The following is a 144,179-nucleotide window of genomic DNA, read 5'->3' on the forward strand; positions in this document are numbered from 1 at the left end:
CGAAGCATACTATGCCAGTGCTTCAATTCAATTCCTTTAACTCGTGGCTCGTCTTAATGCGCCATGAATTGTTGCTATTTTCTGTCGCGTTGTATTTTTCCCTTTTCATTCCCTTTATCAATGTCCAAGTTTTACTTGCATACGTTACGACCGACCTCAATATAAATTTAGAGCTCAGCATATTAAGCATAAACCTTTAGAATTATATTCTGCATCTCTTCGTTGATCTGAGTCACTATATCAGTGTCTCTTAACCTCTCAAATTATGATATGGGTAGTGCTTATTTAGCCGAGTAGCTACTTTATAAGAGCTGTCAAAAACAGTACATTTTTTATGGATACATTGGTTGAGAAACATTGAGGTTTGTTTGTCCTGCATGTAGTCTTTAATACGAGACTGTTTTTTGCTTGTTTTTCTAAACAAGTTTAGAAGACACTTTATATTCTTGCATATATTACGCGCAAACTTTTTGTGTTGAAACTTCTATAAAATTCATATTTAAACATGAATTAACACAATAAGTCAATAAAAATAGTACGTACTTTGATCATATCAATTAGTAACAGTGAAAAATATTTACATTTATCTTACAGTAATTTATATCACACAATACGACTTTTTTCCCCGTTTGGAAGGTCCAAATATTTTATTTTTATTTATATAAATGTGTATCATATATACATAAAACATATTATATATCATACACATTTCCTAGTCGTAAATTTTATTTGACAAAAAATATTTATAGGTTTACAAGTCACCTCTTCCGTGGTATTATTTGATATATAGTTCGCAGAATTCAAAGTATCACCATTTTTTTTTTGCTGAACATTTCTTTATAAATATGTGACACGAATGCTGATATTGTATTGTTTTTATAACACAGTTTTCAACGAATCGGTTAAAACTGCAATATTTAATGTTAATAAATAATATGCAATTGTATTATGTTTTATATATTTAAGTTGATACACATTAAAATAATCCGAAGAGGCCTGTTTCATGTGACGGGGGTAATAAAAATGCAAATTTTTCTGTAGCAGACATTTTCAAGGGTCGCATTATATAGATAATACTCACATATATGTACAAATATACGTGTATACGTTATTTTTAAATGTATTATATATATATTTTATACAATGCCATATACATTCATAAATAATTAATCAAGGTCCTTTTTGTAGACGCATTATAAATTATACATCGTTCCTCAACTTTTGCATATCATATTTCTTGGTCCATTAGATTAATCGCCGCTCCTTCTCCCTTATCGAATTATCGTGAGGGATTACGTTACGCTCTTATTGTAATAGATGTTAACGGCACTCTAGTAATGGCCATAACCATACAAATAGCTTCAATAAAATTTTAATCAATTTTATTAAAGCAATTTACAAAATGTACAATGCCTAAATTTAATTTCGCTCGAACTGTGCGGCACAATTAACAAACGGTGTTACGTTTCGCCACTATCATCGCCTGTGTGAAAAGTCCACTTTAATATGAATAGTTGTATCAAAATGTCCGTTTAATGATAGTGATCAAATTTATAGAAAGGAAATACACAAAGCTGAAAAATATTTCTATGCACTTGTATAAACGGCACTAAGTATTTTTATTAATAATTAATTTTACACAGATTTATGTGTTAATTTAGTTTATTTTTTATCCATCGCACTAAATAAACGATCCACGATTTCTAGGTAGGATCATTCGTAGATTTTTCATTGTATTGGGGCTCTGCGTCTCCGCATTGTTCGGATGCCGATCCAGCTGCTGGAACTACGGTCAGTTGTTCCAGATCCCCCTGTATAACAAAAACAATAGCTTAGTATGATATAATGTAAAGGTATTTAAAAACATTTAAATTTATGATATATTAAAAGAAAACACATTATAATTGTACAAATATAATTCTTCAGTGTTCCTCAACCTTTTAACACTCGCGGCCCGGCAAAAATACAATAAATATTACGCGGACCCGCGTCAATCAGAATAAAAATCAATGTAGACAGAATTTTATTTAATAAATCTAATGTTATAAAATTGAATAAAAGGGAATGAATTTGTGTTTAATTTTGTTTCGTTGCAAACGCAGTAATTATTACAGGATGTATGTATGTGTAACATTAAAATGTATAATTGTAAATACAGGATAATACAGGCGAAATTGAGACGAAAGTTCAATTTTTCAGCAATTAAAGTTGTTGAAAAGATAAAGGAAAATGACACATGATTGCGGATTAAATAAGGAAATGAACATTGTAAAAAAATAAAGTTTTGATTAAAATTTCCGCTATGTTTGTCAATTTCCGGTTGAAAAAGGTAGCATTGGTATATCAAATAATAACGTCGATCTTTGTGTACTTCCTTCATCTTTTTAACATCTTCAATTTGGGAGTAGTAAATATTTTTTATGGCATTTCACGTAAAGTATTTATTTGTCAGATTTAATTACACAGACTAATATTATTTAATATAGACGCAAACCATAACGCAAAAATTATTTATTGGTTCATCTTGTAGTCTTCTTAAACAAATTAAATAAATGTTCATCGATCTAAATCTACACTGAGCTTATTCACACGTCAAACGTACTACCAATTACATCCCAGACTCGATCACTTCCGAAGCATTAATCACTCAAATCCATTTAATACCCTACTCTCGTCTCAAGGCGTACGGCCACATCTCGCGGCTTTCATCCGATACTCCCGTAAGTCCCGAATTAATGGGAGACCCGAGTGCTCCTATGACCTCCTGGCGTCGTAATGCACATTACCCTAGAGACTTTTGACAACAATGGCCAACTAGTGGCCCAAGAGCAATCGTGGTGGGTTTCTATTAGCCGCGGAGTGCGCAAACAACTCGCGGCCGGTTATCTCCGCAGTCAGCGGTCCGCAACATTTCCGCGCCAGAGGTTTTCCCATTTACCTCTTACAGCTCTCATAATGGTATATAACACGAGTGCACACACGTGTGATACGTTCTAGTGGGGACGTGAATAATGCACGCGTACGTTTCTCGGGAGATTTTTTTTTTACTCTATTCGCCTTTATGAATGTACTCTTATGATACTCTTACAAAGAGGCACAGCCATTGCATAATATTTTTATTTTGAAAATGTTTATGCATGTCCTTATACAAAAAATCATATATTTATATTAGTAATATTAATATAGTCAAAATAACGTAAAATTAAAATACTCATAAACAAATCAGACGGATCAAAATTTCGGAAAAATATCAAAAATAGATTTTTTGATATCATTATTAATAAGTAAAATATGAATGGACTTTGATTTGTTCATTGAGAAGTTTTTGATGTGGCAGTCAAGTTTATATTGCACATACGGACTATTGGGACTAAAATCGACCTTCAATGCTACAGGTATTAAAAAATTTAATACCTTTAGTACCGGAAAAAATATTTCTGTTTTTTAAATAAAAATATTACTGTTTTTTCTCTCGGTAATACCAATATTGAAAATCCCTCACTATCATATCTCTCGTGAAATAATTTAAAAAATCGCTTAATAATAATTTTATCCCAAAGAGCATTACATATTTGTCTGAAATACTTAACATAACAAATAATAGTTGACGTTTCAATGTCATTGTTACGCCAAAGCAATATTTATTGTCCTTATTTAGACGCGTGGGAATGATTCATTTATGACATCAAACAATACGAATTTTTATGACTATAAAGTCATTGTGGCTGACCTCCTCTAACGATACCAAATAATATGCTCGCGCACTAATTTATTTTTTTAAAGGTTTAAGGGCGTACCATTGGAAGTAAATCTCTTTAACAACCTACTTGGTCAAAATTTACATGCACACGATTCATCAGAGCTGCTAGCCATTAATCAGTTTTAATACTTTTTGCAAACACACACCAGACACTTCAATTTGAGTGGCACTTTCACTGTACGATTTAAACTTCCGACAAAATCACTCCATTCGGCACTCAGAACTCTTACTTGACGACCTGCTACATCTTGCAACGACTTTTCTAGACTCTTTTTCTATTCACTCGACTTGAGTCTATCGATTTATTTGGTCAAAGTACTGTGCAATAATAAACATATATAATACAAAACAGATGTACTTAGCTTCTCAATGGATAACAATTCACACTCATTCACCCTCAAAACTCAAGACTACAAAAATTATGAAATGATTTATTGCATTAATTTATTGAAAAAAACATAACTTTGTCCAAAGATATCGCCAGCATTTTTATTTCAAGTAAAGAACACAGCTTAGCAACGCAATAAGGGAAAACTTAAATCAGATATTGTGCCTGTTATTTAAAATAATGGGAATACGGCAAAAAAGTATAGCATTATTGAAGGTGAAGGACACAAAAAAAATGATAATTTTAATGCTATAAATTTAATATAATTCAAATGTAATACCTTTTTATAAAAAAGTAATAAAAACAAACGAAATAAATACATTTTATATTTAAACAATATGCATAACTTATCCCATATATTCAGCATTAAAAAAATAATATTATATTATTTTTCTGTCTGGCATTAAATTATATTAGTGGATTATGTATGTTTTAATTTTTGTATTTTTAAATGAAAAAATAAGTAACATCAAGTTTGAACAACGTCAACTGTTTAACGTTAACTTATATTGATGAATTGTATTCGTGTCACGAGGAATTTATTGAAGAGAAATTATAAATATTTAGAAAAATGTACAAAAATACGTTTCATATTTTATTTAAAACAAATTTACATCCTTAATTATATTAATAAACCACCATAATTAGGATTACCTAATTATTGTGGTTTGCTCTTATGGCTGTGACTAAACGTGTTCCTGCCTTAAAATAGATACTCTCCAAATTACCACTTCAGATTATTTAGTTGGCGCGCGTCCTTTCCAAACAAATAGTACTTTTTTCCGCGGTAATTATTGGTGAATAGCTTCTCGGGACAGATGTGCTATTTGGTGGTTTTTGCAATATTTCTGATTATTAGCGCAATTGTTGGGTAACAATATATGTCTCCCATTGTTTTGTCAAATACTGTCTAGGCCTTACCTGCTTATTTGTCTTTTCGTTTGTTTAAAATGATCGTTAGATTGACTGATAAATTATACCAAATTTCGCAGATGAGTAAAACCGCAAAAATATTTTTCTTAATTATAGAACCTTATTTTAAAATGCTACTTTGAATATTGTTAATGTTTAATATAATTCTTATTATTTTATAAATACATATTGTATATAAATAATTATTTAATGGCGTATATAAATATTAATTTGCCATTATTCCCCGAGAAATTTTATAATTGTGGCTTAAACCGTTATCATGACCATCAAAATTTAGGTATATTTATGTATATAACCGAAAAAGATCGTCCCTGAAATGTCAGCGAAAATTTTGCTACCCGCATGACAAATTATCCAGAAATAATAATATTAGCTAAATTGTGACCATGAAAACTTTTATACATTCTATTTTATTTATACATTCTATTCAGAGAGTATAGATATACTGAACATATGTATATATAATACAGAGATAATAAAAAGTGAGATTACATAGCTTCATTTAGATATAGCTACATTGTGCTTAAAGTGCGTATTTAAGATAACCATGTCAAAAAAATATTTTAAAAAGGGCGTAGTTTATTATACTCGTGAAAGTGAGATTATTGTCTAACTTTCAAGGCATTGCTAAAGTAACAAAATGATAAAATAAGTGAGGCTTATGATAGCAGTTAAAGTGCGTCTAATTTTAATAAAAAAATTGCTTTGATTAATGTCTAAGGGATAATTAATTTTATAAAAAAAGAACAGACTCAAGACTTTGCCAATACTCTCCAGGCAACTGGAGATAGGATTTAGTAATTAATATACAATATAAATTTTCATCAATTATCACACACTATATAGTATATAATACTTGTGTTTGAATTCATATATTTTATGGTAAACGCGCACTTTCTATTAAATATTGGTCGAAGGTCCGCAATTGGAGCAAGCATTTTGATGTGAAGTACAAAAATTTGCTTATTGTATTTTAGCTTAGAGTCTAGGTGTAAGCCCAGGTATTTAACTCAAGATTTTCATTCTACATTACTGCTTTATGGACTCTATAGAGGCGGTGGAAAAGATTGTCTACGTTTTGTAGATATAATTAATTATATTTAATTCCGATTAATTTTAATTTTCCACCTCTCGAAATATTTATTTAATTTTTTTAAATATTTCTGTAATTTTAAGATCATTATCACTTGTTCAAATAGCTATATTGTCAACGTATGCGTAATTTTTAATTAAGCGATATGATTCGTATACAAGATAAAGAAAAATGGCCCAAGAAATATTGCTTGAGAAACTCCAGCTGGTATTCTACGCGGTATTGAATATTCATTATTAGTGAAACGATGTAGCTTCCACTTCTTAAGTATACATGTATGAAGCGTAACAGATAGTCGGGGGTTTTGTATTTGTATAGTTTGTGAATTAGTTCATGTATTAAGTGATATGAAAAGGTGTTTAAATGATATATAATTCAATCCTAAAATTAAATTATTTTGAAATATTTACGTCTATAATATTTTTCTCTGAAATATGTACGAAGGTGCGTCAACAAGATATCAAAATAATCAAGAGAAAGGTATAAATTCAGTAGTGAACTATTTGGAATGATAACATTGACAATAAATGCATCACAAAATAAAATGGCTGCTCCTCAAATATAAGTTATTATATTAAATATAGTGCATTATAACTGTCCAAAAATAAATAAAACATTATTTTAAAAGTAAAATAAATCAATCTTTATTATTTATTTACCTTTCCTATACTTTTTTAATATCCCTTGTATTTACATATTTCATACAAATATAATAAATCTTAATTAGAAGTTTTCTTTGCTTACATTTTTCACAATATTCCATAATTATAGAGTTGTTCAACGCACGGAAAAAGTATGCCTTCATTATTTGTTTCTTTGAAATAATAATTTAAATACTTTCAAAGTCATAAATCTTACTTGCAAAAATTACGATACACGACCAAAGCGAAAATCCCGCCTCTGCGGCATCGGGCACGTAAACACTTAAGCGCAATATTCAAGTTTTCCGAGAGAAATTTCGATTTCTGCATATTTTAATATTTATTTATTTACGCAGTATGTATTCGTAATGAGTTTAGTTACTTAAATTTTCTCTTTAATTAAAACATATAAATAAATATGCGCAATTGTTGGTAAATAATACAATCTCCAAACTGCTGGAATACGGTGTTGAAATATTTATACCAAAATAGAATGTTATTTTAAATTAAAACTTAAATAATTTAAATGAAGATGAATTATGTATACTTCATTAGGAATTTATTAAAATGTAACAAATATATTTGTATTAAACATTTTTATTCAATTAAGAGCTTAAATAAGCATTTTAATGTTAAGCGCCCATAATTTAATTATTTACAAGGCAACCTTTCAAAAATAAAATTAGAAAAATATGAGATATCTTGTAAATCCAAAGTTGTACAAAAATATATAAGCAAGCTCATTTTCTTAACGTAGGCGTAACTTTACCCGTATTGTATTTATCGAACAATACATTGATTTTATGATTATTATTTTTATCATATAAAAATTCAGAAGAATAGAATGATATATGTACATCAATATAAGCAACTCTATTTTATCGTTTTAATTTTGAAATATATCTATATAATTTATTTATATTTTATTTATAACTAACATGTATTATAAGCACGCATATACATCTACGAGTACATATTATATGATGTTCAACTAGGACAAGTATGGCCAATATTTGTGTTCTACTTCCGAGGGTCTCTAGGTTTGGTTAACCGTCAGAAAGTGCAATATCAACTAGTTCGATATAGCCACGGGGCAATAATGTTGCAAAGATATTTAAACATCAACAACAGAGTGGCAGGCAAATTTCAAAATTAATATAATATTGTGGATTTACATATAATAAATTAAATTAAAGAATAATATATAAAACATGAAAATAATATAGTGCTAATCGGACAAGAATCAAAGGATAGCTCCGATTAGTTCTAAAGCAAATTACCACAGAAACTACTAATAACCGACGAATCATCAAAGTAAAACGCGTTTCTCATAACAAAGCCGACATTGTTACGACCATTTAAAAATATTCGCATTATTTTTTTTTCAGCAAAAAACATTTTATAAGAAATTCTCTAGAACCACATGTCCTTATATAAAGATATCTTAAAAACCTGTTTTGAATCATTTCAACTAAAATGGAGTATTTAGTTATTCTGGGATTCCAAATTATAGATACCGATTCAAGAATGCTACGAACTAAGATGTCATAGAAGACGCGAATATCTGACGGATCGTTAAAGTGAAAGGCGTTCCTCATAACAAAGCTGAGCATTTGAATTTGAATTTGTAACTGCTGTATTTATATTGTTAATAAAATTTGAATTTGTAACTGCTGTATTTATATTGTTAATAAATAACATAAAAAGTAGAGGGCGCATGTTAGACCCTTGAGGAACCCCCAAACTGTCTACGATCGCCTAATTAACTCGATAATAACCAAGTTAAATCATCCAAGCAACCGAGATTCGGTAATTTTTTATATTAACCCATGACGAACCTTGTCAAAGGCCTTCTCAAAATCTGTATATACGACATCTTATTTATATTGTCACTCAGAGCTATATGTATATTAAATCATCATCAATTTATCATTTAACATTATAAAATCTATTTTCAGAAATAACAAGCTGTTACGAGCTTCATTTATTACCGTCGAAAGCTCGTTTTGAATTCGAGTTCTCATACAAATAACGTCACAATATGCCCGTTCGCGTGCAATAAATTTCCACAATGCAAAACCAAGTTGGTAGGGCACGTTCGTCCACTATTAATTGCGCATTCAATTTGACGCGTTTTAATTACGTCTACTGTTGCACAGGGTATACATGTACATGGTGTAGCGTGAAACGTGCCCCCTTCGTTCCGGCGACTAATTTATCTCCTTTCACAATGGCCCCTGAACTTTTGGACAATGGCCTGACCCGTGTCTGTCAACGAAAAAAAATTCATCGCTACATAATTGGGGGACGATCCCTGATAAAAAATCGCCAAACAACAGTGGACTTTGACTTTTTTGGTTCAGCCGCCGAGCAATTAACAATTACGGCGAAAGCGGGGTAGATTTTTGCATTGTTTTTACGCGTCTGACCGAAAACGCTTCGGAAACGCGTGTTAATGGGTTTTTTCGCGGTTTTAATTGTTAATTTATTTTGAAATGGGAAAAATGTACGCATGAAAGGAAATATTCGATGAGAGTTTAATCAAATACGATAAGCAAAATAAAATTATTTTTCATTCTGAATCAAAAATCCTAATCCCTTTTTTCAGTGATCGTAAGCGATTGGTTAGTAATTATATATTTTTAATTTATTTAAATACAAATAAAAGGATTATTAGCTTGCGACCTTGAAATCAATAACTTATAACAATAAAGTGGCATATCTAGTATTGGTAACTACGACAAAAAAGGACTTAAATTTAAATATATACACAAAATGCTCTAGGACATTCAAACTCAAACAGTAACAGCTTCAGTATTTTTATTATGTATAGCTTTACTAACTATAATTGTAATAATTATTATTTAATTTTGATCCAACGTTTTTTTGAGCCGGGCTGCTAGAAATCAAATTGTTTACGAAATGTGTAGAAAATTGTCGCAAATTCTTTGCTGAAATTCAAGATGCAAGAATATTGACACAATTATTTTTAAGGAGTACAGTGCTTCAATATTTACTGTAAAAATATTTTGCGTCTTTCTGCTACACAACCGTCAAGATCACTTTGACATAAGTTGGCATTTGAAAAAGTAGTGACTTTATCTTATAAGATCATACTTTTTTGCCCCCTTGTAAGGTACAATGTATTTTAATCACTTTGTAAAAAACATTTAATGTTAAATATAAATAAGCGAAAATCATAAGCAATTATAATTAATATTTGAATTTAATTTTTACAATTAGCCAACACAAGTATGGGTAAAAATTTGTACAATTATTCTTGAACACACATTGTCAATTTTATAAGGTCAATATTATTTTAATATAATTAATTTTATCAATAATGTTTTAATCTGTATTCACATTACAATTTAGAGAATATAGTGAATAACTGCAGTTATTTAGATTAAATAAGATAATAAAATCAGAAAGTAAGTAATAATTTTAAATCCCTAGATTTGGGATTTTTTTATAATTTTAATTTGTATTAAAACAAATATGAAAAAAAGGATAAAAATTCGTTATCTAACGGCATATATACAAAAATAAAAAATGAAAATATTATTATAAATTATCTATAATAAGTAAAAACGTATAAAATACAAATAATAATTTATAATAAATTACAAGTAATTGATAATAAATTATGGGAAATGCATTTTTAGTATAACATAAGATAACTATAAAATTAAATTTGGGTTTTATGGGTTTTACTTATATTTTATTATTGTATATATAATATATTTTAATTGATTCGCTAAATACCTCTAATAAATTTATTGTTTGTATTTGCTGGATATTAAAACCAAGCATATGTCAAAATGGATCTGATTAATTGTTTGTGTACTTAGGTTTTATTTTTTGGATTAGGCACTCGCTTTAAATTGAATATCGGTCTGAGGGCCGCAATGATAACAAGCCCTGTTCACTTTGAAGAGATTATTGACTTTTTTTATATTTGGTTTGATTTTAAATATCCGCTTTTTGAAATATATATATATGTTTTCATTTTTTTCCTTGCCTTTATCGATCAGGAAAAATAATTTTTAATGCCTAATGATCAAACATTTTTTTAGAACTAAAATAAATATAATAGTGATGTTATTCAATCCATTTTAATTTTATACGAAGCTATCGCTCTTAATGTTAAACTATATAATAATATATTTTATATTTCATATGCTTTCAATAATAATTTAAATTTAAAGTGATTCGAATGCAAACTCATCGAATCACAAAATTTGATTAATGATAACAAAGTACATACCTATACGTATAAAATAACGTATATAGGCGTACGTATTGATCAACTTTACGATACGTTGGCTGCGAATTTAATCTGTTAACGTTTCAGCGTGTTACTACACCTGCGATGTTCCGTTTCCTTTGAAAAATGTGTATGTACCTATGTATTATGACGAGGGAGAGACACAAATGCTCTCCTTCTGACGGCTTGATACACCCAACTGGATAGATACAATAGTAACACTATTACGTCACTTATGACATTAAGCTCCTAAATAAATATAGCGACATATTTCTGTATAGCTTTATATGTATACGGGATGCCTCAAAAATATACGTAAAAAATATTGTCATGATCTCGAAGTGGGTAAATAATTAATTTTTTAGCATTAACACAAAGAGAATTAGGATGGTTTGGGCCACCCTATATATCTTAGTGTAAATAGGAGTATTTTTGGAACAAAACAAATTTGCTGAGCAATGAGTTTGCTTTGATATCGGTGTGTGCTTAGTTAATTAAGCAAAGTTGTGCTAGCTCGACACGCGTAGGTTGAAAGTTAAATTAGATTATATTGTATGTGTATAGACTTACTGAAAATAAGTAGCCAATGATGAGATCTGCATCTTTGGGTGTGTCTAGAGAATTTCTGCGAAGCACATCCGTCCTCAGCCATCTGCAATCTACGTAGCTCCGTACAGTGCTATCTCCGTGTACACTAATAAGAAAATAAATTTATATAGAGCGATGTAATATATTATTTTTAAGCAAGGATTATGGCAAAGCAGGAGAACATTAAGTAAATTATAACATTGTACAACAATTTTTTTGCCACAAGGTATAATAACTAAATAAATATGTATTTAAAGAGTCTCGTTTTTTACATATCGTCGATTTTATTTTAGTTCTCCTACAGACTCACATAAAGAAACGGTTATTTGTAAAAACATACTAGATTAAAGGCATAAAGAAATTAAAGTTAATAATGGTTTTAAAAAAATATTAAAAAAACAGGCTTTACCGACAGAGATATTATTTGTAAGCGTAGTTATTTTAGATACACGCTGTATTAGTGTTAGTTTTATACTTTATAAATTAATGTTACGTTCATTATTACATTGAGTGAGATAGTTATTATATTATCGTATGGATTAGGAAACTGTCACGTACATGCCAACGTCATATATCATAGTGGCATATCGCGCGTAATAGGAATTAGAAAAATATATCGAAATTATCTCACGTACGACCTTTCGCCGACTACGTTTCATAGTAGATATACATAACACATAACGTTTCGTATACATATATAAAATTTTAATAATAAAGTCATATATCACATGATGAAATATCGCGTGACAAGATAGCGTAACCTTTTGTTTCTTGTAAAATTTCAAGGGAAATATAAAATTCCACTCCGTCGGCGGGTCCCGCTTCAAGTTTAGACACAAAAGTAAACCCTTTGGTATGGCATAAAAATAAAATAAAAACGACACTCGAATTTATACCAAGCATACCCAGAGGCTTGTGAAAAGGTGGAAAATTTTACGAAAACCGAATCCACAATTCGAAAGTTCGCGCGTGTGATTCGTGACCGTTTATCATGTCGGTTCTCTGCCCTCACACGCCCGGATTTGACACTGAATAATAAATAAATAACGCAGATTTTTTTAAAAAGAGCCTTCGCACAATATCGGCTAGATTGAATTATGTGAAATAATATATTGGCGAGGTGTACAAAAAAAGAATGGGAAAAATGGCGGCGAATTTCATTTTTTGTTGAACACAAAAGAAAAATCGCTTTAGCGCTCCGGAATTACGCTTTGTGTCATATTCTCGACTTGAATTTTGCACGGGCGGCTCGTACGATGCGTCTGGGGTGTAATGATTGAATAATAAATTTAATGTAAATTACCGAGCCGCCTCTGGCGTGGATGGGATCGTTTTAAAATAATTTACGAATTTTCCGGATCGTATGGCATACTTCGCTTCTTTTACTTTCGTTAAAATGCTCATAATATCAAATTAATTGATTTAATTAAAAATATATATGTACATATTTGAGAGATATTCGTAAGGTAAAAAAAATATTTATAAATAATTTAATATCGAAAAACATATTTTACAACTTCTCTACATTTCTCGAAAAAAAAATTATACTTTATTTCTTCAAAATATATATAAAATCAAAACAATAAAAAACACTAAAAATATATCGATATTTATAATTTAATTTTAAATAAGTATGTGTTATTTGTTTTAAAATCTTACATATCTAAAAAATATTAAAAGTATGGGGGTTCAACCACCTGCATAGTTCGTTACAATTTAGAGGTCATTCTAACGACCATTTCAATCAAACTTAAAAAGAAACCAACACGTTTCGAATGTAAGACAAAAATTTGAAGAGTGATCCCATGACATATTTGCCATAAACAAAAACAGACCATAATTCTTTCGCACAGGAAAAACAAGACGAACGTTACATCTAGAGGGATTATAAGTCATAAAACATTTTAATCAAACATTGTAAATAAAGCAATGAAACTACATGAGAACATATTTATATAATAAACGATACGAATTTTTGTATATAAAAATATTATTAAAAGAGATAATTTAAACATTATACTATGTATTAAAAATAAGAGTGAATGTTTTTAATTTGCAGAAATACAAATAAATACAATATTTCCTTATAAAAGATCTTATGCAAAAATATATTATACTGTAAATCTTTTACTTTTAATTCCAGATTTATTCTGAAAATTGTTTTATCAAGGTAACTAATAAATGCATAGTATAAACATATATTTCGAAAGCTCGTTTTAAATTGCTATTTAAAAAAAAAATATTTAAACAAATCAGTATTTTATGTAATTATGTAATTAATTTTATTTTTTATTAGGCATCAAAATATATTTTATTATAGCGCATAAATATTATTATTGCATATTTCATAACTAAATTAGTCTGCTTTAATTGAGTCATACATTTGTAATTATAGTGAATATATAGATAGTATTATATTAAACTATAAAGTATTTTTTTTAACTTGGATAAATTAAAAAATATTGAACCGTATTTACCGATTGTATATTTAATATATAGTAAAAAAGCTTTAACCTTATCTAATAAAATCTAATGCTTTGATTATATCTTATAGATTTACAGTAATAAAAAAGCTCAGCTTAAGAGAAAGAATTACAAATATTTGTTATTTTGTAAAGTTTTAAGATCTATAAAATTTAGCCCGTACTAGTAGTTGTAAATAGATGGATCGATGTTTTTAGCATTTTTTAACACTTACCGTGCAAAAACATCGTTCCATAAAAATATGCTGATGTTATCAATTCATGTTTTGTATTACGTAATAAAATTTTATAACATTTCTGAAGTGAACGGAGAATGAAAACGTGACTATCTCACCTGATGGCTATCTGGTGCCAGTGGTAATCTTTGAGGGTGGTGGGAAGATGTATCACTTCAGAGCCATTTGCTCCAGCGTGCACCAAACGGGCCCCTCCGGCTGACAACTCCAAAGACAGATAAGCATCCTGCTGTCTTCTAGACCGGAGACTGAAAAGAGTCCCTTGACCTACACCGCCGCTCTGAAAGACAACATCCACGATCAATACACTATAGCAAATTTTATTCACGAAAGATGGATCTTTTAAATGTATTTTTTTAAATAAAAGTATTTAGTATACAAAATAACAATAATAAAATTCATAATTATATATATATATATATATATATATATAGAAATAACAGCAATAAAAGTAATATAGATTAAATAATTTATTTAAACTTAGATATACCACAATTTGTTTTAAAAAATTATTAAAAAGACCAATAACTTTTTTATCTAAGAACAAATTAGTTATAAAATCAGTGAGATTAAGCACGGTACTAAATTGTATGACAAATTTTAATTTTTGATTGCTAAACGCTATTAGTAAATAACGTAAAATTAAATCTTTAATAAAATGATAAGATTTGATATATTATAGTAAGAATATGTAAGTCATTATTTATTGACATTAATCGATAATAATAAATATTTCCCTATAATGATATAATTTAATAATTATAAATACAAAAGTGTAAAATCTAACTATTGTTTCAAGTTCAAATTAACATTAAAAGCTTTTGTATATATTTTTAATTACTAGCACATGTGGTATAAGTCGGTGACTATTACCTAAAAGACATAGGCTCGAATATCATATAGACTCTAGTGTTTTTACATTTTGTAAGATCGCAATTAGTGATTTTTAATTTTAAAAAAAATAATTTTTAAAACAATTTGTGATTTTTAATTTTAGGTTTTCCTAGATTTTCTAGGAAACAGTTTATAGAGAATATAGAACATGTATAAAAAATATATAATATGAAGTAAATGATATGTACTTTCTGAATAAATAGTAGCCAAACGTAAAAAAACAATAACAATATTACCGATAAAATCAGTTTTAAAGATACAATTTTTATGTATTCTTGATTAAAAATAAATTTAAAAATTTGCAATTTATGAAATATCACATTATATTTTATGGTCAAATAAAAAGAGAATATGTAACAGTCAGAAATATATTTAAATATAAAGAAATATTTATTCTGCTTCAATAATGTTGAAGCAATAGAGATGTCATCAAATTAAAATAACGTAGATAAAATTTCAAAAACAAGCTGGAATAGTTAAGAATATAAAAATAAATTAAAAATGTAATTAAATTGTAGCATGATTTAAAAAACAATCAATATATTTTACAGTCAGATAAGTAACATTATATGACTTTATAAGATTGTACAAACAGTTAATCCTTATTTTATTAAAATAAATAGGTGTTTATATATGTATATAAAAAGATATATTTTTATGCTAAATATTTTAGTTAGGAATTATTGACATTTTCTATACAAAAAAAAATTGCAGCATAAAGAAAATATTTTACCACAGTAAATATTATAAATGAAAAATAAAAATTATATCATGATTATTTTTTTATAGTAATACCATAAAAATATACATGACTAAAAATTTATTGAACCCTTACATATTAGCCGGTTTCATTTTATTATTGTTACTAATTATTAAAATATTTTTATTTATGTCTAATATTTTCAATGTATTTTACAATATTTTTTTTATAAAACATTCTATTTTTTTTAGAATCTGTTTTTTCATACTATGTTTTATTCGTTTTCGTAAACAATTAAAAATACATACGTTTTCATAAAGAATTTAAAATACTCTATACCTCAAATATAAAATAATTTTTGTAAACACAAAAATTAATTCAAGTAATAAAGAGAGGTATAATATCATTATGTATTAGGATAAAAATATTAAAAAAGAAAAAGTAGAACATATATTCCCATTTATATTTAAAATGGCAAAGGCTCATACATAATTAGTTCCCAAAAATATTTTATAAATGAAATACGTTATATAAATTTAATATTTTTTACAACCCACATTTAAAAATGAAACGCTCATAGAATTCGGGTCCTTCAATGAATCGCTAACGGTCTCTCAGGCGAACGTGGTAAATTCAAATTAAGGTCGACTGCAATTATTTCCTACAACTCTTTTGGTATTTTATTTAACCGTCGATAACTTCGAGAGTCAGAATCCAGCGTGTTTTTATGGGCAAGCGCTCTCTGAAAAAAGTGATTTATTTTCACGGGAGCTTTTTCGCCTTTGTCGAGAGCGAACAAAGATTAAAACTTTCTCCGTAGCGAACGTACACAAGAACGTAGCGCATTGAAAAATCATTTATTTCAACTTCAGCGTCCGTGAATAGTTAACGAATTGCAAAATATTTGAAATAATGTAAATCAATTTACCTCTGGCCTTAATCGCAGCGAAAGGAACAGGGTGAAGTCCTTAGGAAAGCCTTGCGTCGGACCAGTTTGATGAAACAGCTGAGCGGACGGAAGCCAAACGTAGGAATCTGCCCTTAATCTCCACGCTTGAGGTCTTTCTGGCACTCGTGACCAATTGGCCCTACCTTGAAGGGCTTTACCCCTTTCTTTTTCTTCATCTAATGGACTTACAGCACCTGATTAAAAATTAATTTGAGTTAATCGTATAAAATAAGTCATACTAAAACGTAATAAATAGGGTAGCATTATAAATATACCTTTACAATTGAAGGTGTTGCATATTCTTATTCTTTTTCTAGGTCCAGGACATTCATCGTGAAGTTGACACGTCCTTTCTTGACTTTGAGTTCCTCCGTCACATGAAGAACTACATGTCGTCCATTCAGACCAGTCAGCCCAACCTATAAATATATAAATACAATTTTAATTAATTTTCAGCAAACTACTGTTTTTTCTAATCTGTCATTTTGGCTTGTGATGGTTTTTTTGTATTTTTAGTATAATATGATATTTTCTGTAAAATTAATGTTGGATTTTTATTTGTCTCTACTATTTAATTTATTAAAATTTTATTGCAGAATTTATTACGTGTATTAGCATAACTTATTATAGATATATGTATGTATATGTATGATAATACTAAAACATGTAGTATATATGTACACTTATTGTATTTGTATTATTGTTATATATATATATTTATATATAGTACTAAACACCCCCAATATACGCTATAAAACTCAAGCTTTTAAACCCTGATAAGTACATGAAATCTAGGTTAACGCTTTCAACAAAATCATAGGATCAAAAACACGCGAAATTTAAGTCTCTTATTCAAATACATACGTAATATACAGAAAAAATGTAATATTCAGTTTCTTATAATCACAATAATCTAAAATATTATATAACAATTTCATTGAATATTTATTTATTAACTCCATTATAAACTAACCCGAATATCCTCGTTAATCTCCACTTTAAAACATATTTAATGTTTGATGAGTCCTACGTACGTTTCAAAGCGCAAAACGATGGCGTTCAATATTTAACAATCCATATAAGCCGCCTGTATAATCTTACTATACGAACAGGCAATGAGCTATAATGGCATATTAAACCGAAACTAATAACATGCCTAACGGCAGCGGTATTATTGACTATATTTTATTATGGAAACGCCTGCCTCTAGCCGATAATGTTATTTATTTATGGTTACGCGTATGCTCGCTATTAGGGCGTATCTTTGTACGAAAAGCATGTATTATGTAAACAAACTTAGGCACTGTGTCTTTGAAGATTCGTGCGGGTATTGGCGATGAACTTGAGTATTTTATTATTATTGGTATACGGCTTAACGCATACAAATACAATATCTCGAGAGGTGAATATGGGCCATTCGAAGGCTCAAAGCTGTAATGCGCCCTTTGAGACGTGCCAATTGAGAACGAGATTGTATCGCATGAGACGTGATCACAATTTTTAGTAAAAAAATGTACTTATAATTAATAATCATAAAAATTTTGTTTAAAAGAGATAGCAAACTATGTCACTTTATAGTTATATACTGGACAAACAGAATCACAGCTATCATATTAAATAACAAATGGGACCTCTCGTCTAAAGTGAATAATAAGCAGGAAGGTATATATACGCAGCGTCATTTCATATACATATATAATATAGAAAGCAAATGGATTAGGGTGTTCCTGGAACTCATTTGGGAAAATTTAATTTTTTCTCTCGCTTTTCCTTGTTTAAAAATATATTTTAATTATTTTAGTATTTAAACAAAATAAAAAGATTAATTTTAAAGCAATCTTATAATTGAATTTTAAATTCTGAGTTTAATAATATATTTTGTAAACAGATTTTATAATAATATTAACATACAAAAGTATGAATAATAATACAGTAAAGGTAAAGGCAAACGAAAAAGTGGATTGCGTACATAAACAATAGATTTATTTATTTATTTAAATTAAATTAGAAAAATCACAATAATAAAAAACGATCCATTTTATAATTACAATACACAAAAAATATTATAAAAAAAATAAAACGAACGACAATTCTAAGAAAGTCGGTTAAACTGCAAATTACGTAAAGCATATGTATCCGATTGCGGAAATTTTTCATATGAAGCATTGTGACAGTGTGTAATAACAATACTTCAAACACAAAACATACAATTTATAGACATATTTTAAATTGGTTTAAAATAATTTAATTCATAAATGATTTGTAGAGCTAAATGCAATATTTTTTATAATTGTTGATTCTGATCCGAAGACTAGTTTCATGTGCCCATATATCGTATTACGGCAAAAATAGTTACATTAAAATTAGTTTAACTAGACTTTAATGGCCGGCATTGTATTGAGTCGACACAAAAATAATTTTCAATTCGTTTCATTGTCCGGTAGAAATACTTTTCAATTTTTCGACGCTAATGGTATTGGACGGCGAAGGGATGAAAATATTATTTTACACGTAATGTAATTTCGTTTTGAATCAGCGACGGACTAGGCATGAAATATTATGACAAGACTCGAGATGAAAGTTTATGACTTTTGTTAAGAGCTTTTGATAAGGTTATGAATTTAAATAGATGTGCAAGCGACTTGACTCTGACAAATAAGGAATGATAATGTAATGAATAGCTAATCTTATATCATATTATAATTTAAATGTTTTATATATTATTTTACATTAATCATAATATACCATAAACTTTTCTTATGGATTTTTATCTCATGTATTAAAGTGGCATCTCTAAATCTAGAACTAATCAGTTTTCTTTAACAAGGAATTATATTCAGTGGTTTTAACGTTTGTTCTGTAAAAGATCATGAAAAAATTAACCCTTTTAACCGGTAAAATTGTTCGTGGATAGTAAATTGATTATAGTGTTAAAATTGGTTTAGTTTACTGAGTCTAACTAGAATTATATTATAATCAATATCAGTTTGTTTTTTACTTTTCTTAAAATATCATAGCAAATTTTTTGGGTGTTTGACTTGAAATATGGGAAAATGTTGCATATAGTAAAATATATTACTAATGAATAATTATGCAAAAGTTTTAACATATATGTATACAAATACATTTCATTAGTTGATTTGATAATATCAAACCTTTCTGCAAGCTATTATTGTACATAATGCTTTTTACAAAAATTGATACAAATAATGTTTTGACTTTTATTGATTTTTTCATTAAGAAAAAATATTATGACCTAAATAAGTAAAAATCAAAATGAGCATTGATCTAATCAAAATTTCAACGCACATAAGTACGTCGTGGTTATTTAAACATACTTTAACATTACATAGCTTTCACTGTTTTTAAGTAATTCCTATACCATCTTGTTGCAGATGTTTTTACTTAAAAAAATAAATAAATGACGTTTTATATCTTTGATTTTCCTATACTGACTGTCAATAAGCGCCGCGTCGCTTTGTAACAATTTACACGTTTTGTTTTCAAGTCACTTACCGGAGAAGCAGCAAAGTTCGGCCATTGAAAGTTGGCGCATTATGAAAGTATCTAACGGGGGTAAATTCACTTTTATCGTACTTTTCTTCTATCAGCCGATGTCAAATATATATCTCTGTACCTCTATATCGAAATCAATTTGGAAAGTTGGGAGCGGCGACGAAATTTCACCTCTTCGCCTCGTTTCGAAAATTTATTTTCGACGGCGAATAGCTTTCGCTATTTCGCGCCTCTTTGATCGGCAAAAAGTGTCGAATAATGAAAAATTCAAAACATTTATGCCAAAACCAACGTTTGATGCACGAGACAATTACAAAGTTTTGAGGTCGGCTTTTAAGCCAAGTTTGTTCTGCTGTACTCCAACAACGCTTTATCTGCGAAGAGCTTTGATAAATATTTATTTCACGCTTGAATACCTGCCAAATTAATATTTAATCGATATCTTATAAACTAGATTGAATAATTAAGCAATATGCGATTCTATTATTTAAATAGTGATTAGGCTAACTAAACTATAGCAAATATACACTGATATTAGAAAGATCCAACATATAGCATAACTTCTCCGTGTTAATTGTTTAATATTGCAGAATATTTTTTCTAATTCTCTCAATATACTAAGCTGTGTTTAAATAACCTACTTTGACTCCGTAATATAATATTTTACTATTTTTTTAATTTGCTTCTTTCTATATATTATATTATTTTAAGTATGTATTGTTTTCGACCATCGTGACGCATTATAGCAACCTGTTAGGTTACGATGGCATTAATTTAATAAAAATAAATATATATATCCAATACAATAATGAGATGACCCATTAATATGTTCGAACTACAAAGGTATAAGATTATCAAATACAGTATATAAAATAATATCTAATATTAAAGCGAGCAGCGCGAAACTTTAACCTTGAAAAGACAACAGCGAGGCAACAAATTTTAGAAAAGCCACTTCAACATCGAGACCCACCACCTATTTATTGATTTAAAAGCTGCTTATTACTCTAAAGATAATTACTTTCCTGACAATGTTTCATTTCTAACGCATTTACGCATTGAATAAATGAATCTTTAAACAAGCAGCACATTTTAAAATTTAAGTTTAGAACACAAAAAGCCGTATATATGTTCTTTAAATAGACAATCAGAAATTCAGAAAAAATAGGCATTCCCTAATGAAAAAAAAATAATCCAATAATTACGTCAATATTATTAATAAGTAAATAAAAACCAGTATAATATTATTATTTTTACAATTGCATTTCAGAAAATCAGAAATTTTTGTACTTAGATTTTTTTTATATGGCAACTAAGTTGTATGAAGTCTGAGGCGAAGAACACAACAGTTAATTATTCGATAGTTTATTTCACAACCGGTCCTCTGTCCCGAGCAAGATTCGTATTTAGGATCTTAATTCGCAACAGTGAATAATTATCAGATCATATACTATTGTTCTCAAGTGCATTATATTTTAATATCAAAATATTATGATACCAAAAATTGAGTAAGTATGTAAATCTCGTTAAAAATAGTTTTAAATAAACTTACATATATTGAAACAAATACTAAAAAATTACGAGAACGAAATATTAAGTCTTCTTTGAATAAAAATAAATTATATTCAAGCATAAATATTTTAAATGTATCATACTTGTGTACCTATTTTTGTATTAAAAATATACAAAAAGTATTAAAGCTAATCTGTATAAATCAGATTTTACCTTAAAAAAGCTAAATTAACTACCAAGTCGTTTTCATTATTTATTGACAGTCATCGCCATGCCTTCTTTTTTGCAATCTTCTCAGATTTATTACACGCGACGTTATTCAATTTCTATCGATACATGTGTACTCGGCTTATGCACGCTCAATAAGCGATACCGCAAATTAAATTTGGAGCTCACGTTCCACAGCACAAAGGTTTCACATGCTATGCTACGTTGGTATTTATTTCGAATTGACGTTTCTTGTAATGTACTGAATGTCTGAAAATTATATAATTGAAACTTATGTAATCGCATCCAAATGTTCGTGAAAACGCTTTTCATGTGAAAGCATGACATTTAGGCATTAAATTGTTATCACTGGTCTTAAACAACGTCCAAAAATATTTAGGAATTTAAGCCTACATAATATTTGGCAAGTCACTTATTCCATCCTGTTATTGTTCCAGAGTTTGACTGAGTATATATCTGTATTCGTATTTTTTTATAGAGCATGCATTGTAAAAATATGCATGCAAATATAAATTCAGCATAAAAAGATAATATTACTATAATAAGAATTAAAAGGTGGTTACGCAGCGAAAACTCATGCTGGAGACCAAAGCCTGAAAGATGAAGAAGGTCATTGTTGTCTTTTCTTATGTTAATAACGACTAACTGAAAGCTAATTAATTTTTAATGAATTAAGTAATATCCACGCATCGCAATGCGAGAAGTTGCAAAAAAGTTAGGCGTTATTATTTAAGCAGTTCTTTATGGCAAAAAAACTTGATAAATGATTGCTGCCTAAACAGAATAAAAACGTTTGTTCTAGTTTTTTTCTACGCTACAGAAACAAGAAATTGATCAATTATAGAAAAAATTTGAGCCTCTAACCATTTCATAAAACTGAAATTACACTTAAAGAATATTATTGTAGTCTAGGTTCGGTATTTATTTATTTATTTTATTAATTTATTTAGCTTAATAGCTAATCTTTACATCTAACAAATTTAGTAAACATATATAAAATATATAAAAAATACATAACAGAAAGAAAAAATAAAAATATACAATAATAAAGACTTAATATTATAATTTATTTCTATATGTACGAAGGTGTTTTTTTATTCCATTTATGAAACCCGTTATATAATGTATTATATAATCTACTACAATTTTTGAATTTTAGAAAAACCATTACAGCTGAAAGTTTTTGTCAAGGACTTGATAAAATGCATAAAAACAATTGAAATGGCTCAATTCTCTTACACGATAATGCTTCACGCGATTGTCCCTTCAAAAGTTTGAGTTGGGCTATGAAATATTGCCTCATTCCCCGCAACCATTTTAACAGAATATAATTTTTAAGTTTTATGACAATTTTTCACGCTTAAAGTAGCAACCGAGTTCAATTCAAGTCAGAACTTTAAGCAGAAATTAATAAATCTGTACATTATTAAATCCATTAAAAAAATAAATATTTATAATATCCTGAAAATAACAATTAAAGTGCCATTGCTTAGTCAACATCCAATAATGATTGTAAGATTCATAAAATAAATATGTTAATAATATTGCTGCATATTTAATTTATTAAACTTAACTGAGCTAATACAAACATATTATATAAATTTAGACACATATAAATTTAGGAAATTATCTGCATTTTATTTTATTACAAATTTAATAGTTACATATTAATTTGTTGATAATTTGATTACCGAAACATTATTAACTCATACTCAGTATCCTAAAACAATTTTTTTTGTATATTAAAATCAAATCTATTTTTTTTCAACTATTGACACCCTTTTTCTAACCCTAAAGATAACGTCTCTCAGAACCACTTAAGAGTACTTTTCAAGAAAGATTAAGAGTGATTTCTTGGAAATATGGAAATCGGAGCTGATCATTCGTTTTTGAGAAATATTAATTTTTATATTGACAAGCAGGTATTTAACAAAAAACCCTTCTTTCTGGACTAAGCACCAGGAATATCAATGAGTTTTGAGTCACACCGTTTACCAGTGGATCATTAATAGCTCTCCAATTTAAAGATTTTACGCCAAACTTATCACTTTAACCGGTTAGACCCCCCATAGAAACCTACCGAAAATGCAGGCTATAGAGCTGCAAGGATTTTTTTAGAGGGTTAGCCGGAAGTCTGCGTCACTTTGTTTTTATGAGAGTGACGACACCATAGAGCGCTTCGTCTATCGCAGTTCAAGATGCCGTGTTGTCGAGGGTCTGTGCCTCCCAGATAGTATGTATATATTATTTTTTTTTAATTAAGCTAATAACAAACTATAAACCTAAAAATGGTTATAAACCAGTAACATGTAAATTATATATAATTTTTATATTATTTAAATAAACTTTTTTAAATTAAAAAAAAATTGATTTGTGTGGAATAAAAACAGTTCTGATATTATTTTTTTAATTACGGAAAATTTATTATAAATAAAAAATAAATAAAAAAATGTAATTTGTAACAGAAAGAAAAATTTTCGTTGGCTGACATAAAGTTACTAGATTTTAGCCAAGCTGTCGGATCTGATTTAAGAGAAAAAGCTTAAATTTACAATTAGAGATTCCAATTAGAATATATAGATATTCAAATTTCAAATATAGTTGCTCAATTTGAAACTATTTTTAACTCAAATATTTATTGAACTCGCAGTTGTTTCGTAAGTGTTAGTTTATATTTGTATTAAAATATTAAGAAGAAAAAAATATAAGAACACCAAAATACAAACAACTCTTAAAACACAGTTTTGTATTATTTAATAATTTTTCGTATATTAAGAGTACAACAACGCAGGTAGTCATTTTTTTCGATTTAACACTGTATGACCCATAAAAAAATTGTGCCCTTTTTTATTTTGTGAAATGGCAAATCCACAAATAGCTGACAAAGAAAATAATTAAGAAAAAAATACATTGTAATTGCTGAATTTTAAGAAATTACTCATTTTTTTAAATCAATTTTGTACTGCTGTAGACTGTCTCAACGGTTAATAATTATTTTTGATAACCTTTAAATCAATACAAATAATGTAAATTTTTCAAAGGAATTTTTCATAGTAACTTTAAAACATATCAAGTTGTAGGAATAAATAAAATAACAAAATGTACTAATTTAAAGTTAAAAACTCTCATTTCCTACATATAAAACAGTTTTTTTGCTTTTGAACATGTTTATACTTTTCGTGTTTTAAGGGGAAAGTTAGGCCTTACTTTTGAGACAAGTTGGTATTTAATTTTATTTGTTCGTATGACCTTTAAATTAATTGTGAGGATTATTGAAACTTCCATATATTATTCAGACTGTATTTTTTATTACTTTATGAATATATTCGAATATTTTATTGTTTGCTATTCAATATTTAAATACTTAAAGTAACATATATTTGTAAATCTTATTTATAATCTTTGTAAATTAAGAAACAGTAAAGATATAAATAAAAATGAGCAATTTCTTACTATGGCTGGAGCAGTATTTTTATATATTTTTAGTAAAATGGTATAAATACTTTATTATAATAACCGGTTTGATATTTATAACCAACTTTTCGCATAACTCTCAAAGGAGCTGATTATATTTTCAATGTTATGTTTTGAAGCACATAAGCTAATAAATCGCAAAAAGTTCTAACGTCGCGTACCAAAATCAGATTAGTTACGTCGCCAGCCCGCCAGATGTCTTTGATGGTTTAATTAATTCTGAACGCTGAACCGGAAAAGTCGTGCGCGTTTTCCTCACTTCCGGAACTTCCGTTCCGCCATCTTGATTTATCCACGTCCGACAGTTAACGCTATTAACGCGCTCGTTCACTTCCCGCTTAGTGAAACATAAAAACGTACCTGACAACAACATCCCGCGTGTAATTATCACCCTGGCTTATCCACATACGAACCGGAAGTCGAAGCGAGAGGCATCAGGCGGCCAACTTCCTCCGTTATACTGCGGTGGCAATCCAATTACCGGGAGTGCCATTGGAAGCGATCAGAAAACGTGTTGCCTTTTCAAAAGAATCTCGATTGATTTTTCGTAAAATTAAGCATGAATAAAAATCGACTATCAGGACGTTGCCATTTTTATTTATTTTTTAATTAAAATTATTTAAAGTTGTTGATATTAATATAATATACATGATTTTTGATAGGTTTTGTTATTAAATGGTTTCATCATATTTATCAAAATCTAAAGCCAAGATCGCGAAATCATTTTCTGTCGTCTCTTTTGTTCAAAAATACGCTTTGTTGATTTCTATCTTTCAAGCTTTCAGTTTAGTCCAAACGAAATAAATTAATATCTTAAATAAGATACGTTAATAGGATAAAAATATTTGAAAAGAGTTTTCGTCGAATAATTTTATCGTATTTTTATATTACGATGCTTTTTGTGATGAGATTTCTCACAGTCTGCACAATATATCTGATAAAAGTTATTCGGAATTGAGTCTTTGCCATTAGGCAGGAAAAACTGATTTGTTCATTACAGGTATGCGAATATGTTTTATACAACTTTTTGTTTTCATTGTTTACGTTCTTTTTATCTTTATTAACTTAAATAACTTTGGCAATAATACAAAATTTCTGAGTTTTCTTTTCAAAAAAAAAAGTTATTTTGAGGTAATTTTGTGTTTTCTTTTACTTTTAAAAACATATTTGTGATGCACGTACATATGTAATGAAAGATTTTAACGAGTAGCATCCACATATTCATTATTAAATGTAAAATGTTTAAAAAAATTGCATATGGTGATATAATATATAAATAAAATTGTTTAATATAAACTATAGAATTATTTCAGACTTTTCATTTATATTTGTACAAAATATTAATAAGGTACGAGGATGTGAGCATTTATGTAAATTGTTTTGCATGATTTTTTTCATACTAATAATATGTTGATAAAAAATATTTTCCAATCTAAATAATTTTATATGAAATTTTATTTGTACTAAAAGGTAGAGGGAAGTTTTCGTTTAAATAAATATGTTTTTTTTTTCGTTTGAAAACTATAATATTTATCTAAATGATACGGTAAATAGTACATGTACTAATATTTAAAAAATTATTAATGTATATTATATACATACTGGGTCTATCAGAGGGAAAGGAAGAAGAAGATCAGCTGCCATGGATATCATAATATTAGAGACTTCATATTGGTAATTCAATATGTTGAAAAAATTCATTCCATATGAAATTAGATTAAAATTACGAAAAATACTATCGCATTTTGATTACGAAAAATACTATCGCATTTAGAAAGCTAATAATTTAGCTCTTATTGCTAATGCGACTTCAGATTCATCTCATAAGGAACAAATGACATTTATTATTTCTAATGTTAATTTCAGCGAATTGAAATTTTTAATTTAAAGAACATTTTATATGCTTTGATGTTTTCTTATAATAAAACAAGTCTGTCAAAATTCTGCTTTAAAATATTTTCATTTACACGTTTTCGACAAACTTGTCAATTCAATAATGAATGGACTTATACGTCGATTTCAATAAAGTTTATTAATGGACCAAGAGATTATAGTTTTAAGGCAAAATAGAGTTAAATGAATATGCAATAAGTGACGAGATTATAAAATAACTATTACTGTTGAAACGTATTTACATGGAATTCCTAAACATATCACCGAAAATAACGATTGTGCTTTGCCGATTTTTTTCTCCTTTGCCTCTAAATAAAGCAGAAGATAAAATATTAATTAGTGTTCTGGAAAGAATTAAAAACTTTTACGATAGCCATTAATTCATTGTCAAAAAAATATGAATTACCAAATAGCATGTATTTTAGACTATTCTGAAATAATAACCGAATTTTCTAATAGAAAAGCGCGCAAAGCTTTAAATGTTATACTCAAATAAATATTTAATACCATTTCTTATTCATATTTTATTTAATTTTAGAGGTCCTCGAAAATATTAGTTTTTCAGGGCCTTGCATTTTCTCTGAAAGGCCCGTTATATATGTATTCAATTCCTTTTAACCAACTGAACCATACATACCGCGATTTTATTTTCATGCCTTGCAAACGTACGATTTTCGCAGGTAAATCTAAGAATTTACATAGCATTATGCGTATGAAAAAATATGAAATCGAAAACCAATTCACCGTAAGGAAATGAGTATTATTATATCGAACATAAAATATGTATTATTTATTTTTATTCTGAATACCGTCGATTTTTTACTCCGTACATATTTTATAGTACTTATTTAAAACGGAATTTATGTTGTATTAGTTTTTATACGAAAACAATATCATAAAATTACATAAATATTAAAATGTCATCACAACAGACGCGTGAATGAAATTTAATAATGAATATTTAATGAAATATTTTTTGTTGCTAAACCTTTTACAAGTACATTTATTTTCGGATGCTGTTATTACGCGTAATAAAAAAATAAACAACCCAGAAAAGATGTGTAAATTTAATATGAAAATTTACATCCTCGGTTTTGCTGGTAAATTTTTAACTTTTTACTTTGTACGCACGAAATTATAACAATGAAATTTATGGTTCGTATAAAAATATCATTTACCAACGTATTTTTAATCATTTATACGTTTTAACAAGCTACATTCATAACGAACTTTTGATTTTCATAAAAGCATTAAAATTATATTCAATTAATTAAATTACTACACTATCAATACGATGGTTTGCGAATGATCACAATTAATTAGCTAATTTATATGCCACTTTAGAGATGTACACGCTTACGGGTCGACTTGATTCTAAATACCAAATCTTTCATTTATATTCAAACATTTTCATTAGTGTGTGTGTTTGCAGATGGGATTCAGGGGTTACCTGATTTTCTCATTAAACGACTGCCTTGTGTTCCAGTCTGTGGAGAAGCCTCCAGAGATATCTTTAATGCTAATTTTGATAAAATTTCTCTTAATTCACCGTTCCCTTACATTTCTTTAATTTACTCCCCTGCTTTTTCACTGAAATGCGATCGTTTAAGATAACGAATATTCAGACCTTTTATGCAGATTAATCCCTTGGAGATTTTAATGCTAGCACAATATCGTTTTGATCACTTGTACACGTACATATAGATATGTTGGTACAGCTTTATGTATATGATATCGGGTAAAACAGTACCGTGTTTTGCGATTGTGAGGAAAACGCTTAAGGCGTATTTTACCTGCATATCAATAGGCACAATAGAGTTTTACGAAGTAGGGATATAACCATGGGATTTGCTATTAATTTATAATTTTATTTTCTTGTATAAATATGTATATATTTATATATTTTTGTATCTTTGTATTGTAATGATATTATTAACAATCTAAATAAAGATCGTGAATTTAAAGCAGAAAAAGGGAACCTTCTCGACCGATGAACTTCTCAACGGTAAGAATAAGGGACGCAATCGCGACTATTGGGGTCACTTTAGCTCGCAGTTAAAAATTTCCAAGCATTAACAGATTATTGACACCCCTCAGTCTCTTTATTAAGTGCTTTAATAAAGTCACACTACAATGTTAGTACAATTAATTGCATATTTATGTTCCTATATACATATATATACATGCTCCTATCAATAAAACCCACTAAGACACAAATACGGATATGACCCTTACTAACCTTCAAAGAGGTATTTGATAAATTTGCTCTTAATCATCACTATGTTTAAGAACACCAAAGCCGGAAAAACAGTGTTTTAAATAATTATATCAAATAACTAAACAATTAACGAATAATCAGCGACCAGTTCAAAGTTTTCAATACACGACTTGCCACTCTTTTTGTGAATTGAGATTACTTAATAGGAAATGACTAAGTTTTAAACGAAATGAATAAAAATATATCGAAAGAAAGCAAAAAAGTTATATAAATCGTAAGCATTTCAAAATAAAGTCAGAAAGGTTTAGCTTTTTAAAACCTTACTTCATATTAAAAATATAGACTTTTTAATAACTATAGTTTGAAAAAAATGTATATTAACTGAAATTTTAGTATTTATATCTATATATTGAATATATTTGAAGTATCTGTTACGAATGTACCATTATTCGCTATTAAGTTATACCTTAACCAAAATTGATATATTATAATATAACATAAGTTTACTCACCAACTTCGTGCAGAACAATTGCTTCGATGTCGGCTGACCATGTTTTTGGGGCGAAAATCGCTTTCAAACGTCCAGTAGAACTTCTTGCAAACACGATAAGTCCTCTGGGAGGCAAAGCACCAGTTCTTGTGCGAGGTCTGCCCACAAAACAAGACCTCAAGCTCACTGGTATAGTCAGGTTCACCTGTCTGAATTAGAAACAGAAAGTTGTCACAAAGTTCTTGTGTAACATACACAATAAGAAGTAACATAATATTTTAAATGTTCTATTTCATTCTATTTTTACAATATATGCCTTACAATAATATTATGCAATGTACCTACGTCCGACAAGTGGAAGACCACGCCATGGCGTGTACTTTATTAAATCGCAATTGTTCTCGTTCCCGAATTTCCCAATTGAAATTCTATTCAACTTGGAAAAATTAGCATTTATATGAATTCCGTACGAACAACCTTTTTTTATTTACCATTGTTACAGCTCTATTCTGACCCCACGGAATGCTTTTCCCTTTCAAGCGAAAGACACTTGTTACTGATAAACATGAAAAATCGCGTTCATTACATGGAGAACCGCTTGCTTTGAAAACACAATCTGATTGATAGAATTAAAATAAACGTTTTTCATTCGCTGTGCAAACATTTGCATTTAAATAATAAAAGCGGTTAACCAAAAATTAATTGTTTTTTTATTGCCAAGGCAAAAATATATTTATAAGAAAATTTAATTGTACTGTGCCAATAGTGCTTTTGAAATATAACTAGCAAATCTAGGACCAGATGAGCGAAATGACTAAAGAATGTTTTCTACGAAAATAATAGTTTTAGTTACTTTAATTAAACCGCAACCTTACTGTGAAATTACAAACTTAATTGTTATAATACGTGTTTTTAGATTAAATATTTTATTTACTTGAATTTGTGTTTTTTAGAATTATTTATATCAAAGTTTTTTTAACTCACAGCTATTGCTTTAGTTGGACATTTATTTTAAATATTTACCATTAAACTTATATTAAGGATATCATAAAAAAAGTATTTCAATATTTATTTACAATTATTTTTAATAATTGGTTTCAATATTTTGTTTATCAGAATCTTTTCAATACCCATTATTATTTCCGGTTAAGCCCTCTGTTGATCGTTCCACAGAAAGTCGTTTAATATTTTCACAAAGAGGAATTTTTAAGCTACGCCCGAAGATATAACGTTTGCCACGTTCCAAAGCTCGTTAAGGAGAGAGCACGTTTCCTTGATGCGTTGTTATTTTATACGTTGAACAGCATCCAATAAATCCCAGAAAGCAACGCGAATCGAACCTTAATCTCCTAATTGAATATCATCCAACGCGAACCGTTCTGAGCTGATATTATTTGTAGCTTTTCAGCTCTGTTTACCTTTTATATAGGTAAGCTTTGGCGACATCTGGGTGTGGGTGATTAACGACGTCGAATCCAGCAAAGATTAAATATTCGACGTCGAAGATTGACAGAATTCTCCGCGGATAATTAACATTCTTTTCGCGCAGCTCGGCCTAAGGGAACAAAGAGAAGAAAGAGGGCGAAAAAAGAGAGAACTTAAAAATTTTCGAGAGGGCTCGAGAATTATACGCTAATTGAGTTACTTCCACTCGGACGATGCCATTGTTGAGAATTAAGAGAAATATTTTGCTGTAACAAAGGCCCGGCTCTTTTTATTATTATCAAAACGACTCACCTGTCCGTTGTGTTGTAGGGAGAGCCCACATAAGGGCTGTAATCGGCCAACTGAGAGGCTCCCTTGTAAATTGTCTCCAACGAAAAGACGACTCCATGCTCCTGAAAAAGTAATATTTATATTATAAAAGTTGTCTTACCCGCGGGATTTCCGCGTGATGGATCGGTCTTTAATCGTTCTAGACGTGGGCGCTTTGGGAAGCTTGAAAAATATATTACGTTTCATAAAACTTCTTAAAAAACTCAAATAAAATTAAATATATAATTAAAAGCGATATTATTAATGGCTAGACAACATATTGCAATAGTACGATATATATTGTAATTATAGTATTATAAAGTAAGCGCACATGTTTATGGTATAAACGTCATTTAATAAATTAGTAATATCAAATTATAATAACTGATAATTTTCTGCATAAAAATAGATTAAATACTGTAAAAATACAATACTTTATTAAAAACGTGATATATATTTTATAAACACAATGTATAATTAATTTAATAAAAAGGTAATGGTATATCAAATACGGATTTATTTTGAGATTGACTTATACTTGTACCTTTAGAACATTTAGAAACTTGCGAACAGCTTTTAAAAGCCTGATTTCTTGCAACCGTTTTATAATGTTTTGTACATAATTTTCTCTTTAAGTTTATTGAGCACATTGAACACATATGTTTTAATCAATTCGCCAATGTACCTTAATTACTGTTATAACTTGTGAACTCAGTAATCACAAAAAACACAAAAATAAAGTAGAACCTCGGTTGACGAGCATAATTCGTTCTGGAAACGTGTTCGTATTTCAAAACACTCAAATATCAAAGAAAATTTCTCTCACAACAAATCAACCTATGTTGATTTGTTCCAAAAAAAAGCAAAAAATATTCTTATAAAAGAAATAATAAAAAATATTCGTAATTTTTTTATTATTAAAATAATTTAATTTATTAAATAATGAAATCACTGCTGTCAATGAAATATTTTCTTTTCGTTGTTCATTGGAAGATTTGGCGAGAACGTGACATTGTATTGTCATTTAATAGATTCATGACTGCCACAGTCTTTCTCGGGTGATGTTTTTCCATACAATTTTACAGATATTTCTAATCTTGTTTGAATTTTAATATTTTTCTCCTCCTCAGGCAAGATCTTCTTTGTAGCCTCGTGCTTTTTCTCGAAAAGCCAGATTTAGTTCTTCGGTGTCAGGTACTGGCCATGTTACTCCACCAACTTTTGAATATCTTCCTTATTTATTTTCAGTACTATCTTCTTTCCTTAGGACAATATTTCATCGACACTTGCCGGCTCCGATCTATTAAAAAATCCGTCTACCAAATTTGGGTTAAAAACAGTTATCTTCAAGAGTAATTATGTGTTTAATTGAGGTTTAGCCCACCTCAAGTTTTATCGACGATATTGAAGCAGCTTACGATATGGAAATGATTTTTCCAAAAGTCCCTGAAGATAAAATTTGCTCCTTCGATCGCTTCAAAGCTTCACGGAAATAGTGATTATGTGTAAAGCTTTTTGAAATCCAAAATGACTTGCTGATGTAAATGGTCCTTAAGGTCTGAATATGATGAGCAAGAGAATAATCCATAATCAACAAGACTGTGTGGCAAATTATTTTTTAAAATGTGTTTCTTAACTGAAAGAAGAATCATCGGCTCAGTACTGATTTGATTGCAAGACAGCTTGATCAAGTTAAATTGAATTATAAACATTTTTTTTTTGTTACGTTTTCGCAACCTAGGGTTTCACTGTATTTATATTATTTGACACAATCAAAAATCGTAAACATTATTAACAAAGTAAAGTTTTATTATTTGTGCAAGCTTTACTTTTGAAACTACGTGTTAATGTATTTAAGCGTTATATTGCGATAGTATAACGTCCGTTATCGAGGGTGAAACATGTGCAATTGCCATGAAATTGCATCGTCACATGCAATTCGAAGGCTACCACATAAAAGCTCCGTTCTCATTGTTCAGCTTTAACAAGGGTACAGTCGCGCTTTGAACGATGGCCTTTCCGGATACAAAACGGCATTTGATGGCGTTTTAGCTTCCGACCATAACTCCGAATTGTCCATTTATAACCAACGAAATAGATAAACGGTTCACCGTTGTCACGTTATTTGACTTGTGCTTTCAGCGCTTCTCCGCTTTGTCCCGGGGGCTAAATCTGATAAATACGCGCGTCATCCGCCTAATCGGATATTAGGGTAGAGCATTAACTTTGTCGAATCCAATCAGTCATTTGCGACGGTGATCATAAATCGGCTTAAGGCGAAAAAACTATTAATCAGGCGGCGTTGCGACCTTCGAGATAACAGACGTAATAAGATTTAGAAAAGTCGATGCTAAGAAAAAGAACGACTTTATTGATGAATGCTATCAAACAATATATTTGTAAAGTTTTATCGTTAAATGGGTAAAATATTTGATGTTACACAATTAAAATTTACTTATATATTAAATATATATTTCTTTTATTTTGTATGTCAAATTATTACTAGAACTTTTTTAGTTGATTTCTCGAAAATTTAAAGACAATCTGATTTGTTCCTTAATATCAACGAAACTGTAATTTAATACCTAATTTATCTAAAAAATTAAACTGTATTTTTGTTTTACTACCACAAAATCAAACGCGACACAAATTTAAGTCGTTATCTAAATGGCTATGCAATAAAAAGTATATTGTAAAATCTATTTTACAAATTTTTTTACCAGTTTTCACAATCTATAATTTAGTTTTCATAACTTGGTCGAACGCTATACAAAATTTCAATGTAAATATTTTTTATTATACTAGTATGTTTTGGTTTTTTAAGTCAAGGGCAAAAACAAGCCAAGGAAAATTGCGAATAAAAAACAATGTCATTGATTAACTGCTGGTTTTAACGTTTGACTTAAGGTTTTTAATCAAATATTCGAATTATACGCTTGATATTTAATTATATGAATATTCGAATTTTGTAAAATCTGTTTATGGTATCACGAATGAAATTTAAAATTAAATCTTAGAATGAAACAATTTGTATACTTGAGTCATTTTTTTTCCTAATATACCCGAGTGACTAGTACCACTCCAAAATCCATAGAACTTTATGTGCCTTTATTTTGTTTCGCAAAAAAAAATTATTTACAAATATATTGCTATCAAAAAATATATTTTTAAAGTTAAATCGTTAGCTGAATAAAATTTTCGATGTTATACTTATTTTTTCTAATTACGTTAATGTCAAATAATGGGATGAGAAATATTCTTAATTAAGAAAGATATATATAGCAATCTAAAATAACGTAATTAAAATATACGGGTCTGTTCCAAAAATATTTTTTAATATTTTTTAAATAGGAAAATTATTTTTCAAGATGAAAAAATAAAAGAGAGAGAAATCAATGGTTTCAAATTTTTATTTCAAAATCCTTCAGATTAGGTTAATTGATATATGATAAAACGAATGATCTTTTAACGATGAGTTTGGTAAGAAATCTATTCGATTTAATAGTCGTGGTATATAATAATTTAATTTTAGCATTTCAAGAAGATTAAATAAATTGTAGTTTAATACTAAAACTTAATCAAATGTTTTGGCTTCGCCAAATATTGTAACAATTCCTTATTACATATTTTTAAAAGTAGAAGCCCTGTGGTAAAATAAAATAAAATAAAAGCAAAAAATAATCTTCAGATTAAACAATACTGATCTGTAGTGTGCTTTAATAATAAATCTAAAATTGCAATTTGAGATATTAATACATTTTTACTTGTCCCATGTTTTCATTAATATTTATTGCCTTTTAAATGTATATTATAAATTTTTGTGTAAATTAATAAATAATTAATGATTTATTTTGTATGTTAATTTCTATTTGTTGTATTTTCATACTCGTGGGTCATAAATAAAATATATAAATTATATAATTACTATCAGCAATGTTACAAAACACTGCTTTGGATTATATTTTTTTAAGCAAGCGTTCAGGAAAATCTGTATTTAAAAAACATCTATCTTTAAAACCATCTTAGCATCAAATTATTTTAATTAAACTTTTTTGAAAAAAAAAAACTTTGCAGCTATTAAAGATTATTTTCAATATATAATTTAACACGTTTAATTAACATAAATCACATAAAATTGTCACCGAACTAATTGACACACAATTACACAAAGGACTCATCACGGGCAAATAGACAATTAATTAATAGAATTAATACTGCCCCACCGAAACGTGTATATATGACAAGACAAAGGACCAGAGTGGCAGTTACGGTTATTTCGTGACCATGGCTGAAGAATCGCAGCCGAAATATATTATACATATATATATTGAAGGTGAGATAAACATTACGATATAAGCAATAAAGTAAATAATCATTTTCAATACCTTAATATATATAATTTCAGACTTATCTGTGGTAAGTATTATTAAAATAATAAAATTATCTTCAACGTCAAAGTGAAAGATAATTTTACAAAGAAATTTTCAAAACGATTGCTTATATTATATTTATCAATACCAGTAAAAACCCAGTTAAATCAAAGATCGAAGACGCCCATTAATTGACTTGGTACACTCATCCTATTAAAACTCGACAAAGCCAGTTTCGTTTCAAACCAATAAAGGCTTTTTCTGATATATGAAGCGTAAAATAAGGGTATTATTAACTAATTGAAAGTTTTTATTTTAGTAATTGGACATTCTTTTGCACTTACAACTTTCATTACTCACACATACTTCATTATAATTGATTGTGCTATAAGCCTCAAGATAATATATATAAATTAATATTGTTTTATTTGGTAAATATGTACAAAAAAATTAAATTATAGCATTAGTATATATATAGTACAATTTGATCATCATAATGAATAAAACTCAAAAAATATTATATATTGTATATAAATAAGAGCATAAACTGTATATTTTTATCTAAAAATTAAACAAAGTTTGTAAATAGCGTAATGTAAGATTTAGCACAGTCACTGAATAAATATTTTATAGAGGACTTTAATTAGAATATGAAATTATTAATAAACTATAAATATTTTTAAAATATTTACTGACGCTTTCATAGTGTTTGGTCTGAAAAGCCAATTTTACCGGCCCGCGAGCAGAAAGTTGCTCATATAATATCAGTGTTCCGCAACATGATTTACTCACAATATATCAAAGATCTTCTCAGAATTCTGCGGCACACCACAAACAAACACGGATATAAATATAATACGTAATGGAAAAGGCAAACAGAAGAATATTATTTTTTCATCTGATAAATTTAACAAATATTATTTCAAAAGAGATAAATATACTTATTAAAATAAGTAAATATTATTCTGAATTGCTAAAAAATTCTTTATACCTTAATATTTGTTTTCAGAAGTATCTATAGTATATAGTCTAAGTAAGAAATAATATGTTAAAGAAAAAAAATTGAATATTTACAAATAAAACATTTTTTATTATTATTATTGGACCACAAATATATTTTAAATTATAATTTCTTTGATGCTTTTGTTTTGGTCAATGTATCAAGATTGCTTATTTTTTTATATAAGTCAAAGTATTATATTTAGTTTATAATTGATATGGTGCAACAATTAAAGTTACGTTCACAACATTTTTGTATAATAATGTTTGCGTATACGTGTCATATTATCCGTGTCTACATCTAAAGTATCTAGTCAGCTCTGAATCAAGTTGAACTTTGGCTTCCGTCCGACGTGAAGAGGGAAGCGCCAGCTTTTTGATCTTCTTCGTCTGTCGATGATCAGCGGCTCCATCTAGTTTGAGCTCATACGAACCCAGTAAGTCGAAGTAAAAGATCTCGGCTGAAGTTCTTTATAATGTTTTCGGATCATGTCTCGGACCGTTGTTGATTTAGGCACTGTTTATCCGTTTTTATACTAAATGTGATAATCTGGGGCTTGTTTAGATAATCCGGTTTTCTTAATAAACTTTTATAACTATATAAATAGATTGAGACCTGTTATCTGGACAAAACTAGAAAGGCCATATATTTTGTTGTGAAAGATCTGGTTGTCTTGTATCTTAAAGTTCTGTCATATGTTTTATGATAATAATACTCGAGTGGCTATTATGATGCTTTTAATTGAATCCGTCTATTGTCATGCACGGTTTGCATTGGTTGGCAGGAAAAAAGACCTCGACGGATTGTGAAGTTGATGAATAGATTTATGCCACTTTTAATGCGTTTTCTCACGCTGGACTATTAAGTGTTTCGTACACATTATTCGCAATAATATTAGATATATATATATATATATATATATGTTATTCCACTACTATACAAAACAAATAGATAATGTTCATTGCAAACTATTGTAGAATTTTCTTAAGCCAAAATATCTATACAATACCAATACAAGAAAATGAATGTTATTTTTTCTTCGAGCAATAGTTTTTTTTTGTCATACAAGAAAGCTGTGTGAAAATGTATACTACATATTATAAGTACAATTCCTACCTTGTGTTCGTTGGGAATAAAAACGCCGTGAAAAGCGATCTCGGACCTTCTGAACCTCTCCTCCAAGGGGTACGTTTCTTTGCAGCCGGCCCAGGATGACCCCAAGAAGCCGCAGATCAGCAAACACAGCAGCGTGTTCGCCAACGCCTCCATGTCGAGGATTCTCGAACACGTCCGCTGTTCGCGAACACCACCCTTATCCCTCATGGCAAGGGAATCGCCTCATAACTTTACCACTACACGCCACTGAGCCACATTTTCCGGATCACATAACAGAAATTTCTCAAGGCGCACTCAACACGTTGCCCGAATAAGTATAATATACTGACAAATTTATTATTATTTGTTTCGCACCGCACTGCCTACTTGCGCACAGAACCGCGTACCGAGATCTGAAAATAAAAAGAAAAACGACCGCATTAAAATACATTCACGTGCCTCTTATTCACGAGGAGTTGAGTTATCTCGACATTTATTCCTATTGCATGTTCTGTATGTAAATAATAAATAATTTAGTCTAGTTGAACATATTTAGTGTTATATTTTTACAAATAGCTGTATTATTTATTGTATATGCATAGTATAAAAAATAATTGAAGAAGCAGAACTCTATAATATTAAAAATAAATGATTATTAAATGTTTTTTATAAACCGTTAAAAAAGCTTTAATTGGTATTATTGTATAACTCTGTTATAATAACAATACTGTAGTTAATTTATTTGTTCATTTCATTACATGTGATAATTTTTTTTAAAATATTTTTAGCACGGTGCATATTTTATTTATTGTCTATTAAAATGCTGAAATTTAGTAAATAAACAACTATTTAATTTAAAAACATAATATTGAATTTAAAATATCAATTAACCATATATTTAGGTCACTGACTAATGCTCAATAGCAGTGACCTTTTTATTTAACTACTGATTAAAATCAAGAATTTAATAAATATCTTGCATATAAATATAATCATTACGACACAGTAATTCACAAAAGCAATTAACTCTTAAGACTCAACTTTTAATATTTTTATATTTTGAGAAACATTAATATTTATAATTAAATATAAAAGATGTAACAATAATATAAATAAATTACTTTCACCACCATTGCATCATTTTGTGCTACGTAATTCTACCACTAATTATTGAATCCGGCTAAATCAATATCATTGACACATTATTCACATGGAGTTCTCATTACATTGCAACTAAATTCACATTAATAATATAGTACATCGTAACAACTGTCAACTTTACTGCAGTAAAATGTTTTTAAATTTAAAGTTAAATTTTATCGTGCAGTTTCACACCGTGATATTTGTTGGAGCTTCAGTTAACGGTTTTTTTAGCACACTCTTTGCTGTAAGTCGTCGAATTGTATTCTTTCATCAGCAACGAGATGGTGGAAACTTTTCTCGGTCTCGGTTCCATTGTGGTGAGAAAACTTTAATTAAAAATGAATTACAAAATTCAACGAATGAAGCTGCGAGATTATTTCTGTGAGAAATATCCCGCAGATTAACGGAAAAACAGTATGTGAAATTTCTTTTAAGATACAGATTTATTGTGAGAGGTGTTTTAAGCTAAAAAAATAATCTATAATTTTTTATCCATTTATTTTTCCTTTGCTAACACAAAATTAAGCTATTAATAGAATTATTCCTGCCGCTTTAAAAATACTATTACTCTATACTTCACGTTGCGAGTAATAAAAATATTTATGTATCCACAACAATAAAATATTCTGATCCAACTTGTCGATGGAATTTGATGTATTATTTTTTACAATATATACATGATCACTTTATTCAGAAATAATACTTATTTTTGTTCTTTTATTTCACTGGTTTTATTAAAAAAGAATGTAGAAATTATCCTTAAAAGTAAAGAAATATTTTAGCATGGTTTCTACATTATTTTAATTTTAGAATTTAATTTTTAATAATATTGATACGTAGGCCGCATGAACAAATAGTGTAGGACAATGGGCAGGCGGTTGGGCATCCCTGGTATTAATAATTTATTGTATATATTTAATGTAAAGAACAGCAACCGTTAATAATATATTTATTTATTTAAATATTATTTATAAGTCATTCTCTATAAAAGTTTCCTTAAGTTTAAGAACACGAAAAATCGTAAAAATAATACAAGAAAAACATATAATACCTACATATATACATATGTACACATGTACCATAAATAAGTCTAAACTTAAGTCAAGGTCGTAAAACTTTTAAGATGAAAAGCCAAATATGTGTATCATAACAATTTAGAATCTTACGTCAGTAATAAATATATTATTTTATCAAACTATTTTTTATTTGAAAAATAAACCAGTTTAACAAAATAACCGAACTTTTACTTTAAGTATCAATATTTTAAGACCATATTTAAAAATGTATTAGATTGTATACTAAGTTAAATTATAAAAATGGATAAGTGATATAAAAAAAATATTTTTATGAGAACGTAATAAAATGATAATGATTATTTAACAGCAAAGACTTTAAATATAAATACTAGATAGCGTTGACTAAACTATTTATGTATATTTATAATTTTATTTGCCTTTACAACTATGAGCTTAGTAGATAATATATTTTTCTTAAGGACTGCGCTTAAAATAATTCTGTCTAGTCATCAGTAGGTAACCAGCACTCTGATTACGAGTAATATTTTTTTATATATTTATCTTTACGTGACAAGAGTTTATCAAAATAAAACTTGAAAAGTAAATATTTTAAAAATACATTGAAAGTAAAGAATTAAACTAGTAAAACTGAGAGTGATTTCTAACATTGCCAATTTGGCTTGGATCCGCATACTTTTTTTTGTATAATATGACAACTAAAACATTATAAACTACGCACGTTGCTTACTAAAAAATAAATTAGTTAAGAGGCATTATTAAAAAACGAAATGCACTGAAATTTATGTTGACCATATGAAAAATTAAGTCATTCTTAAAACTAAATAGTTTTGCCGGACCACTCATTATTGTTGCACAAGGTTCGTTAAAAGATCATACTAAGTAATGGATATGTGATGCTTGTATTTATAAATATACAAAGCGACCTATCTAAAGAGATGTTAAGTTCAAGAGAATTATGAAAAAATGTATCTTCTTAAAAGACAACCCCAAAATATCGTATCAGGGCAAACAGGTAGCGATTCCTTTGCCGCTGAATTTATGCAATTCTAAGCGAAAATACATGTTCTGGCTAGAATAATCTGATAATATATTTCTATAATAATGAATTAAGTTAAGACCCGAATCATTTAAATTGTTCAAGAAACGTTAATCACATACCATTTAACCGAACATATATAAGCCAGTACGCTATTAAATCACTTAATTTATAACTTCTGTTTGGGACTTTAAAAAACTTTTACTTGGAATACCACTTTGATTCTGACTTGAAATATACAACAGTTCATTTCGGTATATTTAACTTTTTATTAGGACTAGGACGAAATACAATTTTTTCAGTATCAACATTCTGTTGTAATCTGACAGGTGTAAGCCTAATGCGTAGCAACGGGGTAAATCTGTAGCAACTGGGTAAGTCAATCAGTAAAACAACTTAAAGTATTACAAAAAGTCGCCTTAAAATAATTTACTTATACTTACGGTAACGTTGAATCACGTATAAAATCTCTGTTTCATTATAAAGGAACAGAGCTTAAAGTGACGTAAATAAAGAAGTAATCAATAAGATACCCAAGACAGTGAATTTGATTTTATTTATTGTAAAGCTTCTATCGCAATTATGCATTTTCAACGGGTTAAACACAATAAACAACTACTAAGTAAATAGTGAGACACGCTTGATATCTAATTTATTAATTATAAAGTATTATTACTACTTACAAAGATAAACATAAGTCACTAAGCACGACATAGCTTGATTGTATTTTATTATTTATTACAATATTTATCTGTGAGATTGAAAAAATTAGGGAAAATTTAATCTATGATGATCGATCGGTATTATAATTATAAAATAAACCTTAATTTCGATGTTCTCAAAATTATATTATTTAAAAAAATCTAGCTTAGAATTTCAAAAGCAGAAATGGAATCCAGTGATAAGGATGCTTATACAAATCTGATTGAACAAACAAAAAATAATAAATAGCTAAAGCATCCCTTTCCTGCAGATTTTAAAAATTATAGTATAAGTCTGCACTTCAAGAGATTAACCTGCTCTTTAATATTTCAATAATCATTTTAATTTGATTTTATAAAAGCAGTTTTATAAAAGCACTTTGCGAAGCGTCTTGTGGCTTTATACATTATATTAAATTATACATCGATACGGCTAGAGGAGCCCTATTTTTATAGTTTGTAAGATATCTCATCGCTATATTTTATAACATCAAATTTCTAGGTGCTGATTTATTATATATTTGACTAAAAATATGATTTTTTTCTTTACATCAAAAATTTTTTTTTAATAAAAATGTTTCCATAATCCAAATATACATAATTTGATGGGCGGACCAGATCGAAAGTTGAGTATATTTAAAATTGAAATGGCAAATTCTCCGACACCTTACGATTTTCAATTATAACTTCGGAAAATAACTATTTGACGTTCCATTACTGAGCGGACCCGTCAAATATTCCAAAGAAAGTTTCTCAAAAAGTCCTCGCAAACAGTTGCTCAACTTCCTTGATGAAAAATGAAGTTGCCAAAGGAACCGGCGTTTGCGAATAAATATATATCGACGGGGGGTTTCTATTTGAATTATAATAAAACATTTATTACGCGGAATACACGTGGGCGAACCCGAATTATCCGTTTAATAAATATGCCAGACGAACGGAGCGTGGAGAAATCTTTGCGGTGTAATTTTCCGATTGGAAGAATACTTACTAAGAGAACTTATCCGCTATTTTCGTATTCTTCGCTTCGTTTGATCAGATTTTTATTTCCACGGCACCAAGTTAAATAATATGCTTTTCATTAGCATTGTAATTGGTGTATCTACGTAATTAGGATATTCTTAATCGTTTAATAAGTGTTTTTATTCAAAATTTGATTATATTAAATCGACGTTCTGCCGAATTCATTTTATAAATAACTCGTTACCGCTTATTACATCGTGCAAATACACAAAATTAAAGTGAATAGAAATATGTCAATCCTTCAGATGCTATTATTAAGCTGCTCTTCAAAATAAATCAAAGGCTTTTGTGTTCTTAACACTCGTAAATAAACGATAAACGTACTAACGGCGAAAATCGGAAAGGAAATTAAACTCGGTGTAAAATATCGTATTCTGTTCGTTGACTCCAAAAAGCATTTCGTGTGTATCTATACAGATATGTGTTTATTTATATATTCAAAAAGCGTTCACAGCCTTTCGATACTTTATCGTGAAGCGAATACGTTTTCCACGTGCACCAGAAATCCATAATCTTAAATCCAGTTGTGTGAATGTGCCGTAAAACCTATTCGGCGACATTCCATTTTATAGCCGATCTGAGGTCAATGGGCGCAGATATGGACCCTGTGTGGGAAAATAGTGCGTCCAGTGTTATCAGCGCGTGTAAATCACGTTCGAGATGGAAAACAATCGGCAATCTATTCCACTTTATGTGATTTTTGGTAGCACAAATGATTATAAATAAACTAAATAAAAAAATATTGAGCAAAGCCTTATTACGAACGTGAATTATATAATAAATCATGGATAAGAAAATAATTTACGAGTCGTGAAGGTTGAGCTCCTATGCTTCAAGTTTTGTTACCGAAACATTTCCCAGAAGGTAACTTTGCAAAACATGTTGGTAAAGGCTATATCATATTTTAATTACATACAAAGAAGAGTTAATTTTATTATGTTTTAATTATACCGCTGAATTATTGATATCATTTGATACTAAAACCAGGAAAACTGACAACATGTGTCAATTCATAACAACCAATCAAGTATTATTATTATTATTATTTTAACAACCAATAACCCAATAAAAGTTATAAATAAGCTTTCCGTGGGCATGGTAAGCTTATAGTCAGACAGATTTAAATATAATTGAGGGAGTAAAGCATTTCAAATACCTGGGTAAATTGTCAAGTTTGAAGAAATAATTAGCCACATATATACAAATTCTGGAAAAACTCAAAAACGCTCGTAAAAAAAGAAGCTAAGGTGCTAGTATACACATAATAACTATTCTTTCTGAACATTTTCTATTAAAAAAAACGAGTATTCAAATTATAAATTATGATACAAGAAAACTAAAAACTAAAGTGTCATAGAAGACACGAATTACTAATAAAACGTCACAGTGAAACGCGATTCTTATAACATATATTTTGCAGACGTCGTTTATGTGTAGAGAAAATCTCCAATTGCTCTTAAAAATGATTCCGAAGTCCTTAGTGAAAGTTTCTCTTACCAAGACATTCCCACCGAGAATGTTGAAATATTCTGATAGTACTCAAGTTAAATTACATATTATTACATTTTTCGACACTAAATGGCAGTCTCATTCACTTTGTAAAGATAAAAAACGTAACAGATCGAATGCATCTCAACAGTTTTAAATTATTGGCATACAAAGAAAAACTGTAATGTGCGATTGCTGTATTAATGCCCAGTTGATGGTCCAGGTTAGACCTCCCGAAGATATTTTTTCGACATTCGTAGATTACAAACTGTCTACGATTTAATACTCAATTTAAGCTAATAATCCATGACAGACTTTTTCGAAATCAGTATATACGACTGCTACTTGTATTACCGTATAAAGAGATTTTGTAGATATTATAATAAAAGACAGGAATTTAGTGACAGTATTACAAATGAGACAAAAACTATGCCGTTGATCAAACTAAACTTACTTAAAGTAATAGATAATTGTTTCTAATCAATAAGGAGAAACTGATAACACTGCAACTAATTAAATATTTGCGTAATCCAGAATTTTTCACACTAGTAAAAAAAATAATGCCTTCTTTAGTTATTCTTTAAAAGCAGAAATATATAAAATGCGAAAAGAAATTATTCGCAGATTATTTAATGGCTCGCCGAATTTTGAGGACCTTCGCGACTCCATTAAAACATTAGAATCTACTGAATAAATTGAAAATTTATCATTGGCGCAGCAATTAGAAAAAGAAATTTCTTTCCGCCGAGAAATAAATTAAAATATTGTAATCGACGGGCAAGAAAGCAAATAATTTACAGTCTTGTTGTCAATTTAACCAACATCAACACGAAACGAGAGTAATTTATCTCTGATAATGACTTTGCTGCTTGTTATGTCTCAGATAGACATAGCTGTTAACATATAATTAAAATATACCCAAAATTAAAGTTTAAAAATGATATTTTTTATTAATATTAAAATTTAATCCCCTGTTTTCTACTGCAACTGCACATTATCCAGCTTTATGTAAAATGAACTTTAGTATACACATATACAAGAGGGTTGAGTGCAAAATTACCTCTTTCTAGAAAAAATAATTTTTGAGATATTATTTTTAATAGGTCAAGAAGCTTGACATTATTTATTAGTAGGTTACTTGTTAAAAATACATGATATTTCACCGTAAATCATGTTTAAAAAACATTTTCCATAATATGTAGATTGATTTCAGCGCGTGTTGTATTTGCCTATTTGTTTACTCGACGTGAACGTAAACACAATAATTCAACGGATTACGATCGTCCCTATACGCCGTTCCGTAGTATATTCCAATCGACGTTCCAAGGCGATCTCGCGCGGCACGTGCGATTACGCTGTGACAATAAATCACGATTTTCCACACGCACCGTCGCGGTTTTCCGCCTACAGGTGAGTTACTCTGGAAATTGTTAGATAAAATATTGTGTACAAAATGGCTTGTTGAAACAATGGATAGTGAACTTTGTTTCGCAAAGTTTTGTTGTGCTTTTGTGCGCTTTGATGTCCAAAAGCGTAATATCTTGGAGGAACCACTGTTTGCACACGTTTGCCCGATTTTCTCAGGTGAGCGTTTGCAATTTCAATTCTCGCCGAGAACAATGCCATTAGCCGTTTGAAACAGAGTACAACGGTTATAGTACCTATGTTCAACAACAACGCTTCAAATGGTCTTTATACGTTTCGCCAAATCGTCTACGCGAAACTATTATACGTTTGCATTATAATAACTAACAACGCCACAAAAGAAATGCTGCTTTGATTTAAGTAAATAATTTTTAAAATTGTGAATTAAAAATAAAAATTTGACTATTGATTAACCTGAGTTGTATAATATAATCCTGTATCAATATATGCCATATATACAGTTAATTACCATTAAAAATAGAAAGATAGAATTGAATAGAAAAAATATCGTCATAAATTCATAAAATATGCGTGAAATTTTATTTTTTTATTTTGTAAAATATGAGCAAGATCTAAAAACATACCGCTAATGCGTTGTATCATACATAAAAACGCAAACGTTGGTAATCGGTTAACATACATCAGTTTTGTACCAGAAGCTTGAAAAAGAGTTTTTCTAGGTATACACGCCGACGCGACTTCGTGGAAAACAAGAATATATAGTATTTCCATTTCTTTATATTTATACGTTTCTGAGGAATCTCGTTTAGGGTTATTTATCCATAAGAGAGAAGTTTGCAAAATTTGGCAACTAGACAAGAAATGCATCTACGTTAAAATTGTGCACTATGTGATCGTAAAATGCGCTCTAAATTATATATTTTCTATATGCTGATGAAATATGTAATCAAATTGACATTTATATCTTAACTCATAAAGTAATTGGTTGGATATATCAGAAAGATAAAAACGATAGAAAATCAAAAACTTGTCACTATCATGACAATTTTCGTAATGTGAACGACTAATGTTATACAATATGATAATAATGCAAAAAAATCACACATTAAAAAAATGCGACGATGGATATGCAACTTGGAAGCAAACACTATGGATGATTGGTGGGTTAAAGATATTCAGATTTTGACCAATCTAATCGAACAATTAAATTTTTATTCAAATAATATTTTTAATTATGACATAGCTAATTAAAAAAAATTAAGCAAGTTTTTAATTTAAAATAAACACTTTCTAAGTGCATCTAATATGATACATATCAAAAATATGTTAAAGTACGTGCATCATAATTGTGGCTTCAATCGCATGAGAAGAAATGGATATTTTAGATTGCATTATAGCAATATGTATAAATCAATATCTTTCAATGCAAATAGCAATGATTTTTAATTAAATAATAATTATACATTAAAAGTGAATTTCTGTATTTTAATAAAAAAATATTTTTAGAAATGGACCCATCAAAGAAGAGATACGTTGATCATAATTTTTTTAATGTGTGGAAAGAAAAATCTTTATTTACTTTGTACAACAATAATGTTTTATATTTGAATGTAAAGAGACTACAGCTGTTTTTAAAGAGTATACTTAAAGGGGAAACTTTTAATCAGAAAAAATACAAAAAATTTTCAATCATTGAGCTGAAAATTTTATATAAAAAAATTGGAAATAATTCACAAAAACATTTAGAAAACTGAATTGTACAAATCTTAACATTGTAACTAAGGCTAGTTACTTTATTTCATATAAAATTTCGAAAGATAATAAGTCATTATCTGAGGATGACTATTAAAGATCGCATAATTTCAGAGTGTCCCGTTCAGTATTATGTCCCGACAAAAATAACCTGAAGATGTTGAAGTCTGTCAGCAAGTATTATCTTTTTATAAAGAACATACTACATAAGTTTGATGTAACTGAATATCTTGAATTTGGCTATTCCGAAAAAGGAATGATGGCACAGAACAAAAATTGATGAAAAACCATGACGTATATATTTTTTGCTACATCGGAATTGAAAATAATCCACTCTTAGATATTTTGGCTATCAATTATTCCAGGTATGCAATCACATATTTATAATCATTGTAAAATGTCGTATATTAGATAACATATAAGAAACTACACATGTATAATATATTACATATTGAAAGATAGTATCCCCAAATATCAATTATTTGCACTTATATGGTTTGATCGACAATAACCTCAATCTTCCTAAGTACTAAGTATATATTACATGTTTACGTTTAAAACGTACCTGGTTCAAGGAAGGGAAGCAATGATAATGTTATTGTATTATAAAAAGAAAAAAACTCACTTTTCGGCCTCGGAAGCCCGTCAACGCAACACAAAATTTGAAGATTTCAACACATATATTGTTGTATGATTGTTTATGTAATTTAATCAATGTATTCTTCTTATTCTCAACACATTATGTATATATTTAATTTTCATATTTATAACACACCTAGTTAATTTGCAATCCGATTATTTATATTCAGTCAAATGGAACAACGCACATGACGAATTAATGAAAATTATTGTCGCGTAGCAAAATTTTACTAATAAATAATTATTTACAACTGTTGTCAAGGTACTGTCGGCCATTTTGTTTTATATTTGAATGCTGATTTTTCATTGGTCGACAACAAAAGAATTCATTAGCGGAGGCTCAAAAATCATTATCATTTTGAAATATTGATATTTTGAAGGAAATGAAAATTTTTCGTAAGTTCCCCATTTACATTTAAAGCAGAAAAAGCTCTACCAAAAATTTAATTAGCAATAGTTTTTTTTAATAATTTTAATCTTCTAAAAACAAATACTAAGCAATGGCAATTTAAAGCTTCTACGCGGTTTTAAATGATGAGAGATTTAAAGAATTAAAAAATCAAGCAAAAAAATTATAGTTGATATACATACCAGTGCGAAAGATTTATGTATAATGTATATAAACAAATCAAGACATTGCTTTCAAATCTCAAATAAAAATATTTAATTATTTGCATTTCATCCAGCAACTAATTTATCTTATTTATCTCATTAAAGTAAATTGTAATTTTAATTTTTTTTTTAAGTTATATAAGGGTGTAAATATGGTATTCTTACTATTTTTTAGATAACATACTTTAAGTTCTATAACTATGTAAATATGATTAACTTTTTACTCTCTCAAACTTCACCTGTCATATCATAGTAGTCAAATCAGTATTATTTTTTATTTGTTTTTCATTTATGATTTAGAAAAAATAATAAATCTCTTTATTATTATTATGTATATTTTTATAAAAAAGGGATCATAAGATTTTAAATCTATTTTCTCGAAATTCAAGCAATATGTGTTCTTCTTATTTCTCATTTTCTGAAATAATAAGTTTAATTGCAAAAAAATTGTCTGTAGCTCTAATTATGATTACTTAGTACACATCACAAAAATCTTTTGAATCTTAAGCTTAATTTCAACCACAAAATTAAATGATGAGTTGAATATTTTTAAAACATTAAAAAAAGTGCACTCATCACAGTTTAATTTTTACAATTATTTATATAAAATGGCAATATTGCATATAAATAAGTTTTACTTATAAATTATAAGCAATTTTATTTTCTCCCTTATAGTACGTTACTGATATACCCAACCACCCCCTGATTATTTTCCGACTATGGCTTTGGCACGTGATGGTCCAATAAATATATTTCAAAAACAATTACCCACTACTTCTACATCCTATAACTATAACAAAATAATTTTATCAATTGAAATATATGTATAAAAAAATAGATGTATTGAGCAATCTCCGAAAACATATTTGTGTTAGGCAAGCTCTTTGAGAAGCTGGATGGCTCGTGTAAAGGGCATGTTTTTAGGCGTTGAAGTCTTGGCTGCTACAGCGAAGAATAAGGGACGCGATCGTGATTCTCTATAGCACACCAACTTCTTAGCAACTCTGCTCGAGCATTACTCTCAAGTATTGAAGGGAATATTTCTGATTAAAATTTTGCTTAAACTGTAAGAGAAATATGCTAGACAATGTAAAATGCTTTTGTTTATGTAAGATTGTGGCATATGAAAATGCTGAAAAGCAGCAAATTGTTGATCGATTACCTCTGCAGCGTATTCAGATCATTTTATAAAGACAGTGAATCTGCATTTGTACAAATATTCTAAAACACTTGCAGATTATAAGTATATGATAAATATTTTGAATTCGCATAGCTTATTATACTGACGGGGGTCACTTAATTAACTTAAAAAAGTAAAAAGACCGTATGATAAACCGAAGTTGCTTTACTTTCAAAGAATAAGTTCATGCTAGACTTTGTAGAATGCTTTTTGAAAGTCGGTATAAACTACACTGACCTAAATTTTATAATCGAAATACGTTTCCACCGCCTTTGAAAGCCACAAAAGAACAAAAACCATGTTGTTGGTCCACTAGCGTATGCCGATCGTGTTTGTAGATATATTTGTGATAACTGTATTAAATAATTAAGCAGTTACCGAATGAACAGCCACTGATCTAAAATTTGCGATACGTTTATCACCCTTCTTGAGGACCAAAGTGATTTTGGTACATCTCTACGAATCAGAAAACAGTGAAGTGAGATATTAAAAATGTATCGGAAGGGAGCTTCTTAAAATATACAATAGCAACTAATCTGGAAAAGTAATCTTTTTAAAATAAGCATTTTTTTAAAAAAAAATATATTTATTTTTAAATGAAGAACGTAGTTGATATGCGTTTTATAGATTTTTTCTAAGAAATTTGATAAATAATGATTATTACTACAAATACATTTTATTACATCTGCAATTTTACCTTGAATTTGCGAAGTTTATGATCTCTCTTCGTAAATTAAAAATACCTGCTGAAGCGTGAATTGGGTCTGCTCTTTATCCACGCATCGATTGCTACAAAGAAGTGATTTCCGAAACAAACAATAGGGTGCGAAAAATTGCCAGATGCTCTAATGGAAAATAAAACAGCTACCGTCAATGGATCCGCCGCCGTGGATTATTTTACGATCCACGAAAAAGAAACGTCAAAACGTCACTCCGATGAAAATAAAACCCACTCTCGGGGCCGTAAAATTTTCGGGGTCTGAAACGCGCTGAGTCACGGTGACTTGGGGGAGACAAAGTTGATTTTTTGATGACTTATTATGGAAAAAAATTAAGTGTCAGTTTAGCTGACAGATTTACTTTCGGATGTCGGCTCATACCTTTTTTATGACAGACAGACGGACGCAACGTTACATATTTGACTTAATTACGTTATTAATAATTCAGAAATTTATTTGTATTGTGTATCACAGCTATACGTAGTAATTGATTGATTACGTGATAATTTTGGTATTTTATTTTGCTTTTTCAAAATACAAAACATATTTAATTGTAAATAGATAAGGTATCATTTAATAAATATATATATTGAATAATAATAAAAATAATTCATATACTATTATTGATACATAATATAGATACATTTATAGTCTGCTAGGCATAAGCAAAGACGTAATTATGTAACAATTAAATAAGTCAATCAGATTTAATAAATACCTACAAGTAAGCATTAACAACCAGACTAAAAGTTTGAGAATCAGTGACATCTATATAATTAATTTAAAATATTATTGTTTATTATAATTTATATCCAATAAATATCACCTTGCAACTATAAATAGCACAGTTTTATAAAAAAAATAAAGTTTGCTACCGTGGCTCGAACCCTTTGTCCCTGGATCTTTTTAGTATAGACTTTTAAGACTACGATATTAAGACCTTAATATATATTAAATTAAAATATAGTTTTTGTCTACCATATATTAATGATTTACTCTAAGGATATAAATCAATAAGATAAGAGAATTCTCAATCTTCAAAGTACCATAAAAACAAGGTTGAAAGAGCGTACCCAATCTGAGTATATGTATATTTATATATCTTGTTCATCCAGATATGCGAAAGTGGATACTCGCATATATTGTATCTACACATATATTTTTATCTTAAAATAAATTGCTGATGTCGTCAGCCATTTTTCCAACCCACCCGATTCCTTGCCATGTTTCGAAAACTCGCGAGGGCCACAAAGCCTTCGACCCGTGGAAATGGAGGCTGTATTTCCCGCTTACGCAACACTTTGTACAACATCCACCCCGCAACTTGACATACACACTCATCCACATGTAAATTGCGCTCATTTCACAAAATAAATTTCCCCTTTGAATACCCACGGTTCGAAATTTTCCGCGCACGCAACGAAACTTGCTTAGCTTTTCCATTGTTAACTATAATATTATTCGTATACGACCAACTTTTATATTTTCTATAAAGGCTTGCCATGAAAAACTAAAATTATTCGATTAAATTCCCAGTGATTTTAATATAACTTACAAGCTTCACTCGTATGTAAAATGCTCATATTTTATTATGATTATACGAGTAATATATATTCAAATTATATGTAAATTGCATTGCGAGTTTTATTCAATCAAACTTTGTAAAACACAAGTTTAAGGGTAGAATATTAAATGTATGAAAAGTTTTATTTTGGTAAGAAATAAATAAAAGTGTGTGCCTGACACTTTATGTTAACACCTTTATTATTTCTTTGTAAATTATTGATAAACATATAATGGATTTTATTTATCATAAATAAAATAGAGTTAATAAGTTGATGTTTTAAAAAATATTTACTATAGTTTATTAACGTTAATTCACTTTTGTGTAATAATATAAAATATTTAGATCATTCACTGACTTAGGAAAAGCTTAAATTATTTAAATGCATATAATAAAAAAATCTAATTGTTTATTATATATTTCATTATATATTTCTTATTTCAGATTCTGCATTCAAATTATATATATTTTTAAGTATAATATGTATATAAAAATGTTGGCAGCAAAATTACTACAAAAAATAATGTACATATACATATGTTATTGTATAATATACTTTGTACCATGAATTTTGTTTTAATTTTAAAACTACAATTTGATTAATAAATATATAACTTTTACCAGTATTTTTATTTTCTCAAAGCAAATAAGAAAATAAAAATACTAATACACATTTTCAAAAAAAGATTCGTTTGATACCAAAGATGATGAGTTAGCGTATTGTCCAATAACATTGGTCTGTTTATGATACTCAATTGACATTTGAGTATCATAAACAGGCTGTTTTATTTCATTTATGATACTCAATTGAGTACCATAAATGAAATAAAAATGATTCGTGGATTCCGTGAAAACATTCTCGAAAAGAAATATACAGAAAAGTGTTGCATTGGATATGTATAATACTTTTTTCAAGTGAATGTGAGCAAATGTTTACGCAGATGACTCTTATTGCCACTTTAAATTTCGTTAGACTAAGGCAATTTTATCCCTTTTGTTCAATGCACTTTTTCAACCATCTCTGAGACATTTCGATCCTTCAAAATATATTAATTACTTGACGACACTCGGCCAAGGATACGAACAGCAAAGAAAGGAGTCAAGAAAATGTGTCGCCTTTCTACATTTTTTCAACATCTTCAACTGAAAAATAAATGATTTACGCCCCAAGATAAACAATTAATACATATCCTTTCCGATAGATATGGTTTCAATTTATTTTCTGTCAAATATTTTTTACTTATATTTATGGTAAATGTACTATTATCTAAAATTATATACTACTCATAAAATATAATTGCAGCATATCTAAGGCAGAATAGTCTCTGGAAGCGACCACTCCTGCATCGCGGTTCTCTTTGAAAGCTTTCCACGACTTTCTGATATCCCTCAAAGAAATGCGTCGGATCGCTCTGAAAGCTTTTCTCCTACTTGAAAAACGCTATAATAAAACGTTTGCGGTGGGAATGCGGATGGCTTCTAAAACCCCTGTTGTTTATGATGGATGCCGAAACATTCTCGCTAAAATGAGTATGTATCCCTTTTTTTGTTATTGTGCGAAAACAAAAGCGAATACAAATCACTCGCCCTCGAATCTATTTCGTGCGTTATTGAGTTTCATTTCGTTTTATACAGGCACGATTGGCGACTTCAGATCATCGTTTCATAAATCAATCGATGACTTTAAGTGTAAATTGATGAACTCTATTTTTGGTATAAATTAATCAATAACGTCATATTGCTTTAACCATTCTGAAACATATGCAATAAAACTCTCACATTTCATATAAGATAGTATATACAAATAAACGAATAAATCTGATATTATTTTTAGCATATTCTTCACACTATAATATTTCATTTATTTAGCAATTTATTACTTAAGTACATTATGATTTATTGATCTTACACGAACTTAAAATCATGATCTGTATGGTATACAATAAAATACAATTAATGAAAACACCGGAATTTCACAATTGATTGTATTAATATTTAATTATTCATTAGCATAATTAATATATATATATACATATATACTGTTGTTGAATGATAACGCAAAATTAACTTGAAGGACATTCAAGTACGCACTAGTTTAATTCGTACGATAAAGAGAACATCGAAACACATAAACAAATAATAAAGGAAATTTTAAAATAAAATACTGCTAATTATTTTATTAAAATGGGTTTAATACAAAATATATTATAAAGCAATTAAACTAAATTTCATAAATTGAATTCAATCAAATATAATTTAATTATACTTTATCGTATTTAAAGTAATATGGCTACGATAGTAAGAGGCACAATAATGCGCTTCACGATAAAATGCATAGAGATTGTACCTGATTGTACTGAATATAATAAATCGATTATATAGAAACTTACAAACATAGCTTTCAGTGCTTAAAAAGAAAATAATTTATATGATTTGTTAAATCGGTTAATAACACGACTTTTTATTAATTTATAAAATGATAATAACCCTACATTATTATAAAGAAAAAACGTGCCAGACATAATTATCGTCACTCAAATTGTTTACGCTGTATGAGCAGCTACTCATTTTCGCGCGTGCCGCGCGGCACTCTGTGGAGCTCATTTTTATCCGCAAGGTGCTATGCAAAATATTTCCGTACAAAAAGACATTTTCCCTTTTTTTATTTATTTACACATATGAATAAAAATAAACTATTTCAAAGAAACTTTAACAAAATTTAAAATAGCAATTTCAGAATATTTGCAACACAATATGCTAAGACTAGTTCTAGTATACAGGTGGTGCGAAAAATTATCACAAAGTATTATATACTCTCAACGACTTTAATAAAAAACCGAGTAGATGAAGTACATAGAATTCTACTAACGCTTGGCATAAGTAATTGTAAAGTGTAAGCCCTGCTTTACATGTTGGGTCAACAGACCTGAAACATAGCAATTTACATATGTATTGTAAATTGCCCTTTGTTCTTATAAGAAAAAAATAATTTGTGTAATTTTCGTGTCCGCAATAATTTTTGTGATTGCAGGTTTTGCTATCCAGAATTTTCATGGCTACAGCTTTCGTGGTTACAATTTTCGTTTCTGCAATAATCCGGTCACCATTTACAAACTTATGTATGATGACTCACTACTCAGTTGTTGGTTGTGTTTATTCCATTGAAATACATTGGGCTTTCGCCTGTCATGTTGCAACATAAAATTAATAATAAATATAAATAAATAGAACTGAACGAGAAAAAAATACGTTGAAAAAACTCACGTAAAAGATTCACACATTTAAATAAAAAAATATAATCTTTTACGTAAATAATATATAAAATAGGTTAATAAGGCAGATATGATTCAAGCAAAGAATGTTATTAAGCTAAGCAAAAAATCCTCTCCCCAGTTCTCTAGGATTAGCGGACATTAAAAAAAACAATTATCACCAAATTCACACCTTTAAACCAGCTGGCAATCGGCCGGCGTCCGAAATATTTTACCATAAGCCGATATACCAACGTGAAAAGTAATAAAGTGCTTAAACCATACAGTGAAAATAAAGCACATGGCTTGAAGGATTTCTTGGTAAATCTTCTTTAATTTGAATCAAATATTTAATAGGAAAAAAAATACTACATGATAATCTAAATTGCTATTGTTTTATAAAATATTTTATAAGATTATCTAATTATAGTAAAATAAACTTTTCTTTGATATTATATCTAATTTAAGTTAAATGTATACATGATCATGTTGCTAGTATATTGTACTATATTATATTAACTATACGATACATTACATAATCCTAATTCTCTGAACTTGAATTACATCAAGTTTACAGCACACAATTAATGCTTTACGATGCAAAATTTAATTTTTGTTTACTACAACCTAGTGAAATTTTACAATTTTATGCGCTGCCGTTTTTGCGAATTACACAGAGGGCTCTCGTCGGTGACAAACGAGATTGTCGTCGAATTTCCCAGCGTCTTTTATCAAATGTGTTTGCACAAATCTTCCGGATGACATTTTCTCTTAAACGCCCAGCATAATAGGATATTCAACGCTAGCTTGCCCGGGGAAAATTAAGCGACGAAAGTTCCCTACTAAAGAGTGACACATATCGTACAAGTTGGCAGCGGCTGTGTAATAATTCCTGTTCAAAAGTAACCCCCTATCCATTGTACCGGCTAATGACACCCCTTTTATTCTTAATCCCCAAACAGACATGGCACAAAACAGGAGTTTCAAGTGTCGTGATTGCGTATTCAAAGTTACGAAAAGATTCGCGATAAAGGGTTTAATAATAATTTTGCGAGAGCGCCTTAAAAAAAACATCGAAAGCATTCTAGCTTTATCGCGGCACTTTGGTGAAATTTTAATCAACGTTAATATTAAAGCAAATTATCCCTTTTGGATTCGAAGGCAGATTATTGCCATTGTCGAAGGACCACGACCCCATTGTTGGACGGATAATTGTCACCTCTCATATATAATGGCATTCCCATGTAATGTCGTACATGCGGGGATAATCCGTTTGTAACCCCGCAATCTTACCTCGTCACATAAATAATAATTAAGTTAATAAAATAAAGCACACATAAGAAATCTACGTACATCACATAAAATTCTCGTTATTTAATTATATAAATTGAGGGATAATCAAAATTCGTGCTTATAATTCAATCCGCCGGATGAAAGTTTTAAGCGAACCTTAACGTTAATCCTTAAATATAGTTATGTCGATGTATTGACTGTGTATATACATACACATATTCGCAGATACGAGTATACATATATAATAATAGAACTGTATAAGGTTGAAAACATGAAACGAGAGAGAGAGAGCCGTGTTAAATTTAATGGAATTTTCAGCGAAAAACACGTTCGCTTTTTCCCTGAGGCAAAATATTAATTGTCAAATTGGTAAAAGCATGATGAAATTAAAAAATGATATGTTTTCAATGGTTATATAAACGGCGATGATTATTTAATTATATATAAAGATAATTGAGATACTGTTAATCCTAATTGTATCATAAAAATGCTATTTACCTTAATATCAATTATCAAAAATAATTACCCCAATTTAAATAAGGTATTTCAAAAGTTTCTCTTCATATAAATATTTAATTAATATTATTTTGCTGCTTTGATATTTTTTATATATGATTAAAAGTAAATTGTTATTAAAGGTTATAAAAGCAGTAAAAAAACTAATTAAAAATGTTTTTTATTTTATATTATAAAATAATAAGGAAAATATATTTATAAATATGTATGTTTCTTTGAAATATAATTTATAAAATATTTCATTTAAATTAAATATACCAATACTAAATCACTCATTTTACATTTATTTATGTCGTAAAATTTATAATTAGTTCGCTTAATGCGTAATATAATGCAATAAATAGTGCTCATTTATTGCACACAATATAAAACAGCCTGACGACACTCCGCTCTGACATCTTGCAAACTGTATCCGTGTTTATTTAATTATATTTATACCGTCGCACTTTACAGATTATATTAAAACCTATTTTTATGAAATAATAACACTAAATTTTCTTTAAATACATATATTATTATTGAATTTGTATACTTAAATTATTTTGCAACTTCAGATTCAGATGCCTGAACACCACATAATTTAGACATATTTATGTAAAAATGATGCCAGACGCTTAACTTTTAATATATTCTAGAGGAGAGTTGAAACTCTAGTTAACTCGAGAGTTTCAAGTATAACTAACATATACAAACCAAACTTTACGATCTCAATTGTTGCTCAAAAATTTAAATTACAATAAACTAACACGAATATCAGGAAAAAATTTCAACTAGAACTATTTGGCTAATCTAGGGCCAACATCATTGGGATCTCGTACATCTTAGCATTAAACAGATACACAATTTCTAATCACTGAATATTTTGGAAACACTCTTATAAAACTCTATTATACCCTTCTGCCATTATTGCAAAAGTTAAATTACCATCATAACATCATTTCCAAAAGCATAACCAATTATCACTAAATTAAGTCTAATGGAATTCAGACTCGATACACTAAAACACTAAGACCTGAATATCGCAAGCGGACGTAAAACCAGTGCTAGTTATTTTTACTAACCTAATATATTTATTACCAAATATTTATGAGCAAATAAAATATTTACATCAATGTGAATAAAATGAACAAAAAATCAAATTTTTCCTAAAATAATCTCAGTATTATTGCAGTTAAATTATAGTTATTTATAGATATTTTGTTTATTTTTAAAACATGAGAGAGAAAAAAAATCATCATATAAATAATTTACCACTGAAGAAAATACTCTTTTATGTTCACCAGCGCCCGCCCTTAATTGATACATATTTCATGATTTTTTGCGGAAGCATTTCGTGCTCTCCCCCTTTTTCTGCAAACCGATATTATTTATAAGCTAGATAATCTTGCCGAAAAATCCTTTGATCGCGTAAATTAAATTGGAAACTGGACGAGAGTATTAATCCTAAAAGACACTTCTGTCATTAAACATTAAGCAACTCCAGAATGTCCCTTCCACGTTTTGGGTATCCATTTAAAATTATATCGGGCAAGGCCACTGCGGTACCGATAATGGTAAACACCATTAATTATCGTCGTCGGTTCGCCTGCTTAAATTTTAAATTTCAGCTTGCCTCACTGCGAAGGTAAATCGAAATTGTTCGCAAATATTGTTTATTAATAATGTACCACTTCTGACAGTGAAACAACATAATTAATGACCGTGAACGAGATCTAAAGCCTAAAATATCATTTATACAAAAAGCTTATTAATAAATCAATATTTAAAATAAAAATGTATGTCACACATGTGTAATTGAATCAGTATAAACTAGCATTATAAAACATATAATTTAAATAAATAAAAATTCCGAATATTATTTACACACTAGAAACGATTTAATCGAAATGACTTGTCAAGAAATAGTCTTTGCAAGTCTTCCCAGAGACTGCAACGCCTAAAGCTGCGCCACGGAGACTAGGTCCCTAAAGTCTTCTAGAGAATCAACGTTGCTTAAGCGCCTAGTGATCACAACCCTAGATGAAGGGAAATCAGAGAATTTCAAATCTTCATAAACTCCCATTTGTAACTATTATAAATTCGCTAAATTTTGGAGGATTGAATTGCGTCTCATTCGGCAAAACATACCACGCTCCCAAAATACCATTAAACGTCAAAATGATTCTTTAGCTTTTAGGAATAGGTCAAGAATATATATGTATAAGTACCATTCCAAGGATATTGAAATGCTTGGAAGGCTTTAAATGCTTTGCTCTAATAATACTAAATTGATGAAAATATAGTATATTAATATATATATTAAACATCAACAAACAAAATAAACAAGGCTACGTATTTAGTCGACATATATATTATATAGGTGTAGATGTTTGAAGTTACACGTGTTTTATCATTGTGTAATATGTACATTGTACACATCAAAGAGGCGCGTGCCTCTTTGTTTCTCTTATAATGATACGAACTTTAAAGCGCTGAATTCATGATAACAATCAAAATGAAATTATGAAGTTATCCAGTAAGAAATTTCCAACACGTACTACAATTGAGTTAATGATACTGTTGCAAATCATATTATATAATGGGTGATCCACTTATAAATTTTATTGACATTATAAGTGTAATTTTAAGCTATGGTTTGACATTGTATATATATTATATTTTTTGTTCCTGAATAATTTCTAGATTATGAAAATTTAATTTAATCCTTTACTGACGTTCGTCAGCGCTTGCTATGGATAATTGCAAATTACATTTTAATATATGTTTTAAAATTCTTCCGAGTGAATTTAACGCTCGTTTGTTATGCGAATTAACGAAGTTTTCGTTATATAAAACTTTGAGGCTTCATCATCCATTTACGTATCCGAAAGTTTCGTACAAGTCATCGCGGAATTCGATCCTGCTCGTACATACTTTATTCAAATTCTGGTACGTCTTAAAGTCTCTATACGAGAGCTTTTTAAACCTTTGCAAGCCATCCGTAGTGCTACCTATGTAGGTGGATACTGTATTACATACAGCGTGCTCAAACAAATTGGTCACCATGAGAACTCTGTCTGGCCCAGTTGGCTCCAGCAGCCACCCCACAGTCGCAAGGGAGACTCTATAAACTTAACGAGAGTAATTTGTCGCGAACGGAACAATGCCAAGGCGAACTATATACAAAGAGATGAGTCAGCATCCCCTTCGAACGGGGCGGAGGATCGACACCCTCGCTGCCGCTTTTGTTGTATCAAAGTTTCAATTGCCAAAGTATTGTTATGAATAATTTTCCGTCGACGAAGTTGTCCTCTTTGCATTTGATTACAATCAACACGGAATACGGCGGCGGTGCTAATGACAAAATTGCTACCGGGTGTTTGAGAGTGCACTTCGAACTCGCTTTTCGCAATATTGAACTTGTTGGTTTATGTTGGAAAGACAAAATATGACAATTCTATGTTCAATCATAGCTGTTGTTTATTTAACCACTGTTTCCGTATGCATTGAGCAGATACGTTGCAATTATTGTATATTATGTGCAGTGTTGCAGAATACTGGCAATTAAGTGTTTCAATAGGCTGCTAAGCCTTTCTATGAAAATAACATATTTGCAATAAAATTTCAATTGAGAAGCGGGCAAGTAAAGTAAAACTTATTAGAACCCAATAAAAAATTACAAATAAATCTCAAAAGTAATGACTGTTAAAAAATAAATACTTTTAAAATCCCAATATTTTTAACTACTTTTAAGGTATGCCATTGAATAAAAGTAGACAATCTTGCCTTTTTATAGTTATAATTTTTATTAAAATTAACCTATTTTGACCTCAATGATAATTAGTTACATTTTGCAGCAAACGTGCGATATATGTATCATATTATTTATTGGATTCATCATTAAAGTAATTAAAAGCATCAGATAAGATTAATTGTTTGAGATTAGTTTGTAATCGTACTACGGTGTTTTTCAATATATTTTGCATTATGCGAAAAAGCCATTCCGTAATTTATCGTTGTTCACCCGATGAATTATTAACATCAGGTGCGAGTGTTTTTTAATAGCATTTAACAACAAGTATAGAAAATATACGTCATTCTTAATAAATAGTATAATAATTTATAGATGGGCATTTTTAACTGGTTAAATTAATAGATATACTTTAACTAACCGTTCATTTATTAAATTAAATCTTAGATTTTTTTAGCCGCTCAATACAAAATTTGTAAATATTATATTTATAGATATTTCAGATAATTAAAAAATATTTTACTAATAATTTGTTATCTTACTCAGAATAATTATATAATTATTAACTGACTATTTGTATTAATATATACTCAATTTAATTAGTCACGCAGAACAAATAATTGAAAATAATTGGCAAAGTTGTGAAATGTAATTTTATTTAGAGAAAATATTGATCCTTATAAAATAAATAATAAACAGTTGGCTGCGCATCTAAAAATAAAAATCATTTTTCTAAAAACGGTATTTTTCAACAGAAAACAAGACTCTTATTTGATTGTATTATATGATATGATAATACATCACATATAATATATTAGATATTTATCATACAATATCTCATATGTTTTTCGTGGCATTTTGGTTAAAAACACAGTTGTATGTTTTAAAATATGTTCTATTATAATTTTTTTTTTGAGTTTGAGGAAAATGATTAAAAACCTCTACTTTCAAGTAAATATCTACCAGTGGATAGATTAAGACCACGTGAGCCTTTTCGTTTTTATTTACCAGTAGAACAGATATCAACAGATGATATGTCTATTCTACAATTGCCATTGCAAAGGAGTCAATAATATTTACAGGTTGATTGCATTTGTATACCAACAACCTATATTTATAAGATATTAATAATAAATGACAGGTTAAATGCTGTGAATGAATTTTTAATTAGTAGATAGGAATAGATTAAAAATGTATTTTTCTGAGTACTTTGCCACTACTATTCGATTTGATACGTTAATTTGTGAATATGCTTATAAAATAATTTCAAGACAACTTTATAAAGCACTCAGAATTCATCTTAGTAATTCGGGATTTTTTTGGAACAATGTTAGTAATGCGATAACATTTCTTATTCTGATATTTGTCTTATTATCTTAGTTTAAGTTAACATAAAAAAAAAAATTTATTAAAAGATTTCGAGACAGAACAACAAAACTATTGCTTTGTGTCAAAGTTTCAAAGTTCGCGTACTTTAGATAAGTATAATAATTTTTAATAAGTCAGAAAAATATATTTATAAATATTTAAATTTAATAGTATTTAACAGTAAAAAATTAAAACAAATCTTTAAAATATTTGATTAGGGATTACAAAATATTGAAATTTTCTTAACTTTAGACTTATTTGTAATGAAAAGTTAGAGAATATTGTCAATGGAAGAAAATTAAATGTTGCTACTACTCTACTCAGCAAATAAATATTATTATCATATAAAATATTAAATTTATGCCTTAAAAGAAAATTGACAATATAATACTTATATATGACATTATAGATTAAATATTTACTACATAGTCAGTACTATCTGAGACGCATTTCAAATAGTGTTTCTCAATTTTCGATGTAATTCTTTTTTCAAGAAATTAGAAGTTGATGTAAATATCTCAAAAATTCTTAAGAATTGTCTGAACAATTCTGAAAAATAATTATTTATATTTTTTAAAGCTTTCATTGTAACCTGACAGGCGTAAGCATAATGCGTTACAAAGCGAAAAATCAGTACCAGCTGGTTAAGTCAATCAAACGTAATGAATACCTATAATTATAAATAAGTATTAACTACCAGATTGAAAGTTTGGGAATCAATATTAATTATGATGTGTAATATAATTCATAAAAAATAATTATCACTATAGCTAGTGCCTGTTTTTATTAAAAGCACATTTTTAAAAATTAAACTTCAAGTGCCATTGACGGAATTCGAACCTTCAACCTCAGATTAACTAGTTTGAGTCATTATAGACTGCGCTATTTCATATGTTTTAATAGAACATGTATTTATATTGTCCCGGTATATATCTTCGGATGTGAAAAATATTTTTACTAATTTTATTTACATTAATTTGGGTCAATAATGCATGTAAATTATATAATTTAAATATTAAAGAACGCAAGAATTGTAAAATATTTATTAAAACACTCAAAAACATAATTATCCGATTAATAATGATTTTAAATTATTGTAAGTGATATTATTATAGTTCTGACTAAAATATTTAATTTATGATAAATTAACGTAGCTGTTTAATTACTTTCCATCATTTTATATTGATGAGATATATATCAATATTTACATAAAACCATTGAATATTGCTTTATTTAACCGGCAAACAAATTCTTAATAATATAAATATTTTAATTTATTAATCTTTGTATTTATGTTGTTGTGTTGACTGGCAGTTGTTAGAGCAAGGCGGAAACAAATATTTATTTATCGCAATTCTTAGAATCGATCATGAAACTAATATTGTCAAAAAATGTGTTAATCAGAAATATACATCATTTTTCTCACTACCTGCTCTAAATAAAACTGTGTATTCAGCAAAAAATTGCAGCTGTAACTAATAATAAAAAATAATCGTAAAAATATTATTTTAAGCAAAAAACATTTCAAGAGAATTTTCTAGAAATATAAAATAATATTGAAAAGAAATACTAGTTCTAAATATATTGTAACTAAGCAAAGTCTATGTTTTTGCTTGATAAATAAACAATATTCAGATTTTCTACGTTTACTTTGATACAAATTTCAATATTATAAGATTTTTAATCTTCATTTCGATGTAAGAAAAATGTAAGAAAATTTTGAAGATCGATTAGTTGTGATGTGATATTTTAATACAATAATGGAAAAACGCACACTATAAATTGTCTCAACGTCTAAATGCCGTATATATAAATTGTATAGGTAATTGAATCTTTACAATTGCTTAGCGCATCATACTGAATCTAACCGTTTTAGTGTTATGATTGATTCGACGCTAAGCTTTGATGTAGATTTAAAATATGTAGATTAAATTGCGCAACATTTTCACGTCTCTTATAATACAAGCTGTGATAAAATAAATTACTCTAGAAAATTTTATTTTTTAAAAAGTAAAATATATAAAGTGTATAGAAATATTGTGAATTTGCATTTATATTTTCCCTCGCGTTGCGGGTTATTGCGCTACATAGTGTTGTATATGTCCTCAAACAGCAAACCCACTACAGCAAAATATTTTTAGAATTTTCACCTATCCTAAAAGTGTCACCACGGTTCCTCTATCGAGACGATTTCCGTTTCCAGTGTTTAGATTTATGATTTTGGCTATTGCGGGCACGCGAGCGTGATCGTATCTCGATCGTGTAGGCCGTAACCGCGCTTTGGGCGCCGGCCGTAAATACGGTCCACGGCGGATATCTGGTGCTACTAGTAGCAATTGTGTGCCGTTGGTAGCAGATGTGTGGCATTAGGTTGCGGTCGTTTGCCGCGTGGAATGCCGTCTGCAAATTACGCTTACAACCCTCGGCGGCCATTGCACCGCACCCGGAAAATTGTTGCCTCCACACACACTCGCCGCAACAGCCCTGTACATCGCACGATTTTATTCGCCACCGTGGACTTTACGGCTTAGCGACCGCAGAATAGGCAGTATATGATAGCTATGATTGGTTGACCGATTGAGATTTTACGACTTTATGCTTGTATGGATCGATCATAGGGCGAATCAAGGGCAAACAGACACCTTACATTAGTTTCAAGGTCAATAAAAGCGAACCAAAATATCCAATTAAGCTATTAAGTGGCGGACGGTTTTGTCCTTGAACGATCAATTTCAATAAATTTACTCAGTAGTTATCTATCTCGTTAATGGTGATTTAAGGTCGTAAATCAAATGTATAAATACCCATACATATAACTAATGCCGAGAGTTTTAAGATATTCAGAATTTATCTATATTGCCATAATATTTTTAAAAAAATGGTTACACTCTTTATAGGTTTACCATATTTGCTAAACGAAAAATTTGCAGTAATAAGTCAACAGAGGATGTCAGAATAATAATGAATTAAAACAGTTGTTTTAAACTCATATACAAAAAAGGGCCGACAAACTCATTTTAAAAGAGACAAAAAACCGAAAAAAATGTATTTTACCTATTTTCATGTTATTCTAAATATTTTTTCTTAAATAAAAAAATATCACATTAAAACTATGAAGTATTATTAATCTTTAAAAATAAAATAACTATTTATACAGTTATTTTCTGCAAATATACGCATTTCAATTAAGTATTTAAGCAAGTAAAAATATCAACTTGATATCATATTGTGCACCGTGTTATATTGAGTATTGAACGTTACTATATGTTTCAATTTTGAACGTTACAGTTCTGTTATTATCTACAATATATAATAAAATAGAAAATTCAAAATAAAATGTTGCTAGTTATAACATTAGGAAAATATTAGAAAAACCTTTTACAATTTAAGTAAAAGAAAAAACAAAGATCAAGTGATAATTAATGTACATTTACCTAATCATCTGCTTTTCATTTTCGCCACTTTTCTAAACTAAAAGCTTGTAGACATTCTCAAAAATATCTTTGCCTGTATAAGTAGTACCATTAAAAAAGACAATAACATAGAAATATAGTTCTTCAGCTATAATAAAATTCCTAATGCAAGCACGAATAATTACAGCCACTTACGCCAGTACAGTAATTTTTGAGGCAACTGCAAATATAATCAAGATGTAAGGAACTTTTAATTTAAGATTTTTAATTATATCAGCTGCAGTTTTATTTATTCTAAGGTTCACGTCATTAATATAAAATAAAGTTAGTAATGTAGAGAAAATTCCTATTAAAAAACAGCGCAAAAAAAGATTTAAGTTAAAAATAACATAGTTTTACTTTGAGTTAAATTAAACTGAACAGTTACATGCTTAAGACTAATTACGTGCTACTGCAATACGTGATAACCATAGAGTAAAAATATTGTTTATAGCCAAGTATTATAATAAATCTGTAAAAACCGGATAAATAATTAATTATAATGAATAAATAATGAGTTTAAGTCTATTCTGGATTGAGCCTAATAAATCTAGTATTCTATAAAACTGCCATTTCAACTAAAATATAGAGATTTATTTGCATCACATCGAAACTTTTTTGAGTATATTTTATTATTCTGCCATAAGTTAAAATGAGGTCGAACTTAACACAATTGAACATTATATTATTGTCTAAATTGTATAAATCAACGTTGTTAAATATAGATGAAGGCTCATAAAATTATAAATACCTTTTTACACATTTTCAATATTGTACAAAGATATAAAAAAATGCCAAAAATCAATATTGCGATGACTGTATTTATTTTTAATTTTAAAATAAAATTCTCAATTAAATTACACCTCCAAGTTTTATTTATATGAAATGTAAATTTAAAAGCAATTTGTTATGCCACCAACTTTACACTAGCACTTTATAAAATTTCGATTTATGGAAACCATTTAAAGCTAACGCTTTGCAATTTCAATTAAAGCTAAACATTTTTCTGCAGTAAAGAAGCATTTTCAGTTTTAGCTCGACTTTGTCTTTAAAGAAAATTGCATTTAGTTAAGGGAATGATATAAAATACAACAACATATTTGGGGAATAAAGTTTAATTACTTTTATACGTATTTTTGTAATTATAGTAGCATGTACTTGCAATTTATTGATATATATTATATTTTAACCCTTTAGCGCGCAAATTAATTATTTTGGAATTAAGGGTTAAAAAATTACTTTTTAGAACTTTTATTATATATAAAAAGTAATTTTAATAAAAAAAATTAAAAAAAAGAATTTTTTTTTTGGAAATTTCGAAAATTTTGTCGGTTGATATATCGACCTTTGACCACTTAGGGTGATATTTTAAAAATATGTTTATTATATAATGAACGATCAAATATTGGCACACAAATATAATTTATTGTTTGAAATATATTACATATACACATATAAAGAAATATTGTTAAAAAATAATTCTTTTAGAGTTTTGTAATGTTTTATTTTGATTTTTGATTTTATCGTGTTTTGGCCTATAGCAACAACTTAATTTCATATGGTCGATATATCAACGAAAGAGCTTCCTCGATGACATATTGTGATGCTAAGGAAGATTTTATTATGAATAGGTATTGAATTATAGACCGTTATGTCGTCGGTCGATATATCGACCGTTTTCGCCCTTTGCGCGCTAAAGGGTTAAATCCATGTACTTATGCTTAAAAAATATAAAATTAAAAAGTCCATGGTTATAAAATATTTATACATAATATTTAAATGTTAAAAATTATTCTAAACCATATATTTATCCCAATACTAGTTAAGATGTAAATATATATTAGAAATACATATTTGCTCAAGATTATATCATGTTGTTATTGATATTACTGTGTCTAATAATATAACTTCTTGTTATTCCATTTATAGTTGATATCGAATATAATGTATTATGTATTTGTAATATTAAAAATCTATTGAATTTTTGTAGTGTAAATATATTATATATATTAATTAATTTTAACCTAATATATCACATCAATAAAATTACAATTCAATACATATATCTGTATTTATTAATAAATACTTCTACAAAATTAGTATGGCCTCTTAAATATTGCATTTAAACATGTGATTGAATTAATTGGATTATTCGGCGGTAATTCTAATCTAATTAATTGAATCACAGTTTTAATCCACTAATTTAGAAGTAGCTACTTTATTGCTCAAAATATATGATATTAATATATTTATTATTTTGTATTAGACAATCATCTGGTATATGTCCAAGATATTTTTATTAATTTGACATAAATATTATGGTAATACTTTTATGGCTTGTTTTTGTAATAGTAATATATGTACGATATTACATTATATCATAGAAAAAATAGTAATATATTCGAAGTAGCATATTCTCATTTAGCCGAAAAGGTAATCGAGCATTAAATATATACCTTTATTGAATAACACAACTTTTCCATTTGTAACATTTTGTGAAATAATACATATTATTTGAATAATTTATATCGATATATTTGGATTACAATATTTTTTTTGTAATGCTTTTAAAAAATGTTGTTATCCAAATATATAATAGATCACTAGTATAAGTCGATGGTTAATGCTTGAGAGACCTAGACTTAAATATCATATGAACTTCAATACTGAATTATTATTCCGTTCGATTATACATATTTTAGAGTTTTTCCTAATCTTACTGATGATTATCGTAATGATAAATTAAAATCAAGCTAAGAATTTCTTTAATTGTATTATAAATTATTTATAGCATTAGCAAATTTAGCTTATAATTATAACTAATACTAAAACTCGACTTGTCAAGTAGACGAATTTTTACTATAAAATAGAAAAAAATATTTTTAATAGATATACCCTTGAGTCTTAAGTCTAAAGTCTAGTCTTCAGAAAAATAGCTTACGCACTATATAAATTTTTGATCGAGAAATCCAGAGTATTGTGAGATGTTATATGTTATTGCAATTAGACTTTCTATATAAATTTAAAGCGTGAACGCTCCCGAAAAATCTCTCATCATTCATGAGAATATACAAAGAGAAAAAGGACGCTTTTAAAGAATAACATTTTGTCTTTAGAACCTTTGAAAGTAGTTTGTAAAGAGCATTACTTCTTAAAAAAATACATAAGTAAGCAAAATAATTGTCAACATATAATACAGAAAAAAAAGAAGCATGAAAAACTTATTATATAAAATTCATTTTATTATACCTCACCTGATAAGTAGCTTTTATTCGGTTAATTCGTTAAATGAAGTTTAATTCTTCTTGTACGTAAATTCAAGTTTCTACAGTTCCCTTAGTTCGTCAACAATCATATATCCTATTCGCACGCAATTTTCCTTTGTATGTTACATTCAAACTTCGTCTTCAGAGATGCATAATTAGCATTGTCACACTTGAGAGCACGCCAAATTAAATAAAGTCCAGTTCAGGTCTTTGACCACGGGGCCCGACTCATTACTAACCCAGGAGCTCAACATGCTGTGTTAGCCACGGGCGGTACAATTGTACATTACTTATTCCACTCCAGAGAGCATATACGGTAGAAGGTACGGAAGCAAACGTGTAATTGTTGAGCACAGCCACTAAGTGGTTGTGCTTATCTCGGAGCAACCCTCGGCAATTTGTTACCGAGCGGGGTGGAAAAAAAGGAAAACCAACACGACGACAATTAAGGGGGCGCGAAAAATCCAGTTTGCTGAGGGCAATTGTACGTGAAAAAGGAGCTAAGGACTCAAAGTTTTGGCGTTAATGTCGCGACCGCGCGGATTAACGAGCGCACAGCTCGGTTGATAACAGTATCCGACCGCAGAAGCCTTCTGGGTCACCTTTATGGGCTTTACCCGGTACCGGATGCCACTTAGACGCCGTTTATGGTGCGCAATTTAACGTATAATGTGATAAAAATTCGTGTTCGCTTTTAAGCTAACGTGTCAAATGTGCCGCGTCATGTGCCTTCGCTCGTTATTCGGTGTTTTAATGCTGAGAAAGGTGTTGTTTTAGTAGCTGAATTGTGGTGTGCTAGGTCATGGCATTTGCTATGAGAAAACAAGTATCTGAATCAGACACTACAGACTGTTCAAACAAATTTTGTTCTAAGCGTCTTCTACGAAAATAGTATGACCTTGCTTTTTGTGAATTGTATTATTAGATTATTTTCGAGATACGTGAGCTATGTCACGCCCTTGAATATTTTGATTATTCGAGAGCACTGCAAGGATTCAATTTGGGACCGCTGCTGTTTTCCTGTTCATCAGCGATATGTATATGCACAGAAATTTAATCAAATATTTTTTTTCAGCATCATTAATTATGATGTAATTATATAAAATATTTTTTCCTAATGTTTTTAGAGTTGTCATAAAGCAAATTAACGAATTTTGAGTTTATAAGTCGAAGAATGGAAGCATAAAATATTATGTTACAAAACATGACTATGTTTTAATTTATTTTATGCCTTTTAATTAAATTATAGTTAAAAATATCATAATAAATTATAGTATCGTTTGAAATAAAAAATCAAAACAGGCATTTTATAAAAAATGAATAATGTTTGATGTTTATTCAGCTAAATATACATTATAAAGCTTTAAACCTGTGGCTTCAAATAAATTTATGATTTATAGTACAGTCACTAATTAGCTCAAGGCTCTTCTTAGATATGAAAAAATCAATTAAATTTTAAGGTAAAACATTTTTAGATGATTCGCAAGAATCAATGTTATTGTATCTATATTTATTGTTTCGTATTGAGATATAACTATTTTGGACCCACCTTTGTATACATATATATACATATGTATGTATATAATATATTTCGAGTCATATGTGTATAAATTGTTAATTAAACTTTTTTATTAAAAAGTACTGATTTGTGAATTTTATTTGTTAAAACAAATAAAATTCTAGTTAAATTGCTATTTGTTTGTTTGTCTGCGAGTAATATAATAACGCGTTATCTGATTATTATATAGTATTTTACTTTTTATTGCACATTTCTACAAAATAGTTTTATTCTAAGAGTAAATCTAAATTTAAATAATTTATTTTTAGTGCGCTTATTAAAATGATTTTTTTAGATCAGATGGATCTATAAAATATCTTAAAACAGTAATATAAGCAGCAGAAATTTATAATAAAGTTTAAGTATTCATACTAAAATATGAATCCAGAGTATTGCAATTATTATAAAATTAAAAAAAAATATATCATTATTTATTAATTACTTTTAATTAGGGTTTTCCAAATACGCTCTAGATCAAAAGCTTGCTTACTAAATTAATAACTCGTTAGCATATGGCGACAGTATCTTAGAAAACAAATTTAATGAATACATATAAATTAATATTTATTAATATTTATTAACATTTCATACTAAAATAATAATATATTAAAATTCTAAACAGTTATTACAAATATTTTATGTAATTTAAATATAAAAAGCATAAGATAAACTTCACTTATAATAAACAATGATTTATTGAAAATAAACAATACATAACAGAACAGTACTGAGGCATAAATATCAGGGTTAAACCGTCTCGACTGTCAGTAAACATGATCTTTATTCAAATAATATGGATATGTTTATATCATTGAATGTACACACAAAAGGGCATGAATATTTGAAATGTAATATTCTAAACCAATTTCGTATTTCAATAAGTGAATGAATAAATACGAGTATACTATTTACACTCATCTCATTGGTTTAGAAGGGCTTAATTATTTTTTTATATTTTATGTGATAATATATAATATAGATCTCAATAATTAAATTTTCAGCAATATTGTATAAAACAATATTAGAGAGCGAGAGATAATGAAACGAAGTGCGTGAGCGAGAGGCAGCATTCATTATTCATGATAGCATCTTCCACCGGAATAAAGCAATTACAAGAGTAAAAGTTAATCTAGGCAATTGGCTTACAGCACGACATGTTGTGGCCACTGTAGCTGATTAAATTTTACTGCAATATTATTACTGGGATTTTATATATATGTACATATAGCGTTCCGTATCGTAAATCCGGTGGCAATTTTCGTAATCCGAAAATACGTACAAGGGTCAGGGGTGCTTTTTGAAAATATCAAATTTTCAAAAGTGGCTCGTAAATCACACTTATCGTGATCGGTGCAAGGTTAATATTTTGGTATATGTGTAGCATGTAACAAAACATACTCTATACAAGTAACTTAATTAACTATATCGCTACAATTTTACACCAAAACATATTAAGTCACAAATGAAATTATTACTCGTCGCTCTAATTAACTTCCATCACCATTATGATATAACTCAGTATCATGTACTTCCATTAATTCGTTTTTGCCTAAACCCTTCGTACCTCGAATTAAACAGATTAAATATTAAAGCACCTATTAAACCCTCCGAGATTCGAACAATGTTATATTTGACAATATTTCATAATCAATGAGCAATAATCCTCTTCTATGGCAAAATCTTATTGTGTAACGGCCTTGGGTATAGAATCGCTCCTTATATTTAAAAAAAAGTATTTGCTATTTAATTAAATTTATTAAACAATAAAACGAGTATCAATTATCATTATTTTCATAAAGAGTGTGCTATTTGTTATGAATATATCATCAATAGTTGACTTTTACACATCTGTTAATTTATGCGGTTAAGCTAAAATGTGTACCCAGTGTACTTCATAATGGTTAATATCACTTCTTATAGTTATTATTAAGAGACTGTTTTTTGCTAAAGCAATTCAGTAAAATAAAGTTTAACATAAAATAGTGAGGGCATTGTTGCATTTCTATGGTGCCTCGGTAAAAATGCAAATTGGCTGAGATGTTTTATTGCATTCATAATATACTTAAGATCTTGCACCTTGCACGAGCGGCGAAAAACCGCAAAAATGTGCGAGAATCGTCACATAAGCTAGAATAATCATACAAAATAAATATAAGATATTTTGCGAAATTATTCACATGGCATCTAAAAACACATACTTTTACTGGTTTGACTGCGATGACGATGGGCAGTATGATTTGGGTAGCGATTTAAGAGTGACAATAACTAAGCATATAATTCTTAGAATTTTGACAAAATTGTTTTATCAGTTTGCAGCAACAATTTATATTTTATTTAATATGTATTATTACATACGTATAAGGTTTCTCTGGTTTACTATGTTCGTATGAGAAAAAATGTGGAGTATCACTGATTTGGAGCATATCAAAACTTTTTTAATGGTGTAAATTTGGCATAATTTAACTTAAGACAAAACAATTTTCAATAGTTTTTTGCAGTAAATTGATAAAAGATCATCGTATAAATACATAAATAATTAATAAATAAATATTTAATGAATATATTAAATAAATGAGAGAAATATGTGCATAAAATAAATATAGCAATTCTTAGTATTTCTGTTATGTAACAGAGAAATACCGCGCCCATATATTATGATAGGGATGGCTGGCGAAGTGAATACAAAAGCAGGTATTGCATACAACTTTTTCAACTTAAAAATATGAACGTCATTATTTTTGAATAGAAGCTGTCTTCTTCTAAACCAACGTTATCTCTACGATAGCAAAAAAATGTAAGCAAATGTCAAGTGTTTTTATACTAAAACTGAATTTGTGTAAACCTTATGAAAAATGTTTACACAAATTTAGTTTTATAAAATACATTTATTTATTTATATATTAGAATAGGTAAAGAGTATAGAAAATACTCGTCTGTATCTAATAATTTGTCAACTATCTTTTAGCTTTTTTAGGATCATATTTGTCGGTACTCTCCATAGATTCGTTTGGCGAAGCAGTAGAAAAGTCAAGTTCTGACTTGTAAAAGTTCCAGGTAGAAGTGAAAAGTGAAAATATATTTCGACTGAAAGTGTTGTAAGTATCCCATATTCACGCTTATATACTCTTTAAAAATTAGAAGTGGTATATGACTCTTTCTTACTCTTGACTGTTTGGCCAATGAAATGTTTCTGGGCGGAAACAGACTTCTTATTATATGCAATAGCAAATAACTATTTTCTTTATCATGCTTTTTAAAAGCAATATCTACAAATTCACTCTTATGATAATGGTGAACATTATTTATTTTATGCGCATCAGCAAAATACAATTAAAACATAATAACAATCTCATATTTTTTATAAATTAAAATGTTCTTTAAATTGATTTTATTTTTAATTAAACTTATTTTGTATATCTAAGTATAATTAGTCATGAAACTTTAATTTAAAAATAATTTTGCTACAAATATTCAAAGAGAAAAATGATTTATATCTAAAAAACAATTAGCGAATAATTTCCTATATATAAAATATATTGAGTATTTGCATTAATCTTGAATATGTGTATACAGCTACTTATAGTTTAATGCACATTTGGACGGTTAAAAATTATTATAATTACCGGATCGTTCTGGGTTAAGTGTCGAAACCTGGTAACGGCGTGGTCATGATTTAACGAGCGCGGTTTAAACTTGCTCATAAGCAAGGGATGCGCTCGTTATATAATTAAACCCGTTATGTAACAAGAAACTCCGTTGTACGGGTCAAGACCCGTAAAACTTTACAAGGTTCGCTAAGTGCCAATTGTGGCTGGACAGTAGGCAAATAACAATAAACCCATTTCTTGATTATATCCTGACAATATAAAGGGCTGACGGAAATCAACCATTCATATGAGAGAATTGAACATCAAAGCAAACGTCATTCATACACGGATACATATAGAGTCATTGGCGAATAGGGGTGAAAAGTTATAAACGAATTTGGTCAAAAGGATTCAAACTTTTGGGATGTACAGAGAAAACGCAAAACGGCGAAGAAATTACTTAACGAATTTCTAAACTCGAAGAGTTGGCCCTTCGGCGAAAAACTCGCTTTAGTTATTTAGCATCACGCTGTGTTTGATCCCATGTGTTTGCACAAAAGGGACGATAATTTTAGATAGGAAAACGTACAAGCTTATGTAGCACCATATATCAAATTATCCATTTATTTATCTTTAACTTAAATATACGAATTCTGTAATAAGTACTGATCGCTATATGATTTGGGGTAAAATATATTTGTACAGATCTGCAAATTTATATTATTATGGTATAGACTCGTTTTTAAAAAAAATGTCATTACTTAAAAAAAATATTTAAAACTAGTTTTAAATTAAAAAACTAAAAGCTCAACACAAGACTGTTATATTTCAGTACTAATTAGCTGTACGAAAATAATATTTTAAAACATATATAAGTTTATTCGTATTACTTTTGTACATACTGAAGTGTTTATTAATTTCTCATTTATGTTGATAAATAAATGACATAATTATTTTTATTTTAACAATATTACGCTTTTATTTCAAAAAAATATTATATATATTAAAAGTTGTTTTTTTTAACCAATACATATTAGTCCAAATATGCCAATAAAATAATTTAATAATATCATTATGTATTTTGCTAAACTAAACTAAAATTAAAATGATGTTTTAAGCAATGTTATATTATATGTTATAGAAATCTAATCATTTCTGAAAGGAAATATTTTTAACATATAATATATATTTGTAATTGCAATTTATGATTAGGATGATACAATAAGTTTTTCTAAATTAACTTTAATCATGTTGATTAAATACAGAAAAAAAATTTTCATATTATGTGCTTTCGAACGATTCAATTTAGCTCATTAAAAATAAATTTAAAATATACTCTAATTATTAACAAGTATATTCTCTATGAATTATGAAGTATAATAAGACGCAGAGAGTTTCGTGTATATCATGGATAATATGAAAATTTTAATAAGATATCATGGTCCATAGAAAAGAAAAATTGCTATTAAGTTTTTAACGTACAGCTTACGTACAGACTTTAAATCATAAAGCTGAAGCGCTTTAACCTATCAACGACCTAATCGAATCTCTGAATACACAATTCATGTCATAAATATGTAATAAAGTCGCGATAAGAAAATGTTACACTTGTAATTTTAAACAGTTGACACGACGAAAAAGTCTTAGAGAAGCAAAGTTTACTTTTAGCGACTTCTTCGAAGAAATGCGGGTCAAGTTAGAATTATTTCCAGTTATAAATTTTATTTTTCAACTTACGGATAATCGATAAGTTTATGATATTGAAGGGGTACTTGGTGTGGGAAAACACGTTCGACCAACTCACATAATGGAACTGTCTCATAAAATAATAATAGTAATAGAAAATGACCATTACACCTTAACGGTCAATCGTTCAACTCTATCTTTCTTTATGACGGTTTCAAGAAAGGCTATTGTCTCGGGATGTATATTTTATTTTGCACTATTTCACTTTATGTAACTTTATTATGTAATTACTATAATGGCATATACACAATAATCGAATAAGCAAATGCCCATAACTTATTTTATAATAAAAAAAATGCAGTTTTAATCAACAATTTTCCATCGATGCAATAAATTAATTGAAATTTTTTTTTCTCAAGATATATCTTAAAGTTACAATGTCGTTAAAAAAATAAATTGGAACAGCTATTATTACCTTTTCAGTGGTTATATGCAATCATATACCGATACATTGAAATTAAACAAACAAAAAAAGGATTTTTTTCAATTAGGACCCAAGAGTGTTTTTGCAACCGAAATTTATTATTTTAATTGTGAACCTTAATTATAATATATTATATACGTAAAAGGTTAGCATTACGCATGTAGAAACATTTAAGCTATTTGAAGGCATCTCTAAAATAATTGTAAATTATTTATAAAATAATTGTAATTAAAAATTATAAATTTGATTAATAGGCACACTCTAAAGAGTTTTATTAAAGAGCTAATTGAATTATGCTGGCTTATATGTATGTTATAAACTTATAATGTAAACTACATATGCAACGCATGGAATGGACCAATCGACAAAAATTTTAATAAAATGTGACAATCATATAATTAATTTAAACGGGTCAAATGTGATACACTACGTTTGTTCTTAATGTGGCGAAGAATACAGAGAAACATGTTTTCAGACAACTGTACCAAATCCAAAGAGCCAGATAAAATAGAGGTGTTTTTTTATTCATAGTCAGAAAATTGAAAACGGTGGGTTATTAAACTGTCCTGAGCTATAGAAGAAACTACCACAGGCTTATATTCATATATATTTTAGAAAAAAAAAACAATAATATATTTTTGGAGCAATATGATCAATAAAGTAAAGATGAGTAAAAATTTAAGCAAATTAAAATTGCCTCTGGAATTGTCTTTAAATAAACCGATAGAATATCCTTAGACCAGACATAAAATTCAATTGCACAAATCAACGATCAAACAAAAACTAGTTGAAGTGATCAAAAGAGTTTTCCACGACGATCAGATCACGAACTCGTTGAATAGTTCATTAATTCTATACTTTTTCAAGTTTTAGCAGTATTGAAAGATAAATGGGAACTATTCAAATTTTATGTTTAGCGTGATTACTGTTTTTAATTGGTAATATACGGCTTTAAAATATTTTTTTACTATATGATGTTTTAGCATTTCATAACGGATTTAAAAGTTTTTGTAAAGTATTGCCTAAATTTTACTGTTACGAGTTTTTATTTTATTTTATTTTTTATAATACTTTAATAAACAAATAATATACATATAAATATTATACATAATATGATGATTTTAAATGGGATCGTTTTATTTAACGCTACAGGACCCAATTTTTCTACCCTTAAAGTATGAAGAATATGAGACTTATTTTACACTTTTCAAAATCAAATCTTATTTAATTTTTTTAATCATATAAATAAATGGTAATGAACCTTTGAGCACTTTTATGAATAAATGTAGCTCATTGTTAGTGTGTAAGCGATTTACTCCGATTAAAACATTCGAGAATTGTATGGGCCGTTGTAAATTCGATTTGCTCGCAAAAGGAAAATTCTTTTGATCTCGAACGCAAATTGCGAGATGAAAATTAATGTTTTTTTTCACGTTCGGCAACATTACAAGCAAGATATACACACAAGTTTGTGAAAGTAAATTTATGTTAAATGTCAGGGGTTAAATTCGATAAGGTGTTACGCACAGAGTCTCATTTAAATTTTGTTTTCCGGCATAAAAGGATTACTCTAATGCGAGAATGTGTGCGTATATATAGAGACGCATGTTTAGTATATATAGAGAATTTACACAAAAGAAAGATCAGGATCCGAATGTTTCCCCGTTGAATTGCGACAGCCCGTGCGAAACGTACACAAGTTTCACAGGAACAAATAAAATCAAGTTCGCCTCGGAACGATACCGTATACTTTGTACCAAGATAACTTCGGAACAATCCCGTTCATACTGAACTATAAACCGTTTTAAAAAAATCTCAAAGCACCGACCTCGTACCCGTTAATGTGAAAATTTTCCTCGCACAATGGCGTGATGAGATTACGAGAATAGATGAGCGATCGTGAAAAACGACCCCCCGAGTGTACGTATTCTGATGTTTTTCACGCAGCATTATGGAACGCCAGAGCGTGAACTTATTCGATAAAATTTGCGCTGTGGATGGATAGAAAAAAGCTATAAACTCAGAATCAAAGTATTCAATTCAATTACTGTTTCATTGTCGAAGGCGCTCCTTTTAAACGAAACCAAGCATGAATTTCAAAGCACGACAATAATGTGAGGATTGAGTGCTTGGAAATTTTATTATGCAAATATATGATACTGACATTAAAAAAATAGTTTCACGTTCTATATATTTTCAAGATAAAAATAGCTACAAAATTTGTAAGGTAGTGCAAAAGTCATCACCCAAAAATTATTTATTTTATTCATGGCCCTTTGACAAAATGTACATACTTCATTGTAGTATTTGTATGATTAATCTGGCTCTGTTTTACCTCCTGCTCTTTTCACAGCTAAAAGTTCATCCAAGGTTCATAATTAAATCTTTGAAGGTATTTTTAGATATTTTGCAATGCTTCTTTTAGAGGTAATGAAGTTATCATTTTATATAATTACTTAATATTTTGGAGACGTTAGATTTTCAAGGATGCCACAAAGTGACAATATTAAATGATTCATAAGGCAAACAGTACAATTCAGAATTAAACATAATAAAAAAACTATAGGAATTTATTTACAATGGTCACTTTTCTTCACCTTATGATATATAGTGTATTTAATAAAAAAAATTAGCATAATGGTCGATATAGTCGTTAAAAATTTACAGTAAAAATAAATTAGTTTGACAAAAGTACTACATTTTATACCAGGTAATGATGTTTGTGCCACTATATTATTTTTTATTTATTATTACTTTACTAAAATTTTCTGGGCTGTCTACTTTTTTTAGAGTTATTTACTTAAAACAAATGTATATTAAAATGATTGAATGTATCAATATATTTTTAATAAAATGTGAATTAATTTAATGCTAGCATACAATTTATTTATTTGAACCTAAGGTTAAATAAATCGTAGATAAAGTTAAAAAATGGGTAGTATAAGTTTCCGACTATTGATTTAATAGACCTGTGCTCAAATCATATATACTAGACCTTAATGTTTTTTTAATTGAAACCGTATTTAGGAGATTGTAATTACTATATAATTATAATTCAGATTTAATTTGCCTATATTATTCTAATCTCACAAACAAATATCGTGATGATCAATTAAATAAAGCTAGGTCTTACATATTATGTATTAAAAATTATCTAATAATAAACTACTTTGCCTCATGAAAAATATTTTATATGTATTATCAAAATTAAATATTATATATTATCGTCATTAAAATGTTCGTGCACATGTATAAATTTATACATATATTGCTATGAGTAAATTAACACACACGAATTGTGTTAAAGCTTTCAATAGAAACGATTCAGAACAGCACTTCAGCGATCGGTAACCAAAGGGTAGAAAAAATCCGCAACAAATAATATTTTTCCAATACTGTGCTTTTATGTAATGTTTCTAAATATTTACGCAATTTTTGGTCACGAGATTTTTCTTTTATTGTTAGCTTTACTTTAGATTGTTGTTTTTTTTTTCGATCGAATCGTGAAGATAAACTCTAAATTATAACTAAAAGCACTTTTTAGTACTATTTTATTTTAATTATTTATTAAAATATTTTTTTTATATGTTATTGATAATCTAGGAAAACTTTATATATAATAATAGATTAAATCTTAAATTAAAGATTGTGATAATCACTACTTCTAATATACAACATAAGAAATAAATTGAATACCCTTAGGGTTCATATGGGATATGGACCCAGGTCTTGTAAGTATTAATCATAATATCGTACCGATCTATATGTATGTATAGGTATTTTTTATTAACACTAATAAAAAAATAAACATTTAAAAATTTACTGCATTATAGATGTATTTAATAAAAGCCATAAAATATATTCAGATTACAAAGCCCTATTGAATTATTAGTAAGAAAAAATTAACATTAATTACTAATTAGTACGCTATTCATAATATTTTTATATGTTCGCCCTTTCTTATCAAAGTAAAGCAACAAGAAAGGTTTTCATTTTCAATAACGCTGAGCTGTTATGGTTATATTGTGTGCAATTGCGACAAAAGCCGCTTATTATAATCACGTCGTTAGGGATGAATAGTAAGTGATGTTGCGTTTCCGTCTCGTCTTTGTTTTTTCATCATCCGCGGCTAGATCATGGCACAAGATTAATTATATCCAGCGCGCAGTGGGGGCGTGATAAATGGCAGAGAAAATGGAAAAAAGGATGACATAAAGCGAATAAATAAGGATGAGACAGTTCGGGTGGCCGGAATAATAAGGGAATGGTCTGCGGACGTCAAACTAAAAGGATTTATTTAAGTCACCTGAAAAGGTGCGAAAAAAGTCGCCCACGGGCAACGGTCCCCGAGGTCAGGTCCTGCGACGGGAGCTCCACCCCAGAATATGTATGGACGCCGGAAAAATAAATGATCCTTATCGGAGCGAAAAAGCCGAGGACCCTTTTATACGGACCACTTTTTATCCACGTCCTTTTTTCTTCTGTTCCAGAGCAAAAAAAACTATATAAAGACCTTTTTTTATTCTATCGTTTTCGAATTCGTCCTTAATCACTATAACAGCGCCCATTAAGTGAGATAGCTTCTTAGTCGTTGTGGTCGCGTAATTAAATAAAATATTTAAAATAAATATAATAATTATCTCTTATAACCAATTCGACTTTAAATGAAGCTTTGACTTAACTCGTGGTTCTTTGTTATGTAAAGTATACATTAACAATAATTTGTATATCTGTATAAAATTATATAATACAAGACAATAAAATGTCAAATAAATTCTTCAAATTCCGATTTTTTCGACAATGATAGAATCGATACACTCTAGTGTTTTTATGTGCTTTATGAGTTCTCTGTAACGATTATTTAAAAGACAAACATATTTTGCTTGTCGCAAAAATCAAGCCAAATTCCACTACTCAAGTATGCTTACAAAGTTGGGTTTTGGAACTCGCTCACAAAAAAAGATCTTGTACCAACGAAGAAAATCCGTTGGTAAAATACCTCTGTCAAATTCCTTAATAAAATGTATTTACTATAATACAATTTCAACGTAAATCTATTAGTTTATTGAAATAAAGAAAGAAAGAAAATTATTAAGAACATTTTTTGTATGAGTTTAACACGGCTGGTGAGGCAGCAGAAACAGCTAAGTTGTGGGCAACTATTTTTATTTAAGACCCCCTATTTGTTTAAAATTTTGTCGCTACCCATAGATAATTTTTTTAATTGTCAATTTAATAGCTTGTGGGATTAGCACTTATGCTTTTAGCTTGTTAGAGGTCTGAATAAAACACATAATTATAACAATGCGTTTATTTATGCATGTGATTTAATGTAAAATAATTATACGAATTCTAGGAGCTTAGGAATTTAACTATGCATTTTAGCTACTAATAAGCGTTTATAATTTTTTTACCTAACATGAAAAAATACATATTTTTTGCATCAAATAATATAAAATGGTATTTATTACGTCTGATAATACATTTTAGCAAATGCGCTGTGTTGCTCTACGATAAAAAAACTAAAGCTCCTCTGCATTATATGAAATTTTTGTGTCTAGATTTGCCTTTAATTTATGATAGTAATTATTAATTGTGAATTTGATATTTCATGGACCTACGAAAAACCACAATCAATATTCCTTTCATTGTTTAATAATTTCTAAGCATATTACTAAAGGGCACTTTGTCCGAAATCGCTGATAATCACTTTCAAGTATATAATTGACCCTCGAGTGATAGGATTAGTATTGATGAATAGTATATTCAAATAACATTTGGAATATGCTTAAATATGTATATAGTTTTTCTAATAAATAATATAATACAGTATTCTCAGTAGTCTTTGAAATTAAATATATGAAGGAAAGTACGTTTTTTTATATTCGTCTTGTATTACGCGTACTTACATCTAAATTAAAATAGCGTAAAACAACACTTTCCATTTCGGTTTATATTAAAACGACATCGTTCGCTTAGACTTAAATTAAATTTACAGGGTGATCCATTAAGACGTACATTTAAAACATCTATAATGAAAAAGTACTTATCTAAATAAAATAATGACAAAAACAGATAAAAATATAAATTACTTAACATCGACTAAAAATATTAAATATAGATTTGTTTAATATATTCTTACACATCCACCAGCTTTATTGCAAGTTATTAAGTATACACTTAACGTGGATAAAGAATTGGATTGCTTATCACCTTTAAAATGTTTGAGAGAATCAACACTAAATAATAGTGAAAAGTAGTGTCTATACTTGTAATACTGATATTTATATTCTAATAAAGATAATGTCAAATTAATGTGTATCAAACTCACAGTCAAAAAATAGTATATAATAGCTATATTAAGAAAATGCATGCATTAAATAAATTGTATTTTTAACTCTTTTTTTCATTAAGCAAATCAACCTGTATAAAAAGACGCTTGACAAAAAAATACAATTATCTGAAGCAGACAAATAATGGTAACAAACAGCGAATAGTTAACACTAGATTCCCGTTTCGTGATACGACTCGAATGCTTAATGCAAAACTCGTTCGTGATCAAAATTTGCGTATTTTGATTGTTGATCTCTGTTAGCCGACGGGATTAATTAAATGAAAATTAGCTTTCAAACGAAACGAGCTTTTGTTTGTCCGCGTTGTTTTATACGGGCGAATTTGCATTTTTGGAAACGGTCCGAACCGAACCGAAATTGTTTATAATTAGATCAGCTATTAAATCGGTAAATAATGAATTAAAATCACGTAATTCATACTTTAATCATCATCATTGGCTGTATAGCCTTTGATAAGCCTCATCCTCAATTAGTAAGCTTCTTCTCTCCAGTCTATTTTGGACAGTCAATATTCTAGATGACCACATTAAAGACATTTTAGTTCAATATTGCAGCTATCTATATTTATTTTTTAAATATTTTCTGTTCCTTTTATATCATCTTATTTTAGCTACCTGTATTTTCTAGTTCAAATATGATATATGATTTTAGTATATTAATTATATATGTATTTAAAAACATTATATTTATTTTATTATACTCGTTTTAACCCTATTCTAGTTCTTATAATTATATTTAATAAGAGATCAATATTTCAATGTACTCAAACAAAACTAACATTATTGATTGATTATAGATATACTAAAAACATAAAAGCATAAAATAAACATGAAATTACACTAATGTTATTTAATTTAGACGAAAGTAGATACTGTGCAGTAATGACAGTTTGTTTACTATTGTTAAATGAATCAATATGGACAACACGTACAGAAATTTCAATTAATAAATTATACGGCTTGAATTTATGTTTTGTATCCAAATTAATGCGGTTCAGTCGCGTTTTCGGTTCGTTTTACACAATTGAAATAATATTATAGTTGTATACTAAAACGCGTTTATAAATTTAACTGAGAATAATTTATTTTAAGTGATTTTATGGACTTTGATTTGCTTTTATTAAAATACGTTATTTAACATGGAAAAATATTACATTTATGTACAACTTTTTTTAGTATATATTAATCTACATATTGATATGCATGTACATATATGTAAAATAAATCAAAACACGAATTGTTTAAAAAAATATCTTTTAACTGTGATTTATTTAACATTTATTTAAGAAATAACTTTATTCTTGATCAAGGATAACGATATATTTATTATATATATAATATTATATAAAAATACACTATAACGGTATTAATACATTTCAAATCATAGCTGACCCAAAACTTTCAATAATTTTATAGCTTATTCCATATACGACTAGCGCATTATAAATCAAGACTTAACATTTGAAAAGTCATAAACGTAAATCCCATATAAGCTTAGAATTTTTTCATTTATCGTATCTGTGAGATTGGAAATATCATTATAACTATTAAAAACATATATTGATTATTAATATCGATTTTTAATCAGTTCAATTCAACAAAAATATTCACATTTTAAAAGAATATATAATACAAAAGAATACGTATGATTTTTTTATTTTCTATGAGCTCAAGTAGTTTATAAATAGAAAAGTATCAAATACTTTATATGCACGACAAAGCTTAATTTAAATTATACATCACTAAGAGAAAGGGAAAGCTAAATAAACTTTATCTGTGATTACCAGTAAAAAAATTAATTATATAATAAACACTAATTTCGATTTTTTATACATTATATAAAATGAAGAACACTAAGGTCTACACTATGGGATTCGAACCCATGTCTTTCATGGTAATAGTCAGCGACTTATACTACTTATTTATTGTGCTGGCGATTTTTAATATAGTACAATAAAAAACTATCCCCACATCCTAAAATTGTCTCTGTTTAAAACCATTATGTATATCCATCTTTTTGTACTAAGGATTCCGGCACTGAATTTCGATATAAAGATTTTTCGGGAAATTAAGGTTTTTTTACTACCGGAAAACATTTTTTATATCCCCCAAGATTTGAGATTTTATGTGAAAAGACACAAATGGATGAACGAATATATTTTCTCTCTAGTATTTTTTTATTGCATCACTAAATCGCAGAGATGCTAAGAGTATGTCTACTGAATTGATTATTAACATTTTTGTATGAAAAAATGTTATAATATATTAATATTGAATTTTCTTTACTATTTATAGATCTTAAAATACATATTTAAGAACTGAAAATAAAAATCTCATACCATTAATATTTTTTTACAAATTTAATGAATTTTTACTTGTAAATGTTCGAACAGATTCTACGATTTATCATTTAATGTTTAACTAAGAAAGTGCAAAGTTAAAAAAGGATTTATATATTGAAATTCTTAGGTATATTTATTTCAAAAATTAGTCCAAAATTAATTAGGGTATAAATTCTGATATAGCCCAGTGAAATTATAAAACAATTGCTGGATTAGTATGTGAAGTTATATTTATACTAGTGAAAATATAACTTTACTGAAAAATAAACATAATTATAACATTTCCAAACGTCTATTGGGAATTCAAATTCAAGTTTAATATTAATAAATTAAGCAAACCTAACTTGATCTAATTTTTCCAAATTTTTTAGGTTAAGTTAGATTTGTTTAGTTCATTTAATTTATGTTTGGGATTGAACACCAAATGTATGCTTAACACTTTACAAATTGATCATGGACATTTAATAGCAGCATATAATATCACTATCGTATATCGATAAAATTTATTTTCGCTAGTAGAAATACACATAACAACCGGCCAAAATGTATTCGAAAATGATTTCGCCGAAACAGTCAGTGAAATTATATTAACAATAGTTAAAATATTACATATCTATATATTATACAAATTAATAAAATTATTTCTAGAAGTTAATAACAGTTTTCAAATAAATTAAAAAAAGGTCACAATTTAACTTGTCGTTTTTTAAAATAACTGATGAGAAACTTTGAAATTATATTTACCAAATGACCCTGCTATTTTACTGTTTAGCTTTAATAAAATAACTATGCTAGATTTTTATTATAATATAAAATTTATTCGTGCTATTTTGGTACTTTTGTTATCAATAATATAGAGACACTCGACGACCAAAAAATATGAACGTATGTATGGATCATAATTAAATTACTATAAACGTCACGTGAGTAGGACTTTTCGCGTGCACGAGGCAGACGTGATTGATCGATTACGTTAATTCATCGCGATGACGCTAAATAATCAATGACTATGGAAAGTAATGTTGATTTTAATTGTACTTGACATAATGATAAGTGCTCTAGTATAAATAACCAAAATTCATGAAAGCTTTCTAATACTGAAACATATTTAATGTGCCTGTATTTTGGGAGTATTACAGGGAGCATACAGAAAATAAATATACAAGGTTAGTAGATAAAAACGATTTTTTTACCCGGTTAAGAATACTGTGACAGAACGTAATGGGCTAAGTTTGAAAATCCCGTATCGATTCCTAATTGTACTAGTAAAGATTAAATAACTCTTAAAATTGATCGCTTACTTGTTTTTAGTTGATAGCAATAACACCTCGAAAGGAAGATCAAATTAAAGCAGACTCCTATGACGTATGTAAACCACTTGAAAAAAAACAAAGGAGTGTTTTAAGAGTTAAAAAAAAAAGTTACTAAAAATAAAATGCTTTAAAAGTATTTTCCGAACATTTATACTTTCTAAGAATATATATATTTTCTGACTATTTTAATAATTAGATTTTTAAAAATGCACTTACCTAAAAATCACAGAAATATTTTTATAAAAGCACTAAAATGTTCTTCTTAAATAAACGCGTACTATTTTGCGATTGAAAATATTTAAAACTGGACCGGTGTAAAATATATTTAGATTAATACGCACATTTGTTTATATCGTTATTACTAAATTTTTTATCAACAAATGAATTTATAAAAATATAATAAAATAAAATCTAGTCAATACGAATTTATAAAGAAAATGTTTACACGTGACAATTTGATTTATTTTAATTTTTAATTTAAATAAAATTTAAATCTAAATTAATAAAATATTTAATATTACAACAGAACATAAATAATAAGTAAAAACATTTATTATTATTATTATTATTTTATATAGGTAATACAAATACGATAACCTTTTTTCCCCCAACAACATAACGAATTTAATTTTTAATATTTTTAGATACATTTAACATTATGTTAGGGATTTAAGTTTTTAATTTAGAGATCGTGAAAACTAAAAATCCTAAAGACAATTGTACATAATGAATTTAGCCCTCACGCAAATAATAATAAGTGGTTTTAAACAATGAAAAAATCATTCATGAACAATTTGGTTTCTGCGAACGTCATTTGACTACGCACCGACTTAACAGACTAACAGAGCATATATCTGCCGATTTTAATATAAAAAATAATGTACGATTTTCCGCGGTACGCATCTATCGCACAAAAAAGATTTAAGTGTATATTTATTTTTGAAATAAACTTTTATAATAAAAAAAAAACAATAAAAGAGAGATCTAATAATGTACAAGAGTAGTGGCAATAATTTATACAAAACCGTGGAGGACACCTAGTATTGCACAATAACCACAAATTTAAAAAAACTCTCGATCACCCATTACCGCAGCAACAAAAACTCTTTCTATGGGTCAAGACACATGTCAGAGATATCTCCTTTAGCCCTGCATCACATGTTAACAATTCGTCAAAGCTTTTTTGGACGATCGATATAAAATAAGGGTCATTTAGTCACATTGTCAGAGCATCGTGAGAGCACATTAAACGATCGTTACGAGATCACAACATCACTACATCACTGCCTGATGCAAACGACGAGAAAAACATCGGCTACACCTCTACAAGCGATTCTTAAAACTAAAATGCTAAAACAATAATTAAACTCTCGGGAGTCTAGTCTAAATATTACTACATTTTTATTTTTTTATATTTTATTAACTCTTCCATTCTAACCTAACAGGCGTGAGCCCAATGTGTGACAACGGGTAAATCTGTACCAACTGAGTAAATTAATCAGACATAATGAATACTCACAAGTAAAAGTCTGGGAATCGGTGACATCTATATTATTAATTATAAATTATTATGTGCTATACAATTTATAATCAATACATGTCACTGTAGTCGAGCGCATTTTTTATGAATAAAAATTCGAGTGCTGCTGCCGGGGCTCGAACCTGCAATCTTAGAGATATTAAGGACTACGCTATTCCATCCTTATATATAGATATCTTAGAAATTAGACGTGCTACAGTAATTCAATTAAAACAAGGCAACGCAAAAAGTTTGCTTTAACGATTAATAGTGGTTTTGCAAATATTTATGATAATTGAATGTATTATTTATCTATTGATATTTTAAATATAATTTTCTTAGTAGAGTATATATGTATGTATTACATTTTTTCAAGAAAAAAAAACATTGCATTATGTTAAATAGACCTTAATCTTATTTCATATTCTTTATAAAAACAACTTAAAAAGCAAACAAACAAGAAACCCTACTGGTGACTGCGATATGATCGCATTTTGCTCGAAATAAAGCTAAGGAGCTACCGCCGTTTATCCGCCGTTCAAAATCAGCTCGCGTAGGCTGTTTTCTGTGTCTGCGCAGCCAAAAATAGGGACAACATTCTTTTCATTATATAATACATTTGCCCTTTGTTATAATTCTCATACGATGACAAAGACTCGCATATGTGTATGTGTTGATTGGCGTAAAAACCACAATGGCTTCCCGAGGCCCAGATTGCTGCCGCTCGTGTGAAATCCCATATTGACTTCCGTCGAACACGCACACAAAGCTTTATCGTTTGCTAAGCCAACAATGCGGGTCGGGGTTCCAGAGACCTCATTAAGGTAACAATGTCCTTAGCTAAGGCAATTGTCGACTCGCTGCTACAGAACACATCATACTGGTGATTACGTCAGGGATTACCGGGCGACAGATAAGATAAACTTATATAATAATATCGACACGACTGCGCACGTTTACGCGCCAACAATGCGTGGAATAATTAGAGAACACGCGTGCAAACGTATCATGTGTGAGTATACGTGTACGTGTACGTACAGGAATAAGCTTTTGGAATTTGAAGCTAATTTCTCTTAGAAACTTTGGTAGCAAGACGAACTTTTCTGTTTGCATAAAAATGAAGGATATCTACTAATTATAATTTTTTTAGATCATACCTTTCTCTGCTCTTCTATTGCTTTTGACGTAGATTTTTGAGTTCTGAGAAGAGATAATTGTTTTTTTGCGCTCTAATATTGGTCAAAATTTGGTTTAGATATGCTTCATTCGATTCTCACTAATTGTAAGTCTTAATATTATTCAAAAAACTTTTAATAAGAACGCTATATAACCGAGCGTTTCCACTGCGATGGCACGATTTTATTGCTTTTGACGTAGATTCTCAACCCTGTGAATTTGGCTAAATAAATGCACATTTTAATTTTTAAAAATATTAACGACCACTGACTGGTCAACTATTGCTCTCCTTTAAATAACTCTGGCTCTTTAATATTTCCAAGGACATTGGAATTGAAATTTTAAAAATTAGTCAAGTTTTGTGACCAAGCCTGTAGCTTGCGACCATTTTGTGCTGTTTGGCTAAGATATGTATGAATATTTTTTATTAATAAAAAAAAATAACGCGACTTGGCAATAAACGATTCTCAAACATCCTGATGATTAATATGTATGTATATTAGAATAAATTTATATTTCGTCGAATGCTCTTCAATCCAGAACACAAAATCTCGCTAAAGCGAATCAATTAATTTTCAGAATAATCTGATTTTAAGCAATTGAAAGAAAATCCGGGCTGTTATGGAAGCCAAGTTGAGGACATAATTAAAACTGATTCTTATAAGAATATTGACTTTCGAAAATATAATATATAGTATACGGAAATATAAAAGGTAATCGACAGTATTATAAGAAAAAAACATTGAGACTGATTAATACGCAGTAAATGAATTTAAAATATCAAAATAAGCTAACTAATTAGAAAATGTACGATATATTAATAGTTTTTGCACCCATTACCTGGAAATAAGATGAAATTGTCAATTCATAAAGAACTGGCGAAGAACTCAAAGTGAAATATTTAATTTCAATATTAATTATGTTGATAATCTTCGTATACTCACACCGTAAATTAACCACGATAATTACAAAAATGAATGTGATAATGGTATAATACAAACAAAGACTCATACTGAACGAACCACCACAATAACCCTCGTAATGTCTAAAGAAAAAAAACGATCCTTTGGACATAAAAGAATACGTAAACAATGCGACGAATCACGTCGTAATTACCCTTGAAATACATTACCCTCAAAAACATTTCTTTTGCGTATTGTGGTTGCGCAAACAATACGCCATCGGGCGACAAAAAAAGCTTCGTTAATATTCAGCCCTTTGCAATATTTGATCTTTAAAATATCCATCTAGCAAATTACTCTCTAAAGGCATGGATATATTTCGTTGGTCAATAAACGAGCGATCTCTGTATGATTGTGATTCGCTGGAGACCTTCCCAACCTACTATACAAAAAAAAACGATCTCCAATGGACGATCAGACAAACATAAACAAATAGAAACACCTGAGAGAGATGCTCAGAAAAAGGCAGCTTTAAGTATTGGACACATCGAACCTAATTAAATTAATATGATAGGTTTGACGCTTTCTTCATGGGACCCTTACACCATATGTTTAACCATGGTTTCGGACTCAATATGATTCAGCTAATAAACATTGAGGCACTTTACGGTAAAAGAATTTATTGAATTTTCGAATGTCTTTATAATTATAAATAAATTTATTTGTAAGTGATTCGATTTTTATATTTTAATTAAAATAATTAGAACGTTGAAAAAATCAAGGGAGGGAGGGTGTACTGACATGCGATCCGGTGAATAAAATTTTAATAGTACATCACTGATAATTCATTTTCTTCTTGAATAGTTCTTATTTATTTATATTTTTGGTCTCCTCCCCCCCCCCCCATCACCATTCACGTCGTCATCCTCCTTGATAAATTTTGAGTATATTGCATTAAAATACATCTAGTTTATTATATTATCTTATAGTGGTTGCTCATGCATTAAAATAGTGATTATTTTAAGGTTTTAGTTAATAGAAATGTTTAGAAGTCTCTAGCAGCTGTAATAATTAACGACTCTATTAAATGAGGCTAGGGATAAGTCATATTTAGTAAATAAAAAAATAACAAAATGTATTTGTTTCGTTTCAGTATTTTTAGATTTTATTCTGATTTTGCTGCCTTCACAATATTATCTGCATAATTGATTTCTCACATCATCCGCTTTAATCTCGTTTCAAAATATCAGAATCAGCATTTTCAATCACTAACACGTAATTCCGCACAAAACAACTAAAATGATCCAATCTTTATGCTCATAGAATTCGTTCCAAATATACAAAAACGAAATGTAGTGCTGTACGAAGCGACAGAAGTGTTAAACCGTATTTAAAACAATATAAACATTATAAGAAGTTCATCTAAATAAATAAAATATCAAGTTTTTAAAGAAGTGGAAACTGGATAGTAAATTAAGCATTAAGAAGCTCAAAAAATATTATTGTGAATCTTGATTGCAGAATTTGCAAAAGAAAAGGCGAGGAAGAAGGACATTTAAAAAGGTGAGGGTTTTAGTAACTTTTGCATGCGGGCCAAATTTTTCAAGTTACGCCACTGAGTGTTAGACCTGTTAAAAGGGTCATAAAAACTAATGGATTTGTGACCCTCACATTTATTACGAAACGGAGCGGCCTTTGGCCTTCGACGCAGAACAATAAAATCTGATCTATGCATCTAGGAATTCGACTTAGAATATACGAGTTTAGTCAGAACTTGAATCCGCGCAGACAACCCTTCAAAATCCAAGAAAAGCAGCTTTGACCGACCCTTTTGGTCTAAGCAGTCACCTTGAGCTTACAAAAACTCAACCACACTACTGTGAATACTACACAGCAAGTATCTATATTATTATATTTATTTGTGACGTAAAAATATTTTATAAAAACTTGGTCATATGTAACTAAAAGTACAAACATTTGACGATCCAGATACTGTACATTTTCATAGATTTTTTTTATTAATACAATAATAAATAATTAAGTATTTAGCATCACCTTGTACAATATATAGCAATAATTATTCTCAATTGCCTAGAAATATTATTTTTTTTATATGATCAAAGATCTATTAGAAAATCTTTTAACGTTTTCTAATATCGATAGCCTGTGTCGATCGACTAACATCATCTTAAGTTGGGGTCTCAGATAAACTTCAATAATTATATATTATCTCGAAGGTTATGTTTTCCCAATTTCACACATGTATATCATAATAATTATTATATAAATATGTTTTGTTTTAAAAAAACTACTTTAATAGACGTTATACGCCGCGCTTGTCAGTTGAGAGCAGCATATAATTTCACTAGCAATTGTTAGTGAAATTATATTTTCACTAGTAGAAGATACATCCGTGGAAGGCCCATACAGTTAACGCAGTTTACGCTAAGGTAATTTGAACGATAATTTCTATGTTAAGAAAATAATATGACAACTCATTTGGGCAAACTATAAATATAATAATACTCAATACTACAATTGCATAACTTATAATTACAACAATGCTGCTAACCCAGTCAGCACGCCCGTTAATCACTCGTAATGACCAGAGAAACAACATTCTGTGCGTTCAGATGCAACAGACAATGCGTCCTCCGGTATAAAAACCGCTAATCTATCTCTTGCATTAACGACCTTTAGAAGATATTCTTGCAATTTTCATTATTCAAGGCGTGAACGTATTTCGTTGGTCGAATATGTAAACGATGCAGTTAGCCAAATTGATTTCTGAAAAATATAAAAGATCTGTCACATTTGCAGACGATCAAGCGACTCAAGACAATAGTGTCAGAGACAATCACACGCATCGAGAGCAGAGGAGCATATGATTTGAGACGGCAAAAAACAGATTTGGACCGAAACACAAGAGCCTTCAGCGGATTATCCCAAAAACATTTCTCACTTCTCCACCAGCGCTCAGTCTACATAATTCTTACAACTCGACAATATTTCACTTTGGTAAATTGTACAACTTAACTGAATCAACTGTTACCAGCTTTTCTGCATTTATTTTGGCTGCAAAATCATATCGCTTTAGCTTCAAAACTAAAAACGAAACATCTACTTGTGAAAATGTATTCCGATATGATTTCAATTAAATGCCAATAAATATACATTTTCCTTGATAGTTTTCATACAAGTATTTTTTCGCTCTTTAACAATTCTTTCATTAGCTGAAGCATTTTATTTTAGAGTGCTAATTATAATGTCGTTCAATTTAATTTGTATATTGTATGATTCTTCCTTATTTGTATTTTGACATCGTGTTGCATTAGGTTAACTTATTAGGTTGATTTGAATTCAAATAAATAAATAAAAATTTACAATAATATTTTATCGCGCCACACAACTTTGTCAGCGAAAATTTATTTCGTTTTTATTTTGCTCAGTATATTATGTATCGTAAAATATTTAACCACGCCGAGAAAATTCGACGCAAAACTCATTTTTTCGCAGTTTTTATTCGAGCGGAACGAACATATTATAATGAAGTGAAAGGAAAGTTTCTTCGGGTATGAAATTTCGAACAATCCAAATTTTCTCTGAAACCTTGTTAGCGGCGACTTGCACAGTTGGCGAGATTTTTATTCTTAGTGACATTCCCGAAATTATTTTAATACGCCGATCGTTCCGGGATTTGCCAAATTGGGAATTTTCAAGGAAGCACTCCAACGCGCGTAGGTATATTCGAAAAGTATTCAGTCAAGATATTCGCATTTCTTTTGATTAAATATTTTGTTGTCGGCAATATAAAAATTCTCAACATTACATTGCGCAAATGTTAAATCAAGGTTTTATTACGCATATACATGAATTTTCTATTGCATTGATATAATATAACATAATTTTAATCACTTACTATTACCTAGATCTCTATTACCTAGAAATTATGTATTTATATCTAATTAGGCGCCGTGTTATGTAATGTAATTTACAATTAAGCAATAAAAAATACATAAAATAAATAAAATTCCTCACCTTTAGCTGCGTGAGAAATATCTGTTTAAGGCTTGGCTATTTTTATTTACATATAGTTCGTCTGGTTCTATATAATATTATTTTTACATGTGGACTTTAAAAATTCTGTTATAATTATTGATAAATCACTAGCAAGTTGATTTTCTAATATATTTTCTTTTATCATAAACTAATTTTTAATCAAGTTTTAAAAGTGAAACATATATTGTAATTCGCTACCTATTTTTAGTTAACGCTTTACGTAAAATCTAACTGCAGATTATTTAAAAATATTTATAATAATTATAACAGATACGTTCTTCTCAAGACGAATCTAAGATTCACACTTAGGTATAAATTATGCTAAATAACACAGAACAACATTATTATTTGCAATAATTTTATCCTTTTCTCTACAATATGATTGAGATTCTCTATGGAAATGTGCTTCAAACAATCGTCTGCCTTTCAGTGTCGGAATATGCCATATTGTGTCATTTTCTCGATCTGGTTCGCCGTCAGATTATTTTTACAATCTTGATACGAACATTTTAGCAAATAAAACTTTCACTAAAGATCTTGGAATCACTTTTAAGAGCAAGTAGAGGTTCTTTCTGTGCGTAAACGTCTGTGATAAATCTTCTGAAATGCTCGACTTTGTTATTTTTTTACCATCATTGATGTAACCTGTTAAGTCATGATAATCTTAATTTAAATTAAATAAATAATAGTGTAGTATACAATGTTTCAAATATTTTTTAGATAAAGCAAAGAGAAAAAAATGTTATTACCACTATAAAAATAAAAAGCTTTCTTACATTGTGTATATTTACGTTTTATGCACATGGAACAGATAATAAAAACGTTTGAAACACCTTCGCATCATGATTAAGACCTTCGTAAATAGTAATACGTAATACGTTACGTTGTAACTCGTCTAAATATGCAAGAACAACAAAAGGAGCCGGAAAACGCACAATAAATACACAACGCGAAATTGTTGCTTTATTTATACTCGACAGTAAGAATATGTTCGTAGTCTGTTACGTCGCGAAGTATGGGGTTTATCCAGTCGAAATTTATGTAAGCGTTCGTTTTATCCGAAGGCATCGTACATACATTTTATATATAGATATATATTAGATAATGTATAATGATTTGTATGCACGGAGATAGGTGGAGGTTTGAGCAATAAATAACAAATAAGGTCTGCTGGCGGCGCGGGAATTTATGTATCTAATTTTAATACGGCGTCTGCTATATTTCCCCGTTTATGGTGGTGTAATATTAGCCAAAGAATCGTGCGGTTAGGTTTGAAGCGTGCGAGGGTTAAGGGGTTAAGGATTCGAATGGAGCCTTCCCTAGCTACCTAGCTACCTGTCCGTCCGGCTTTTGTGAACACGAGTAACTCGGATGTTTAGCTCCGCGAGGAAACTGCAATATGTGATGTGGCGGAAATTATTGTTCAACGTCCCATGTATTGCGATGAGGAATTAGCAACGGGATATTCAAGCTGCATTTGCACGGAAGCTCGATGGTGATTGTGTGATAATACAATTCCAAATCAATAGCATTTGTAAACATATTTAGTCTTATATAGACTAAGCCTTCTCTCCCAAGATTAAAATCTATTTTAAACTATTCAGATTTTTTGAAAATTGCTTTTGTTACAGGATTTCCTACGGGCTAAAAGAACTTTTTTCAAGATTACTTAGAGTGACTTACATTTTACACTACAACAAAAGATAAGTGAGCGTGAAAGTAAAAAAACTATTTACAGTCAAAATAAATTTTGCAACGTTAATTTATTATGCAAACTAGCTGCATATGTCTGCTATCTCTAAATTTAGTTTCTTGAGTAACGCTTCCCTGGACATCTTTGTTAACTCTAGTTGAGAACCTCGATGCAACTGTTAAAGCAAACAATATTATATTTGACAGTAACTTGAAAGGCAACAGGTAAAAAACACAAAGTATCTTGTTCCTGTTGAAGAATTTCTTAGCGATTCCACCCACGTATATAAAATCTTTCTGCACCCGAATAGAGAAACCACAGTATCAATATCCTATGATTTTTTGTAACACAATAGATTATTACATAATTTAAATATATGTTTTTATTATTCATTAGCAAAATATATTTTTTACTAGTTGCTTAATATGAACTGATTTTGTCTAATAATAAGCAGAACATACATTGTTGAATTAAATTAATATAATATATTATAAGTGGCATTTATTCAAATTAGAGTGCATTTAAGTTTATTGCAAATTATATAACAAACATTATCGGCGATTTGCAATTTTATTTGTGTCACAGTTGTGCCACAGTTAGTAGTGAGCACCTGAGTTATTTAAATGTTATCTTACTTTTTATTTAAAACTAAAGCAATGAACATAAAACGAGATATAATTGAGGCTACAAATTAAAAGAATAATTTATATAAAAGTGGAATTGAAATTAAAATTTACCGACGGCAACTAAAAGTTTTAGCTAAAAAAAATATTTATATTACATATTGAATTATCGAATAAAGTAGAAAATATTATAGATCTGTTCTAATATCATATTTAGTAAGCCTTGGGTTCAGCAAATTTATGTTTATTTTAAATATTACTATGGTTGATTCTAATAAATTATTTTATATTTTAAACATATATTTAACACCATTCTACTATATATAGTACGTAGGTTGAAATAAAAAATGAACCAATAAAAATTGCCATAGCATCTTTATAGAACGTAGATGTCCAGGGCGTTTAGATTTTTTTTTAAAAAGATTTCAATGGCCAAACAAGTCTAGAACATTTTAATTATTAAATGGTATAGTAAAATACGTGTGTATGTGTGATGAATATAAATGAAATGTTTTAAAAAAATTGTATGAAAATTAAATTTTAGATTTTAATCAAATAAATATTCTAAAAACAGTTTTAAATTGATCCATATAAGCGTTTTTAACTAAATTTATGAGAGATGTGAAAGTTACACATTAAGATGTTTATAAACTTTATGCCAAAGTTATCAAAGCACCCTTCAACAAATAGCAAAGAAACTCCACGTTCCTTCATAAAGTCTTCTTTTCAAGGAGCACAATCATATCGTTTGGCGTTCATGAACTCAATGAGTTTAAATTCAAGTTCCATAAAGACAAGTAGTGAATATTATGATATTTTATTTAAATAGTACTTGGTATATAAAGTTTTATTTTCATAATAAAAATAATATTTATACTTATTTATAATGTATATAATTTATACATTTTTTTTTATTCTTATCCTGTAAAAAACATTATTCGAGAAAAAAATTAATACAAAAAATATTTTAATATAAATATATATATTAAATTGATATTTTTTTATAATATAAATATAAAAATAATCGAACAAAGAATTTTACATTAATATAAATTATTCAACAGTTAGAAAAATCCATAACTTTTTATCGTAACTTTTACATATATTTGCAGCATTATTCATAGTATTATTAAATATAAAACTTTTATCAAAAACAATTTAATATTATTAAATAATGTTCATTTACGCTTCACACCTGCGATCTTAAGTGTATTACTCTAGGATAAATGCACTTTATATATTTATGTGAAAAATATTTTATAAAACATTTTTTGTAATATTGTAATATGAATATTACATGTAAAAAATATGTTTTTAATAATATTTATCCACAAATATTTTACAGGGCCTTTGAAAAAATATTATTATCATATTATATGAAAATACACTCTTCTCATTTAAGAATATTCTTCATAAAATTTAAAAGTAATGAAAACTACAATATCATACTTACACATACGTGTCCATATTTGCGTAAGAGGCGGAAAGAAAAATATTATAAAATTTTGAATACCTATCCTATAGAATACGTCTTATCGTAAGCGTCTGGGAATAATGACATTGTGAAACGTTGCTTCGAGCATAAAAAAAGATTATTTCTCCTTATCTCTTCACGTTAGCAGGAAAGGTACTTACACGATACCATTAAAAACCTTTACATACTACGACGAATATAATGTTTTCTTTAGAGAATATCGCTAACCGATACATCGACTATATTTATCTTAAACGTTACATTTTTTTATAAAATACATATAAATAGCTACTTGACTTGCGTAGGTTTTAAATACATACATTAATTATTAAAATGCTTTTCACCCCTCCAGACAGTTATTATTCAAATTTGATACATCCATCGCTACTTTCAACCACAATACGATTGCTCTTTTTCTTTCTTAGCTTTTAATGCACATTTTATACTGTTTATTTCACTCCTTAATAAACTAAACTAGGAAAATAAACTGATATGGCTGTCGATATCGTTATCATTGCACTTTTAGCCTCCAAAGTTTTTATTTTCGGCTCACGTCTACTGTTATCAGAGTTGATCCGAGATAGACAAACCCATTTACAACTTCTAGACCCGAAAGATAATTTGTCCTTTCCGATAGATTGCGTCTGTCAACCATCATGAGTGTAGTCTATGATATATAATATGTATTTGAAATCTTAACGAATTACTTTATCTTTCATTATATATTAATTTGCTCCTTCATTATATATTAAGATAAATATCAATGTTTTATTAATGATTTGCTTTATATGTTGTCTCATAAAAACTAGTATGTGTATTACAAATTATTTTTCAAATTTATAAGTTGCAGACAACACTAAGCAATTGTGCGAAATGAAGTTAGATAAGCCTGAAATAAAACAGTTTATTTCTAACTTTACGATTTTGTTCGATACCCGAGCGAATGATAACGTTCAAAAGCTGGGAGTTTTTTATTTGCAAAATTAACAGCCTTAAGAGACTCTATTCCACGAATTTCTTCGCGATTTCAATAATAAAATGGAGCTATAAAACAAGGGAGAACGATTCTAGAATCGTTTCAGAATGAAACGCATTCCCTTGCATTACGAAAATTAAAAAGGCGATGACAGACTTTACAGTCGAATAAAAACGTGATAAATGTAGTGAAAGCTTTCAGGCAAAGAATCCATAAACAATGAATAAATACTTTGGGCATGTATGAAATACATATGGGTTGCAAAAATGTTTAATTTAATCTATAATTATGGTAATAGCGTTACGTACATATAACGTTTTATTATTATCTGCCTTAATACCCTGTAAATATTAAAGTATCTCCTGAGATTTAAGATTCTATGTAAATTATTTTTGTATATTAAAAAAAAACTAATAATGGTATTCTGATAAATATAATAAAATTCTCATTTCAGTAGAAATGTATTTTAAAGCACGAAGTCACAGAGATACTCTAATGATGTCTACTAAATTAATTAAAAACTTTTTTAATAAAAAAAGTTACATTATATAATTTTTCTATTGTCAATAGAAATGTTAAAAGAGGTCAAATAAAAATTAAGGGACATAAAAATAAAATTCTTGTCACATTTATATATTTTTAAGAAAACCCGGATGATTTTTTTCTTAGAATCTCTAAAAGTATATTATCATTTTTGCTTAAAAAATTGATGCTATGACTTAACCCTCAAATAAAAATCAGTTATTAAATAAATATATATGTATATATATATATATATATATATATATATATATATATATATATATATATATATATATATATATATATATATATATATATATATATATATTAACGCAAAGAATATATTATTGCCGTGGAGTACAAGTATGTTTTTACAACAGAATAATTTAATAAAATATGTTTTACAAGCTCTGAGATACATCGCTAAAATACATTATTTTCTTTGCAAGTTTTTTTATACAAATAATAAAAAAAATATTATAAGTTGCTCATATTTTTACAACGTATAGTTATACATATATTCAAAATATATACTAATAATCTTTTTAGTTAAAAAGTCACTGGTTCAAACATAATAAAAATATAATAAAAATAAAAGTCACTGGTTCAAACAAACAAAATAAAAATAAAAGTCACTGGTTCAAACAAAAACATAATACATAAAATGTATCACATATTTAAGAATTACAAAATAATATTTTTTTATATGCATATTCATTATTTAAGATTACTTTTTTTAACAAATTTGTATGGATAAATATTGCTGTAGAATGGCATGCTATATTAATAAAATACTGTAAAGCATCATACTATTAGAAAAATACACCGTTTGGAACATTAATGAGAAACCACTACAATATACTTTTTTCTAAAGTAGACTTAGAATTATAATAATCATCATTTCATATATAGAAAAAAAATATTACATGTAAAGCATATTGCGCATTTATTATAATTGAAAGAATATATTTACATATTTCCTAGATTTAACTTTCTTTACATTTAAAATTAGCATATACATAAATTTAAGATTTTTTCAAGATTATATTGAAAAAAAAAGTTAATGTATAAAGGTGAATTTTGATAAAAAAAATAATTCTCGAACTCAAATGACTTATGAAAAATATTTCAAACTATTGTTTTAATTAAATCGACATATTTTAGTTTTATAATATTAATAATAGTTATTAACACACAACTTCTTAATTGTAATCAAGCATTAATCTGAATTATTTAATTATCATAGTCACAAAATAATTCGATAGCTTATTTTGCATTTTAAGATGTATAAAATAAAATAAACATAATACCAATTTATAAAATCTTGAATAATAATAAATATATATCTAACCTAGTTAGGTTAGTTTTTAATATCACCAAATATTAATGTTCATGTTTAAACCTGAATATCATAAAATAAGTATGAGGGAAATATTCTGTAATGAGCATAATAATATAATATAACCAGCAACTGTATCAAATTATTTATATTTATATAATATATATAATATATTTGTATGTAGGCATATTTATATATTTGTATATGTATATACATAACTACATACTATATGAAGGCAATATTTTTATAACATATTACATAATATTTAAAAAAAATATTTTACCTTATCAATCTTCTTACGTGAAGCTCACCCGACGTCAAATAAGAAAACAACTTTTTTTCTCACAGCTTAAAATCTACCGCTCTATTCGCATAATTCTTTTAGAGTTAGATTTTTTTATTGTTGGAAAATCACAAAGCTTCACGGTTTAAAAATTTGTATTAAGTTTGTATGTATCAAAAAGTATCCTTTTGACTTTTCTCTCGTAGAAAGCTCTCTCGCCGACAGACGTGCTAGCGCCGCGACGCCTCCCGACAGACTGGCCTACGGCGTAGCGCCGTAGGACTGCTATGAAATGAGCCTCTATTTTAGTCCAAAAAGCAGCCTGTTTCACCTCGATTCGACCAAAACAAAGATCCAAAGATTCTTTTTAGAGGACGCCGCTGCCTCAAACCTCTTTCTTTCAAACGTCAGAGAACGGTGTAATCCGACCAAGGGTTTGCCGTACCTTTTTGATTGTAATCTAAAACTGCTATCTGCCTTTTATTGAATTTCATTCGATACAAAAGCGGATTGACATTCAAGTAAATTTATAGAAAAAAAAATGGTAAAAATAAAAACTTACGTTTGCTGAAAAATACGTAAATATATTCATTCAACATGTATGTTACATAACTTCATAACGCAGCTCTAAGAAAGGAAAATATGAAACCACATAACGTAAAACTTAATTCATAACATGTATGTTAAATGTGCAAAGGATAAGAGTAAATTTAAAATTTTAGAAAACATAAAACTTTCATGTATTTCTAGATTAAAATTTACACAAAAATTGTAAGGAGAATAAGTTTACCCAAATAAAGCTTAAAAAATACAGAATTTAAAATATATAGTACTTTAAAAAAAAGTTAAAATCTAAATAAAACTAGTATCTAATTACGCAAAAAGAAGAGACATTTTAATCATTGTGTAGCACGTTACTTTTTATACGGAATCATATAAATAATAGTATGGTATATCAATATTAAATTGAGTTAAAGATTGGCCATCAAATGTAATAATAAACTTTGATAAAAATATTTACTAATTAAATAATAAATAAATTTAGTATTGAATATATAAATTGAAAATATATTTAATATATTTCCTTTTTTCCTTTCTCCCAGCAACTATACACTTACAAAGAAAAAAAGTAACAAGTAGGAAATTTTTCACAGGATGCTTTCTTTAATAATAAACATAAAATCCTAGTATTTTTAGTCTAATCTTATCTTATTATATTATTTTATTTTAGGTCAGTTTGTTGGTGGTCATAATATTGCTTATATTTAAAAAATCTATATAGTTTAGTTGTAATTTTTTAATCTATTTGCCATTTATTAGGTCATATAGCGAAGTCTTATTGCTATTTATATCTTTTTCAATTATGTATTTCAATAGTAAGAATTTTTTAAATTGTTTTTCCATCTGAAGGGATGAATTAAAAAAAGCATAATTATCATCTGATCATTTGGAAAACTTTATTTCTTAGAAAATAATTTTAATGTAATGAGTTAGTGATCGCTGAAGACCTAAATTTTTTTTACAGTATCTGATACATTTTTGGTAAAAAATGTTAAAGGTTTCTTATTATCTTTGTTACATTATGTTTTGTAACAGTTTTTTAAGATATTCTTGAATTGCCTTGATCTTTTCTTTTGTATTTAACTTTTTTAGCTATTTTGTTGATTTATTTAATTTTCATCGATCGCGTCGTAGAATATATAAGAACATCAAACTATAAATAAAAAAAATTTAATGTACGTAATTTATTACGAATAAAATAATACTAGATTTTTATGCTTGAAAAAATACATACACCGTTTTATACCCTAGGGATATATCTGTGACATAAATTTGTGTTCAAAAATGAATACATTATTTTATAAATTGCTTGTAAAAATGCTACATAACAAAACTATATTTTATAATGAAAAATCTTTATACAATATTTACCGGCTGTATAAACAATGTTTTAATTTGGTATGAATATATACAATAAAAATAGGATTAAGAAGCGGAATTTTTGTTTAATATTCATATAAACGTGAAAAATCTTGTACTTAAAGATTGATCTTTCTCTTTAGAGATCTTTTTTTAGCCTTTTGATTAATGATTTTATTTATTTACTATGTTATAAAAAAAATAAACATAAAAACAGATAACAATAATTATTTGTAATATCAATAGGTAAAATGTTGATATTTCTCGTAAGAGATAATAGTAAATGTTTTTTATTGTGCAGTTTATTTAATATACAACTTGTATGCTTCTTTTTTTTAAGGAATAACAGTTTATGAATTAATAAATATTATTTATTAATATTTGTGTATATATGTATAGAAGCGAATAAAAAAGGTTTCTTTTGAGGTTGAAATCCACCTTGTCGGTCGTATACAAAATCGCAATGAAAGATTAAACTGATTCCGCCTTCGAAAATATAAATACATACGTATATACTTGGAAATATAACTTATTTTTATTAAAAATAAAATTAACTTAAATTTATTTCATAAACCTGCTTTTTCACGCTATAATTTAATTGTTCGTAAAGGAATGCCGCTATGAATTACTCTGAATTACAATTTTATATCAAGGTTTATGTGCGTACCCAAAAAACACACAATGAACTATAACGTCTTTTCAAGAGTCGTATTTAAATTTCAATTAACTGAAGAAGTATTTTGTTTATTATACTAATAATAAATAAGATGTTTAAGTATGATAAAACTTTCGTCGCGCTGATTTTTTTTACAATTTCCACAACTCTTTCAGAATAAATGTAAATAATGAACATCTCTACAGTTGGGCGTACTTTCAAAACACTTTACAGCTTTTAGCATTTCAAATCATCTTCACAATTTTCTTCGACAATACTCGTTGGTGATTGTATACATATACATTACCATAGTTGAGCTGCTTCTTGTATTTATTATACATCAAAGAAAAGTATCGTTGAATTTAAATAACAATATTTCATATTGTGCGAGCAAAATAAATTTTGCAAAATACGCCAAAAATCGATACAATCCAATTAATGAACTTCACTTTCACGTTTACGGAAATTCGCCGTGCGTATTAACAGGCAACAAACAGAGTATCGTGCCTGGATTTCAGATAGTATTCATTAAAATTCTGACAGAATGATGAATTACGGCTCATTTTTTTATAAATGTTTATCTTTCGAACCGAATAAATATGAACAAAGTGAATGTTGCGTCTAATCCGTGGAGATAATTGGTACGCTAATCCTTAACAATACATGAACTATTTATAAAATTTTATTTTTTTAATATATTCCAATTATATAAATATAGGAATAGTGTAGTCCGTAAGGTTTGGACTGGTATAATAGAAGTCACGGGGTCGAGTCACGGCAGCAGACTCGAATTTTTATTTATTTATTTAAGAATGCATAAAATTATTTACTCGAGCAAAATAGTATTTTGAGAAGGCTAGCACAACTGTACAAAATAAAATGTAGCCCATGCATATAAAATGCCATTATATTGTAAACTTGTTAATTAGCAAGATTTGCGAAAGATTTAATATTTATAAAAACCTGGAACAATTAAAATAATTTGCTATCTACTTTACTGTACTGTTAAATTAAATAATTTCTAATAGATGCAAATTAATTATTTGGAGATGAAACTTACAGAATTTCAATATAGCATCTGTGCTTAATATTTGGCAATTACAGTCTAAGTTAAAGAATCTGAAATAAATGATTTAGAAATTAAAAAAAGAGTGCCATTACGAAAAATAAATTTGAATGGAACCGATTACCGGAAACTTTTAGCAAACTGAAAAATCTAGCGATGGCTTTACTCACAATTTTTCCCTCTACGTACTTTTGACAGACCTTGTTTTTGCCATTTAATATTAATATGATAAAGTTAGTAGTGCTTGCTTGGACTTGAAGTGTACAAAATACCGACCTCCAATTAAAGCAAATTCAGCAACAAAAAAGTCACTAATGTAAATAATTATTTGTATTTTCAGTAAATAAATATGTCAAAAATGTCACTATTTTTTTAATATACTTTTAAATATTACAAAATTATGGAGCAAAGCTAAGCACGGTTTTTTTATATTTATGCTACCTAGTATGTATTTTAATCTAAAATTTTATTAATTGAATGGTGTATTTTATATGTATTTACATGTAAGTACTTATTGAAATATTACAAAGAGTAATTACTAAAAAATATGAAGGCTTTTGTAAAAATTATAATTATAACTAAATTAAATTATTTAATAAATAAAGCACTCTCCTTAGGAGAAATGCCTGAAATTTTAAAGATTGCTACTTTTGTACCTATACCTAAAATAAAAAATAGTTAAAAAGTTGAAGAAATGAGACCAATCAACATGCTACCGTGTATAGAAAAAATAATAGAAAAAGTAGTAATCAAACAATTAAAGGAAATTATTACTTCTCAAAACATAATATGTGACAACAATCGGGATTCAGAGAAAAGCATTCGACTGAAACTGCATTACAAGTAGTGATAAATGATTGGCTGTTGGCTAAGGATACAAACAAAATCATTGGAGCAGTTTTCTTGGATTTCAAGAGAGCCTTCGAAACAATAGACAGAAAAATAATGTTAAAGAAATTGGAGAGTATAGGTATAAGTGATATAGTTTTAAGATGGTTTAATAATTTTTTATATAAAAGAAAACAAAAAGTTAAAATAAATAATGTATATTCTGAAGAGAAATTAGTGTCTTATGGAGTACCACAAGGGTCTAAATTGGGACCATTGTTATTTGTTTTGTATATTAATGATATAGTTAATAACGTGAAAAAATGTAAAATTCATCCATTTGCGGATGACACATTAATGTATTGCATAGGTGATAACATTAAAGAAATTGTAAATAATTTAAATAATGAATTAAGTATATTAGAAATATGGTTAAAGAATAATGTACTTAAATTAAATGAGAATAAAACTAAATGTATGTTTATTAATTATAAAAATGTGTTAGATAATAGTACCAAAATAGTAATAAATAACTCTAGTATAGAAATAGTGGATAATATAAAATATTTAGGAGTTGATACAAAATTAAATTTTAAAGAACATTGTAATTACATATTAAAAAAAATTAGTAGAAAAATAGGTTTATTATCTAGATTAAGAAATATATTAAGTATAAATACAAAAAAAATAATTTACAATAGTATAATATTGCCCCATTTTAATTATTGTGCAACACTATTAAATATGTTTAATAAATTAGACAAACAAATGTTGCAAAAATTACAAAATAGGGCAATGAGAGTAATCTTAAATAAAAATAGATTAACTAATTGTAAAAGTATGATTGATAGATTAGAATGGTTGAATGTTCAAGAAATATTGAGTATGAATGTTTTAGTATTTATATATAAGTTAGAAAATAATATGTTACCAGAATATTTTATTAAGTATTTAATAAGAAATAAAGATGTACATAAATATAATACTAGAAATAGAGAAAATTTAAAGATAATTAAGTATAAGAAAACGAGTACGGCTAGGGGAGTTATGTACGGAGGTTTTGATTTATATAATAGTCTTCCAAGAGAAATCCGAAACAGCAAAAATATAACGGGTTTCATAAATGGAATAAAAAAACACCTTCGTACATATAGAAATAAATTATAATATTAAGTCTTTATTATTGTATATTTTTATTTTTTCTTTCTGTTATATATTTTTTATATATTTTTTATATATGTTTAATAAATTAGTTAGATGTAAAGATTAGCTATTAAGCTAAATAAATTAATAAAATAAATAAATAATAAAATAAATAAATATTATTTATAATCGTTAGATGGTTACATAAAATAATGAATGGGACCATTTATTTAACTTAAAATACAGCTTAGCTTTTTGCTAAGGATATTTTATATCAACGAAATTTTGATATGAATAAATGATTTAAATTAATGTAAAAAATTGTAGATTTTTTAAATATAATCTTCTTTGATCTTTCAATGGATACAATGTAATACTGATATGTGTATATGCGTACGTCGAATACAAAGTGTGATACGCATATAATTTCACATAGGTTTTTTAATTTATTTTTTATCAAAGTGTAGAAAAAATGTATACACAAATTTTTATAGTAAACAAACGAGTATTTATGCACAATAACGGCGGCTGTCCGTATCGCTAATTGAACACCGCGATGAAATATACGCCCCGGGCGTGTACGCACGACGCCCTCTCTTTTTACCTCTTGTTTTTTTTTCGCTAACGAAAATTACGGCGCATATACAAAGTGGTGGCTGATTTTTTTCGTTTTTGATTTTTTCATCGTGCCTACGCGTGAAAAATTTCCGCCAAATCACGGTACCGGCGCGAAATTGTTCGTAATATTTCAATCGGCTGTGTAAATGAAAAATCGGCCTTTATTGTGAAAACTCTGCCGCCCGGGGGCGCCGGCCCGTGTGACCGTTGCGTCCCTGTTTTTACCACCTACCGCAACCGTCGACGGCGGTCGTAAACATCTGAATGGCTAAAACGAAAATAAAGCCTACATTTTCTTTCGGGATTGAAAAATAAATTCATTGGCCACGCGAGAAAACCAAAACTCGGCTGGAAAAACGAACGCGGTACTAAAAATTATACTAGCGAATTCAACCATAAATATACACATTGGATAAATCACCTTTTTGCAACATTGACACTGTGTGTGTTACAACCACTTACACAATTTATTGAATATAGAAGTCGTTCTAACGACTATTTCAAACAAACATAAATAGAAATCAAGGGCGACAAACAGTATATTTAGAACAATGAAAGAGATGTCTAATGGCCAAATAATTGTCAATAATTAAAAATTGCACGGACTACCTAATAGCACGAGACGTTAATCACCCTTAAGTACCACTAAAAAACCTTTGATTGGAAAGGACACGCATTAGACCATCCATTCTACCCTGCACACATTACTATTGTAATATATTTTTAAATATTTCCCGCATGAAAATCGACAAATCGATTATTACACATAAAAATAAATTATCTTATCTGAAAATTTCTTTTCAAAATTAAATTGATATTTTTGTTAGACGTGCATCTTAAAATTATTCTCTAATGACATTATAAAAAGTAGGTTGCTTAACAGTTTACATAAAATACCACACATCTTAATTAAAATAATGATCAACAGGATTTATAAAACCGAAATAAAACCTCCTTTGCATCTTTATGTTACATAAAGAGAAGAAGTAAAAATGTTTCCATAACGAATTCGAACAAATGTTGTATAAAATAATTCGTATAATTCCATCTACCATATTTACAATATAGCATTTTTGTCAAATTATATATGCGGTGAAAAATTTTACATGCAAAGAATTACTGTCAAAGTAATGTGGGCATGACATTATAATATTATTTAATTATATATGTACATTTATAAATTTCATAACCATATACAATTATCAACCCTTATTTGCTATACTTATTTAATTATTCTTTTTTTTAAATATAAATTGTTTTGAGGGTATTCTATAAGTATTATTTCTCTTTTTTCTACATCGTTTATTACAGTCAAATTTAAATATGTTTATATGATGTTACCATATATATAAAATTATTTATTTGCTTTTATTGAAATGTTACGCTATATAAACCGCTACGTTATATTAAATTATGTATGTACTATATAACGTGCATATACATTTGTTCATAAAATATACTACTTTTATTCTAAGCTTGCATGAAAATATTTCTTTACGCATATTACGAAACGTGTTCAACCGTATATTATTTTTGGCACAGAAATATTTCAGCTGATAATAAAATTTCCATATGTTCGTTATTGCTTCTTATGTATATATAATAATACAATCTAAATATGCACGAAACTTACTGTGTATGTAATTTTGGTATACCTGAATTGTGATTAATATATTAATTTATCTCTGATTGTAAGTGCTTGCTTAGCTTTTCTAGCAAATTTTCTACATAGTTTTGAATCTAGAGCAACATTGTTATTATATTTCATTAGGCGTTTCCTATATACCATTATTCTTAGAAAACGTACGCCAGCTTTAGGGCATAACCATATTATTGATTCCAAATCTATTATCATCTAAATTTTGTTTTTAATTTATTGCATGAATGAAATTATAGTATATAAAATATCTTATACATTTTTGATTTGCAATAAAAAATAAATTACGTAATAAATTTAAATAGCATTTTTCAAACATGATTTTGCCACAAAAATCAGACGCTGCGTTTACAATAAAATAGCTTAAACTTAGTTTAACAAATATTTATGGCAATATATATATATTTTCTTGAGATTAAAACTGTTTTTTTTTTTATTTTTCCTACACTAAATTGAATTAGATATTGTATTCTTATTTCGGCTAGAACAAACAATGAAACGGAAATTTTTTTATGTACGTTGAAAATGCAAATTAATTTTAATGTACATATATGATCAGAGAAACAATCAAGGAATAAATAAAATACATTTTTCTTTTATATTTAATTGATATCTTATACTATGAAAAAATACAAAATTTCTCTCTATGTGTATGTATGTATGTATGTCAAGCTTAACAACACAACTGCTTACTGCAGGTCTTTGATTTAGACATGGAACAGCAGCTAGTCGTAGTAGAGGGCAATAACTATGTAATACCAATGAGTACATATATCATTAGTACGTTGAATATGTTCTCTAAAATAAAACAAAATTAGATGATAATTAGAAGTAGTTTGTTCTTAAGTAGCGCTTTTGCAATTGTAGTTATAAATTTTATATAAAAATTGCATAAAGTGCTTTGAAGTTATTTTTTTTTAACTCAAATAAGTAAGTAGGGTATTATATTTGAAAGGTTTTCACCACACAACCCATAGCAAGTATTAGAAAAGCGTCTCTACTTAAATTTAGCAGCCTTTTCTCAAATGAATTCTTATAACTTCTCTGCCAAATAATCTTTAAAAAATCAATTATTTACATAATGCACTTTTTTGTCGCAAAAAGAATAACCAAATTCTAAGTAAACAGTTAGCGATGTTTTATTTTTTTTATTTTTCTGTGGTAACTTGACAGACATAATTAATATATAGCGTAATCGCAGCAAGGTAAATTTGTATGAACTATGTCATTTAGCCATTTAGACATAACGAACCATAAATACATGTAAGTAATAAAACCACTAAGTTATTATCAAGTATTATGAGTATTATAATTTATAATCATGTATGTCAAATTTCAGCTTAGACTGATTTTCAATATTAGCACATTTTTATAAATAATAAAATTATATAAATTAGCCTCTGACTTTAATAAAATAATCATACAATATTTAATTACGACATGCAAAAAATTGTATGTCGCTCCTCAATATTTACTACAAATTAACTAAAATAAAGATTATTATAGTTATTAAGTTAAATGAACTGTTAGCTATGAATTTTATAATTTTGATCGAAAAATCTCACAGATAAATATCTATATTTCAATAAAGGCACTTTCTCAAAAAAATCTGTAAAATTTTTTTATTGTTTTTTATCTAAAGGGCAACTGAAAAACACTATATTATAAACTATTAAAAATGTTACGGTATCTTAAAAAAATATGGCAACTAAATTGTATAATATAAAATATTTATTTAGAAAATCTTTCATAATACTATTTTTTAATTTTCGTTTATTTTTCAAATTTATTACTTAGTTTTTTTATAGAACATTTTCAATTCATACACTTGCTAATAAAATTTACATTCTATTCCTCATTATGTGGAATAATAGTGTAATTAATTATTTAGTAAATGCTTACTAGTTATAAAGAATAAGAATATGATATTTTTAATAAAGTCTAATATTTTTAAATAATATATCTTATTACATTGTCATCACCTAAAGTATAGGTTTATGTCTCAAACATATTCAAGTAGCAAAAAATAAACCAAATTTTAGTTTTGCCTAAAACTGGCAGAAACTGAACATTTGTTGAGTCCTAAATAATTTTTGATGTACATCAAAATTTTCGTCTAAAAAATTAAATATTTACCAAATATATGTATTATTAAAATATATATTCTTTAAATTCAAGTATTATTGTGAATCTCACAGTGTTATTTAATTCAATATAATTTTATAATAGCCTCAGAATGATAGTCTAATTATATATGTAGCGATAATTCGAAGCTGGCGATTCTCACAAACAAGTAAAAAAAGAAGCAGCTTAGCAAGAGAGAAAGCTTTGAAATATTTGGGTAAGCAAGCCATAACCGCAATGTGTTGCCATCGAGGGGTAGAAAAACATAAATACGAAGTGTCAAAGGAAGAAAACTTTTTTTCACCCGTTTCTGCCGAGCGGCGCCGGTGATTTTTTTCTCTCGCTCAGCGTTTTTCTTACAATTAATCAGCAAGCCTTCTGGGTGTGCGTGAAGCTACGTTATTAAACATTCAATAAATATAAGTAATCGCACCCTCGGTGCGGTTTTATTGCCCCATAACGACTGTTTTATGACTGCCTCCACGAGATATGAAAATATTATGGACAATACGGGCAGGGTACACGTTTTTGTTTCAATATCCCAACCCGGATTTGCTGTGCAACCGTTGCAGGATTAATGTCCGTACGAGCACTGATGAAAAATTACACGAACGTATATATCGGGTCATACCTGGGCGTGCTTATGCTCTAATTTATGTATTCAATATGATATTTTAATTACCAGTACCCGTATTAATTACGGTATTAACGCGCTAAGGATGTTATTGCATTTTGCAGTTGCACGAGGCGACGTTTTTGCCTCTAAGTTGGGACGGCTTAATTGTAAATTTAATTAAAGTCTTATATGATAATTTGACCCAGTCTTGATTAAATGTTTTGTTAAGGGTTAAACAAGTATTTACGTTAAAAAGTTGGACCAATAACTCCCGTCGGGCTTTATCGCGAAATAAAATTGTAATTAAAGTGGTTCCGCGAAAATAACGATCGATATTTCCAATACTTATTAAATAATAATCACCAGATTTAAAAGTTAAATTATGCAAATCTGAATTATAATTTATAATTTATTATCGTTTTTTGCTATATTACATCTTAGATACATCGTTAAGCTAAGCTAAATAAATAATGTTATTTATACATGGTAGCCCACAAATATAATTTTATCACATGAATTATTAATGATCTCATATAAGCACCAATTTTATGGGTCTTCTCAGTCTCTGCTTATAGTCGGCGTAGCTCTACTTAATAAGAGTTTTGATTTACTTTCGTGTAAAAGTTCTAAGAAATTCTAATAGAAACGAATTTTAAATAAAAGTGGCAGTACACATGTCTGTGGTATTTTGGTCGCGAAATTTCACTTTACCGGGCAATAGATTTAATCCAATTTGCTAGATTCGGTAACCTCGCACTTGTCATTGAACATTCAACTTGTTGTCAATGTAATACATTTTTTGTTTGAATATAAAAACACCAAACGGCCATCATGGCAATGAGTTTAGCTAATCCATATAGTGTTACGTACGGCATAGCAAAGTACTGCCAACTTTCCGGCTGATAGTTAAGACTAATTGCATTTGCTTTATGTCGCTTTTAACACGTAAAATTTTACGAGCTATTTTCTCACGATCAATATCAATAAAAGCTTTATTAATATAAAATATTAATACTATCAATAATGAAGATAAAGAAGAACAATTTTTATCCAATTGATAAAAGCAAAGCCTCGTTATTTAAAGTTATGGAACTTTCATTTTCGTGTTTTCATATACATTTTCATATTCTTTATTTTTTTAATATTTTGTATAAGTTGAACAATTTTTTTGCTTTATTGAGAAATAAAAATATTTTGTCAGATGACATCAAAATGTAGTAGCAAAAAAATACAAATCCACATACGATTGTTTCAAATCAAGACACATTCACTATGTATTATCAAAGTAAGCGAAATTTAAAATTAAAATTAATTAAAAATCAAAATACTTTTTTTAGAAATATTAAAAAACAATTTTAAAATCCCCGTATTTATAAGTCATTTTATTAAAAATATATCATTTATATGCTTTTAATTATAAATAAAATAATGAAGATACTTCTGTATTATTTTAAAAATATTTTTAATATAATACAGAATTATTTTCAATTTAACACAAACATTTATTTTACATATAAATGTAATATGCCGGCTTTTATTATTGTATGATTTTTTACAATAATGCGTTGTTTTTATTAAATATTTACAAATAATTACTACAATCATATTTCATATTATGATATTATGATATTATTAAAATATGTCATTTATATTCTTAAGATTTGATAAATTACATTAAAATAAATAAGGTACCTTAAAAAGCATTTCTCATTATAGATATTTAACTGAATCATAAAAAACGTCTAGTTGAAAAGTTAATCGCTTCTTTTTAAAAATATATATTTAAAATGTTTTAATTTCACAATCGATACACCATTCAATAAATTTCCACTAAATCGTTAGTGGGAAACACTCCATTACATCGGACGAATTTCCCAATCGAATTTTTCAAGTCAGTGCGGCTAAGGCATAGTTTCCGGGAACGTTTCAATACAAAAATAAGTCCACAAATAACTCGTACGTTTTACCAAAAAAGAAAAGAAAAGAAAAAAATCCGCCAATTACTTTACCCGGCATCCTCGGCAAGCTCCTATCGAACGGACTTAATTTATTGTACAAAAACAGATTGATTAATAGCGTAATTTATTTTAGGCGAAGGCGCCCGGTAAGATTGGAATAATTAAAACAGAATAAAATATGACGGTTAATTGTGCGTCGTTAGTATCCTATTGACTGGTGAAAATTAGTTGACTATAATATGATTTTAATGCCGTCCAATACGATCGGCTGCACCTAGAGTGAAGCTTTCGTGTCTATGTAAGCTTAGTTAAGCTTGGAAATCTTTCTTTAGCACAAAAGGCATTCTGGTGCAAATAAGGAATTTAATATTGCGCCGAAGCAGTCTCCGGTAATATAGCTCGCACTAATTGCGCGATCGGGTGTGTTTGCTCGGCGATGCTTGGTTCTTTATTTTTGTTCTAGAATCAACACTTCATAGAAAATTCATATTAAAGTAAACACGACTAACTTTTGTAATTTATTATAAATGAGTACTATATAATCCTGAATTTCAAAGCAGCTATTTAATCAAATTTATTTGAAGGTTCATTTCAAACTATTTTTGCAATAATTAAATTTTTGACAAGATCCTCACATATATATATATATATAAGAAGTTCATATTTACAACTAAGAGGTATCTCAAAAACAAGATATAAACCAGCCAAAAGCATCTCAATGAATGGCGATAATCATACGTAAAGTAAAAGGATTCCACGCAATACGCATCAACGCACCTTATTTCTACATCAAAGCTTTGAAAAGTGCTTAGGCTGAAATTTAAACGGCGTTCATTTATATTTCCTATATTTAAATGAATTTATTTTATAATTTAAATTATATTCTGTAACATTAAGCATTTACAAACCATCAGATCTTTAAATACATATTTTTTCATTCTCTACAAATAAATAAATTAAATGCTATAGTGTGCTTTTGCATTGCAATGCTTTTTTAACGATATCAAATGAGCATCGAAGCGCTTTTAAAAGCTTTAATCCGCCACAAACGTAATTCGAAATTGCTAACATGTGCGCTGAATCGCATTACCGTACACAGATGAAATTGTAACGATAATACCCGTTCATTATTGAGCTTTGAAATGCAGTCATTGATTTATGTCGTCTATACATATTGATGTATATTTTTATTTATTTATTCTATAACGATTCCGTTTTGAAAGAGCTTCTGGTCTGATAAATCACGAGCAAAGGTTTAATTAATAGGCCTGCATGACGGGAATGAAACCGCACGTATATGCGAGTTTGAAGACACAAAGAAAGAGGGGGTTGACCGCGAATCCCGAAATTGGCAATGCGTCGGTTGGGGTATGGTTAGGATAGGCTTGGGGTCGACCCCGCGGCGCCAATGACATTAGGCCACACATCAATATAGGCCCTGTCCATTTCGGCGGTGACCCACCAGCCCGTCATTCTGCAATGACGTGACTGGCCTTTCGATTAGATTGCCTATTTTCACGCCCCAATGCACTTATGGATCGGCAATAAATATTCGCACAGCGAGCTCCCTGGCGGCGCATGTGTTATGCCGGAAGTAAAAAAGTGACTATAACAAAAAAAATCTAAAATAAAAAATAGTTATTAAAATTAATAATACTTTTGCAATATGCGATATTTTGCATAGCTTCCAATACCATAATTTTATTATTAAAAATAATATAGAATTGTTTGTATTTAATGATTCGCGATAGTTAGTTGTCCAACACAAACCTCTATTTTTATCCTGTTCAATATCATATTCATCAAGCTCGTAATATTTTATTGTATTTTTAACTTTGATAGTCGAACCTCCATGAGCAGTATCATCTGAATTATGAATATGATACATATAATAATTATGTATTATTAAATAGCTTTTGTTAGTAATGTGCGTTTTAAAGATCAGTATAATATCTATCTGTTAATTTTTTACATTTTTTTTTCTTGCCCATTATTAAGCAAACCATTGGCGTTCCAAACTAACAATCTGAACAAGTTGATAATTTTGATATTTTGGTAACGAGTATGGTTATATATTGTAGCATTATGGATATGATTTTAATACAAAACACACACTATAAGACTCGAAGACAACACCAAAAGGTACTATATAGAACTACTGAAACCTATGAAAACTTGCAACCTACTGGGCAACTGACATATTGGTCTTCTGATAAAAGAAGAATTCTGGATTATCGGATCATAATTACTGTGTGTAAAAGAGTAATTATGATCCATTCACAATAAGAGAACAAACTAGACAGTATTTTAGGAATCTTTGAACGACTTCATATCATTTGATATATCAACACGAATAAAAAACACAAGCCTTGTACTTTTACTTTCAAAATATACCTCTCACAATTATTATTATATATTACAATACAATGATTAATGTTTCAAGAATGAAATATATATTAATTATTAGATACATAATTCAATCAATGTCGTTTCTAGCTTAAATATCATTTTGTTAATTTTAATGACAGCCTTCGCTTCAACTCGCTATCGAACCTGAGTATTATATATAAAATAAGTATTTTTTCATCGCATTTCGGGCATTATATCGAAGTTTTGATTGCAACTTTATTTAGCTATCAATCATACATTTCTGCGCATTTAAAATATTTTAATCAATATATGTACATTTATTACTTTATAATAAATAAAAACATTATTGTATATATAATATTTCAAACAAAATGCGTATGAGTAATAAACTATAACATTATTTTATAATAATACAATAGCATCTGGTAAACCGCATCAATCAACAAAACCACACTTGTAAATGCCACGCCAAGTTTTTCCTCTAAACCCATTACTCTTCATTAATTTTTGTTGCCATTCCTTATTTACAGTGGATCCTCGCCCGAGGCCCAAAGCTGGGCCGAGGTCCGAAAAAGCTCTTTTAGCATTTTTACAACGAAAAAGTTACCGTCGATTTCCACAAAAATCCCCGGGCTTATCCTTCAACGTCGTTAAATAACGAGCACCTTTGCACAAAGCAAAAAATAACTTTTTCGATAACAACGATGCACAGGAAGCTACTGTAGAACTGCAAGACCAGAAACCAGAGCTTAATGGTTTCACAAAATTTCGTATTACGGTCAAATTTTTATTATATACGATACAATTTTACTCAAACAGCAGATGGGAGCTTACAGAAAAAGTTTGCTTGGGTAAAGTCATATATATTAATATATATATATTATATATATATGTATATATATATTTTATACATAAACAGTTTTGTAAATACAATGTGGCCCCAAAATTATGTTTATATCCCATATTACTATACAAAGTATGTCGTATAGTATTTGAGACATATCGTTCGTCGATATGTCTCAATTACTATACAAAATATCTTGATTATTCTATTTAGCTCTTATTACTAATAAAATTTATGTTCTATTAAAATTATACATAGAAAGTAATAGTTAACATTCTTTTATTGAGTGCCTAATAATAATTCTTAGAGCTATCACAATAGAGGTTAAACGTAAATAAACTAAAGATTTTTGTTTTTTACGTAAAGTTTATTTAAACTACACAAAAATCATTGCAATGTATGTATGACTTAAAATCGATTTATAAAAGTTATAAAGGTATACGTTTGAGACATATCGTTCCTGCCATAAAAACGAAAGCAATTACACAAAGTTAATTTCAAGTCCTTTTTACTGAGACTAGAAAGTTAAACTGGTTTAAAATAGAAAACTATTTATAGCTTAGTTCGTTAGTTAATTTAACTTTAATTGAAAATTATTAATGTTAAATTTTAGAACTTACAATAATAATTAAATTTATTGATAAAATAGCGAAATATTGTTATCAATATTTTTATAAAATAATAACAATGCTATTTAATGAGAAGAATCAAAAAAATGATAGAGGTGTATTTTTTTTTATTTTTCATTATTAGTTCATTAGAAATGAGTTTTTTGGACCACACTTTATATGTTTGTGCGTTCGTTGTATCGTTACCAAACAGTTTTTTTTCTTTCCAATTCTTGAATTAGAATATAGGCCGAAAATATTTTTCAAGTTATGCAAAACAGAGCAAGCGAAGATTTATAGGGACAATCCTTTTTTTCGCTCCGGAAAGAAGAAAGCGTTTTCAAGACGTCTTTTGAAACAATAAATTAAGGATCTCACTCTCGCACCCCCACAGAATTACATTCCTATTTTCAGGGAAAAAAGTTTCATAACGTGAATTACTATAATGGATCGTTTCGTCAGTCCGTTCGAGAGTTTAATTTACATTATTTTCTTCGAAATAAAAAAAAGTTATATTTATAATTTTAAATACAGTCTCATACAGTGCGATCGGAAAAATATTTACAGGTTTAATTTTAAAACTATATAATAATATTAAATAAAATGATAAAAATATGCATCGCATTTTTTTAATATTAAAAATTCATAATATGACAAAAAAAAAATTCTCAAGTAAGTTAATAACGATTAGCTATTAAGTTAAGCTATGGAGACACATCTATATTACATCTAATTATTTAAAAAAACTTATTCTTCTCACTCGGATTGCAGATAATAAAACTAATTTGGAGAACATACGAGCAAATCGTATTTTTTAATAATAATATTGTCTGTCGATAAACGACGATATGCGGTACGATAATTGGTTATTATAATGTTTCGCCCCCATAATATAGAAGCCAAACATACGCCTTAACTTGGGCAATGTACGTAAAAAATATATTTATATTAAAGTAATAATTATATAAATTATCAAAATCTCTTTTACTTGTTTTATAGAAGCATTTTGGATTAAAGCGTTTCTCCGTTCATATACGATAACTTTGCTGAGTAATAAGATCTTGAAAATTATACAATAATACATTTAGCGATGCTGAAAGGTAGCAGTTAGTCAGTCGACTACATCTACAGCTTTTGTGAGAACGAATCCACATTTGTGCTAATAATCTGACACGCTTTTAACTTGTCAGAATATTATAAATAATTTGCATTCTCAAAGGCTGATTGTATAGCATTGCAGTTATGCTATCTCTTCATCCATAAATGTTTCGTATAATAGTTTCTATTAAACATTAAAATTATGACAGTTACTTTTTGATAAATTATTGTAAAATTCAGAACGCGTAGTTCATATGTTTAATAAATATGTTACATTTATTTATTTATATATCAATAGATAAAAAGGTTGCACCGCTAAACCCCACACATGAAGGATTCGCTGAGCCTAGAGAGCGTCGCATGATTTATGTAAGTTTTTACTGCGTTGCATAAATTTATTCAGCAATACATACACACATCGTATTCCAACGTCCTCTCTGGCTTTCTACGTACCACTCGTGAGTTTTACTAGGTTTGTGATTTTATGAATTTATGTATGACTCTAAAACCGAGGTCGCTTCACTGTTGGTTTCTTTGTTTCGGCCAATGGCGCGGAGGGTAGCAGGTGTCAACCCTTAGTACAGTCTTCCTATTATACGTCCGTGCAAAGAATATATGCTTATTATAATATCCGCTACTGGTTAAATTTTGATAATTATCAAATTTCACTAAAAGATTCAATGTGAATTTCTTTAATTAAATCAAAAAAATCTATAATACTAAATAACACTTAATACAGCCTAACCAAACCAGAAAAAAGTTTTTTAACATCGTAAAAACTCACACAAAATTTAAAAAAATACCATAACCGATAAGAATGTTAATAAATCAATTTTAATTTTAAATATTTAAAATTTGCTTATCTGATTTTTTTTTGGTTAAATTAAAAATTTATTCCTTAGAAATTTTTGTGTATTGTTAGCTGAGATATGGATTGATTAGCTACACTTTTTACTATTTAATAATATATCTTAAAGATTAATTATTCTTGCAAGGATTTCATTTAAAACCTAATTAAATATGCTTGTCAAAATAATTAATTATTTATATTTTTGATGAATTGAATTCACCGACACGTAAATACGTTAACGTAAAATTTTCGAAAAATGCTTCTGGGTATTTTAGCAATGCTTTATTTTCTTTAAATAACGCCCGACGACACGTTTCTGTAATTGTATTATGGAAAAGACCATTTATCAAATCAAGCACAGACGTGGAATATACAGTAGACACACAACGCCATGGAACTAATAGGTTTTCCGGCTCATTCTTCTGCTTCGTTGCCAGATAGGATGCAACGTCGAAACATACACACACATTTTCCCTTCTACAATATTTACAACGATGAGAAAACTAACCAGCTGCAAATATCTTATAAATTAATATTTTTTCCCACATACGCATTACTTATTTAATTGAAGGCACTTTTTTATATAGGTTCTCAGATTAGTGTTCAATATAACCCATGAATAGGCTCGAATTGAAGCCTCTCAATACGATGAATGAACTGGTTTATTATATATACTAAATTAAGCAGATAATGTGGCTGATATTAAATACATATATACCTTAAATCTATTTGTAAAATATAATATCATAAAAATTCTAAACTTACATATATAAAAGTATTTAATTTTAAAATATATATAATTGCAAAAAGTGTTCCTTAATGTTTTTAAAAAAAATACTTTATACTTAAACAAATTATTCTTGGAATAATAATCTATAATACTATATTATTGTACAATAATCCATTAGCTGTATTAAATATTTTGTATCTGGTTAGTCTAAAATCTATGTTTCTAGTAAATTTACGAGTGTATTTTGTATTATTATCGGTTTTCAAATCAAAATTTCTTTTAACATAATTAATATTAAAACTTAATTAAATACTGTCAAAATACAGACCTTAAAATTATTATATTAATTATAGTAAAATAACATTATAAAACAAACTTTTCCAGCTACTTCACATATTGCTTTACTAAGCAATTTACCTGACAACTTAAAATATAATTTGCTGATTTTCATTAATTAATAAATAGTTTAATGAAAATAATAATTAATAACAAAAATATTAATATATTCTAATACAACGTTTACTACAACTACTGCAAATGAAATTAAGATGTTGATTCACCATATATCGCCCTCTCTATATATACGGCCTGCTCTTAAAACTTAATTTAATATTTTTCCTCGAGACAAAAGCGCTCTTGTCTGCTGAAGGGCTTTTATCTCGGCGGGATGGCTTTCTACTATTCTATTGTCATCTTTGATATAACCAAGTATGGGTGTAAAAAGAAGAGAAATACGTCGCTTTCACATCTAGCTGACGAGATGAAATGTTATTTTTTTAATTACCACTCTCATATTTTCGCAGATAGGAGCGTCCTTCGTTCGAGAGGAGACCACTGTGTGTGTATCTCGAGAGGTCCTACTAAATTATTTACCAGAATTTTATTGAAGAAAACTGTGGTTTTAGCCGAAATTTATTCAGACTCTGCGCCGGCGACGTAATTTCATTACCCTCGTTTTCAGACCCTGTCGTTTGTTGGCGCACGTCAATGAAACTTTTCCTACATTTATAATGTTGTTGACGCGCCGGTAAAGAGCAAAAGACTAGTAGAGTATTCGTAATGGGCTTTGACACGCCTTTGAGTTATTTCATTGCAACTGATAAATAAGTTATCGCACGAGCTGGCCGGCCAATTAAATAGAAAGCATTAGTATACCTTTCCAATTTGATAGTATTCACATCTCCATTTTTTTATTTTTCATGAAATTAATAAATAATTTACAATTTTCACTAAAGGAATATTTACTAAAATTGTATAAATCGTCATAGTTTTAAATAAATAAATTATTTTCTAGGTATCCTTTAATTGTGAAAACGTTTTTGAGTGTAGCCATATAATATAATTACATCATTTGATGTATATTTTGTCTCGAGTCATAGATACTCCATTAGATGTAATATAATCCATATTAATATATAATAATATTATTTAACTTTTCATACTCAATGATGTTACGTTAAAAGTAAATTTATTAAATTTTCTTATATAAGTTTGATACATATTATATGTTATAAATATCTCAAATCTCTAAAACAAAAAGTAATGGCGTCTACGATATCTAACGAATTATTGAAAATACAAATAAATAAGCAGATGTTATTATTTTTAATAAATTAAAGTAAAACACACAGTCTCTGGTCTTTTTTATAAAACTGATCTGTTTAAATTATCATTAAAGCCTCGGACATAATATATGTTTTATATTACGTAATATAATATTCAGCTAATAAAAGCCATTTAATATATGTAAAATAAATTAGCATTTTAATAATATAAATATTTCAATTAAAATTAAAATTTTGATACTGTTCTACAAATATAAATATTAAATATTTTAGTTCAAAATTTTTTATAACGTAAAATATCCGTGTATAAATTTTATTTACTTAGCTCTTCCGTTTGCAAATTCATTTTTTCTAATGTTTTTATGTATTCATAAATAATATTTTTAATTGAAATGTAGAATTTTCCATCAAATAAGTTGAAAATGTTACAGAATATAACTAATAGAATAAAAAATTAATTTAAAAAAATATTTTTTAAATTTGAAAAAAATCATGTAAAAACAATTATAATAGATAAAGCAAAGCAATCACATAAAAGGCATTCTATATAGGCTGTCATAACATAATTACTGATAAGTTATTCCAAATATAATATATTGAAAAAGGACATGTTAGGTAATAATTAGTGCAAAAGACACTTGTTAAATAAATAATTTATATATAAAATAATAATTTTGTACATATGAAAAAAATCAAAATAAATTTTTTTTGACAATTTCACTTAATTTTATAATATATTTTATAGTGCTTATAAACAGTATCTATACCTCTTGATAAAAAAGTAAAATATATTTATTATTTACAAAAAAAAATTTCAACGATTTTTTATAAAAAAAAATAAAAGGTAAAGATTATTTTTATTTACAGAATAAACACAAAACTATTCTTACAATGGGGTTTTAATAATAAAATTTAATAAAATGGATTTATGAATCTTTTATCGTGTACGCATGGAAACAAAACAGCGTTTTAGTGGTCCACCCAAAAGAAAGGAAAGCACATTGAAAGCAATTAACGTAAATAAATTAATATATTGTGAAGAAAGAATGATTTTAAATACAAATTACCATTACATACACGATAAGAAAATGTTTCATATTAACGCGATAAAATTACTTAAATAATTTATTAGCCTTTGTTATTTGAACTAAAAATAAACGGGTTTTTCAAGCACCAGTACCACTTAATAACAAAGGTGAAATAACATACAATAAATGTCTTCAAAAATCTTGAGACAAAAAGCTTTTCCCGGGAAAACTAAAATAGTTTAGAACCCTAAAACTGATATAAACGAACCCATAATAAAAGCTCTTATATTTTCCTATGTACAACTTAGTGTAATAATCTATTTGTACCTATGAACTGTATTTAATATCCGCGTACATTGTTTTTGATTATTTGGCGCCAGGGTCGCGGCCAGTCGGCGCCCCGGGTTGTCGCATCTGACGGACCAAAATCTGATTAGACGAGCGTTTTCGTTCGAAATTGAATTAAAAGACATCCGACCCCCGCCCTCTAGTAAACGTTATTACCCGAAATTAATTTTAAAACTGATTCCGCGGAATCTCACTCTATGAAAAGCAAATTTGCAAGTTAATTCAGCGGCTGGTTGTGGTCGTGTAATATTTGCCGCTTAACGAGATTTCTATTGCGAGAAAATTATTATTATATATTTATGTACACTAAAGAATTTTATATAAGATCATAAGCGGCATTTATAGCTCACTTTATTATATTTTTATATAGTCAGATAATATAATTATTAATTTTTTATGGTAACACACTACATTTGTTGTATTGATTGGTAACTAACTACACAGCACAAACCCATTGGCCTTGAGTTTGGTGTCCATACCGGGTGGTACAAAAACACTTAAGCTGTTACAATTAAACTTCATGTTAAACATAAAACATGTACGATTTTTTTAAGTAGCAACAGCTTTTATAGCTCTTACAATTATAAGTTTGTTTTAATTTTTGAGTTTGTTCAACCAACGAGAATATGTGTTAAATACAACTAGAAACATCGACTATAAGACGCTCTACTCAATTACAGCTCACTTTACGCGCGCTACAGTAAATTTTACATACTGATTTACATATAGTTTACGATTTAGTTATGCAACTACTTCATTTTCAAAAACCTTATAATCAGCATAATATACCTGAATTTTAATTGTTTTTTAATTGTAGTTTCTTTATTATATAGGAGATCGGATTTAGTGGTTGTTATATAATTATAATTCCGATCAATCTTCACAAATTCTGTAAGATTTTCTTGACTTTCCTAATCTTAGGAATAAATATCAGGATGAATAATTAAAATAAAATCGATCTAGATCGTCCATAATGAAATATATTTATTGTAAGCTGTAATTATAGTTAAAAATTATAAAATATATGTAATGATTTACATACTTCGATTTCAGACTGGTGTCCAACTTACTAAGTAGGTATTGATTGTATTAACTTTATTAATTACAATTCAATATTGAAATTCAACCACTACGTCTAAAAATTCTCTTTTAATTGTTAAGCTTTTTATTACAAATTACTAATGAGCAAAACACATTTTCTTTCAAATTATTTTATCACTAAGCTATGAATTTATTTTCAGTGACGGTTTGGATATTCTAATCAGATTAGTTAAAATAAATAAACGTATTTATATATGATCAAAGTAAAATACTTTTAAAATATATTTTTGTTCTATTTCACTTTAAGTAATACAATTATAATTTAAACTGAAAGCTCACTTTTAAGTAAATACAATATGTACTTTGCGAAATAATAAAAAAAAACAATTCAAAATTTTAAATAATATTTTGTTAAGAGAAGAAGAGAAATAGCGAAATAAATCTACAGTATAAAAAAAAACATGACTAGTTATTTTCGACCTAAGGGATCAATAAAAAGTGGAGAGAAAGAAAAATGAACAGAAAATCTTAATCGCTGATTTTTGTTGTTAGTAAAATACAATATTTTTTTGAAAATTAAAAATGTTAAAAAACTATTAGTATAGAAAATATAAATATGACAAATTTATTGCCTGTATACGTCATATATTATTTTTTTATACCCAAGTGTGTTACATTTGCATTATTAGGAATTTACACCAAAATATTTATGGCTAGGTAATTTAATAATATCATGAGTTTTTGTAATTTAATATATCATAAAATATTTCAGATATCGTTTGACGTATGCCCAAATGACGTTTTAATTTACATGAATTACTTACATTAAAATTTTTTTCCTGAGACTAAGAGCGAGATGTATGATTAAAGAAACGATTTATAAAAAGTTTATATAAGTCCCGTAGTGAAAATATAGTACGGTGTAATTATTTTAAAACGTAAGTTGCAACTCTATAATGAAACCCGGTAGTAGCAATTAGTGTTTTTCACATTTTAACCTATAAAAATAAATATAGTAAGAAAATAAATTACATTCAAAAAATGTTATATTGCATATTTTATCTATGCATATATTTTTATATATGTATATATAAGATGCTCTAAATATATTTTTTTACACAAAAAAACTATCTTCAAATATTATTGCAGTGCATTTATATTATAAATTTATTTTAATTAAATACATGTTTAATACTCTTTATTATAGTATTTTCTGTTGTTGAAGTTGCCTGAAGGTAATTGTAAATATACGTGAAAAAACTAGGATTAGAATCTACAACATATATATTTAAATAAATTTATAATTATTACCATAATTGAATTCACAAAATATGATATCTGCGACTAACCCAAACATAATACACAAAAAGCCTCTACGCATCAAATATTAACCAAGGTTTTAACCTCGAAATACAATGGCTCGTTTCAGTACACATTAAAAGCTATCGGGTTAAGGTATTGTGGGTTTGTCGAAGTCGCGGAAAATTCGGGAAACACATATGAAATGTGTTTTGTCTTGACAACAAGAGGACCCACAGAGCGCGATATCGTACGCGATTGTCACTTAACGACACGCTTTTACGACCTCGTTCCATGGACCCCAAAAAGCAGACAACCTTCATTTGGGCGCGTATTGTTACAATTTTATCGCGACGCCGCTGTTGGCTTAATCAAATTAGCTGCCTTCTTGTTTTTGGCCAATTTTCGCTTTTATTTACATATACACATACATGATGATCCGTAAGTTTTGCGATCAAAGGGTTAATGCTTATTCATTCGTGTTGACTGAATTTAATTAAAACTGAGGGAAAGGGGAAAATGCTAGACTGCTGACATCATTATTTAAAAAATGCATACTAAGCTATGTTCAATGATGATACATAATCTTTTCCATGATAGTTAACATAATTAGATAGTACATCTGGCACAATCTAATATAAAAGTTAGCACAGCTTACGAATCAGCCTACAACTTATATATGAGTTTTTAGATAATTTTAAGAGCAGAAATTACAAACTTTATTTGTGTAGGTCTAGATCGTAAATATTTTAGGCTTTGCGGGCCAGGAAGCAAACTTGAGGATATTTATATAGATAAGTCTAATAAAATAACAAGATAAAACTGGTTCTCACATTTATTTATACACATTTTATTTCACAAAAAAATAAATAACGACGCAACGTAATAGCTTAAAACGTAATAAGCTCGACTTGTGAGAATAATGCAATCGATTTTTTTAAGGTAATATTTTATCAAACTGGAGGCAAATTTTGTTACTTACTATAGTTAAAATTTATTGCAAGCTATCATATATTAATTCTAGCCTAAATTTATGGTTTTATGTACTTGATCACATAGATGCTAATATTTTTTAAAGATAAAGTACATACAAATATAGTGCTTAATAAGCTTCTATTAGTGCAATTTCCTTGTCTTGAATCTTAAGCTTCATACTCCCACCGACACAGTCCTAGAATAACTGCATTTGCTGTGACTATCAGACGCATTATTCTGAATATGGTTATAAGTATGGTCGCATTTTTCTGAATAAGTAATCGATTAAGCAAAAGATGGAGTAGTTTTTTATAAGCAAATAATATGTGTAATAAATGCTTTATAACAGGGCGGCTGTTTTTATTCTTAATTATAAATTAGAAAATATTTTTTTTAATAAATCTTCTGTCGCAAGTAATCTGAGCTAAATATATAATATTTCATTTTCACTATTTTCAGCCGCCTGTTATCGGATAGGGGAAGAGACGAAAAGAAAAAAATAACCGCGAAAAAAGCTCGTTATACGAGTTCTTTACAGTAAGGCCGCATATTAGTCACTTTAATGAAGGCTTTGGGGATTATCCTAAAAATGTTAACCACAAAAAATACGTTTAACGAGTAATGCATAAGCACAGTAACTGCCTTATGTATTTTTTATAGCGTATATGTACAAATATTTCTAATGACAAATAATAATTCCTTTAGTGATATTCGAATTGGATGTAAATAAACTCACCCAAAAAGTTTGGCGTAAATGTAAAGGCTTGAATTTAATTCACACAGCATATATTTAAAATTAGGTACAAAGGTAACGAGCCCGACATGTTTAAATACGTGTAAATAAAAACATTTTGAGCAGTCCAATATTTGGAGTTCTTTTTTTTTAATAAATAAAAATTCTGAAAATATGCAGTAATAAAATTTCTATTGTGCTGACTCGCACGAATGAGTTAATTTGCTGCGTGGAGAGCCCTTAATGTGATATAAGACATAAGGGCGCTGTTTATGAAAGTTAATATATAGACCGTACTAGCTTACCCCTTGGCACCATAAAGATTGAACGAAAAATGAAACGTATAAGCACCGAGAAAAACCTTCATTCAACATATATTTTTTGTTCTTAGTGTAGCTTAGGTTTCTGTCCGGATATTAAACGTCCATTTGAGGCTTGAAGCATTATGCTAAAGTAGTCATAATTCGCTCCTATATGCATTCATATTGAAATGAAAGCGCTAATATATTATAACTATACGAAGTATATCTATGGTTGTGCAACAATATATCTGCAAGTTTAACATATTCTGTATAAATTTAAAAATATATAAGAAATGCATGCGATCGTAATATAAAATGTTTTAAATCAATAATTGTAATATATGTATTTATTTAGTTAAATTTAAGTATGTGTTCACACATCATAAACTGAGTCGCACACATATGTGTGCGACTTTATGTTTGAGTTTAGCTATAAAAGTTGTCCTTACTATTTCAATTTTGTTCAAAAGCTAAAAAAAATATCTATCTGGTTTATTTTGCAACGCAGCGTAAAATTTCCGGGTAGATTACTTTAAACTGTTATATTTTTAACAAACATTTTATATTGTCTGGTAAATATAGTATATAAATCGATATTTTAAAAGCAAACTCAACTGTTAATCGTACGATATATGGTCACACATAAGCGTGCTGGAGAATTTCCCTTTTTGATTTAATAGTGCGAGAATTAGATGCTGTAGTTTTTGCTACACTTTTTCGAAAGTTACTTTTATTTTGTCACGCGAGTTTTGTCAAGGCAAAAATAATTGTACTTTATTATCTGGTTGATAACTAAACATTCACTGATGCAAAGCACGTCTCAATAACCTACAAATTTAATTGCGACTGCCAGAAGGAATAGGTTTTCGAAAAATACCTTACAAAAATGTTTTTGAATAAGTCAAGATTTTCTATACTTAAACATTTAAACATCAGTTTAAATTTTTATCCAAAAATCGTAGTTATTTCATTAAGCGGATCAAGAGTAGCCACAGTCGCGGTTAAATATAAAAAAAAAATTCAATTAAACTATATTATATAAATCATATTTTTATTTTCTATGTAGTATATTGTACACTTCTCATTAAAAAAATATTCTATTCTATTTATTTTATTGTAACACAACAGTTATGTTACACCATAATATCAATGATTTTTTGCTACAACAATACTGTCGAGTTTGCGACAATATGCTAGCGCAACTTTGACAACTCAACCCAACTGCCACAAAATTTAAGTATAACGAGTTGTAAGCATCCAGAAACATAACCTAGTCATTTTATTACAACATTATTTTCTAATTTAATTATTAATAAAATGTCTTAAATGTATTTTTAATACACAAAATTTTATTAAATTGACGCATTTTATTATATACATAAAATTAAAAATAAACTGATTTAAAAAACATGTCTTTTTAACCGCAAAAACTAAAAACGATGGGCTTGCACAACCTAACATAACTAAGGTACGATATTCTAGCACAACCTAACCTCACTGCAGTAAACTATGTGCTATCACAATTTTATATAACTGCAGTAAAATGTGTTTTTTACATTCAACCTCTTTAACGTTATATTTATTTTTAATTACCAAAATTTGATTTTTGCATCGCATTTCAATTATAAATTAAAAATAGCAATAAACAATCAAATATTTTTTCAACGTAGCACAACTGACGTAAACGATGTGCTGGCATAATTTAACGTAACTGTAAAGTATGTGCTAGCACAATTTTGATAGCTTTATATAACTGCTCTAAAAATTAAGTTCAAGCGTTTGTAAACAAACAAGTAACATAACTTGCCAAATAAACCCAAAAACGATTTTTTCAAATTTACTTAGCAATTAAAGGGTAATATTTTTTTTTAATTACCATCTTTTTTTAATATTATTTGTGTTATTTTGATTTCGCGACAGATGCTACCTCAATTTTGAAAATAACCTAACTGCCACAAGTCAAAATAGTTGTGAATAAACAGGTAACCTAACTGTAACCAATAAACAAAACTACAACAAAATTAGGAAATTAGAATATTTCATTAAATCTTAAAACTTAATTTAATTTTATAAGGCTGTCAAATTGTAATTATTAATTTTTAATGGAATATAAACTTTTTTTTTAGACATAGTATAACTGCGCGGTAACAGTAGTTAATTATTCCGAAATTATATCCAACGAGTGTAAAGAAGCAGATAATGTTATACAGTGAAATAGAAAAAAAATACAATAAATCTTTGCATTTTAATTATCATATAAATGTTAAGAAAAAAAAGTTTCTTTGTCATAGCATAACTGCTGTAAAAATAGTAAATTATTTCGTATTTGTCATTAGGTGCACACAATTTTAATAACCTGTAAAAGTAAAGTCTAACAAGCAAATAAACTAAGCTATGTCTATTTTTCACTTTAATTTTTGCAGTTGTGCTACAAAAAAAAAATGTTTTTTTGTAGCACAACTGCCGTAAAATATGTGCTATTTTTATTTAAATAAACGTGATTAAATATTATATTATTTTTAAACACCATTAATGACCTCATAAATTTTTACAAACATTTAAATTATTAAATTAGAGATATCATTGTGCGTAAAACTTGTTCACGAGTATGTAACTTCTAAAGCGGTTTTAATTTACGGTATATCTTTATTTAAACGCATTACATATAGACACACACATGTTTCCGTATTAAAATACAAATTTACCTACGTTCAAGTATTCCGATTCCGCTATTCATTAACGTAACGCCAGAGAGTATAAATTTGTCACGTTTTACGTACACATCTTCAGCAAAGACACTTGCGTAAACATTTACATAGCATTACGTCTTTAAACTGCGCTGAAAACGTATAAATTACCTGAAACAGGTATACCCGTTACCGACGTTATTAGACGAGATGTGAAAGGGCCAAAACGGGCTTATGTCTTTGCGTCGAAATATTCAAAAAGGACCAAGATTACGCGGCGGCGATATAGTTTGCTTTACTGCGTACCTTTACAGATAAACGTGCCCAGGCGAGCGAAAATCTATTTTGCACATGGAAACAGCGCCAATGAAAAGCATTTTCGCATTTAAGGGATTCCCTTCGCATTCCATGTACCAGTGATAAGGGCTGTTTGCGTCGAGATGCGATACCCAAATTCGCAATGTCACCCCCAAATACACATTTTCGGGGATGGATGCTCGGCGAATTTATGTATCCAATGTGCCGTAATAAATATCAATGTCGGCCAAAGTTATGTGAAACTCGTACTTACGAATGTAAATATGTACTTTAAGTACTGATTAGAGAAACTGCGACAATATCTCTGGACGTGCGTGTAAACACAAAAACGTTTCGAGCTACTGCCGTAAACTTTTGAGTGATAGCGTAGTTAAAATGTTACTTATATTGTTGTTTACAAAGTAAGTGAATTATCATGGAGTTACATAGATTGTTGTTAATCGTAATAGATTTATAATATATATAGTTATATTTTTAAGAACAGTTCAAAGAAGTAGTATTTGTTTGAGTTATTTTAAGCATGTGTTTAAATTGCATCCAATGCTATTCAAGAAAATTTTTTTTTTTTTAATATATTTACCATATTATGACCATAGATACAATTTAGTAAGAATTAAAAAATATATATTTTAAATTAATTAAAATTACTGAAATTTTGAAACGTGTCGTACATGTTGAGGGTTGCCGGCAAACACGAAACTTTGATTAAACGTCTTTTTTACCCCCGTAGGCTTCCAATGTTAACATTTTACAGCAAAATTCGACGATCGAACGTCGGTCAAAAAAATTCCCATAAAATAACGCGACACAAAAACCGAATTGTTGAAGTTGAAAAAAACTGAACGTTGTAGTATGTGAGCACCAAACAGCCATACTTTAGAGAAAACCCCGTGTTGTTCGGGTCAGACCCCTGGCATGGGGATGTCAGTATCCAGTTTGGCTCCGGTTCGTAATTACACCCCCGAACACCCTTAGACGTCCGTATTTTCGCGGCGCTCTTTCGCAACGTCATAAATTACCGTCACAACGTCCCCAGGATTTCTTTTTTCTTCTCTCCTTTTCTGTTTTGCCCGCGAGGCCGCGAAAAATTTAATTATTTCTCGCCAACACGTTTCGCGCTTACGTATCATCCGAATATTTATTATTATCGGGTAATATACGAGCGCTGGTAATGTGGCCATCTTTGCGAGATTTTTTTCATTACGCCATTCCGGCAATGAAATATGAAAATGACAAAAAAGCGTTAACCGTAGAAAATAATCCCGTTTTATGATAACGCACGTACGAAGTCAACATCTATTCCACTGTATTAAACTTAAATTGTAATGGCTACTGTGACACTACTTTAGTTTAATAAAATAATACATTAACCGCAGGATCAACGTTTTTATATTATATATTATTAAATATTTCAGTATGAAGCTAATTAATAGGTTAAATCATAATTTAAAATTAAAAAGTTCATAACGGTTGGTGAAACAGCATAAACTAAACAACGTCTTTTCTGTGCGTATTGTTAAAATATTTACAGTGCAAATTTGTTCTGGAAATGAAAGCCTTAAATATAACGGAGGTCGTATATATTTTTCATCAATAGATAACGAGTAATTGAAGGCATTCGTCTAAACACTACCACGTTTATTCTACTCCCACAAAATATAGGCATTAGTAATTTAACAATTCTAAACCACTTACAATAACTAGGAAAATCTATAAGGTTTGACAAATTCGTGCAGCTAAAATTTATTGAAAATCAATATATCGCTGCTACGTAGTTTTTTGTGGTTTATTTTTTTAACGTGCCACGAAAAGTAGTATGATAGAAAAAATCTTAAAGAATTCCGCGTAGCCGAAATAACACAAAAAAACATAATAATCTGATAATCTGTGTAATTTTGTAAAACCATTAGATTTTATGGCAATATTGCATTAAAGTGTATTTCGAAACTTTATCTTTTAATTTCAAACATCTTGAATATAATACAGCCAAAATAAACTAAAAATTAGATAACAGTAGTTAATTATTACCCTATTTATTTTGCTAATTAAAAATAAGAATCGATAGGGCATATAATTATTTGTCTAGCAACCCTATAGTATGAATCTTTTTATTTGTTGGTATTTTACTAATATATATCATTATTTTTTTTATAAAACGTTTAATTTAAAAATATGCTTAATACAGTATAATCAAAAATAATAATTATAATAATATGTTTTATTATATTTTATCTAAATACAAACTGTAAAAATTAAAAAAATTTTTAACTTTTTTTAATTGTTTTATTTTTTTTAACTTAAATAATAGTTTAAGAAACTAGGGAAAAATGAGGAATATAACAATAAATTAAGTGCTAATTGAAGTACATTTAGCTAAAGATATGAAACCATTGAAATGGTCTCTAGAGAAATATGCGCTTTACCATTTTGAGCTTTTACTCACATTTTAGGTCGTTTTTATCGTAATCTCTGTTATACGAGCTTAGTGCGTTACTGTACGCTTTTACGCTTAATATTTTTATTATTAGTATTTTCTGATATGAAAATGACAATGCTCTTTGAATGTTGGTATTTAATGTCTAACTGTTTTACATAGTCATAATAACTTACGTATAACAATTTTAATATATTTTATTTCTTTTCACTAAAGCTAATATTTTACATATGATATATTTTACTCTTTAATAATGCATTTTTTTTTTAAATTAATAATATTGAAAAATAATTATATGAGAGATAATGCAACTCTACTTTTTTTAATAAATTAATCACTTTAATATAAATATTTTGTGATTTATAACTTACTTCATCCAAATTAAAATATTTTATTTAAATGTTGACACTAATTACGTATTTATTTAGAACACGTTTTTTACCGTCACTCTAAAAACTCGCGTTCATTTTGTCAATACGTGTTCAGCATTTAAGTATTAGGTTGCTTAAATTAAACATTTAATTCTTTATTACAACTGAAAAGCTAGTGTATATATTAACCATTGTAATTTATTATAAATTTTTTATTAAAAAAATTTTGGGTTTAATATTTTCATTAAAATTTTGCTGCTACAATAATTAGAGATTCTGTGGTAAACAACCTGAGAATTTCTGGATATTGTGTCGTTTCGAGCTCCTGGATTTAAAAAAAATTAAACTCAAGACTTGAGATTTCCTGCTTAAAAAGTTGTTTTAAATTACCACTTTTTGCAGCATGGAAATCGAAAATTAAAGAGAAAATAAATAAGCAGCTCATTGATTAAACACATTTTGTACAAATAATGAAAACTATTTTTGAAGTTCTTTAAAATATATTTAAAAAGGAGGAGATTTTTTGTGACCTACTTTTTTCATCTTGACATTCAGCAAGATTCATATAATTATATATTCTTACGTGAGTAAATCACCAATTACCGATTCTACTTTTTTGCAAATAAGCCAATTAATACACATTGCTATTTTTATATTGTATTATATAAATAGTACCAACATATAATTTTATTAAAATAAAGATATTTAAGTGTAAATTAGCTTAATTCAATTTTATGAAAAATAATTAAATATTATGCTTAAAAAATCATAAATTCATAATTGATGAACATAATACATATCTTTCCGGTATCTAAAATTTTTTCATTAGCTTAATTTAATTTTTCATACAAAAATTACATTTAACTCCTATTTTATCAGGATTTTAATCGGCACTAATTAGTGCCTGAATAATTAATAGTTTATCGTCCTAAATAATTACTTAGGAGCTGCTATCTAAAAAGTTATTACCCTGATATAATTACTATCAAAGTTGTAAAACTTTGTTATTGATTATAATAGATCATTTATAATAATAAACTTTTTTATTACAAATATATTAATTACTTTAGCAGCCACTATCGCAGCATCGCTATGAAATAGTACTTTAAAAGCAATTTTCACTGCAGTGAGAACTTAATTAATATTTGCTTCCGTCCATTTTTAAATACGTATATTTGAAACTCGAGATTTTATGATAATTTAAATGAATTTTTGAGCAAAAATTATGTACATACTTTAGTTATCGACGCTATAAGCTACAAAACCACCATTGTTTCATTATTCACATAATTAATTTAGACGTGGTGTTAATCCACACAAAAATATTGTATTACATTGAGGTAACCAGATCGAACCGTTCTCTGTTGTTATTATTAAATGAAATACTATCGCAAAGTTTAAGATGCTTCAACGTGATGCGGCAGCTTTGCGAAGTTCCCTTATAATATGTAGAATAAGGGCTCGCCGCATAGCAGGCGTAAGCTGAAAGGAACACACGTCCTTAGAGAGGAAGTACACTGTTCCTGGATTTGCTCGGTACCTTTGTTTTGCCGCTACCAGGTATGGGCTGCGAATGATAAGGCTGCTGATGTATTATTAATTTAAGTACCTCCTTCCATATGAGCAATACGTGTGCTTGCTTAATAACATTAAGGGGCGAATCAAAATTAATAATTATGCAGTTATATACATAGGATTGTTGCGGTTGTGGCATAAAATACAATATATGCTTCTCCAAAGACTTACATATAATAAGTGTGATTAAGTAACAATAATTTGATTTAACCTACATTTTTTTAATATTAATTTGAGTACCTCTTTCCATGTGATCAATACGAGTGCTTTCTAAATTACATTAGGTGGCGATTCAAAATTAATAATTATGCAAGTATACACATAGGATTGTTGCGATTGTGGCATAAAGTACAACATAAGCTCCTCTAAAGACTAATAACAAACTACGTAGTTATTTAATTCAATTTTAATCATACTACATTTTTTTATTGTCATTGTATCATATAATAATTTTTGGTTTATTTAAATACATACATATATAGATCAAAAAGATGATTCTTATAAAAATGACACAAAAATAACTAAATTCAACTTCAATCGTAATTCAAAAAAATCACCGTTTAGAATATGTACTATGTTGCTTTTTCAATCATTATTTTACTTTAAGGCATTAAAATGGAAGCATTTGAATTTAATTGCAAATACCAAGGAAAATGGATAAGATGTTTAAAATTTATTAATGGTCTTAAAGAACAACTGGGTAAAAATGGGAGCAAATTATATCCAATATATGTAATACATTAAAAATGTGTTGTGTAATTATTAATTATCTAAACATCCTCAAATTAATTTTGTTTTTTACTGTTTTTTATATCCTTAGAAAACCTATAAAATAGAATTTTAACGAAACTTATGTTTCAGGGTAATATTTGCTAATAATAAGACTTGTATACAAATTACACTATTTGTTTATAATTTTTTAAATTTAAATTGTAGAAAGAATAATATTTATAAAGCTTAGCTTGAAATTTTTATATTTAATTAAAAACACTGCAGTGCAGTTTCAGCTCAAATTCGCGCCTATTTAGATATTGCTATTATGTATATATGTCATCTGCATATGCATAGATTGTGATAGTCACTGCCGGTTATATGATACATTCTATATGCCACATAATAATATAAGCCTTTGGAATTATGTATGCTCTCTTTATGCGTGTATTAGCTAACCACAAGGTCGTAATGCTTTCGTATTGATTTATTAACTATATTCTTTACTAGAAATTAAGCTTATCAAAAACGAGTGGAACAAATTTATTGCCTACATAAGCACCGTTTGGAGACCTCTTCTAGAATATAGTGGGTAGCATCACTAAATCTCGCATAACATCTACGGCCAAACTGCAAAGTCAAGCGGCAAACTGGGAGCGCTTAATTAAATTTCACCGTGAGATTAGTTTCGGTTCGTAACTGATCCCTTCGAACTGGCCTCGGTTGAGATTTTCCCGTCGACCACCGGACATCTTCGTCATTTAAGCGTCGAAAGTTTTAATTGTTGTTTATGAATATTGATGTATTGTATTAAATAATATATAAACGGGTCGGCATACTGACAAAGAGAATTGATCCGTGGAGATTTGGCTCGTTACCATCTGAAGTTGCCCTTATGGATTAGCTCGCAAGGTAGATAGATTGTACATGCCTTAAATTGAATCATATCCAGAGAGGCGTATAAAGTTTACCTCAGCCAATAACAATGACACTTGACTCTTGTCAAACAACTTGAAATTAATATAATGTTTAACAACTTTGGCTATGCTACGTTATAATGAAGTTGTGAAGTTTTTCTTTCAACATAATAAACCACCCAAAGCGATTGTTCTAAGATTATTTTTCAATTTCTACAACTACAAGTTTTGGCAAATCTGCGTTAGGAATTACTACCACATTATTTTTATTTGCCTGTGTGAGCTAAAATAAACACAAAAGCTATGCAGTCTCTTTACGAATTAATACGAGCGATAGCTACATGAGTGGATTAATTTTATTAAAAAAATGCATATCTTGTAATGTGGATAACATTAAAAAATATTGTACTGATTTAGAAAAAATGTAAATTTAATAATTAAATATTAAAAATAAAAACAATAGCACTCAACATAAACATATATTGTATTGTATTAAGTGGTAATATTTAAAATATATACATTAAAATTATTTTTTTAAATGTAGCTTATAAGTAATCGTCTTTTAAAAACAAATATATTATATGACATAATCACTCATATTTCTGTCAGAAGCTTAAATGAAAACTTTGTTATTATGACAGGTTTACTTTGTTATCTAGAAGCACGATCGCAGAATTTAAAGCCCTGGATGTAACATAATAAAATTGAATTCGCTAGTTTTCCCACACCCAGTAGTTAATATTTCCAGTATCGAATTACTGTAAATCACGACTAGTGTGACTTGCATCGGCGATCCCTCGATAGCCAATTATTGCTTGCTCGACCTTAAAGTCTATTGCCGATCGTATCAGCCACTATAAGATTATAGTTTCAGATTGTACGTGTGGAGCATGTAAACTGGTGAAATTCAGTAACACGTTCAAGGTTTCATGCATCAAATACGCCTAATGTGCGACGATCAGAATAAAAAAAACGTGTAACGCATGTGCCTTGTTAGGAATGAAAGTGTGTTGGTATTGTGCTTGCCACAACAACCCGGGCAACTATCATTAATAACAACGGAGAATGCTACACGCGAAGCTTTCGTTATAAGCTCCGAGTGGGAGCTTTCGTCAGAAAGCATCAGCGGGAAAATATGTTAGAATGCGCAAGCATAATGAATTTTTGTATATGTAATTGGGTTATGGCGTTGAAATGAGCAATTTAGTTTTATAATATTTTTCCAGCATTTAATGATTGTAATTATTGTAAATTTATTAACTGTTGGGAGTGGGAGTAAGAATGTAGATTTGTATCAATTTATAATGGTTATAATAATCATTAAGATAATATAGAAAATATGTAATATTGAGGTTTAATATATTTTTTTAATGCGGTAATAAATATTATTTACGTGAATGTATTTAACTTTATGGTAGCTTTATATAATTTTGTATCACCCTTGGGGAAAGCGCTTTAAAGATTCCACAAAGAAGCAATAAAGCAAACTTAACCCTTAACGGTGATTATAATAATAGTAATTATAACCAAGGAAATTATTTATGTTGTATATATATATATATATATATATTTTTCTTGACTACCAATATTCAAAAATAATTTTAAGATTGATTAAAAGTCTTAAATTAATTATATATTTTAAGGTACTATTCATTATTGATGTTAGTACATAAAGAGATTTTTAAATTTACGATAATAAATATATACGAATTAATTGTTTGCTATTATTTATAGTTAATTTTTTTGTTGTAATCAATTTTTATTCAGTATAATATTATGCCATTGTTTAAACGATTTGTATATCACTAATATATATATATATAATACACATTGTTTATTTCTCGATATCATTAACAAATAAAATTCCATATCTTAAATAAACGTATGTGCATAAAAATAACTCTAGCCTAAATTACGCTTCTTAAACCGACGCAAACGTTCGTATATACTTTATTTATTCGATACTATTTTAAAAGTCTAAACGGATGACAATAGCGGAATGGAACGGCAGCAAAAAATATATATAATATGCGAATTCCCCGAGAAGCAATCTCGGCATGGGAAGTGGAAAATTCTTCACGTAAACTCTTAGCAACCTCAGCTGAGAATGAAATTAACTTTTAAAGGAGGCGACCTTTCTCAGCAGTCAGCATATATTAAGCTGGAGTGGGACAAAGGCATCTTAAGCCCTTGGAGAACTTTCATGTCACGTGGCGGACACTTCACCGCGGATATAGTGTAATCATCGGTCCCACATATGCTGTCAATTATTTAGTAACGAGCGAAATTCCAAAAGTCAACCCTAACCAATGTAAGCGCCGAAAAGGGACAGAGTGACATTTAAAAAGAATTAAAAGTAACCTTTTAAAATTAATTAAATTCAACGTTTTTCATACCCTAACATAAAAAATCTTCTATATAATCCTATTATGTTTCCAACATATTACGTGAACGAAAGGTCGTTAGCTATCAGACCATTCCATAAATTGCTACATGTTATATAATATTCACGTTTAAAGACACATTTTGAATAAAATAATACGCCATCATGTATGTATATTTTGTGATGTTCTTAAATGCACATACAAATGAAAAGTTTGTTATAGATTATCTTAAAATATACCTTAATGCGAATTAATAACAAAATAATTTTATTAATATATACTGAACTGAGAACATAAAAGAAATACCTCAGTTTAATAATTTAGTACAATACAATAATGAAACATTAAATGTGTTTTGAAAAACATCACAACCTAATTTGTAAATTAAAAAAAGGAACCAGTTCTGATGAATTAGACGTAAATATAATTATATAAACTTGGGAAGTATATTACATTATATAGAAATAAATAATATTATAAAATATTTAGGAGTAATTGTAAATAAAAAAATATATTTTAAAGAACATTATAATTATAAATCAAAAATTTTTTTTATGAAATAAACAGGATACCCAGGATAAAAAATATGTTAAGTATAATACAAAAAAATACAATTGTATTATATTTCTGTATTTTAAGTATTGTGCAACAATATTAGATATGTTCAATAAATTAGATAAAATGATGTTGCAAAATTTATAAAATAGAGCAGTGAAAATAGTTTTGAAAAACAAAAATATTCCTAAGACAATCCGCAAAAATAAAAATGTAGCGGTTTTTCTAAATGTAAAAAAGAAACACCTTCGTGCATTAAGAAATAAATTATAATATTTTCTGTTTAAGTTTATATTATGTTTTATATATTTATATGTCCAGTGTAAAAATTAGCTATAATAGCTAAATAAATAAATAATTTATTTTCAGTGTCAATAATAAATAAATACTGATATTTAATCAAAGCATTAAATCTAAAAATTATTACTTTAAAAGTTGATGCTTTTGATTTACTATATTTTAAAATTTATTTGGTGTAAAAATCAAGTCAAACTTACCATAGAGTTGTTTGACTTATATTTAGTGCTTTACAATTACGTCGGGAAGTTATCAATCAAAAGTTTTGACATGTCGATTGACTTACGGTCGTAATTCCTAAATCGGTAAATCAGTACAACGAAATTCAACTGAGGCAAATAAGCCTTTGTTCACTAAATTGTTTCGAGCTCAACGCATTCCTGAAATTATCATTGTTAATATCATCGTGTGAAAAATGGGAAAAACTCAATGCTTTAAGGCTTTAAACTAAGCAAGCCTTAAAATATTTACCCAAAACACATTTTCGTCTACAATGATAAAATAAATATTTCGGAAACTTTTTGATGTCGGAAAGAAACGATTCCGAATACACAATAAAGACCACAGATATGAAATCACCACGCCGAGTTTTTCCTACATAAACCAACAAATCCCGACAAATTCCCCATTCAGCATTTCGACTAATGCTTCTAGTTCGGGACATAAAAGGATTCACATCAATGGGAATGAAACTGAATTCTATCCGGGAACAATGTACCGTTAATGCAATACCGCTCAAAGAAAAATAATATCAAGCGAAAAAATACACTGGCACAAAGTGTTAATAATCTGACTTTTTATTATTTTTCTTTGCCGTTTCATAATGCATTTTGCAATATTAATCCGCACCAGGAGACGAGCACAGCGTCTTGTTGGGATTTGTAGACAAAGCTGCAATATCTTCGTATCCGCCGTGCACGTAGCTCAATTAGTGGAATAATCCCACCGTTATACCGTTTTCGTTTTCAGAAAATCCTTTGATTAAATTTAATTAATACTTACACTTCGAGAGAAGTGTCCAAGCTAAAGCTCATATGGCTATATAATTGCCAACGTAACGTACATTTATGTAGAAAACGTGGGTCGCAAATGCAACAATAGGTAAAATCGTATTAGCTCGCTTTGTTATAGATATCATTTAAACCCAATATAAAAATAAAAAGGAGTTTAACTATCAGCTAAATATGCAATTATTAGTATATTTATAATATATTATGCAATGTATTCTATGGAATTTTACTTGTTGTGTTATATCATATTGTGTTCACCAATCGATAAATAGTGGAACTTCGATTTACGAGCATAATACGTTCCGGAAACATCTTCGTAATTTAAAACACTCGTATATCAAAGCAAATTTTGCATAGAGAAATAATTTAAATTAAAGTTGATTCGTTAAAAAATTTCAAAAATATTTATTTAAAAATTAAAAATACAAAATACGTACATTTTTATTATTTAATTTTTTTATAAAATAATTTAATCTGTACTTTTCTCATATCCCTCGCATATTCATAAAAAATATAATACAACAAATAACATCCCCAATTTTTTAGTCGAAATTAAAAATTCGCAAAAACTAAATTAAATACAATTACACACAATAAAATTACATAAAATTCAACCCTAAGGATTAAACTCGGCCAAATTACGGTTAATTCTTTCTCGCCGCTGTTTAATTGGCTCGCGGAATATTTTTAAACGAATTTGCGCACTGGCTGAAGGAAGTGGGCGGGTCAAACGGCGCGGCCAGTTAAATTGGATGCGAAATCAAATTAAGCCTTTCTTCCCTCGCGGCTCACCTTTTTGCGCACACAGGTGCTTAGAAAACATACAAGACAGCAGGCGGTTTGTCGTTTAATTTGTGTTTACATCCAAAGCACAAAGGGCAGTCGGATGCGCCTGGTGGCTTAGCGTTGATTGCACTCGCCGTTTATTCCGCTACCACTAAAGACTCTTTAGGATTACCATTATGGCAAAGTTGTGCCTGCATAATAGCAATAAATGTGTGGTTACACAGAGAACAAATTTCGTCCAAAAGGCGAAACCACCGATTGCTTAATCCCGCATCTTCTGTGGGCAAACGATGAAAAATTTGTTGGGGTTACGGGAAACGTAGCAACTTAAATTATACGATCAGCAAGATAGATTTTTTTAAAATATTAACAATAAAAAAACATATTTTCTTGTATTGTATTATGATATCATGCTGCTGGATTTAGGTGCGTCAGTTATTTATTCAGTGACATGAGCATTACTCTAACCATAATAGCAATCTGAGCAAGCTTGACAAGATTTTTTATAAAACGTTTATTTTAATTCCAATAATAATTTAACAAATATATTTTGTACAATATATGTAACTGGTATGTAATATTTAAAAAAAAATGAAATTATAATAAAATGATAGTGGTTACAATTAAAGGAAAAAATTAAAGTCGAAAAAAAATTAAGTTCTAATTTTATTATATTTATCTAAGGATCTTGAACCATTTACATGTACAATTTAGCCTATTAAACAATACATGTATGGGAATTTTGTGCATATATTTAAATTTAAGGTTGTTTTTATTGAAGTCTCCAATACATAAAGACATAAGACTATTATGGTTAAGCGAAATATTTTCATTAAATTATTAAAATAACAATGATTGTAATTGTTGATATTTGAAGGAGTTTATATTTTTTAATTATTAAAAAGTACAAAATTAAAATTTACATCTTGAAATTTAAAAAGAAATATTACTTGCATGAGCATATTATTAAAAAAGCTACTTGCATAATTATTAGAAAAAAGTACAAAATTAAAATTTACATCTTAAAATTTAAAAAAAATATTACTTAGCAAAACTGAGCAGATTTGTTGCTACTGATACAATAAAACGATACTGTAGATCAATCTATTATCCTTTAATATGCTTTGTAGCACACTTATTAAAAATGACTGCTGCTGATAAAATCGACACAATCATATAATTCCCTATCATTTTTTTATGAATATGAGTCACTTTCGTTATTATCCATACACTAGAAAAAGATAAATAAAGATATTTTGGAACCTTGCTCTATAGGGTCTTTTTAAATTAAGACTCATTAAGAAATAATCAGACTATCTTTAATATTTGCTTACACGGAGTAACACTAATAATGCTGTAAGTCGTCTAAATTATGTTTATACAAATAAAATAAAATATACCTTTTTATAATATTTTTTAAAAAAATAGTCATAAATACCAACAATGAAAGACAACATTAGAATTTTTTCACTATTAAATATTATACGCGTGTTTAATTATGTGTTTTATTGTATTCCAAATACAATAGTGAGTGTAAATATATATAATTATAATATTATAAAAATAGTGTTAGGTTTTTTGTGCGATAATGTATGAATTGTCAATTTCGTTTTATTTAATAAGACTAAGCGCATTGCAACGTTATCGTGATAACGTAATTAAGAGAACACGACCCTTTAAGGCCGCAAACGTAATTAGGAGTGAAATCCTTATGGGATTAGCCGAAAATATGGCAGACGACCAAAAGTGTAATTGTAAGACGTTGTGATTTTTATACGTATATATTTGTTTTCAAAAGAAAAATCTAATTAAGTTTGTTGTGTCTATAAGCGCAGACCATACAACTTTATAATAAGTTAAAACAAGGGGCTGCCTTCACCTTTTATCTGCATTGTTAATTAAAAGTTTTAATAATTAAAAAAGCATAAACAAGTTACAAAGGATTATTTCATAACACCTTTGATGTTGCTAGATATTCGTCTCTGGTAAGATGTACATACATATATCTGTGCAATTTTAATTTAAAATGTGCAACCGTGGAAACCATGCTATATGCCTTACGAGTGTGAAAAATAATAAATCTCTTTGGTTCCAAGCCAACGTGGTAGACTTTGAAAGTTTAAAGGTTCACATTTATTGGCCTCTTGTGTATCATTCAAGAAAAAACAAACTCCCCTTTTAAGCCCACCACAAAGTTGCTGTAGGGTAAAACGTATCGATTTCACCCTTTG

General features: G+C 28.3%; 1 protein-coding gene across 1 annotated transcript; it reads right to left on the reverse strand.

The window, feature by feature from the left end:
• Nucleotides 1-1,582: 1,582 nt before the first annotated feature.
• Nucleotides 1,583-101,786, reverse strand: LOC148228602 (uncharacterized). Its single transcript, XM_088200033.1, has 9 exons — nt 101,528-101,786; nt 38,505-38,896; nt 32,001-32,101; nt 30,285-30,472; nt 17,208-17,351; nt 16,912-17,126; nt 14,488-14,669; nt 11,653-11,776; nt 1,583-1,811 (listed from the first exon to the last, which is right to left on the reverse strand). The coding sequence occupies exons 2-9, from the start codon at nt 38,709-38,711 to the stop codon at nt 1,704-1,706; spliced, it is 1,269 nt and encodes a 422-aa protein (XP_088056159.1). The 5' UTR covers nt 38,712-38,896; nt 101,528-101,786; the 3' UTR covers nt 1,583-1,703.
• Nucleotides 101,787-144,179: the final 42,393 nt, after the last annotated feature.

This window comes from Plectrocnemia conspersa, unplaced genomic scaffold (genome assembly GCF_051122295.1).
Source record: "Plectrocnemia conspersa isolate PC_06_02 unplaced genomic scaffold, ASM5112229v1 ptg000012l, whole genome shotgun sequence".
NCBI lineage: Eukaryota > Metazoa > Arthropoda > Insecta > Trichoptera > Polycentropodidae > Plectrocnemia > Plectrocnemia conspersa.

Bases quoted from the DNA above. Each gene is read 5' to 3' on its own strand.
- LOC148228602 (XM_088200033.1), bottom strand. From the start codon at position 38,711: ATGAGGGATAAGGGTGGTGTTCGCGAACAGCGGACGTGTTCGAGAATC. The intron at 30,473-32,000 runs GTGAGTCGTTTT...TTTCTAATTCAG, and splicing joins CCCTACAACACAACGGACAG to ACAGGTGAACCTGACTATAC. The intron at 17,352-30,284 runs GTGAGTAAACTT...ATATATTTATAG, and splicing joins AATTGTTCTGCACGAAGTTG to GTTGGGCTGACTGGTCTGAA.